Source organism: Artemia sp. Qi Xiang Cuo, chromosome 10, assembly GCF_049724085.1.
Source record: "Artemia sp. Qi Xiang Cuo chromosome 10, ASM4972408v1, whole genome shotgun sequence".
Taxonomy (NCBI): Eukaryota; Metazoa; Arthropoda; class Branchiopoda; order Anostraca; family Artemiidae; genus Artemia; species Artemia sp. Qi Xiang Cuo.
In genome coordinates, this window is record NC_142803.1 from 69,732,013 (window position 1) to 69,834,455 (window position 102,443).

At 32.9% G+C, this 102,443-nt stretch overlaps 1 long non-coding RNA gene and 1 pseudogene across 2 annotated transcripts; one reads left to right on the plus strand and one right to left on the minus strand.

Annotated features, from left to right (window-relative positions):
• The first annotated feature begins 21,574 nt into the window (after positions 1-21,574).
• On the plus strand, positions 21,575-46,016 carry LOC148948105 (uncharacterized; annotated as a pseudogene). Its single transcript, XR_016142281.1, has 3 exons — positions 21,575-21,603; positions 37,259-37,411; positions 43,329-46,016. The product of XR_016142281.1 is annotated as an uncharacterized LOC148948105 (transcript).
• A 20,945-nt stretch (positions 46,017-66,961) lies between these two features.
• Positions 66,962-94,760, minus strand: LOC148948106 (uncharacterized). Its single transcript, XR_016142282.1, has 2 exons — positions 94,506-94,760; positions 66,962-67,265 (listed from the first exon to the last, which is right to left on the minus strand). It is a non-coding gene; the product is annotated as an uncharacterized LOC148948106 (long non-coding RNA).
• Positions 94,761-102,443: the final 7,683 nt, after the last annotated feature.

Consider the following 102,443-nt stretch of genomic DNA (forward strand, 5'->3'; position numbering starts at 1 on the left):
AAAGTTTCAAGTTTTGAAAAAGAACTCAAGAAAACAAGAAAACAAGAAAGAACTCAAGAAAACAAGATTTCTTATGTTTTTTTTTACATCAAACTTTCAGCATTAAAGCATTAGCATTAAAACTAGTATTAAAGTCACAATATAAAAGTACTGAAGTATCAAGTTAAAGAAAGGATCAAAGTAAACAAGATATCAAAGTAAAAAAAGTATCAAATTAATAATAAGCAGCTTGCACAACTTACAGCCCTTGCACCCTAATTCCAAGATAGAACGTTAATCACTAAATCTAAGTATCAAAGTAAACGAAGTATCAAAATAGCAATAATTAAGTTCTCTACAGAGCCATTTCCCTGGAGCTAGGAGGGAGGCAACCTCGGAAGCTTAGCTATTTAACCCTTGGAATATTTTGAACAAAATGGCTATCTCAAAATTTTTATCAATTGTATTTGGGGGAAAAGGCTTGGAGGTGGGATAGATACCATCTGATCACTTTTGATGACTCTTACAAACGTAACTAGAACTTTCAATTTCCAATCAAACAACCTATTTCTAAAGTCTATACGACCATCCCTTACATAAACCTTACATGCCCTTGGGGCACAGCTTATAACACTTGGCCTTGGGCTCTGGCGGGATATGTTGACCCCAGAGTTTTGTTATTTGATCTTTAAACTATTTTGAAGAAAATAGCAAACTCAAAAATTTTGATAGGATGCATTTGGTGAAAAAGGGCCTCGGGGACGGGGGACTACCTACCCTCTGATAACTTTCGACTCTTGAGAAGTGCACTAGAAATTCTGACTTAGAATCGAATACGCCCCTTCCGAAGTTTATATGACCATCCCTTACATAAAAACCTAATGTGCCGACAGGGCACATTTCATAACACGTACCCCAAGATTCTGGGGAGAGAGGGGGGCTGTTTTATCCTTGGAGTTTTTGTTATATTCTATTTGGTCTATTTTGAACAAAGTGCCTTTACAAAAAATTCAATTGGACGCAGTTGGGGAAAAGAAGATTGGGAAGGAGAGGAGCTAGTCGTCAAATTTACAACCCTTCTCGTGGCTCGGGGGGGGGGAATGTTGACAAAAACTTTTTTGCTACCTAATCGCTTGAGTATTTCAAAAAAACTGACTATCTTAAAATTTTCATTTGATGCATTTGGGGAAAAGATGGTGTTTGTGCCAGGTGGGGTAAATACCCTCAATTAACTTTTGACTCATAAAAAGGTACTCTTAAAAAAGGTGACTCTTAAAAAGTGAACTAGAACTTTCAATTTCCAATCAAATGAGCCCTCTCTAAAGTTTATACAAGCATCCCATTCATAAGAACCATATATGCCCCCAGCACATACCTTATAACGCCTGTCCCCCCGGCCCTGGAGGTTCTTGTCAACTCAGGAGTTTTTGTTGGAGTTTTGTCAACTCAGGAGTTTTGAACTACTTGAAAAAATGGCTTTTTCAAAATTTGTATCGAATGGGTCTGGGGAATAAAGGGCATGGGGTGCTAGTTCCCCTCTGATGTCTTTTGACTCTAAGATAGTGTACTAGAACTTTCAATTTTGAATTAAATAAGCCCTCTATGAAGTTTATACGAGCATCCCTTTCATAAAAACCATATATGACCCTGGGGCATAACTTAGAACACCTTCCCCTGGGCCCTGGGGGGTTGTATCGTCACTGAGGTTTTTCTTATCTGACCTTTGAACTATTTTTAACAAACGGTTCTAAAAATTTTGTCGAATGGGTTGAGGAAAAAGACGTTGGGGTGGAGCTGGTTTCCCTCAGATCTGTTTTGACTCCTAAAAAGTGAACTCGAACATTAATTTCCAATCAAATTAGCCTTTTCTGAAGTTTATACGAGCACCTCTTACATAAGAACCAGATATGCCCCAAGGGCATAGCTTACAACCCCTGCCCCTGAGCCCTGGGGGGCTGTGTGGACCCCGGAGTTTTCGTTATACGATCTTTGAAATATTTCTGAAAAATGGCTATCTCAAAGTTCTTATTGGATAGGTTTGAGGAAAAATGGGTATGGGCGGCTAGTTTCCCTCGAATTTCTTTTGACTCTTAAAAAGTGAACTAAAACTTTCAATTTTCTATCAAACGAGTCCTTTCTGAACATGAGCATCCCTTCCATAAGAGCCATTTATGCCCCCAGGGCATAACTTTCAACACCTGCCCCTGGGACCTGAGGGTATGTGTGTGTTGACACCGGAGTTTTTGTTATGTGATCTTTCAAATTATTTTTAACAAAATAGCTATCTCAAAATTTTCTTCACATACATTTGGGACAAAAAGGCTTGGGGGGAGGGTGGTTACCCTCTGATCTCTTTTGATTCTTAAAAAGTGAACTAGAGCTTTCAATTTTCAACCAAATGAGCCCTCTCTTAAGTTTATACGAGGATTCCTTCCATAAGAACCATATATGTCCCCAGGTCATAACTTGCAACCCCTGCTCCGAGCCCTGGGGGGTGTGTTGGCACCGGAGTTTTTGTTATATGATCTTTGAATATTTTCTAACAAAATTGTTATCTCGTAATTTTTATTGGATGTATTTATGGAAAAAGGGTGTGGGGTGGGGGGTGGGCTAATTGCCCTCAAATCACTTTTGGCTCTTGAAAAGGGCACTAGAACTTCCGATTTCCAATCGAAAGAGCCCCCTCCGAAGTTTATGTGACGACCCCTTCCATATGAATTGCCCCTGAAAAAAATTATTAAATTGGAGCCGCATGGCATTTACTATAGGCGTTGCCTATGTACCATGAGCAAAATGCAATATATTTAAAATATAAAAATAAAGTTCCTTCCTTCTAAAGATAATTCCGACTTCTTATAATTAAGCTAAATCTAGTTGCAAAAATGAAAAGTCCTTAATCAGCAAAGAAAAAAGTGCAGTCACTTTCGCAGGAAGTTTAAACGATAAGAACCGTGTGAACGCCTAAATCATCAAAAATATTTAAGACGCATTATTGGACGAAGGGCTCGCATCCTTGGGCCACGTGAGCCAATTGCGAGCCAGTCCTTACAGCGCAGGACGAAAGAACTGCGTTTGATAGTGGGGGCAGAAGTGCTTTGGGGGATGATTCGTAAAGTTGAAGCAGGTCCATTGAGATAGAAGTCTTAAACTCTTTCATCTCGGTCACCGTTATTGTCATTTGAAGTGACCCATTGCTGTGCACCTAAATATGTAAGTTCAATAAATCTATTGTCCTTTTTATCTGTGTTTATTTCATTTTATATGTCTGTATTTAGCCTAGCCTAATGATAGCTAATTGGTTTGCAAATCTCCAAAGGCAAATACTAAAATTTCTATCGCTACAAATGGCGCGAGTCGAAAATTGGAGGAAAACTACGAACTAATTAAGCTATAAAAACTTTGTAATTTAAATTTAATTGTTAGAGAGATACAGACATATAAGTAAAGTAATTAGGCCTATTGTCGCTAAGCCACTACAAGGAAACCCTTTAGATATCTCATAGGAGATAATAGCCTCCCCAAAAATAGGTTAGTGAAAAAAAAATTATTTTGAGTTGATTCAATGCTTGTATACATATATACTATATTTTTATTTTCTTTAAGTTTTAACTGGTTTAAGTTGGGAAAACTGGGTCGAGTTGACTAAACAACAATTGTATATTGAAACAGAAATGGCTTTGTCAAAGGAGGAAGGTAAATGGACTTCGCTTTTAGCGGCACTCGAATAAGCAAAACTTCGAGCAGCTTTGCTTGAACTTTGGCTATTCGAAATAAATTTGTATCTCCTCAAAGAGTTGGGCACAATAGAAAAAATGGAGAAAAGGCTCAATGAAGAATTGTAAAATGATAAAAAAATAGTATTCAGTTTTTAACAAGTAGAAGCAAGTGTATAATTAGTAATTTTTTTTAGTGTTAGTAATAAATGCAATGTAGTAGTGCCGTATATTACTAAATAATAAAGTATTTGTACCGTGAATTGAAAGAATAAAATAAAAGATAATACGTAAAGAAAAACAAATTCTAGCTGGACTGATGAAACGTTGGTAGAAACAGAAGAATTTTAGGCATAATAGTAGGAAATGGGGTCTGTTGGGGTTCCACCCCTGTCTCTTTTCCTTTCAGATAAATGACCTATTTTCGTTTCTTTAATTACATTTGCTTATAGTATAATTTCAAAATACAGGTTAAATTCCTGTTACTAATCGATAGTGGTTTTGAAATAGGTAAGCTGTGAAGCAAGGTTATTTTTACTTCCTGGTTTTGAGAGTCATCGAAAGATAAACCTAAGAGGTAAAATTGGGTTTGAATGAGGAGGTAGCTGATTGGCTGGGCCAAGTGACGGTCACCCATACAAACAGTGCTGTACAAATTATTATTATGTTTTAGTCTGCGTTCTGACCCCAGTCGGGGATATATATATTTTTGTGGTATTTGTGACCCTTTTGGAAGAATACAAGTAAGGTATCTTCTACAAACTGTGTACTATTTTCCGTAACCCAGGCAGGGTAGGAATAGAGGTACAAGGTACCGTCATTATTATATTGACAGGGAGGGTTGTTACCTCCAAGGAGAGAGTAGAGATTTTCTAGCCGTAACCCAAGGCGGGTACATTTGGCTTTAGAAAGTGGCCATTTGACCACTCGATCTCGTTATCATACCCTGGGACAGGGTATACTGTAAATAGGGTAGTACCAAACCCGATATTTGCAGAAACGTTGGGGTAAGAGCGGGAATCTCACTAACATTAGGGCCGACAAGGGGTTCTCCCCTTCGAGTAAGTGGCATAGCAATCTTTTTGCGTCATTCAAGTAAGTGGCATAGCGATATTTTTGCGTCATTCGGGTAAGTGGCATAGCAATCTTTTTGCGTCATTCGAGTAAGTGGCATAGCAACCTTTTTTGCGTCATTCGAGTAAGTGGCATAGCAATCTTTTTGTGTCATTCGAGTAAGTGGCATAGCAATCTTTTTGCGTCATTCGAGTAAGTGCCATAGCAATATTTTTGCGTCATTTTTTGCCTTTAAAAGTGGTGACCCCGCACATACACCCCAATAATTGGTGCCAGTGGTAGCTAGCACTACGAACATTGGCGGCAGCGGCATAAGCACACATCCTAGGAAGCTTAGCAAAAGTCGCCGAAGGAAGAGATGTAAAACAAGCCAGTGTTCATGCTTGTTTACAAAGAATAATTAAAAATACATGAATGTATTTTTTGGGGGTCGAATGTCATCTGCATTGCTGGGGTCGACTCCCCTCGCACACGTTAGGTCCCCTAGTGGATAAATATCCGCGTTATTTGCGCTTATTAATTTTATGGGTTATTTGTAATGATGGCAAATATCAGACTTAACTTATTGCTTTTTTTTATAAACAGATACCATTCAACATAATTAAGAAAGGTCGTCAAAAGTCTGTCTATTGTTCTTAAAAACTACTTATTTGAAAATGTCAATTTTCTTTTTATGTTGTTCTATTTATTTAAGAGCTAGAGAGGATGAGCATATGTAGGTTTTATTTTTGTAGCTACACATAAGACATACCTTAGTACTTCAGTGAAATTAAATATACGTTCAATGTTTTGTTACAACAACCATCCTTGATTGCTATACTTTGCGCACCTTAGACTAAATTAGTCTGTGTTACTAAGGATTTGATTAAGTTTTAGATGTCTTATTTTTGTTAGTGTAATTTCTATGCCCTTTCATAGGATAATAGAAAGGTTGGAACAGAAAATAACCAAAGGTTGGAAGCTCGTGGTCGACTGATAATGACATGGGGTGTTGGACCACGTCGCGTGGGAAGCGTGGGGAGTAACTAACGGCCATTGTTTTTTTTTGTAATTTTTTTTATGTGTAAACGACCGTAGGAAGGGATATTTCTCAGTCCTTCAAGTGTAAGAAATTAGGATTTTTATGCCAATCAGGGCCATTCAAAGCAATACTTAAAGGTTGAATAGAAACTTCACTGAGCTAAGTTTTCGTTTTTTGGATCAGAATGCTTTGAAAGAGAAACAGAGAGCTTACTCTCTTATAGCTCCGAGGCGAAAAAAAACAAAAAGAAAAGCTTTTTAATTTCATTATATTATTTCTATGACGTATGCTGTCCTACAGCTCTGTGTTAAACATTACTTCCAAAGTAAAACAAAGGCCTTAATGTCTTAAGCTCTATGGTGAAAAATTTAATATTGTTTGTTTATATTTATGACGTATACAGTAACAGAGGGATCACCTTTCTATAGTTCAGTTGCAAAAATGCCCTTAAGTTTCATTGGGTTATCTATGACATATATTGTGCTCTAATTTTTGTGACATATTTTCGCAAGTCAGTCACGTTAGATCTTACCTATACTGACTCAGGTTTCCCTCGGATTTTCTATGAAAAATCGACCCATGTCCCAACTAAGATGGATATTATCCAAAACCAGAAATTATCAGTACAGAAGCGTCTAATTATATGAATTACTTTGTCCTAGTGCAGATTATAATTATTTTAGGCCTACACATAAAATTGGATACCAGTGTAATTATTTGCCGCAAGTTTGCTTATTCATGTGTTTCTTACTCGAGAAATATAATGTAAAAATTAAATTGTATAGCGATTATTAGCTACGCTTTAAAGTTATATCTCAACCAGTCATAGAGGTATATCACGACCAGAATTATAAGCTGGAAAATGTATAGAGGCAATCCTAATGTATGGGCCATCAGTCAATATTAGGGGCAAAAATACTTTTAAACGGAGGGATACGAAAAATCCGATACGAACTTTATCTATAATTAGCTATGGGTACGTTTACATGTAGAATTTCACGGCGGATGTGGAATTATATCTCAATAATAATATGTAAAATTTTAAAACCATTTAATCAGTTAAGATACATGGATTAAAACCCTGTGTATGTTCAATAACGACTTAGTAAAACCCACCAGGAATTTCCTACGACTGCGAAGGTTTTTTTCGGTTAACAGGTTTTAATAAAACGTTATTATCATATTTATTTGTTTAGAGCTGAAGAATATGATCATACTATAACTTTCTAAAAAGATATTGATGTCAGTTCTTCACTACGCTTACATTCTTTGCCAAGCATTAACTGGAATCTACGCGGGCAAGCTTGGAAATCCTGCATCTAATTACCTTATTCGAAAGGCGAATATGAGGCACCAATGTTGAATTGTAATTACGGAAAAATCCTGAGACTAAGAAGGCTCAGGATTTCAGGAAAACCAAGAGAAGAACACGGGGAAACAGCTGAAATGCAGAGGTTAAACCCGGAGCCCCATGAGAACGTCTAAGCCAAGAAATAGGAAAGACATTAGAAAACGAGTGGGTAGAGAGGTCTCCACTCGTCCTTGTTATGTCTTTTTCCCTCATTGTAGTATCGTTTACGTAAAACCATGTGGTTATGACGCTGCACATGCGTTTCTTAAACAGCACGGACGTGCGTGAACAATGCAGGCATGAAATATGTTGTAAAATTAGACCTCAAAAATTAACCATGTAGCATAAACTCGGTTTAAATGATTATTTTAAATCTAAGGTAAAATTAACTGAGTATTGAAAGAAGTTAAAATAAAGTGTATGTAGTAGTGTATATTAGAAAGTATGTTTCTTTATGTTTCTTTAACTATGTTGTTTTATTATAACCCAATCAATGCATGACTTATTTGTACTATAAGTATTTATCTCAAAGAACGTGTGATTCTGCCTCGTTATTTTTATTACAGGAAGTAAATGGACACATTGGTTATTGAGCATTACAATGAGCTGCCCAGTACAGATACAACCCAGTAGCATCTATTTTTATCACATCTCAACCAACGAAGAGTACTCACCATAGACTCCAGGCAATTTTCATCTCAGCTTCCTCTACGAAAACAACAGTTACCTTCGATCGTTGTTTCTTCGACCATGAACCATATTACGTATCAGGTAACACTTTATTTGAATCTCAGTATCCAATGACTTAAAGGACTGTATACTCACATGAATGCTGAGAACCCTATCGATCAGAACAAGATAAATGGTATTTAACGATAATTGCAGTTCAATGATATTTAAAGACATTTGAAGATATTTGAAGCTGAAGTTAAAGACAATTTGAAGTTTAATTCTGAGAACCCCATAAATCAGAACAAGATAAACGATATTTAACGATATTTGAAGTTAAATGATATTTAAAGACATTCAAAGATATTTGAAGCTGAAGTTAAAGACAATTTGAAGTTTAATTCTGAGAACCCCATCGATCAGAACAAGATAAACGATATTTAATGATATTTGAAGTTAAATGATATTTGAAGATGTTTGAAGATATTTGAAGCTGAAGTTAAAGACAATTTGAAGTTTAATTCTGAGAACCCCATCGATCAGTACAAGATAAACGATATTTAACGATATTTGAAGTTAAATGATATTTGAAAATGTTTGAAGTTCAAGTTAAAGACAATATTTTAAAAGAATCACTAGAGTTTGATGACAACCCGTTCCAAATCCAAACTTCAATTACCCAGAGATTAACCTAGGAATCACCGCAAAGGCTAATCGACGCAAGCCATGAGCTAACAATTTTATAAAAGGCACAAATGAACAATTTTTCGCGAGAATACATTCTCTATGTGCCTCAAAAAATCCTAAAAATGATATGCTGAGAAGAAATACGCCAACACCTGTAGTGGGAAGCATCATTTCCCAGTTGACTATTAGTAAAAAATTGTTGTGTGAAGACAATCAGGCTCGAACTGTTCCATGAAGAAACCATAACGTAAATGCTTCAAAATGTTTAATAAAACAAAAAGAGTGAAGGACAATAATTTACAACAGAAGTATTGAGTACATTAAAGACTCGAAGGTGATGAATAGATGTGAATCTACATGTGTTACTTCCTAATAACTTTGATAATACAATCCCAATAGTGAAAGTGTTTTAATGTTACCAGTGAATATGATATACCCAATATTGTATGTTATAAATAATTCTTGTATCTACCACTAGATGTTCCAGTATAATTAGGTGTGATATCATCATGTTATTCATTTAACGTAGTGTAGATATAATGTAGTATTTCATATAGACACCAAAATAAAAAAAAAGCCTTGTAAAAAATCGAAACAAAAAAAAAAAATCTTTAGTATAGTAGCTAGCCTATAACAATGAATAATCTTAGTCCGGTAGATGAATTTTAGAGAGAGATGTAGAATAAAATAAAAAAGGTAATAGGGAAAATTTTTAGCACCCCTTGTTAAGCCCTAACATAAATATAAAATAATTATGTAGAAGAAATAGTTAATAAATGGCGAACATCTAAAAACCCCAAAGGCGAGCAATTGCGAATGACGGGACGTCATGAATTGACGGGAAGGGTGATATGTACCATGAGCAAACTGCGATATATTTAACATACCAAAATAAAGTTCCTTCCTTCTAAAGATAATTCCGACTTCTTATAATTAAGCTAAATCTAGTTGCAAAAATGAAAAGTCCTTAATCAGCAAAGAGAAAAAGTGCAGTCACTTTTGCAGGAAGTTTAAACGATAAGAACCGTGTGAACGCCTAAATCATCAAAAATATTTAAGACGTATTATTGGACGAAGGGCTCGCATCCTTGGGCCACGTGAGCCAATTGCGAGCCAGTCCTTACAGCGCAGGACGAAAGAACTGCGTTTGATAGTGGGGGCAGAAGTGCTTTGGGGGATGATTCGTAAAGTTGAAGCAGGTCCATTGATATAGAAGTCTTAAACTCTTTTATCTCGGTCACCGTTACTGTCATTTGAAGTGACCCATTGCTGTGCACCTAAATATGTAAGTCAATAAATCTATTGCCTTTTTTATCTGTGTTTATTCCATTTTATATGTCTGTATTTAGCCTAGCCTAATGATAGCTAATTATTTCGCATTCAAAGCTAACAAATAATGAAATTTCTATCGCTACACCTATAGCGTAGCCTTTGATGAAAAATTTTCCAAGTAAGACTTTCAAAGGATCTCTTAAAGTCAATACCAACTTTCACAAGCATCTGAAGGTTATTGTATGGTGAAGAAAACAAAAAATTTTAGTCTTCCGAATTATAGGATATATCAGGCTTCTGAAATCAGACTTTTGTTTGGCAACTATGATCTAATTACCATGATCTTTCAACGGCTTTAACCGTCCAGTAATTATGCACAACTGCGTTTAAACTTCAGAAGCAAAGTTGCTGACAGTTAGACAGAATTCAAGAGGTGAAGTGTAGCATAGCTTTGGAGCTCAATCACATCAGGGACAAAAAAGATAATGAGGGAAGTTAATTATATTAGTCCGAGTATTTTCTGCTAATTGCCATCTTCAAGACGACTTTATGAATCCGCCATGTCCAAATGTCAAACCATATGGAATGTAACAAATCATTGAACAGAAGGTGCCGACAAGTTTTTGGAAATCAGAGGCGACGCTATAACATTGCCTATAGTAAAGGCCATACGGCTCTAATGTTTTAGTATTATTTTGGTTTTTTCCCAGAGGCACTTCATATAGAAGGGGTCATAATAGAAACTTCAAAAGGGGCTCATTCGATTGGAAATTGAGAGTTCTAGTGCCCTTTTTAATACCCAAAATTTATTTGAAGGCAACTAGCCACCCTCCCTCCCCCACGCCCATCATTCCCCCAAATGCATCCAATCAAAAATTTGAGATAGGCAATTTGTTTAGCGTAGTTGAATTCCCGATAGAAAATATGTTTTTGAGGAGGAAACTCCCCCAAAACCCTCAGGGCACGGAGTATAAGTTATACCCTGACGGCATATAAGGTTTTTATAGAAGGTATCTTTGTAGAAACTTCAAAATTGGTTCATTCGAAATGCAATTCAATTGGACCTTTGTAATAGTCATAAGTGATTGGAGGGCAACTTGCCCCCCACGCCCATCAGTCCCCCAAACATAACCCATCAAAATTTGGAGATATCCATTTTTGTTCAGCGTAGTTTGTTTCTAGATAGAAAATACGTTTTGAGGAGGACACTCCCCCACAACCCTCAGGACAAGGGTTTTAGGTTATGCCCTGGGGGTATATAAGGTTTTTTATAGAAGGCGTTGTATTAAAAACTTAAAAAAGGGCTCATTCGATTGAAAATTCAAAGGACTAGTGCCTTTTTTAATAGTCGAAAGTGATTGGAGGGCAACTAGCCCCCCCCCCACCCATTATTCGTCCAAAGACAGGATAGCCATTTTTTTCAGCGTAGTTGATTTCCAGATAAAAACATTCTTTTTGAGGTGGACACTCCACCTCAACCCTCAGGGCAAGGGTTTTAGGTTATGCCCTGGGGGCATATAAGGTTTTTATAGAAAGTTTTTGTTGTAGAAACTTCAAAAAAGGCTCATTCGATTGGAAATTCAAAGGGCTAATGCCCTTTTTAATAGTCGAAAGTGATTGGAGGGCGACCCGCCCCCCCACGAAAGGGATTGGAGGGCAACTAGCCCCCCCCCCTTCTCCCCACGCCATCATTCCTCCAAACACATCCAATCAAAATTTTGAGATAGCCATTTTGTCTCAGCGTAGTTTATTCTGAAATAGAAATTATGTTTTTAAGCAGGACACTCCCCCAGAACCCTCAGGGCAAGGGTTTTAAGTTATACTCTTGGGGCATATAAAGTTTTTGTATAAGGTGTTATCGTAGAAATTTCAAAAAAGGCTAATTTGATTGGAAATTCAAAGGGCTGATGCCCTTTTTAATAGTCAAAACTGATCAGAGGGCAACCAGCCCCCCCCCCACGCCCATTATTACTCCAAACACATCCAATCGAAATTTTTAGATAGTCATTTTGTGCAGCGTAGTTGATTTCCAGATAGAAAATATGTTTTTGAGGAGGACATTCCCCCACAACCCTCAGGGCAAGGGTTTTAAGTTATGCTCTGGGGGCATATAAGGTTTTTATATTAGATGAGAGATATATGAGATATACATTTACTAAAAAAGAAAACAAATACTACTTGCCTTTCGCCTGCCAAGAAAGGCAATAAGCTTGAAAGGGCAAGCGAGATTATCACTCTCAGCTAATTAAAACAACATTCATACCTTGCTACTCAACACACAAGAAACTTATCTGATGAATGAATAAAGAAAAAAAGAGAGAAAGAGGAAAAGACAAGAAGTAGATAGAAAAAAAAGCAAAAAAAAGCAACGTAAATCGGGGAATAACCTTAAATAGAATGACAACCTGGAGTGGGCTTAACACCAAATTCACCCACGAAATAAAAGAAACTTCTTCACCTGTGACTTAAAAGCCGGAAGACTAGGCGCATTTTTCACACACTCAGGCATTATATTCCAAACATGGGGACCATAATGGCGAATCACAAAAGATGCCCAAGTGGTGCTCCTAAACTCATGAGTTAAGTTATCAGCTTTTCTTGTATTATGATCATGACGGTCTCTATTAAAAGTAAAAAGATTTTCAAAAGCAGGGGTGAGCAGCTGATTCAAATATTTATACGAGAAAATCGCGACTTGGTAATCTCGAATTTGGGATACTTCCATTAACTTATTCTTTTTAAAATGCTCATGAGCAGGAACCTCATCAGAATCTTCAAATTCAGATAATAATTTTACAGCTCTATTCTGAAGTTTGTGTACTCTTTTGAAACATGTTACAAAATTACTAGCCCATATAGAGCATCCGTACCTAATATATGGGTAAAATATAGAAAAATAAATCATTTTCGAGATATTTTTCGGGACTAGATTTTTAATTCTTTGCATCACCCCAAGGCCTTTGCTTAATCTATTGTACTTGAATGGTTTTTCCACGACAGGTTTTCATCAATTAAAAACCCCAAATACTTCGTTGTTGCTACTCTCTTTATCACATTTTCTTGAACCGTGATATGGTCATTTCCAGCACTAGACGAAAGTCTAGAAAAGATCTTGAAAAAGGCTTTAGAAAAGTTCAAGGTTAGCATATTTTGCTGACAAAAGGTTAGAAATTCAGAAACTGCATTATGAATTTTATTATATAAAACATCAAGTGAAGGTGCTGCCAGAAAGAGCAAAGTGTCATCTGCAAACAGGATGAAACCAGCCTCTAACAGGTAGTGTTTTATTTGATTAATTAAAATAATGAAAATTAGAGGTCCCATGATTTAACCTTGTGGGACCCCAAACTCTATTTTCTTTTTTGAATATAAAAATAACTCATTCTGAACTGTCTGATACCTATTGTGTCGACAGGATGAAAACCACTCCAGACTTGAACCCTTCACCCCAATCGAGTCAAGAGCTTGAATAACCTCTGAGTGGTCCACCGTATCGAACGCTTTTTTCATATCCAAAAACACAGCCGCGGGTATGAGACCAGCTTCAAATGCATCACTAATCCAATCAACCAATTTCAGAACTGCTATATCCGTAGATAGCCCTTTTCTGAACCCAAATTGATTTTCCATTAGAATTTCATTCTTTTCAATATAATAACTTAACTGGGCATGTACCACTTTCTCATATAACTTAGAGAAAAACGTGAAAATAGATATAGATCTTTGACTCGATGGGTCATCTTCTTTCCCTCCTTTATGGAGAGGAACCACTCTTTCAATCTTTAGTGCTTCCGGGAAGACTCCAAGATCTAGAGAAAGGTTGATGAGGTGCGTCAACACAGGTAAGACACTTGTTTTTGCGGCCTTTATGAGTTTCAGGGAAAACTCGTCCATCCCGCTAGAGCTTGACTTCATTGTAGCCAAGAATCGTGCCACTTCCCGTTCCCGTGTTGTCGTAGAAACTTCAAAAAAGAATCATTCAATTGGAAATTCAAAAGGATAGTGCCCTTTTTTATAGTCAAAAGTGATTAGAGGGAAACTAACCCCCCTCTCACGCCCACCTTTTCCCCGAACACATCCAATCAAAATTTTGAGATAGCCATTTTATGAAACGTAGTTTTAAATTCTGGAAAATTAGGTCCTTGAGGATGACAACTCCCCCACAGCCATCAGGGCAAGGGTTGTAAGTTATGTCCTTAGGGCTTGTACGGTTTTGTATAGACAACGTTGTCGTAGAGACTTCAAAAAGGGCTCATTCGATTGAAATTTAAATGGCTAGTTCCCTTTTAGTAGTCGAAAGTGATTTTAAGGCAACTGACCCCCCTTCGACGCCCACCACTTCCCCAAACACATCCAATCCAAATTTTGATATAGCCATTTCGTTCAACATTGCTGAAAGTTCTGGCAAATTATATGTTTGAGCAGGACACTCCCCCTACAGTCTTCAGGGGCAAGGGTGATAATTTATGCCCTGGGGTATATATGGTTCTTATGGAAGGAATTCTCTTATAAACTTCAAAAGGGCGCATTTGATTGGAAATTGAAAGTTCTTGTTGAGTCTTTTAGAGTCAAGAGATATTGGAGGGCAACTAGCCCCCCCCCCATGCCCCGTTTTCCCGACATGCCGCGAATTAAAATTTTGAGTTAGTCGTTAAGTTAAAAATTGCTCAAAAGTTAGATAACAAAAGCTCAGGTTTCGTCATAACCCTCAGGGCCCGGGGGCAGGCGTTGTAAGTTCAGCCCTGGGGCATTTATTGTTCGTATGAAAGGGGTGCTCGTATAAACTTCAGAGATGGCTCATTTGATTGGATATTGAAAGTTTGAGCACACTTTTAATAGGCAAAAGATATCTGAGAGCAGCTACCCCCCCCCCCTCCTTCTTTTTCAAAACCCATCTGATGAAAATTTTAAGATAGAAATTTTGTTAAAAATAGTTCAGAGGTCGCATAAGAAAAAATCAAGTGTCAATAAAACCCCCCAAAGCACAGGGGAAGGCGTTCTAAGTTATGCCCTAAGGGCATGTATGGTTCTTATGAAAAGGATGCTCGTATAAGCTTCAGAGAGGGCTCATTTGATTGAAAATGGAAAGTTCTAGTTCACTTTTTAAGAGTCGAGAGAGTTAAACTATCCTACCCCCACGATCTTTTTTCCCAAAACCCGTCAGCTACAAATTTTGAGATAGCCAGTTTTTTGGGAATTGTTCAAAAATTAGATGACAAAAACTCCCCCTAGAGCCCAGGGGATAGGCGTTATAATTGTTGTCCTGGAGGCGTATATGGTTCTTATGAAAGGCATGCTCACATAAACTTCAGAGGGGGCTCATTTGTTTTGAAATTGAAATTTCTGGTTAAATTTTTAAGAGTGAAAAGGGATCAAAGGGTACCTCGCCCCCCCCCCCCTCACACACACCCTTTTTCCCCAGGCCCATCCGACAATATTTTATAATAGCCTTTTCATTAAAAGTAGTCGAAAGGTCAGATAAGAACAATTCCTGTGTCGACAGAACCCGGAGGCAGGCCCTATGAGTTATGCTCTAGTGGCATATATAGTTTTTACGGAAGGGATGCTCGCATAAACTTCGGAGAGGGCTCATTTGATTGGAAATTGACAGTTTTGTTCACCTTTTAAGAGTCAAAAGAGATTGGAGGGCAACTAGTATTGCTCTAGGGACATGTATGGTCCTTATGGAAGGTATGTTCTTATAAAGTTCAGAGAGGTTTCATTTGAATAGAAATTAAAAGTTTTAGTTCATTTTCTCAGAGTGAAAAAAGATCTTAGGGCAACTAGCCCATCCAGCCCTCCACGCCTTTGGGTGTATCAGATAGATAAACCCATCCGATAAAAATTTGACCATTTTGACCAACAGGTGACCATTTTGTTCAAAACAGTTCAACCATCAGATAATAAAACTCCAGGGTTGACACAATCCCCCAGGGCCCGGCGACAGGCGTTGTAAGTTATACTCTGGGGATATATATGGTTCTTATAGAAGAGATACTCGTATAAACTTCAGAAAGGGCTAATTTGATTGAAAATAGAAAGTTCTAGTTCACCTTTAAACAGTCAAAAGAGACCGAAGCTTAAACTAGTCCCCCCGTTCCCATTTTCTACAAACCCATCCGATAAAATTTTGAGATAGCAATTTTGTAAAAAAGAGTTCAAAGATCAGATAATAAAAAATCCGAGGTGGACACAAACCCATTTTTTCACTTTGATACTGTTACTTTGATATCAGTTTTGTTACTTTGATGAATATTTGATTTTTGTTTACGTTTGATTTTGAAATTAGTTATTTTTAAAACTTGAAATTTTTTGCTATCAAAAACGAACAAAAATTAATTAAAAAAAACTTTTCGCTTGAAACGAACAAAAATGACCACTAACAAGAGTTTGGGTATGACCTTCTTCTCTCACTGTAAAAGTCTAAAACCTACTGCGTCATTGGCGCTTTGCTGAAAACTATATGCGTCTTAAACAGTCTTGGAAAGTATAAACAACATCAAATTGAATATTTGATGTATAATGATATTAATTATTGAAAGATCCATCAGTTCAAGAATTTATTTCACTGTATTGTATTTTTATTTTCAATGCTGTAAGAACTGGAAAAGAAAATTTTTGTAATATAATTCGTTTTCAGTTAAGCACCAATGACGCAGTAGGTTTTTGGTTTTTATTTATAGTTAGGAAAGGAGGCAGTATCCAAACACCTGTTTGTAGTGAAACTATATTCGTCTTTAACAAGTTTAAAAAGAGCTAATAAACTAAACTGAATATTTGATGTATGATGATATTAATTGCTGAAAGCTCATAAGTTCAAAATGTTACTATAATTTTAATGTTTATTTTCAATATTAAGTACAAAAGAAAATATCTGTCATAAAATTGGTTTTCAGTAAAGCGCCAGTGACGCAGTAGGTTTAGACTTTTACAGTGAGAGAAGGAGGTCATACCCAAACTCTTGTTTGTGGTGATTTTTGTTCGTTTCAAGCTTGATTTGCATATTCAATATAAGTTTCACTCGTTTTAAGATTTCGTTATTAATTTACATTAATATCTATTGTATTTTTGTTTGCATTTGTTGTTTATTTAATTTCAGTTTGTTTTAAGTTTCATTTGTACTTCAATACGAAAATAATTTTTTCGTCTTAAGCTTGATTTTCATATTCAATCTAAGCATTACTCACTTTAAGATCTATTTATTCAATTACATTATTACTTGTTGTATATTTTTCCTATGATTGTTTATTTAATTTCTGTTCGTTTTGGGTTTCATTTATTCTTTAATAGTAATTTCTGGTCGTTTTGAGTTTTAATTTTAAAATGTATTTTGATATAATGAAGTTAATTTTAAAATTTCCTTTAATTGTATTTTAGAAAATTATTTTTCGGATTTTAATTTTTTTTTTATTAATTACTGGAAGGGGCCAAGTCGTACCAAATGCTTCACAATTTGGATTTACAAGGAATGATTTTTTATATGGCAAAAAAATCGCTATCTTCGTACTGTTTTACAAGTACTTTACGGTTTGGAGATAATACTAAAATGACTTCAGAATATCCATTTTCTAAAGCATGCTTTTCCATTAGTAGAGGGCATTTTATGTTGTTTGCGTGAAAATTTTTTGCGTATTTTCTCAATGGAATTGAAAGAGAAATCCTTCAGTCAACTAGTCATAGCTACTCGCTCTCACCTGAGTATCAATAAAAGTTCAAATAGGGATAAAATCCTTTTAATAGACAGTGTTTCACAAACAGAGGTAGAAATTCACAAAAAATACCAGATATTTCGGTCACATATGCAGTAACTGTCATCAGTAGTAAAACTGTTAGAAAAATTCAGGGCATAAGGAACTGCTTGGAAAGTATTTGTAATTAAGTTGAGGTTTAAGTTTTCCTTCATCCTTTAAACACTTTAATTCGTTCTTAAACTTCTTTGTAAAAGAGTCTGTTGGATTATACGATAGCTTCTTTTATGTTTTTTTATAATTTAGTAAACTTCTTAATTTTGATTCGTAGTCCTCAGTATTCATGACAACTAAAGTGTTACTCTTATCGGCTTTAGTAATGGTAATTGAACCATCCTTTTTCAAGTTTTTTTTTTAGAAATTCTTATGTCTTTGATGGTCGTATTAGGAAATTGGGTTTCAATACCAAATTAGAAAGGGTTCTCACGGTAGAAGTTCTTACTAAGCTAACATCTTTTGTTAGGTTTGCGTTTTTATGCAAATATGTTTCTGTTGAAGAGATAATATCTTCCACGGGGACTTTATCTGGTTTAAAACAAAATATCGGACCCTTTTCAACCACTGATTGTTCTTGTATCGTTAAAGTTTGTCATGAAAAATTAACCACACCTGGTCCAAGAATTGACGAAGGTATTACTGCATTATTAGTTGATAATTTCGAAAACGTTTTTATCAATATTTCTCTGGAAAGGCAAAAGTCATGATTGAAGTAATTGATTTCCTGTTTGCTGAATAAAACATAAGTCACTTACGCTAGTCTTTTTTTATACAAGATTTTCCAGGGACTGTTTATCTCTGACTATTAAAGCTCTTTTTCAATTTTTAAATTGAAAAAGTAGGAAAAGATTCGTAAAGTAGGAAAGACTCGAAATATAAGCTTCGTTCAAACTTTTCTTCCTTGAAAGTGCACAAACGTAAATTGAATTTTAGTGAAGGTTGCACAATTCTTATTTTCTTACATTGTAAGAGAAAATCCTGCTGATTGATAACATTTGCATGTTTTTTCTGAGTGTTTATATATAATAAAGATTTTTGGTCAAATCATCCCCATAAATATAACGTAGATAATTTTGGAGACCGCACTGCATTTCCATGGCGGTAAATAAAAGTTCAAATAGGGATAAAATCCTTTTAATAGAAATTGTGACACAAACAGTATTAGAAATTCACAAAAAATACCAAATATTTCCGTCGCATATGCAGTGACTTCCATCAGTAGTAAAATTTTACATATGTAAAGTTCGCTCACTGCATATGTGATCGAAATATCTGGTGCTTCTTTGTGAATTTTTATCACTGTTTGTGAAACAATGTCAATTTAAAGGATTTTATCCCTATTTGATCCTTTATTTATCGTCATGGAAAGGCAGTGTGGTCTCAAAAATTATCTACCCGAGCATCAAATTATGTTTGTTGACTCCAGCCTTACTTATTTAGAACTTAGGTCCTCCTGAGCCATGTGGGGCGCATTGGGCATCGACGAAGCCTCGGTAAACGTTACGTATTGGCGCTGCACCAAGTACATCCTCCCACTGGGGTTGTAGTGATGTGTGAGCACTGCGTAGATCACAATCGTACGTGCATCTGAGCGTGTTTCTTGGTCTTCCCCTGTATCAACGCCCACGCGGCTGCCAATGTTGAACCTTGTTCGGGATTCTTGAGTCCTCCATCCGAAGGACTTGGCCAAGATAGTTCCATCTCTTCTTCTTAATCACTTCAGTAATAAGCGACTGGCCAGTTCTTCTGCGGACCTCAATGTTACTGACTCTTTGACGCCAACCGAAATTCAGCACGCGTCTCAAACACCTATTTTCGAAAGCTGTGAGTCTTCTCTCTGTCCCAACATCTAGTTTCCAGCAGTCACTGGCATACAATAGCACGGACAAAACGTTGCTATTAAGAAGTCGCAGCTTTAGTGGAAGTAAGTCCTTCTTTGGTTTCTATACTGGCTTAAGTTTGTAGAAAGCAGAGTTTGCCATGCCAATTCTTCTCTTGACCTCATTTTGCACTTTTCCTGTGTAATCGACCCAGCTTCCAAGGTATTTAAACTCTGCGATTTTTGTGCAGGAGCTCGACTGGCAAGCCTGATGTTGCCATTGATTTAGTCTTGTCTATGTTGTCTATGTTAGACAACATAGACAACTCCAGCCTTACAAGGGAAAAAAATTAATAATAGACATAGTGAACTTAGAAACGAAAAAAGTAGTCATGCTTGTCTCCAGCGATGAGCTGGCTGACAGGGCTAAGAAGTCTGGTACCAATGAACTAACGATTTATATTCGTTTGTGATAGATGATGATACTACTAGTAATCAAGAAGTAAATATAGATACTAGTCTCAAAGCTGAATTCTTTAAATTTTTTAAAGGCAAGAGGAAGATCTTCGATCCTCTGAAAGACTATCCAAAAATTGGAAAACTGTGTAAAATTTTATACCCCTCTCCTCTCATCTACCAGCTGTTGTACGCCCATTTTCCGTTGCAGGAGATGTATTGACTGTAAAAAAACAACTTAGAAGATGCTAAGTTCGAGAAGCTTTTGCTACTAAAAGTAAACAAAGCTGTCTTTACTTCTCACTAAAATAAAGACTTTTTTCAGACATCTTTTTTCGAAGTGGTGGTATATTAAACTATGCTATTGATTATAGTGCTATGACAATTGTTTAGGCGTAGTTTTCATGGTTTAAGTTCAGTCTTCATTGACAGATTTATGGCACCAGATTCCAGACCAATAAAGACCAGTATTCTATTGACGGATCTTTTAATCTGTAATAAAATGACAGGTATTAATTGGTCCAGACCCCCCCCCCTGGATACAGCCCGGGTGGTCCTAGAATGGAGTTCTTGTTCACTCCTCCCCTGGAAATAATTGAACAACTAATGTCATTTTCTCTCCTGACGACCTAACTATATTCTCTAGCATGCAAAAACCTTCATGCCATGTACTTCGGTGCTAAAGTACTTAAGTACAATTTACTTCGAGTACGTAGTACTGATAATTAATTACAATTTTGGTTGAGTACTTGGTACTTATACTTAAATACTTTTTTGGAGTACTTAACCCTACACTACCCCAAAGTGCATAAGGGCACCCGGATATTGACCGTTTTCTGACAATGTAAGATAGGACACATAGCCATCTATAACGTGAACTTTCTGTCTGTGTAATGCGGGGATCCAATGGTGTCAATAAGGCTTGGCGTGAAAATGTGAACGATAAAGTTGGTCCCACTCCCACAAAGATTTTTCAACTTTTTGACTTTACAGCAATTTTCATAAAGAAAATAAATAACTGAAATAATTAGATTTAGAGTTGAGAAAACTTTTTTTTTAAATTTTTTTTCTCTATAATAATAGATGAAAATATATTTTGTCTCATCCTTTTGCTTTTACCAAGCAAAATATTTAGACAAGTATGCACTTTTATATATGGAGACACTAATTTGTGGGTGGTTTATTTGAAGTTTTCCACGGGTCTTCTGCTATTGGCTGAACTATGTGGACTTTCTTGGAAAAGTTACATCAAGTTCAATTATTTTCTAATAGCAATGAAGTCAACACAATTATATTACAGAAAAATGGTTTATTAACTTTGTGGACAGTATTATTAGCCTTACGGGAGACGGTGTCCTAATTAATGAGATTCTTAGGTAATCGGGTAAATATTTACCAAATCATATTATTGAGTAACAACTAAAGTGAATATACCATTCGATGCCTCCCCCTATATATTGCGAATTCAGGGTATATATTTCTACATTAGGGGGGGGGGCAAATTTTATTTCTGATGTAAATGGGAGGTAAGTTTAAACTTTACCCCCCCCTAATGTATAAATATATACTCTGAATTGGCATATATAGGGGGGGTAAATTTATTTCCGATAGAAATGATTATTATATTCGTAATCATCATATAAAAAGGCATCGAATGTTATATTCACTTTAGTTGTTACTCAATAATATGATTTGGTAAATATTTACCGGAAATTCAGTAGTAACGCTGGCATTTGGGTAGAAACAGTCCCAAGAAGAAGCAAATCAAATTACATTATGTTACATTTTTAAATAAAACAAAATGCTGGTTTATTCAGGTATCCAAGACCTTTGCGCTATTGTTTTTTGAGTGCAATAAATTAAGTTAAAAATGATTTTGTTTGCAGCAACGTCTAGGTCTTTTGACCCAGTCACTATTTGTTACAGCATAATAAGCATTGGCTTGGCTAGGAACTCAGTTGGGCCTAGAGGCTATAGTTAAATTATTACTCTTTCCTCAAGGATCCTGTTGTAATTATAATCAAGATTATGACATGGATTCATGCATGTTATGCATCAGATGACAAAACACAGCTATCCAATTTGAAAAATGGGTAAACTATTTGCCCTAAAGAATAGCTATGTTTCAGTAGGCTAATAGGAAGCAAATATATTCAGAAAGAACCAAAAAAGGGCATCAAGTGGTAGGCTAGGTTCATTTTATTTTTTGATCAGTAATATAGTGTTGAATAGTATGTTCATTTTATTTTTAAGTCAGTATTAGCCTATAAATTAATCCAAATTTACTAAAAACTGTCAGCAAAAAAAATTAGTTTTTTTCAAAAGAAATTAACAAAAAAGCAACAGATATTTTGGTCACATATGCAGTGAGCAAACTACATAGCCTATGTAGAATACTGATGCCAGTCACTGCATATTTGACCAAAATATGTGGTATTTTTTGTGAATTTCTATCACTGTTTGTGTAAAACTGTCTATTAAAAGGATTTTATCCCTATTTGAACTTTTATTTATTGTCCTAGATAGCCAGTGTGGTCTCCAAAATTATCTACATCATAATTACTGGGATGATTTGACTGAAAATGTTTATAAATATATAAACACTCAGAAAAAATATGTGAATGTTATCAACCAGTAAGAGATTGCTAGATGTTTTTCCTAAACACTAAAACCCTTTTCAAACCATAAGTCTTTAAATTAAGGCTTCTGGAGTAGAAAAACTTTTTTGTTTTTTTTTGCAAAAACTGTCAAATCATTGGTACCTTTACTGTTCATTAAAATGTTACAAACCACTTTTGTAGCCTACCTGTATTCAGTGCTTTTAATAATAAATAACATAAATATGATATGATATGTATTACTGAATACAGCTATTTAAATATACAAGGCTATTAAGGTAACATTTCTTAGGGTTAAATATAGAAACATTTAAAAAAATTGCTAATATAATTTTATTCACAGATAATGGTTATTCATTTTTTTTTTACAAAATATATGCCTGAAATCAGGTACTGACTCAGTGCTGAGGTATTATCTGAGGCACAAAATTACCAAAGGGATGAACACAAAAAGGACAATTATTTTTTATTGGTGAATTATGTTTTATTTTACAATTATTAAATTGATGAAACTCTAGATGCAGGAGTATTATTTTTTTTTTAGCCCAATAAAATCAGAATCTTCAAACACTGTCATCCAAAGCTGAAACTGATGCTTAAAAAGAAATGCTCAACTGATATTGTGGCAATAACTCTAAAATGTCAATTTTGGCCTATATTTTAAACTGAGTATCTAACTTTTACAATATTTTATTGTAATTTTACAATGCTAGAAATAAAAAAATTGGCTAAAGGCTATATTGGCACATTGGGACATGGGGGGGGGGTCAAATATAGTAGAATTAAAGCTGAAATGATGACTATAATAATTCTGCATATTATGAACAGAGAATTGTTTTCTTAACATGTTTCCTTCTCAACAGCCCTAATTCTAGACTTAAACCAAAAAGGCTTAAAAAGTGCCTAATCATGGATTTAAAACAGGACAATCTGATAAATGTAGCATTGTGTATATAGCAGTGCAAAAATTTCAATGTTTTGGTATTTTCAAAGTGTTTATACATATCCCTTTGACTTAGGCTATGTGGGTCAATCAGGAGGAGGTGGTGGTGGTTTACAAACAAATTAATTATCATATTTGAAGTAAGCATAAAACAGGAATCTGGAATAGTGTTCAGCATACCTCTATGTTAGTCATGGAATCTTCCTACACTGGCCTTTTCTTTTGTGTTGATTAAATCAATCCAAAAGGACCTTCAGGAGGGGGGAGGTAAGTCAGTATATTTGAAAGTGAATAACTAGGCTATAATCTTTAAAATGAACATAAAAGACTGTGAATTCATCTTTTCCTTGGAGTCTTGAAACTTATCCCCTTTTAATGAATTCTTGCACATATAGGAAAAGAATTCTTTTGAGTAAGCCAATTAACTTTGGCATTCTAAAGAATAGAGATGGGTTTTTGAACTGCAATTATTTTACTCCAGCATAACACAATGTGAATGTAATAACAAGATTCCTGCTTTTTATCTGCTTTCTTGCTGAAATTTTCACCAATAGTTTATTATAAATTCAAAATGTGGTCTCTGTTTTGTCAAACAATTGAAATGAAAAAATTACATTTAATGTTTGTGATTTATAGAATAAACATCAAGGAATAAAAGTTACGTTTTTAGAATCAGAAGAAACAAATATATCAGATATAATCAGAATAAGTGAATAAAACTAAAACACTGAATGGAAATAGCCTATACATAGAAAAAGGATAGTTGGTATTTCTAAAGAAATCCTTCTAGTCAAGTCAATAAAATAATAACATTGAGTGTTTGATCTTTAACAATTTTAGCAATAACCATATTGATAAATAGCTTAGATTTTCAACTATTCATTGGTAAATACAGTTCTTTTTAATTCTTATTTAGTAACAAGATATAAGGGTTTGAGTTTTAAATAGCCTAATTTTGCTCAATTGCATAGCCTACTGGTTTTTTACCCTATTTGCCAATTATAAATTGTTGACTGATTTATCTAAAACACAGCTATAGAATTTGAAATTCAAAAACTAATTAACACACATCTTAAGTGTGGCCAGTGTTTAGGCCTACTCCTCTCCCCTAGAAAGTACCACCCATGGAAAATATCCTTTGCCCCCACAAAAATACCCCTTGCAGAAAATTCTCCCCCCTCCACCATAACTGGTTGGTCTCTAATCACTTTTAACTTCTAAAAAAAGGACTTTATAAACTCTCATTTTTCGGATTTGATGAGCAGCCTCCAAAGTTTTTGCAACCATGAGGTGGAAATGTGGATGAGGAGGAGGCAGTCCCCATCCTATGCAGAATAAATTCTGCTCATTTTGGAGTTTAATTGTACTCTTTACTTTTATAATACCAGTGTGAACCAGAAATATTCCCAGAAATCATAAGGGAGTAGATATCAATTGCATATTTTTATGAGTTTTTTTTTTAATTCTTTTGTAACCCAACAAAAATACTGGTTACAGCCCTGGGGATCATACTTCCAATTCTTACTTCTGCTAGCCCCTTGTCTCTCTCCTACCTTAATTACCTTAATTTGCACTTCAGAGCAAAATTAAAGTCCTTACTAGATGTGTTGTGGTCCAGGTTAATGATGGCAAAATTTTGTTCTTACAAAAAAAAAATTATCTTGTTACCAAATAGGAATAGGGAACCTATATACCAATAGGGAAATATATACCAATGAATAGTTAAAAATCTAAGCTATTTATCAATATAGTTATTACTAAAATTATTTAAGATCAGACACTCAAAGTTATTATTTTATTGTCTTACCTAGAAGGACCTCTTTGGAAATACCAATTATTCTTTTATGATGTATAGGCTATTTCCTTTCAGGGTTTTAGTTTTCTTAACTTATTCTGATTATATCTGTTATATTTGCATCTTCTGATTCTGAAAATGTAACTTTTATTGCTTGTTATTTATTCTATATATCAGAAATATTAAAAGTATTTTTTTTCATTTCAGTGGTTTGACAAAACAGAGACCACATTTTGAATTTATAATAAAAAACTGTTTGTGAAAATATCACCCCAAAAGCAGATCAAAAGCAGGAATCTTGTTATTACACTCACATTGTGTTATGCTGGAGTAAAATAATTGCAGTCCAAAAACCAATTTCTATTTTTTAGAATGCCAAAGTTAATTGGTTTTAGTCAAAAGAATACTTTTACCATATGTGCAAGACTTCATTACAAGGGGGTGAGTTTCAAGACTCCAGGGACGAGGTGACTTCACAGTCTTTTATGTTTATTTTAAAGATAATAGCCTAGTTCTTCACTTTAAAATACTCTCACTTACCTCCCCCCCCCCCTCATGAAGGTCGCTTTGGATAGATTTAATCAAGACAAAAGAAAAGGCCAGTTTTGAGAGATTCCATGACTGACATAGGGTGAATACTTTTCCAAATTCCTGTTTTATGCTTACTTCAATATGATAATTAATTTATTTGTAAACCACCACCATTCTCCTCCTGTTTGTCTCACATAGCATATAGTCCAAGGGATATGTTTAAACACTTTGAAAACACCAAAACAATGAAATTTTTGCATTGTTATATACACAATGTTACATTTATCAGATTGTCCTGTTTTATATCCATGATTAGGCACTTTTCAAAACCATTTTGGTTTAAGTCTAGAATTAGGGCTGTTGAGAAGGAAACCAGTTAAGAAAACGGTTCTCAGTTCATAATGTGCAGAATTATAATAGTTAACATTTCACCTTTAGTTCCACTACATTCCCCCCCCCCAATGTGCAAATATAGGCTTTAGCCAAATTTAATATTTCTAGTATTGTAAAATTACCATAAGATAAAAAACTGGTAAAAGTAAGGTACTCTGTTTGAAATATAGGGCAAAGTTGGCATTTTAGAGTTCCCCTGTAGCCACAAAACCAGTTGGGCATTTCTTTTTAGGCCTCACTTTCATCTTTGGATGACAGTGTTTGATGATTCTGATTTTATTGGGCTTAAAAAAAGTAATACTCCTGCATCTAGAGTTTCATCAATTTAATAAACAGTCCAGTTCATCCCTTTGGTAATTTTGTGGCTGGGATAATGTTGTGAAGTGTATTTTATGGTATTTGGGTGTTTTAGTTGTAGATGCCTTTACTCTCCCTTTATAGGGGAGATAAACTCTGGCCCTAAGGTAATTAAACTTTGGTAGCGTGCCTTAGGCTATGACCAAACTAATGATGTGTACTGACCGGGTATGTTAGTAGGGATAAAGGTATATTGTATAGAGGTTGTCTAAAATACAATACTTTTGCTCAGTTTACACATAATAATTACAGATATAAATATTCTACTGGGACTGGCTGTCCCAAGTAGACCACAAGTCTCAGAAACTACAATAATATATAATAAGATACAGACACTTACAATGATCCGACTAGATCCCAAGGTATTTCTAACAAGAAAATAAACGGGCAGAGGTTCGCCCTGCAAGTCAAAAATTCTGAGTTCAGTCTCAAAAATCTGGGTATATATATGAAAAACTAACCACGTCCTTCCGATTCATTGACGCATTTAGCCAGGAAATTGGTTATTGAGCAAGTTTCCTCCAAGCTTACACATTCCACGATTTGTATCTTTATCTTAATAAAAAGTGGTATTTTGAAACTTTGTATTTGCGTCTTAATATATTTTTACTAAATTAATAATTAACTAAATTAGAAAGCTTTACCACAGTACTCCCCATTTGAAGAAGAATAGTCCCAATTCTCAATATTTTACTTTTAAAATAACTTAATAATTTTTTTTTTACAGCTATTATTCTGCCATCTTTGGGTCATTATGTGCATATACCCTCAATGGGTTTCCTTAGGGTTATGTTTCTGGTCCAATATAGGCCATGTTCTTTTTTGTCAAATGATTTCAATTTGAAATTTATCCTTGTTTCTCTTTTTCTCTGTCTCTAGGACTGAAAAATACTTTTTTTTACCCTTCTTCATATGCGTCTTCTGTTGTAACTTGACCCCAAGCGGCTTAAACATTATATTAGTGGTTTTGCTTAAATTAGATTTATATTAGAAAAGTTTTATGAATTTTTTTAGTTTAGATTTAATTCCCATTAATAATTTAATTTATCTGTGTGATGTGGTTGATATACCGTTTATTTTTCGTTTTAGAAATGCCTTGGGTAAATTACACATAACATTTTTGATTTTTTTAATTTTCACATAGTTTTCCAGCACAAAGCATTTTCACATTTTTCAATAACATAAGCCATTTGGGCTATGTAGCATATCTTCTAGGCCTAAATTTAGTTCTGATTTTATCTCACTTTCTGATGAACTTGTAGTAAAGTCTGTAATACTGCTATAGTTTCCTAAATATCAGTTGATCAAGTATGGTTTGGTTTCTGATGTTATGAGATGATAGTATCAGGATACTTTTGAAGTGGCTTCAAAATTTTTTATTTCAAAAAATGTGTAAAAATATGATTTAAAACAAAATGGATCCAAAATGATGTTATGAAAAATTTGATTTCCAAAAAAATAGCTAAGCCTGTATCTAAAATAAATATACACATTAGTATATACATAAAACATAATTTGTTACCTATATATAGTAAAAAGAAACACTTAAAATTTGTATATATCACTGCATTCTTTTTTTTAACGAAAGTTAATTACTTTTAATTACTTTCTCCTCTTTTTAATTACTCCAAAAATAATATCCCACTTAAATCGAAACATTATGTTCTTGCTGGATTATTCTTTCAAACATAATACTTAACGGATTATTTCACAATAAAAAGTATTTATACGTTGACTCGATGTTAAACATTTATAAATTGCATTAAATCACTAGTTAAAACTTAAAGAAAATAAAAATATAGTATATATATATACAAGCATTGTTTAACAACTTACACAAGTATTTAAGTCGCAAAACTAGATATATTATTATACTGCTGGTTAAAACTTAAAGCATTTTTGAGAGTAAAACATGGTATAGACTAGTATTAAAATATTCCAATCATTGTTTTGTTAATTGCTTATGAAGTACTAATATAGACTACTTCTTGTATGATATAAAAATAAAAACACAAATACTCAACATTTAATTTACTATATTTATATGGACAGTTTAGGTTATATATACATATATATATATATATATATATATATATATATATATATATATATATATATATATATATATATATATATATATATATATATATTATATATATATATATATATATATATATATATATATATATATATATATATATATATATATATATATATATATATATATATATATATATATATATATATATATATATATATATATATATATATATATATATATATATATATATATATATATATATATATATATATATATATATATATATATATATATATATATATATATATGTATATATTAACAGAAGTTATGTTGATACATAAGGTAATTGTTAAAAACAAATAATAATTAGGTACTCTAATAATTTATTTAATCACTGCAATATTTATTCTTTGTACAACTTTTAAATAAGTCCGTCAAGACTTTTATATGATAAGTCGTAACTGCAATTAAAATATTTACAAAAAAACTCCACTCTAACAAATAGATTTATACACTATAAATGATAAGTATGATTAGCCTCTATATAAGGGCTTGGCAATAGTTCATATAGCATGATTTTGCTATCAAAAGTTACATATTTACAATTTTTTTTTGTATATGACAACAATTCCATATTTATAAAGGGTTTTGAAAATGTCTCTATAACTGTATATATTTTCTCAACAACATTTTGTTACCACTATATAACTTTTCCATATATGACTATATACATTATTTATCTTTGTTTTACAACTTTGGTTTTAATTTCAACCAATTTGAGTTATTTAAGTTTCCTTAGCCTAAAATATGCCTATTTGTTTATTCAGACTTTTGAGCTTTTCAATTCTTTTAGAATTTTTAGGTACTTGAGACAGTTTTATAATGTTTTTGTCTGTAATCTTTTTTTCTCTAGCTTTAATGTCCTTTTGGGTTAAGGCTTCATTTACAGATTGGATCTGATAAGTCAAATTTTTTTTATTTTTTTGCTGTTCACCTTATACCTCTTATGCCATTATCAAATGGCTCTTGCCTGTACTCTGAAGGTTTGCTTACCAGGACTGCCTTCTGGTAGCTCCTTATAACGTTTCCAGGTCCTCTTGTCATGGGCTACATCTAAAAGGACTATTCTGAACCTGTCCACACAATAATTAATTATCTATAGTATTGCCACACTTTTTTTTTGTGGCCACAGTTATCTCTTGGGCTATTATTTTATCAGAAAAGTGGCCCTTCTGCAGAAAATGGCCGTGCCTTCTTTTACTTTTTCATGCCATTTTAGTATTTTTTCTGAAAACGACTCCCACATAAGAGAGCAAAATTTTTTCCTGTCTACTTGGAGCATTTCTCCAATATTTTTATTAATCTTGGCCCGCGTTAACCATTGTAACGGTGGCTCCGTAGTATTAATACTACTCATTTTGTACTTATTTAGTACAATTTTCATGCTAGTTTCGTCCGGCAAGTTCAATAAGTGTGTATAACAGAGTTTAACTGACTCCATTCAGTTTCTTTTCCTTTTCATTTGTTCTGGCTATATTTTCAATTTGAACCATTCTTTTTTTTTATTCGTTATTTCAATTAAGACTAAGGTTTTTTACAAGTCTTTTTCCGCTTTTTCAGTAAAATAGTTCTTTCCTAATCATATATTAATATGTTTCACGTATTTTTCAAAACACTTAACAAGTTTTTATGCTTATTGCCCTTCTATGGTCACATTCATTATATCCATATTTTTAAGAGGTGGGGGGGTGTCTAATTTTTTCAACTTTTTTTTGAAATCATTTAAATTTTTTCTGTCCGAAAGTGTTTATGTTAGAAAAGTACTGTATTTTTTAGCTGATTTTTAGAACACTTTTAATTAAGTTTTGCTCTGCGTTTGCTAGTTCTCATTTCTTCCTAAAAATGTAAGTTTTTACGATATCCTGATTGCCAATTTTATCCTAGCTTTAATTACTATTTTATTTGCCAAAGAAAGAGAGACAATAATTCCCTTGGCAAGGCTACATAGCTTTGAATGTGATTTCCACTATCTGTGGTTTATTGATAAGCTTAAATCTTGGAATGTTGTATGAATGAATTTCTGTTTATTACTGTAAGTTTTTTTGTTGTGAAATGTTATATTTTATTTTTAAAGAAAAAGTGGATACGTTAAGTTTCTGTTAGGGTTCGACGGCTTGGGATTTGGGTGTTTGGCTTGGTACAGGTGGAAGCCAATTGTTTAAGCTAGGATTCTCCTGTGCCAGTTCGTTTTCTCAGATCCAAAACATCGCTAGAGTTAAAATTATTATCTTGAACTATGAACTGTGGTTTGCTTGTGACGATCGGGTTAATTTTTTTTGGCTTATTTTTAATGGATTTTGTCGTTGGCTTACTCCTCTTGGTAAGTTTTTAGGTTATAACATATTTTTATATTTTTTTCTTTTTACTTAGCAACCATTTTTTTTTCCTTCTAAGCTTATTCTAAGTTTTGCTGAAATCTTTATAGCGCTTAATTATTGTCTTTAAATTTTTTTTTCACCTAGTGTAACTAAAAAAAAAAATTACTATATTATACTATAACTAATTTTAATAAGACTACATTTAGCTTGTACATGTATTGCGCAATTAATGTAAACTCTTGCTGTTTTTCCTATTATGGTTATTTTAAAATTCTTCAAAAACAATTTTTTTTAATTCTACTGGAAGTGCAATCTCAGAGAGTCAAAGGTCAGTAGATGCATTGCATGTACTTAACAACGAGAGACCAGCAGTGATTGAGCTCAACTCCAAATTTGCTAGCTTCCAGTGACCCTATTTCTGTAGTCAAGCCTCCTTCGTCTTTTTTTTTGATTATCCCCCCAAAATATATTTTTCCAATACACATATCAAAAGAATCGCTTTTGAATGCTGATTCTAAATATGTATAATCTAATTAGTTTCATAGCACCTATTTATAAGTTACGTGGCCTTACTTAATTTCTTTTATGGGACGTAGCCTAATTCGTTTTGACAAGCCTTGTCATTACACCGTTCACGAAGTTTTATCTCATATCGGACAAAATTTTTGCAGAAATTTATGATGTCACTTCATATTAGAGCTAATTTATTTTCTCTGTGACGCTATTAATTTTTACTGGTGATATATATTTGAAGGAAAACTTGATGTTATTTATATACCGATTAAAAAAAGAAAATATAGATATTTCTTTAGAGGCTGTTTACTCGTTTTATTTTTTTATTATTTTTTTCCGTTATAATTGTTTTATTCAAATATGAATCTGCTGGGGGCTTCGCTTATTCTGCCTTTATCCGTCTCTTGTTCCAAATTTTGGACCCCAAATTTTTGCTTATCTTCTTTATAATATTTATAAGTTTTTCCATGCTCTCTATAGTGTGGTTTACAAGGCTCTAAATCCAAGCGCGGTTTTGTCGCCTCGTCAAATATCTTTAATCTTTGTTTCTCTTGATATTTGGCCTTTTCATAAGTGTTTTAGCTACTTGTGCTGCTGACAAGAGAATTTGCTGCTGTCCCTATTGTTTTTTTATTTCTCTCCATAGTGTGTCTCTTAAAGGAGGTTTTCTTAACGATGGTGCATGTTTAGGTATATCGATTTCTGTAGAAGAATTATCGGTGTCATATTCTGTTAGCTCGCGTCTGGTAGATGGTGTTGGTTCCAAAAGCCATTTTTGCATTAAGACTGTAGGTGAGTCTAATGTATAAAAATCAGATAATTCATTAGTTCCTTCCAATTTTTCTTCCTCTGTGGATTTTACCCTTGGTTTATCACATTTTAAACCTTTATGTTGTGTTTGATTTTCTTCATTGCTAGTATCCAATGAGCATCGAATATTTACTCTCTTCTCTTGTTTGCTGTGGATAGTTTGTAGCTATAGCTGGGCTTAATACTTCTTCCACTCCTCCCAACCTTTGTGCTTATTAAAAAGGTCATAAAATTCATATGGTCTTCTGATATATACTGGTGAAATCGTGTCCTCTACTTCTTCTGAAAGTATTGGCTCTGTTTTCCACTGTTTTGAAAAACATCCCTTTTTCATTCTATTATGGTGCACTACTTCTTCCTTTTCCTTATACTGATGCTTTAGAACATATGTTAAGTTATTTGGTAGAATTTTTGCGATCCTGTAGGGCCTATCCTATTTTGGTTTTAACTTTTTTGTTCCTTCCAGGTTTGTCTTGTACAAATGAACCAAATCTGCTAAACGGTAATCTGTTTTATTTTTGCTTGTTCAGTCATATTTTTCTTTTTGTTCTGTTTTCGCATCTTCCAGATTGTCTTTAAGCTGCCCCATAGCTTTATTTATTCGCATCACCCCCTCTTCTACATTCTCGTCTAGACTGTCGTATACACTATTATTTTTTATTTTATCTAAAAAAAATCGAGGATCTTCTAAATGTTGCAAAAAAATGGCATGTCTCTTAAGGTACTTGAAAAAGCTATATGTATTGCAAGGGCAAGAAATTGTAAACATTAATCCCAATTTTCTTTTTCCTCTCTTGCATGTATTCCCAGCATGTAAGCTAGTTCCCTATACTTACGTTCAACCTTCCCATTAGCTGCAGCCATATAAAACGAGGTAAACCATCGTTTAACATCCAGATATTCTGTAACTTCGTCTAATAATTTGGTTCTAAAGCATGGCCCATTGTCGCTAAGTAAAAGTCAAGGAAAAATTCCGTGTTCCAGAAATTGGTGATTGACCAAAACTTTCGCAATGGTTTTTGTCTTTTCATCTTTAGTTGGAAAAGCCTATAAATATGAGCTAAAATGGTCGACTATGGTTAATACGCGCCTGTTTCCTTTCCTGGAAACTGGTAAACATCCTCCGGTTCCCCAAATGTCTATTGACATTAGTTCTCCTACCCCTGAAGGGGTGGGGTATTGACCTAATTCAGCCCTATGGGTCCTTGGTGGCGACTTTTGTTTGGCGCACTCTTGGCAGCTTTGTATGAAAGCTTTTACTTTTGAGTACATTTTTGGAAAATAAAAATTTCCTTTCAGCCTCCCCATAGTTTTTGCTTCTCCCATGTGACAGCCAATCGTTGCATGTGCCATCTGTAAAACTTCTCCTTCTAGAGATTTTGGAATTACTGGAATAATTTTTAAGTCATTTTTTCTATATTGTTGCGATAGTCTATGATATCTTACCAGAAGATTTTTACTTTCGTCCTGATCAAAATTATCTAAGTCCTTTAAAAAATGTTTAAAGTGCTCTGGCAGTTCCGTTCCTTTTGATAAAAAGGATTTCATCGCTAAATAAAAATCATCTTTATCTTGATGATTTGAAATATTTTCATTAGACAGTATTTCTATCCCTTCCAGTTCGTTCTGGATAGTTGCTATCAAATTTCCTTCCGTATCTGGATTTCGTGACAAATAGTCTGATAAAATGTTTGTATGACCCCTTATATATATACATATATATATTGGGGTATATGAATATGCTTGTAGACGCAGTATCAACCGTGTCAGCCGGGCTGAAGTATTTTGCATCGTATGTAGCCAAATTAATGATTTTTGGTCTACGCGTAAAATGAATTTTTTTTCCAAGTAAAAATTGCCAAAAATATTCTTTAAGAGCTACATCTTATAAACATCCCCTTTCAACAGTCTAATATCTTCTTTTTGCCTCTAACAGTGACCTGCTGGCGTATTGAACTATTGATTCTACTCCTTCAGAATTTATGTTTAATAATATGGCTCCAATACCGTACCCCGAAGCATCTGTTTGCAAACAGAAGTCTTGTGACAAATCCGGTAGTTTAAGTATTGGTGCCAGTAATAATTGCCTTTTTATTTCATTTAGCGATTGTTTTGCGGCCGCTGTACATTCGAATTTACCTGATTTTTTCAAAAGGTTTGTCAAAGGTTGTGCTATTGTGACATAATTTTTAATATATCGTCTGAAATAGCTTAACAAACCACAAACTGATCTGCAGCTTTTTTTGTCTTTACTAGGCTGTAAATTTTCTATGACTGTAAATTTTTCTGTATTTGGTGAAATAGTACCTTGGTTTATCAGGTGTCCAAGGAAAATTAATTTTGGTTCTACTATTTTTAAATTTTCTGGTTTTAATTTTAAGCCTGCTTTTCAAACTTTTCCAGTATTTTTCTAAGTCCGACCAAGTGGTCTTCCATGTTTTCATTAAACAGAATTACATCATCTAAATAAGCCAAGGTATCTTCTTTTCTTCCTGGTTCGTTATCTTTAAACACCAAATTCATTAGTCGACTAAAACAATTTGGACTAAATGATAAGCCAAAAGGCAAACGTTCAAATGTGTACGTTCTTCTATCGTCTAAGATTACTGTAGCCTTATGCTTTGTCTCTGCATCTAAAGCGATTTGCCAATATCCTGCTATTAAGTCAAAAGTAGTGTAATATTTTGAATCTCCTAACGAATCTAAAATCGTATCAATTCTTGGTAACTTCATCACGTCCTTAACCGTGACGGCATTTAGTGCTCTAAAGTCTATACATAATCTCCAGGTGTTTTCTTTTTTTCTGACTATTACTAGTGGAAAACACCAATCGCTAACACTTTCTTTAATTATTCCTTGATCTTCCATTTCCCTTATTTGGCTTTCTAGCCATGGTTTTAAATGATAAGGTGTTTTATACGGTGATTTTTTGATTGGAGGGCCCTCTGTTGATATCTTGTGCGTGATTAAGTGAGTTAATCCGTAATCCACTTTGTGTCTTGCAAAGTCCATTTGAAATCCCAAAGAATATTTTCCACCCTAGTTTTTTACGTTTTCCGGTAAATGTTTTAAATCAAATCCGTTTTCGACATTCCATACTTTTCTTGTGGTTGCGGTTTTAATGAGGATAAATGTTCGTGGCTAGTGAAATTTACGCTTAATTCTGGACTGTTTAGAGATTTTATTTCCGAATTTGAAATATTTTTCTCTGATACAAGTTCTGTTTGGTTAAACTGTACTTATTTATTACTTAGATTTGATAGTTTTAAGTATGTAATGGCATTTTCAATTTTTACAACTTGATTTTACACGAAATTCGTTGGTTATTGTCAGATGGTATATCCTCTTGCCAAGGTATCCATTGTTTTAACCATTACTGCTTTTGCATTTAATGTCGCTAGATTTTGAGCTGTCGTCCCCCCTTCTATGGTGATTTTTCCGCATATTTTTAGGTTATAATTCGAATCGTCACTTTCGTCATCTGTTGTTACGCAAATTTGCCTATTATTTTCATTTGTCTTGTTTATGGTTATTGTATCAGATATGGGTTCCCATACGATCCCATATTTTCTGATGGCATCTACTCCTAGAATACAAGGGAATGGTAGCTGCTTGCATATTATTACTGTTACTGTTATTTATTTATCCCCTGTGCTAAATTTTAATGGACATTCTCCCAAAATTGTCAGCCTGTGCCAGTAGAATATCCATATCTGTAATTATTATATGTAAATTGAATAAAAGTATTGTATTTTAGACAACCTCTCTACGATCTACCTTTAGCCCCTCGAACATACCCAGTCGGTACGCCTCATTAGTTCAGTCATAGCCTAAGGCACGCTACCAAAGTTTAATTACCTTAGGGCCAGAGTTTATCTCCCCTATAAAGGGAGAATAAAGGCATCTACGACTAAAACACCCAAATACCATATTTCTAGCCCTTCCAGTTCGTTCTGGATGGTTGCTATCAAATTTCCTTCCGTATCTGGATTTCGTGACAAATAGTCTGGTAAAATGTTTGTACGGCCCTTTATATATATATTGGGGTATATGAATATGCTTGTACACGCAGTATCCACCGTGTCAGCCGGGCTGAAGTATTTTGCATCGTATGTAGCCAAATGAATGATTTTTGGTCTACGCGTAAAATGAATTTTTTTTCCAAGTAAAAATTGTCGAAAATATTCTGTAAGAACTACGACTTCCAAATAGTCCCTCTCAACTGTCGAGTATCTTTTTTCTGCCTCTGACAGTGACCTACTGGCATACTGAACAATTGCTTCAACTCCTTTAGAATTTATGTTTAATAATATGGCCCCTATGCCATATTCCGAAGCATCTGTTTGCAGACAGAATTCTTGTGACAACTGAAGTTGCTTCATGAATTGTCACTAAAACACCCATGGAAACTTCAGATTGTACTGTATCACCTGAACATCAAAATCTACCTGTGAATCCTCCAGCTAGAGACTCCCCTTTAGCGTCTGAGTTGGGTCCCAAGGACGGGGATAGCAGTGGCGAAGCTATGATTCAACTTATAATGTTGTAGAGTCAGTTTTAATCAGAAATGATCATGTTTGAAGACGTTTTTCCTTTTATAATAAAACAAGAAATATTGTATGATGCTTTCAAGTATTATTTCGAAATTTCTGTATGAAGGTTGGATTTCTATCTGAAATCATTGCAAAACAATAAATACGAATTAAAGTTTTAAAACTGAACAATTGCAAGATCAAAAATTTTCATGAGACTTTTTTCATTTTTAAATTTACATCGAGTGTGTAAACCATTGACACTCTTTCCACTTTATTTCTAGAAATGGTCCTGAGTAAGAATAAATCTGTTATCTCCAGGTATTTCTTTATAAAAATTAATTAGAAATTATTTGGACACGAAATCTGTGAATAGAATTATGATTTTACAAGTTAGTCTTGTAATAATCAAACTATTGAGGAATTTGTTTACAGCTCTTGTTTTGTTTCAGTTTCCATATTTTTCATTTTTTTGTGAGTTTAATTTTTTTTTAGTAAGTTATAGAGAATGCTTATAGTTCTATTATTATCTGTTTGTTCTTTTATCTTTCTTTCTCCTAGAAGCTCCTGATACTTCACCAAGTGATACCAAAACGCTCACAGAAAATTATAATTCCACTTTGTCAACTGAGTCTCAAAATCTATATGTCTGTATTTCACCCGGGTCTTCCACTTTGCCATTGGAATCAGACTCCCCAGAACTGGATTGTGAAGGTATACTTGAAACTAACATTGTTGTGAAATTATTTTCAATAAGAAATTGTTAATAGTTTTTCATTTTTTAAAGCATTTGACTAGGATTGCCAAACACATATATTAAGGCTAAGTTTTAGTTTTCACTCCTAGGAAACTGCATCAAAGAAATTTAAACACAAAGCACTGAAAAATAGGAGACAAAACGTTTCTTGTGAGATTCATTTACAGTTCACTTGCCCTTTTTAAGCTACTAAAACGTTGCACTGGCAAAGCGCAGGCAAAGTAAAGTTTTTTTTTTGCAGATTTAAATGTCTTTGCCATGATAATCTAGCTCTGCTGGGTCATTACTTTTTTCTTTTAATGTCCGATTTTTATCTTTTTAAGTGGTTGACATTTATTAGTTTCAATTACTGGCGTGCGTATGATTTTCTATTATAATATTTTAACTTTGCATTCTTTGCGTCTTCAGTTTTTGTTTTTTAATATATTTTTGCTGTTCTGTATTTTTTCTGCAAACCCGAATTATTTTCAAGATAAGATTAAAATGTGAAACAGCTTGATAGTCTAAAAACATAAAGCATTGGTATGAAATTCATTATAACTATTGCAAACGGTGGAAAAATGAGAGAAGAAAAACTTATTGTGAATTGTGAGATTCATTTAAGGTTAAATTGCGCTTCTTAAACTACTTAAACATTGCACCAGCACAGCGTAGGCAAAGCAAAGCTGTTTTTTTTTGTTTTTTTTTTAATTTTTCCTATTTAAATGTCTTTTTTGTAATAATATAGCGCTGCTGTGTCAATATTTTCTCTCTTTTTTTAATGTACAGTTTTTTTGTGAGATTATTAATGTAATTGTGTTTTAATTTTTTTTTTAAATTCAAGGAATTGACTTATTTCATCTTGCGTTATTTATCAGTCCTGATTGAACTTTCTTGAAGTAAGGATGTGGGACTGTTGTAGATTTTTTCATTTTAGTTTTAACGGTCGTATTTAAATATGAGTCTTTTCTTTTATATATTTATATTTTTCTGAGGACGGCCATTGAACATACGGTAAAAATTTTCATTCAAGTATTGAATTACACTATCTTAAGAAAAAGACTTCCTTATTGTTCTTGTTCTGGTTGATGCTTAAAAGGAAGTATCAGCTGGCAAATTTGAATCAGGTTGGTCAAAAAGCAAGCGCTGCCTAGAGATTTCTCTTTTCTCGTGTGGTAATTAAATAATTGGGTTGAGGTGTAATAATAAAATAAACTAATTTTATTCAAAGAGAAAAACAGAAAATTTTTGTTTTTAGTTGCAGTTATATTATAATGAGAATAGGAAGTGTAAAACTTACATCACTGAGCCATTGTCAAAAAAACAACTGAACTGGAGAATTATAATATCCCCTCATAGTTGTTCTAGTTGTAACAAATCAAATGTTGTAGTTGTAAAATAAATCAAAACCTCGTGACCCAATTTAATGGAAAATTTGAAAACATGTTGCTAAAAGAACTGTAGTGACACAAGAAAAAAACACTTTTAGCTGTAGTGGAAAAACCCTACAGGAAAATTTTATAAATATAGCTTAGGCCTTAATTGGTGGTTTAGTTTTTTTTAACTATTTTCCGGGACAGGTTAGCGTAGCATGGTATTGTTGAATCTTTTCTTGGGCATTGTTTTTTCAGTTGGTTAGGTTCATCACTTTAAGAATATCCAAGTTTATTACTCAGCTTTATATGTCATAAAATTTTTGTTTATTCTCAAAAAATTTATTGTCATTTTTTTGTTTCGATTTCATTCCTGAGCACTTTTCTAGTTAGAGACTGCCAGCTAACCAGACTGCCAGCAAGTCAACACTGAAAACATACTTCTCTTATTTTTGCATAATATCTGTAATGACAAAACATTTTCCTCTTGTTTTTCAATGCTTCTCTTCTCTATTTAAAAAAGACTATTTTTAATTCAATATGCTTAAATTTTTCTATAATTTTCTGATTCTTCCGGTCACTTTTTAGAATAACTAGTAAGAAAATTAGAACATGAATTTAATTTTGGGTGCAATACAAAGGGAGAAATATTGTGTTTGACAGGTTACAGTTTTTGTGATTATTCCTGGAAAAATTGTTATAAATTGCAGCCAATAGCAGTTATTATATAGTAGTTATTTATTAATTGTAATTCAAATTATGGACAAGATTTGATTATTTAGTCAACATTTTTATGAACAGTACTTTTGTTGAATAATTTCTTAAAAATAATTTTAACCAAAGAAATTAGGGTTGACAGAGATGGGTATTATTGTTCATGTGAATGGAAGTAAACAAGAATCTGAACAAAGAGTGTTCTCATTACAGAAGGCATTCTGGACTATATCAATTGTTCTAGACCATCTATCCTCTGTTTATCTTCGTATTCAACACTAGACAATGCTAGTTCTTATGCTATGAATGATGCCATTACAATTAGGTTTTTGGTAGAAAAATTACTAGATGGTCTTCTTTGGTATTTTTTTGGAAGATGTGCAGTGTTAAGTAAACTTCAACATGCATATCTAAAACAGAGATGATGCTCATTGGTGGTCATTTTTCGTTACTTATACAGAAAGTATCTCTGCTCCGGCTCTGTTTGGCCCTTTTTAGTCCCATTTATCTGGAACCAAAAATTCCTGAAGTTTGCCTGTACACATTGGTACTAATAAAATATCACAAATCCCATGGAGTTGTGATATTTTATATGAAGTACACCATGATAAATGGCAATGTAATTTTAATTTCCGTGAGATAAAAATACTGACCTTGCTTTACTCTGAGATAAAAGCTTCTGAACAACTTCTACTACAAATAGTTTGTTTGGAGTGGTGGGGGGATTTTGCAAAAAAAAATCAAGCTGATTTTACTAATACTGATGTAGACCAGCACCGCCAAACCGGTGGTGCTGATCTCCGTCTCAAGCCTCCTTAGCCAGGAAGTGCAATGGAGGATGGAGAAATACATATACTCAGACATAAAATTACATTTGTTTTAAAGATTCAGACACCCTCTACTTGAATGCAGTTTATAGTATTCCTTAGACCAAGTGGGTAGCTTCATTTACAGAGGTAGCATTATTAGTGAAATTTCAGAATTTATTCATTCATGCTCTGCTTTTAATTCTGAAGCTATTTCTTGGTTGTATAGTAACCAGGGATGCACAGGGCTTCAAGAATTGTTTCATATAGTATATTCCTTTTTTTTTCTGAAATATGCCCCTAGGTAATGATCATACACGTTTGTATGTACATGTGTGTGTTTATATATGCATATATATATATATATTATATATATATATATATATATATATATATATATATATATATATATATATATATATATACATATATATATATAAATATATATATATATACTATATATATACATATATATATATATAATATATATATACATATATATATATATACATATACTATATACATATATATATATACTATATCATATACATACACATATATATATATATATATATATATATATATATATATATATATATATATATATATATATATATATATATATATATATATATATATATATATATATATATATATATATATATATATATATATATATATATATATATACAAGTATACGATTTTATATGATTTTTCATTCTAATATTTTAACTTTGCATTCTTTGCGTCTTTTAGTTTTCGTTTTTTATTATATTTTTGCCGTTTTTTTTTCTGCAAACACCAATTATTTTCAAGATAAGGCTAAATTGTGAAACAGCTTGCTTGAACAAATCTTAAAAAAACTAAAACCAAAAAGCACTGGTATGAAACGAATTATATAACTATTGCGAAGCACGGAAAAATGTGAGAAAAAAGCTTCTCGTGAGATTCATTTAAGGTTTAATTGCCCTTCTTAAGCTACTTAAACATTGCACCAGCACAGCTTAGGCAAAGCAAATTTTTTTTTTCATTTTTCCAATTTAAATGTCTTTTATATAATAATATAGCACTGCTGGGTCAATATTTTCTTTCTTTTTTTAATGTCCAGTTTTTATGTGAGATTCTTAATGTAAGTGTGTTTTTAAATACTTTTTTTTAATTCAACGACTTGCCTTATTTCACCTTGCTTTATTTATCAGTCCTGATTGAACTTCATTGAAGTAAGGATGTGGGACTGTTTTAAAGTTTTTCATTTTAGTTTTAACGGTCGTTTTTAAATATGAGTCTCTTTTCTTTTATATATTTATGTTTTGCTGAGGACGGCCATTGAACATAGGGTAAAAATATTCATTCTAGTATAGAATTCCACTGTCTTACGGAAAAGAATTCTCTATTGTTCTTCTTGTTGCTGATGCTTAAAAGGGAGTATCAGCTGGCAAATTTGGATCAGGATGGTCAAAACAAGCGCTGTTTAGAGATTTCTCTTTTTTCGGGGGATAATTTAATAATGGGGGCTGCAACAATAAAATAAACTAATTTTATTCAAGAAGAAACACCGAAAAAAACCTACATCACTGAGCCATAGCCGAAAAATTCTAAACTTGGCGATTATAATATTCTAAACTGGGCTTTTCTTGGGGATCGTTTTTTTCAGTTGGTTTGGTTCATCACGTTCATGTTCAATGTTTGAACAGTGTTAGGATTACTGACTCATTTATTGAGCCTAGGTTGTCTATTAAAAATAGGAATAATCAAGGTTATTACTCAACCTTATACGTCATAAAAAATTATTTCAGCTTCATTCTTGGGCACTTTTCTAGCGAGAGACTGCCAGCTAACCAGACTGCCAGTAGAGTCAACACTGAAAACATAGTTCTCACGTTATTGTATAATTTCTGTAATGACATAACCTTTTATTATTGTTTTTCAATGCTTGTCTTATCTAATTAAACAAGACTATTTTTTAATTTAATAATCTTTAATTTTCTGATTCTTCCTGTCACTTTTTAGAACGACTAGTAAGAATATTAGAGAATGAATTTAAGGTTGGGTGTAATAGAAAGGGGGAAATATTGTCTTTGACAGGTTATAGTTTTTGTGATTATTACTGGAAAACTTGTTATAAATTGTAGCCACATACCCGGAAGACAGCATTTTTATTTGAATTGTTTAAATATGCAGAATTTCTGATTGGTTTGAGGGTAGCGTAATTGCGGAATTTTTTGTATAATATCTCACTTTTTTTGTATAATATCTGTAATAACAAAACATCTTCTTTTGTTTTCAGTGCTTCTCTTCTCTCATTAAAAAAAAAGTTTGTTTTTGATTTAATACGTTTAATTTTTCGGAAATTTGTCTGTAATTTTCGATTCTTCCGGTCACTTTTTTAGAACAACTACTAAGAAAATTAGAGCATGATTTTAATGTAGGGTGTAATAGAAAAGCAGAAATATATTCTTTGGCAGGTTACATTTTTTTATTATTATTACTGGAAAACTGTTATAAATTGCAGTTTGTTCAAAAGTCAGAATAAAAAGGAGACAGTTGAGAATTTTCTTACCTATTTCCATCCTCAGAACTTAACTTTTAATTACTGCTGCTTACGATTTTATTGCTTCAATGGCCCTTAGACTTTTAGTAGCTATGTCGCGAAATTATTCTTCTAAGTAAACATTATAAAAGAAAATTTTTGACTCATTACATTCAGAAAGTTTCTATATATTGAATTTACAAGTTTTTCCATTAAAACTTGCCAATAAAATTATCTCAAAAAGTAAAATAAGAAAAGAATAGATTAAAATATTTGTTAAAACCTTTCTAACCATCTAGGGTAATATTGTTTTTTTTTCTGTAGAGGTAGCATTTGTGTAGTGTTTTTTTTTCATTTAGTGTTGCTTTGATTTCTGTTTGTTTGATATTTTTTTTGTTTTATTTAATTAAATTTTTTTTATTATAGGTTTAATCTGTTCTACCGTTCTAATTAGATTTTTACTATATTATAGAGTTAATCTGTTCTACCTTGGAATGTTCTGATGGCAGTAGTCTACAGCAACTCTCAGGCCTAAAACCAATTGTTAAAGTGAGAAAACTGACAAAGAGGGCTATAGAAGAATTAACAGCAGGTATCTGGCGTTGTGATTCCTGTGGAAAAGCAGAGAAATCCTTTCTAATGCTAGATCTTCACATAGACACTGGCTGTGAAGAGCTTTCACCGATAGAATGTGTTGTCTGTCCAGCTGTAGTTCACGATTACAGAGATTTTGTAGTACACATTTTGGAGCACCAAATGGGGGAAAGAAGAAGATGTCCCATATGTTTACGAGAATTTGTTGGTGATATGAGACAACATCTTTTTTTGCAAGGACACTTTTCACAAAACGTCTCTGAACTAAACATAAAGGGGAATGTATCACAAGTTGCTCCACAGGTTCCATCTACAAGCGTCTCCTTAAATTTGTTTGAATCTAAAACTGAAGCAAAAGACTTCAATAATCAGAAAACATGTTTAAATGGTTGCTTGTTTAGGAAAAATCGTAAAAAAAATAAAAGACGTCAGGTAACACATACTGGACAAAAACTTCACAAATGTGGGGTGTGTCAGAAGATTTTTTCTAAACCAAGCCATTTTTATAGGCACCAAAGAGTACATACAGGTGAGAGACCATATAAATGTGACATATGTCAGAAGAGTTTTTCTACATCAATCGATTTGTATAACCACCAAAGAGTACATACAGGTGAGAGACCATATAAATGTGATACATGTCAGAAGAGTTTTTCTCGGTCAGGCTCTTTGAAAACGCACCGAAGAGTGCATACAGGTGAGAGACCGTATAAATGTGACTGATGTCAGAAGAGTTTTTCTGTCTCTTGTAATTTGGATAGGCACCAAAGAGTACATACAGGTGAAAGACCATATAAATGTGATACATGTCAGAAGAGTTTTTCTAATTTAGCCAATTTGTATAGCCACCAAAGAGTGCATACAGGTGAAAGACCATATAAATGTTACACATGTCAGAAGAGTTTTTCTACATCAACCGATTTGTATAGCCACCAAAGAGTACATACAGGTGAGAGAACATATAAATGTGATACATGTCAGAAGAGTTTTTCTCAGTCAGGCTCTTTGAATAAGCACCGAAGAGTGCATACAGGTGAGAGACCATATAAATGTGATACATGTCAGAAGAGTTTTTCTCAGTCAGGCTCTTTGAAAACGCACCGAAGAATACATACAGGCGAGAGACCATATAAATTTGATGAGTTATAGAAGAGTTTTACTGAACAGAGCATTTTCATCAGACATCAAAGAATTCATACTGATAGTACTTAAGAGTATTCCATTTGATTTATCATCAGACAACTCATTCTAGGAAAAGAGCGAGTATTTATCAAACAGTTCGTAGTAACAAACTTAAGTAATTAGCAACTGAGCTCAATAATAACCGAAACTCTAAAAACAGAATTTTGATATCAATAGAAGTATGAAAAGAATCAGCTTGTTATGCTGATTCCAAATATATAATTAAGTGTACTTCTACCCATCAAAAGTTACGAGCCTGAGAAAATTTGCTGATTTTTGAAATAGGGGGAAAACACCCCCTAAATGTAAAGTAATATTGATAAAAATTACACCATCAGATCCTTCGTAACTGAGAACCCTGTTGTAGAAGTTTCAAGCTGCTATATACAACAATTTGGAATTTTTTTATTTTTGCCATAAGAAAGATCTTGGATTTGTGTTTATTTGGTTTTTTTTTGTTTTTTTTTCAAGGGTGATCTTATTGATAAAATGGTCCTAGAAAATTGGGAGAAAGTGTATTCGAACGGAAATTGAAATTTCTAGTGCCCTTTCTAAGTGAAAAAAGACTGGAGGGTAACTGGCCCCCTCCCACAGCTATTTATTTCTCAAAGCTATCTGATCAAAATTTTAAGGTAGCCATTTTGTTCAGTATAGTTTAAAGATCAAATAAATATGTCTGTAGGGATAAAATGACCTTCCACACTCCGTGGAGAGAGGCCTGAAATTTACGTATAGTGATTGCTATTGGGAAATATACAGATATTTTTTTTTTGGGGGGGGGGAGAGTTTGGGCTTGTGTTGGATTTCCATTGGGACAGTCTTCCTGAGGGAGGGGAGGGGACGAACAGAAATTATTCTGTATATGAAATGTTGCCCCCTCTTCAATATTTTGCTCATTACGCTAAAGTCTGACAGTTTGTCCCAACCTTTTAAGAACGGCTACTGAAGTACTTTTTTAAAAGTGCTAACAGCTCTAGCTAACTCATCAGACAACTCATTCTAGGAAAAGATTAAATCTTTATAAACAAAAAGTTATCGTTTTCCATGTGTTTTAAAACAAAACCCAAATCTCAAGTATGTAAGAATAATATGCCCTACTTTAATAATTATTTGTAGGAATGTATTAAAACTAATGTTTTGAAAAAGCGTGTAGTAATCGTATTTGTTTCTGCTACTGAATTATTGAGTCAAGACCGTGTGTCCGTAAAAGATTCAAATATGCAAAATAAATAAGAGATCGAATAGGGATAAATCTTTTTATTAGACAGTGACAATTCACAAAAATACTGGATATTTTGGTTACATGCGCAGTGACCGTCATTTGAGAAATACCGCTGATCAGCAGAAGGATATATCTCTATTCGAATTTTATTGATCGTCATAGAAAGGTCTTCGAAATTACCTAATATGTAAAATTGTATGAATGAATTTAAGTATTCAAATTAAAGCCATTTGATAGCTGGATTCCAGCTACGAAATCAACGCCAATCTACTTGTGCCTATATCGAATCTATACTTACGCAAGGGCACCCAAAGGAAAAAATTCCTCGTTTTGCACCCTTAAATATCCCATCTTCTGATTAGTTTGAAATATACTCTTCTTTCCATTATAACATCAGCTAGTTTGCTTGTAATTCTATTTGAAATGTAATAGATCCCTTTTTACGCTTTCGATGGAATCAATTTTATATTATTTATTTCTAGAATATATCAACGCATTGAAATTTCATGTTTCATTTGTTGCATTTACTGTTCATTTAAGTCATATGGCACTGAGTTTTGTAATTTCTATTATTTTCTTATTTAGTTAAATTATGATTATTTTTTTAATAAAACGGGTTTTTGGTAATAGATTATTGTAAAAATTGATTATGAGTCTTCTAGCTGCTTCAAAGTAATTCCAGCTTTGTGGCCTGACAGGTGCAGAAGAGTGGCAAGAGCACTGCAAATCTATCTCTTGCTTATTGCTTGCTAGACTACTGCCTTTGTACAGCATGGGGTTGGGAACTGAACCGTGGAATTCTTTTGTATCCGATTAGTTTATCTATGAGTCATCAAAAGAGGCTTCCAAGACAAATTAAGGCTACATGATTCTTTATCTTCCAATTCAAGCTGGATACAGCTTTCACATGTCTGTGTTTAAGGAAATACATCAGTGTAGATATACATCCTTAGAGTCATGATTTTAGCAAGGATATCTACTTGGAGAAGGGAGGGGAGAGTATCTGCTAATCAAAGTAAGGATCTTAACTGTGCAAGAGTCTTTTTCGGCTATTATATGTCCTTGGGCAAAGCACAAGTCTGAAAGTACCTCCTCTTAGTGACCCCAGGCCTCAGCCAATCGCTGATAATCAGGCCATTATTGTCATTTCAAAAGTTCTATCTCACCTTAATAATCCTGTAAAACGCCGTGAAGTGATTGACCTTATACCTGGTCATAAATGTATTCATAGCATAAAGCCCTCCGGCAATAAATTGGTGGTGCGGATTGATCAGACTGCTGCTAAGGACTTTTGCGATTCTGTTCCCTCTATAATGAGCAACAGTGACGTCAAAGGAAATGAAACAGAATATATAGGTATTGTGAAAGGTTTATCAAATGCCTTTAACGTGAGCATGCTAATTGGCTGTGGCAATATTAAGGATGCAAAACGAATTTGCAATTCTTTTGCTGCTGAAGTGTTTTTTGAAAATGCAATTGCTCTTGCTAATGCTCTGAAGCTTGGCGTGAAAGTTGGTTATGAGATTTTCCGTGTTCATGAGTTCCAGCGTCCACCGAGGTGCTGTTATAATTGCCAATCACCTGAAGTCCTCTTGTAATAACCCTAAACGTTGCTCCCGCTGTGCAGAAGAGCATGAATCGTTGTGCGATTCCCCGTGCCAGGCTACCCCTAAATATGTCATGGCAATCATGTTTCATTTTCTCTAAAATGCCCAATCCTTCGTAATGCTGTAGCTAAACGTTCTAGTCAGCTAAGAAAATGACTATTAAAATCGAATTTACTGTATGGTCATTCAACATTAACAGAACGAAGGATAAGGATGATTCTTTGAACCAAAAACTTTCTAATTTCAACATTTTGATTCTACAAGAACATCTTTTGCCCTTGGTGAGTTTGAACTCCTTTCGCAGGAGTAAAGAACACTTGGTTTTCGCTAGAAGTGCCCGAAAAACTTCCGGGAGACCTTTCCTAACCTAGTTCTTTTTAATGTATATCTCCCTTGCGACCAAAGATCCTTTTCCTCTCTAAAAAGTATACTAAAGCATGTGCATCGCTAAAGACCCTTCTTGTTAGTGTTGAGAGTAATGGATTGGATTGGATCCTGTTAGGCGATATGAACAGTTATATAAACTCTACCTCAACACGGACTGATTTATTTTTGGAGTTGCTGCCTAATGGCTATCGGGTTTTCGATAAAGATGCATCCCATTCATACATACATAATAGCGGTTCATTGTCTGATATTGATCACTGTGTTGTTTCTTCTGGTGTTTCCATTAGCGATATTCACATTGACCAGGATGAACATGATTATGACCATCTGCCCCTTTCAGCCACTGTCACCATCAATACGACTCGGACTGAACAGACCTTATGTACTAATTACAAAAAGTGGATAACCATGAGAGACTGGAATAAAGCGGACTGGCCTCTATACCTATTAACCCTTGCTCTTCTTTTATCTACAATTAAAGTTCCATTTAATTTACTCTGTACTAGTGTTATATCCCCACAAGCTCGAGTTCAGCTCAATATATATTACAGTCAAATTGGTCCCTGCTTGAAAAAAACTGAAGAAGTGGCTGTCCCGCTTTGTCGCTTTAAGCTTAAGAGTAGAGGTTCAATATGTAACTGATTCTGATTTAAAAATTGTGAAAAATCGTGCAAAATTGTGGCTTAGAATTTGGGTAGCGTGTGGCCGCCCATTAAGGGGTCACCTTTTTGACATTAAACAGAAAACGAAGTTGGAGTTTAAACATTATCTTTGTAAAGTAAGGTACATTGGTATGGAATTTCCGAAAACCTCTAGTCAGTGGAAACAAGTGGATAATGTTGCGAAATTTGATTCACCTCCTAATGCCGATCGGATCCCTAATGCCTCTTGGATTAATCATTATAATAAGATTTTTAATATTATGAATTATGCGGTTCACTCTCAGTTTGTTAGCCTCTGTTCTAATGTATTATCTGCGAAAATTTACCAAAGCCATGTGTCTCCCGTTTCTGCTGACCGTGTGATTCGTTGTGTTAAGAATTTAAAATCTAAATCATGTGATAGTGATGGTATTAGTGTTTTTCACCTTCATATTGATACCTTTTTAATGCTTGTTTATGCCCTGTGCTTTCTCGTATTTTTCCGTCGTGTTTTACGGGTCTAAATAATTTATCTTATATTGCTTATGCAGATAATTTATTACTTATTAGCCGTTCAAAATTCACCATAGCTAAGTCTACCCAGTTTGTTTCTAAGCTTTTGGAAAAAATTGGCCTTGTGCTTAATGCTGAAAAATGTGAGTATTTAGTTTTCAATGCTAAAAACCCAAGTAGTGATTTGTGCTGTAGTTCTTTTTCAGTTAAGCTGATTCCAGCGTTGCGCTGGACTAAGATAAGTATCTGTTCTTCTGTTTCAGCTATTAGTGCTCGTGAACTTGCGGATATCAAGAATAAGCTTAAAGCATTTTATGCTCAAATTATCCCAAATCGCGGCCGATATTCTCGTAAGGCCTTGGCTAAACTCTATTCAACATATTGTGACCATTCCATTCTTTTTCTATCAGGTTTGTGCCCATTTTTTAATACTAGTGATATGCAGGATATTAGAGTTTTGTATTTCCGTTATTGTAAATATCTTTTGTATTTGCCTCGTTGGTATAGAAACCGTAAGATTATTCGAATGTTTAATGCAACTGATATATTAGCGTCATATAATAAGTTGTACTCCAAGTTAAAAGATGAGGCCTGCAAGCGGTTGGGTTCTTTTCATCCTTTTTGCGATTGTTCTGATTTGCATTTGTAGTTCTTTATATTGATATTGTTTTGCATGTGTTTTGTTTTGTATGTCTACCTTTTCTTTTCTTTTGTTTCCACTTTTTTATAATGTTAGTGGGTCAAAAATAAATTATTATTATTATTATAGCTTATAATAGGCTTAGTCCCGAGGATTAAATCGTTTTTCCATGATTTTGTTTCTGTTTTTGAAGTTCGTAGATAATTTTTTTTACTGTATTTATCCTGTTGCATTGGGTAAAGCAAAGGCCATGGGCCTATTCTGAAAATAATGTTTTAAAATCCATCAAATGAAATTACAATGGACCCAAATAAAATTGCCGAGGACCCAAATTAAATGGCCTGAAGTTAATTTTTTTATACTTTTCTGAGAGCAAATGGAATTTTTATTTATGTGTTCCATTGTTCCCTTATATGTAGCTTTATTTTGCTTTGTCTCTCCTATTGATTGTCAAATGACTTCCATACAAAGAAGAAATAAAAGAAGGTCTGAAGGAATTAGGAAATGGTCCGAGATTTTGATGCCAGTAAAAAATTAGTTTGATGAGCTTGATTTACACCTTCCTGGGATCAACAGTTTCAAAGAGGTTTTCAATAACAAAACAAACCTCAATTCAATGCAAAATTTAATAATTGGTCAGTGCAGAACATTGAAATCCGTATTTAAAAAGACGAGGGTAGCTTTGAACAAATATTCAAAGCTACTCCGGAAATAAAACACTTACGGGAAACATTGAACTCCATTACCACCTTGAATCTATGGAATAAGTTTCATAGTCAAATATGTTTACAATATCTTGATCTTTCGGTGAAACTATGATAGATTATTACAACTAATTTTTCTCCAAAATGGGCAAAAAACAAATTTTTCAATCTGCTTGAAACTTTCAAGTTTGTTTACTGGGCAAAGGGGGCCTCAAATTATGTTTCAGATGGGATGGATGTTAGGAGGCCTAAACATTTGCAAAAAAAAATTAAGGCTTTGATTGGTTTTAGAATTGTCTTAGGTTAGGAGATTTAATTACACAAAATAAAAAAAGGAAAAAACTGTTTTTTGTCCAAAAATACGTACCAAGCGGTCCGAAGCTTGAGTTGTTTTATGGCTTGAACTTGCATCCACTAGTTCCCGGTGCAACGAAAATCACCACAAATACACTAAATGATTAATGTAGTTTGTTTTTTGGCCAAGAGGATCCAGCACACACACAAAAGATATTTGTTCGTCCTTGTAGAGCGCCTGAAAAAAGCTCAAGAATTATTTTCTGTGTGGCTAAAAACTTGTTGCAGTTGTTGCTAAAAACTAGACTAACACCAATGAGGGCACGACTCCTGCCCTCTTTGCAAAAAGGAACCGAAATTTTGCCCTATGGTTGGCTTGAAAGGAGTGACTTGATTTTGGATGTTTTTTTTCTTTACCGCGACCTAAACAGTAAAACATACTTAACGCCAATTACTATTCTTCTGTCTCCTATCGCCTTGGAAAATCTATTCATCACTTCCAAGGAAAATCCCCCCTTCCCGGGCAATTTTAACCTCTCTGAAAATATCTCTCCTTAGAATTTTTTTTGTCTATGATTCTGTCTGAAAAGTTCTTTTTAGCATACTTTCATTTGACAAAATATTTTTTGATTTAATTTCGGATTGTTTTTCATCTCCTGCCGAAAATCCCTCCGTGGATGCAACAGTTTTCTCGGAAGCCAGCCCTCCAGCATTGAAATTTCCTTCTCCAGAAAATTTCCCCAGGGATAACTTCTCCCGCGGAAAATTTGCCCATGGAGAATCTCTTGCGGAAAATTCTCTCTTAATGGAAAAATCCCCCGAACAATTCCAATCCCGCTGAAAAATTTCCCCCGGAACATCTCCGCTTTTACAATTGAGTAAACAAAGAGAAAATAAGACGAGTAAAAGGAATTTAATATAGGAAATTTTCCCTGGAAATTTCTGAGTAAAAGGAATTTTATATAGGAAGTTTCTCCTGGACATTATTCCTGAAAAGTTCTCATTCGGATGCCTCCCTCCTCACCAAAAATTCTCACTAGAAATCGCCTTAATCAGCACACCCTCTCCCCTCCCCCATCCAAAAAATTGTCTTTACTTTCCAATAACAAGTACTATATGTGTGTAGACAATGGGCAAATTTCATAGCTTACAGCCCTTTTCCTGCGGATCTTGGGGGTCATTTCATCCCGTAAGGTATACTTATTGAACATTTCAACTATGCTATATAAAATTGACATCTCAAAATTTTGATCAAATGACTTTGGAAGAAAAGGGCGTGGGAGTGGGACTAGTTGCCTTCCAATATTTTTGGTCACTTGAAAGAACAACTATAACTTTCAATTTCCGTTTGAGCCTTCTGGATTTTTTGGCACTATGTGTTTGAAACAATCAGCCCCCCCCCCAAAAAAAACAACAACAACAAACAAATAAACACGCATCCCTGACCTTTTTTCTGCCAAAAATTATAAAATTCCACGTTTTTGAAGATGGGGGCTTGAAACCTCTACAGTATGGTTCTGTGATACGCTGAATCTGTCGGTGTGATTTTAACTAATATTCCTTATCTTTTTAGGGGTATTTTCCCTTTTTTTGAAAATCTAGACAAAATTTTGTAGGTCTTTAGCTTTTGGAAGTTACCATTTAACTTAACAATTCTTATGTATTTGAAATCGGCATAAAAAACGAATTCTTATTATATAACTATTGTTATTGAAACTCCGTTTTTGGAGTTTTGGTTACTATTTGGCCAAGTCACTTCATACTTCCAGTCACTTACGTAGCACAATCAGCAAATTTTTTTCCTTGGGCTATTTCCAGACATACGGGGAAGGTCGAAGGGCTGAACTAAAAGTAAATTGAAAGCAAGTAAGTATAATCAAATATAATAAAGAGGAAGTTTCAAAATCTAACATAATGTTGGAATCACTTCACTGTTGCCAAGTAAGATAAGTTTCGGCATTGCATTAGTTCAAAAAGCCTAAATTTTTATCCCACCCTCCTCTGATGGTCGATAAAATGCATATCAGTAGAGAGGCCCTAATGACTACTACGAGTACATAATTCGGTTATCAAAAGAATGTATCTCCACTAACGGGTCAATGACACCTTTTTCAAGGTCGATTTATTTGTTATTTCTAAGTGTATTGACTCCGGGCCGATGTTTGCATATGCGCATTGAATTCTAACGGGGCAATGTATTGATCCACTAGAGGGGAAAGGGGAATTATTGATCCACGAAAGGGGAATTAAGAAACAATATGGCTTCTTCGATCTTTAGGTCTGAGGGATAAATGGTCTTTAGTGTGAGAGATAAATTAATATTCTATTTTTTAAATATGGCTTCTCAGGTCATTAGACTTAGTGATAAATTAATATTCTATCGAAGCCTTAATAGAGTAACCAAGAACACCTTAGAGATGAAGAGATTAACGCGGAAATTTTTTCATGGGAATTTCAAATGTGACTGCGCACGGATGCCAAAACAAAAGGAACACGCAGAAATTACGTTTAGGGATTATTTGGGCGAAACCGTTTGAGAGATTTTAGAAGAAGATTTGGGCGAAACCGTTTGAGACATTTTAGAAGATGATTTAGGCGAAACAGTTTGAGACGAATTTTAGAAGATGATTTGGGTGAAACTCTGTGTTCGTTATAATACACAAGCTCCATTTGAACAATGTTGTAAGGTCCCCAACCCCAAAGGGCCCCCCAGGCCCCCAAGGCCCCGCGGGCCCCCCCACACCCCCCGGGCCCCCTAGTCTAGTTTAGTTTTAGTTAAGAGTTTAGAGTTTTACCTTAGAGTCTTAGCTTAAATTTTTAGTTAGAGTTGAAGTTTAGTTTAGTTATATTTAAGAGTTTAGAGTTTAAGCTTAGAGTCTTAGCTTAGAGTTTTAGTTAGGGTTCTATTTTAGTTTAGTTTTAGTTTAGAGTTTTAGATTAGATTCTTAGCTTAGAGTTTTAGTTAGAGTTGAATTTTAGTTTAGTTATAGTTAATATTTTAGAGTTTTAGCCTAGTGTATTAGATTAGAGTTTAGTTAGAGTAGAAGTTTAGTTTAGTTATATTTAATAGTTTTGAGTTTTAGCTTAGAGTATTAGCTTAGAGTTTTAGTTAGAGTTGAAGTTTAGTTTAGTTATAGTTAAGAGTTTAGAGTTTAAGCTTAGAGTTTTAGTTAGAGTTCTAGTTTAGTTTAGATTTAGTTAAGAGTTTAGAGTTTTACCTTAGAGTCTTAGCTTAAAGTTTTAGTTAGAGTTGAAGTTTAGTTTAGTTATAGTTAAGAGTTTTAGCTTAGAGTTTTAGTTAGGGTTCTAGTTTAGTTTAGTTTTAGTTTAGAGTTTTAGTTAAGAGTCTTTGCTTAGAGTTTTAGGTAGAGTTGAAGTTTAGTTTAGTTATAGTTAAGAGTTTAGAGTTGTAGCCTAGAGTCTTAGCTTAGAGTTTTAGTTAGAGTTCTCGTTTAGTTTAGTTGAGTTTTACCTTAGAGTTTTAACCTAGAGTTTTAGTTAGAGTTGAATTTTAGTGTAGTTATCGTTAAGAGTTTAGTGTTTTAGCTTAGAGTCTTAGCTTAGAGTTTTAGTTAAAGTTCTAGCTTAGTTAAGAGTTTTAGCTTAGAGTCTTAGCTTAGAGTTTTAATTAGAGCTGAAGTTTAGTTTAGTTAAGAGTCTAGAGTTTTAGCTTAGAGTCTTAGCTTTGAGTTTCAGTTAGAGTTCTAGTTTAGTTAAGAGTTTAGAGTTTTAGCCTACAGTTTTAGCCTGAGCGCTCATTATAAGCTAACCTAACCTAACTTAAACGTAGAGAAACCTAACCTCTAACCTAACCTAATCTAACCTATGGTGTTGGTATTTCTATGTAATAATGTGGAATTTTGTGGTTATGTTAGTTTAGTATTGTCATCAATATCTATTGTCTCCCTCCTAGACTCTAGGCTAAAACTCTAATCTAAAACTCTTAAGTAAAACTAAACTAAAATAGAACTCTAACTAAAACTCTAAGCTAAGACTCTAAGCTAAAACTCTAAACTCTTAAATATAACTAAACTAAACTTCAACTCTAAATAAATCTCTAAACTAAGATTCTAGGCTAAAACTCTAAGCTAAAACACTTAACTAAAACTAAACTAAACTAGAACTCTAACTAAAACTATAAGATAAGACTCTAAGCTAACACTAAACTCTTAACTATAACTAAACTAATCTTCAACTCTAACTAAAACTCTAAGCTAAAACTTTAAACTCTTAACTATAACTAAACTAAAATTCAACTCTAACTAAAACTCTATGCTAGGATTATATGCTAAAACTCTAAGCTAAAACTCTTAACTAAAACTAAACTAAAACTCTAAGCTATGACTCTAAGCTAAAACTCTAAACTCTTAACTATAATTAAACTAAAATTCAACTCTAACTAAAACTCTATGCTAGGAATCTAGGCTAAAACTCTAAGCTAAAACTCTTAATTATAACTAAACTAAACTAAAACTCTAACTAAAACTCTAAGCTAAGACTCTAAGCTAAAACTCTAAAACTATAAACTGTTAAATATAACTAAACTAAACTTCAACTCTAACTAAAACTCTAAGCTAAGACTCTAGGCTTAAACTCTAAGCCAAAAGTATTAACAAAAACTAAACTAAACTAGAACTGAAACTAAAACTCTAAACTAAGACTCTAAGCTAAGTCTCTAAACTCTTAGCTATAACTAAACTAAAATTCAACTAAAATTAAAACTCTAAGCTAAGACTCTAAGGTAAAACTCTAAACTCTTAACTAAAACTAAACTACAACTCTAACTACAACTCTAAGCTAAGACTCCTAGATAAAACTATTAAATAAAACTAAACTAAACTAGAAGTCCAAGTAAAACTCTAAGCTAAGACTCTAAGCTAAAACTTTAAACTCTTACTTAAAACTAAACTAAACTTCAACTCCAATTAAAACTCTAGGATGACACTCTAAGCTAAAACTCTAAACTCCTAGCTAAAACTAAACTAGAACTCTAACTAAAACTCTAAGCAAAGACTCCAAGCTAAAACTCTAAACTCTTAACTAAAATTAAATTAAACTACAACTCTAACTAAAACTCAAAGCTAAGACTCTAAGCTAAAACTCTAAACTAAAACTCTTAACTAAAACTAAACTACAACTCTAAACTAAAATTCTTTACTAAAACGAAACTACAACTCTAAACTAAAACTCTTAACTAATACTAAACTAAACTAAAGTTGCAACGAAAAATTTTAAGCTAAGACTCTGGGCTAAAATTCTAAACTAAAACGTTTAGCTAAAACTAAACTAAAAGTTCAAAAATACTTAACTAAATCTAAAATAAAATATAACTCTAAATAAAACTCTAAGTTCTGAGAGTCCAAATTTAAACCCTAGACTCTTAACTAAGAATAAAATAAACTATAACTCTGAATAAAACTGTAAACTAATATCAAACTAACCCTCTAAACTAGGGAGGGGGGCTCTGTGGGGGCGCTTTGGAGGCCTGTGGGGGCCCTTTGGGGTTGGGATAGGGGACCTTACAACACGGTTCAAATGGAGCTTGTGTATTATAACGGCCACGGAGCTTCAGCCAAATCATCTTCTAAACTGTCTCAAACTGTTTCACCTAAATCATCTTCTAAAATGTCTCAAACAGTTTCGCCCAAATCATCTTCTAAAATGTCTCAAACGGTTTTGCCCAAATAATCCCTAAACGCAATTTCTGCGTGTTCCTTTTGTTTTGGCCATCCCTGCACTGTCACATTTGAAATTCCCATGAAAAAATTCCCACGTTAATCTCTTCATCTCTAAGGTGTTCTTGGTTACTCTATTAAGGCTTTGATAGAATATTAATTTATCGCTAAGCCTAAAGACCTTAAAAGCCATATTTAAAAAATAGAATATTAATTTATCTCTGTCACTAAAGACCATTTATCCCTCAGACCTAAAGATCAAAGAAGCCATATTGTTTCTTAATTCCCCTTTCGTGGATCAATAATTCCCCTCGGTTACGTAATCAACTTCTCAGAAAACTGCCTCCCCTCTAGTGGATCAATACATTGACCCGTTAGAATTCAATGCGCATGTGCAAAATTCGCCCCGGAGTCAATACACTGGGAAACAACAAATAAATCGACCTTGAAAAAGGTGTCATTGACCCGTTGGTGGAGATACATTCTTTTGATAACCGAATTATGAACTCGTCGTAGTCATTAGGGCCTCCCTACTGATATCTTTTGAATTATTGCTTTTTTGGACGAGTATTGTTCACCACTGAGAATTCACCCTAGTGGAGAAATACAGCAAAATCAGTAAGCCTTTCTTTACAGCCTAAGGTATATCCAGATAGTTGGGCCGGGGAATCGGGCTCAGATCTAATTAAACTGGAATCCACTGAATAAAATAAAAAGAAAATTTCAAAATTAAAGATATTATTTAGTAAAACTCCTCAAACCCGTTTCAAAACTCTTACCATACTGGTTACTTGCCTGGCTACATATTCTAGTTTGGTCACTACTGACAGTGGTTTATTTTTATTATTAATTTGAAAAGTCATCGTACAAAAAAAGAAAGACGGAGCGTAAACAAATAGAAAACTAAGAACAAATACTGAACACGTCAGACACTTTCATAAATAGCTTTGATAGCATCAGAGACAGGGTTGCCACCCGGTGGAGAAAAAAATCACTAGATTGCTGAAAAATAAGTCACTAAATTAGCACATAAATCACTATATTATTGAATCAAAATCACTAAAGATGGCTAGAATTATAATACTCTTTCGCAATGTAATTAATAATTGTTTTGTTTCTTTATCTTGTTCTATTGAGGTGCACATACATGAAGAGGGTAAAATTACCCACCTGGAAGTGAAAAAAAACCTTTAGGTTAACTTTTTGTTTGTACCTATAGGTTCAAACTGCAAAATTTAAGTCTTTAAGGTGGGTTTGATAACTTCTATTTAACTAGCTAACGGATTTAGCTACAGGCTTTGGAAGTGCAATAGCTCATAGAAGTTTAGCTTTAGTTTCGATTAGAAGTTTTGATTCTAATCGAAACTTCTTTTAATTTTTTTATTCCTTGTCGATTCAAAACGTCAGTTTTTTCCCAAAAAAATACAGAAACTGTTTTCTTTTTACTCTAGCTGAGTCAGTATAATTACTGGGACACCAGCGACAGTTTGGAAAATGGGTGCCCATAGTCCGACAATTCATGGGCACCCATAGTCTGGATGTGGTCTTAGGGGGGGGGACAACTGGTTTAATTGAAGTGCTTCCAATACTTTATAATAGAAATATCAAAACAATCACATTAAAAATATAAGGTAGTGTCATTCAGCCGGGGGGCTGGAGCCCCCCCCCCCCCGTATGGGTGTCCATTACTTCATTTATTTTTTATGTTCAGAAGTATAGGGTGTATTATTATCCACCATTCACTCCACTTTCAAATGTTTTAACAGAAGAAAATCTGATTTAGAACTGATGGATTATAGAAAAACAAAAAGATAAATATGGAGACAAAACTTCGACCTGAGCAAATGTGGTGAAATAGGAAGAATAGAACATTTTTACAATTTTGCGATTAATGGGAATCGCTTATTGTCTTTATTAATTAAAAAAACTTTTTCCACAAAGTAAGTTTTTCAAAGAAAAGTAAAAAACTCCATTAACCAAAAAATTAGCAAAAATAAATGTTTTTACTCTCATAACTTTATTAAATCAAATAATATTAACATTTTGTGTACTAAATATCAGTATATGTATATTAAACAGACAATTCAAATTCATTTATTTTTTTCAGTAAAGTGCAAATCATGTTTTGACCTTGGGAAGACATAGGGGTTTTGAGCCCTACTCATGTTAATTTCTGCTCGTTTTGAGTTTGACTCGGTTATTTATAGCAACTTCTGTTCATCAGTAATTTCTGTGGTAATTTCCTTTCTAGTAATTCTGGGTTTCATTTATTTATCGATGCTGATTTGTGGTAGTTTCACGCTTGGTAGATTATTTGATTTTATTTTTGCTAATTTTTGGTTCAATGGAGTTCTTTACTTTTCTTGAAAAAACTTATTTTCTTTGAAAAACTTATTTTGTGGAAAAATTTTTTTTAATTAATTTCTGTTAATTTTACATTGACATAGCCTTTACAGGGAAAAAGATAATAATACTTAAAATCTTTTCTTTTTTAAAAGACTTTGGCCTGTTTATAAATAGTTTGGCCTGCTAATTGTATGCTGGAAAAAAAATTCAGCAATTTTTAATAACATACACCCTTTTAAAAATCTGGACACAAATAGCAGTGTTTCATTTAGTTTCATACATCCTCTAGTGGACCTGAAATAAGAAACTTGATACCATTCGTAAAAAAAATCTGTTTACTTTCTTTGATAGCTTGGATACACTTACGCTATTTTGATTTGCTTAAATTTTAAGAGCCGAAGTAGCCCCGAAAGTTTGAACATAATATCCTCAGTCGCTCTTGGGATACTGCTAAGATGCCTTATTGGGAATTAGCATTAACACAGTGCATTTTAATTTAATCTTAAAGCAACATTTAGTTTATAAACATAAAAGGAAATTGGGTGGGTGGGCGTGGGAGGAGGATTAGTTGCCCTTCAATCCCTTTCAACTATTAAAAAGGGCATTAGTCCTTTCTCTTTTCAATCGAATGAGCCCTTTTCGAATTTCCTACGAAAACTCCTTCGATACGAAGTGTCCTGGTCTAAAAAAAAAAATTAATAATAATACATTGTACCCGCATTGATCTTTACTATAAAATTGTCAAGCCTTCCAATCACTTTCGACAATTAAAAAGGGCACTAGCTCTTTCAATTTCCAATCGAATGAGCCCTTTTTGAACTTTCTACGACAACCCTTTCTATAAACACCTTATATGCCCTCATGTCATAAATTACAACCCACACCCTGAGGGCTAAGAGGGGGGTTGTAATCCTGAAAGACCTAATTTCCAGAACTTCCAACTACGTTAAACAAAAGTCCTATCTCAAAATCTTGATTGGATGTGGCTGGAAAAATGGTGGGCTTGAGAGAGGCGTTAGTTGCTCTCCAATCACTTTAAACTATTAAAAAAGGCACTAACCCTTTCAATTTCCGATCAAATGAGGCCATTTGAAGTTTCTACGACCACGCTTTCAATAAAAACCTTATATGCCCCCAGAGAATAACTTACAACACTGGCCCTGAGGGCTGGGGGGGGGGTTGTAATCCTCAAAGGCCTAATTTCCAGAACTTTTAAGTAAGTTGAAGAAAACTGCTATCTCAAAATTTTGATTGGATGTGTTTAGTGAAAAGATGGGCCTGAGAGGGGTGTTAGGTGCCTTCCAATCACTTCCGACAATTAAAAAGGGCACTAGTCCTTTCAATTTCCAATCGAATGAGACCTTTTTAAGTTTCTCCGAGAACGTTTTCCATAAAAACCTTATATGCCCCCGGGCATAACTTACAAGGCTTGTCCTAAGGGCTGTGAGGGGATTGTCACCCTCGAATACAGACTGTCCGGAAATTTAAACTCCGTTGAACAAAGTGGTGGTCTCAAAATTTTGATTTGATAGGTTTGGGGAAATGGTGGGCGTGAGAGGGGGGTTAGTTGCCCTCCATTCACTTTCGACTATTGAAAAGGGCACTAGCTGTTTCAATTTCCAACCAAATGATTCCTTTTTGAATTTTCTACGACAACGCTTTCTTTAAAAAAAAGACTTATATGCCCCAAGGGCTTATATGCCCAAGGGCATAACTTACTACCCTTGCCCTGGGGGCTGTGGGGGGAGTATCATCCTCAAAAACATAAGTTCTAGACTTTTTAGCTACGTCGAACAAAACTGGCTATCTAAAAGTTTTGATTGGATGTGTTTGGGGAAATGGTGGGTATGAAAGGGGTGTTAGCAATCCTCCAATCACTTTCGACTATTACAAAGGGCACTAGCCCTTTGAATTTCCAATCGAATGAGCCCTTTTTCAAGTTCCTACGACAAATCTTTCAATAAAAACCTTATATGCCCCCAGGGCATAACTTACAACCCTTATCCTGAGGGCTGTGGCGGGAGTGTCATCCTCAAAGATATAATTTCCGGACCTTTCAACTACTTTAAACAAATGGCTATCTCAAAATTTTGATTGGGTGTGTTTGGATAAATGGTGGGCATGGAAGGGCTGTTAGTTGTCTTCAATCCCTTTAGACTTTAAAAAAGGCACTAGCCATTTCAATTTCCAATTAAATGAGCCCTTTTTGAAGTGTCTACGACTACGCTATCTATAAAAATCTTATATGCCCCCAGGGCATAACTTACAACCCTTGCTCTGAGGAATGTGAGGGTGGGTTGTCATCCTCAAAGACCTAATTTCCAGGACTTTGAAGTTGGTTGAAGAAAATGACAATCTCAAATTTTGATTGGATGTGTTTAGGGAAAAGATGGGCGTGAGAGGGGGTTAGTTGCCCTCCAATCACTTCCGACTATTACAAAAGGCACTAGCCCTTTGAATTTCCAAACGAATGAGCCATCTTTGAAGTTTTTACGACAACGGCTTCTATAAAACCTTATTTGCCCCCAGGGCATAACTGACAACCCTTGCCCTGATGGCTGTGGTGAAGTGTCCTCTTCAAAAACATAATTTCTGACTTTGAAAATCAATTACGCTGAACAAAATGGTTATCTCAAAATTTTTATTGGATATGTTTGGGGAAATGGTGGGCATGAATAGGGTAGTTAGTTGCCTTCCAATCACTTTCGACTATTAAAAAGGGCACTAGCCGTTTCAATTTCCAGTCGAATGAGCCCTTTTTGAAGTTTCTACGACAACTCCTTCGCTACGAAGTGCCCTGGTATGGAAAACAAATAAAAATAATACATTGTGCCAACATCGTTCTTTACTTAGGCAGCGCTATTGCGCTGCCTATGATGATAACGCTCTGAGGTCTATACCTCATATGGTGGGAAATATAGTAGGAACTGAAGGGAATCACTATTTTACGTTTTTTTTATACCTTCTTGTATGATTTATTCGATTGAATCATGAATCAACGCGCTATACTTTGAAAAATCACTAGATTTAGGTAAAAATCACTAGTTTTAGAACAAAAATCACTATAAATCATTAGCTAGAAGAAAATCAATAGGCAACATAAGAAATCACTAGAAATAGTGATAAATCGCTAGGGGTGGCAACCCTGATCAGAGTCTAAGGATGGTTCAGCTTTAAAAGACGCGTATTATCAGACACCTGCTTTTCTACATATTTAAAAGGGTCAGGTAAATTGAATTTTTGAACAAGATAAGAGTCGGAAGTCCATGGGGCGAAACAAAGGAGATATTTTGCAAAACGAAAAAGAAATATTGAGCCAAGTTCTGACTTATCTGTTTTAGTAAACATTTTCTAAAACAGTGCTATATATAAATAATATGGTAGAGCTACTGAATTAAGAAGTTTCGAAAGAAAATACTTTGTGACAGATGTAGTTTGTCACAAAAGTAGCACACAATAGACCTACTTGGTGCTCATTGTGAGTTATAAGGAGTTGTCCGGTGTGCTTTTTGAGGAGCCATTGGGGAGACGAAGGTAAATAATGTGATCAACTCGCTTGATCTTACTTTTCCCGGGAGCATATATATATATATATATATATATATATATATATATATATATATATATATATATATATATATATATATATATATATATATATATATATATATATATATATATATATATATATATATATATATATATATATATATATATATATATATATATATATATATATATATATATATATATATATATATATATATATATATATTATATATATATATATATATATATATATATATATATATATATATATATATATATATATATATATATATATATATATATATATATATATATATATATATATATATATATATATATATATATATATATATATATATATATATATATATATATATATATATATATATATATATATATATATATATATATATATATATATATATATATATATATATATATATATATATATATATATATATATATATATATATATATATATATATATATATATATATATATATATATATATATATATATATATATATATATATATATATATATATATATATATATATATATATATATATATATATATATATATATATATATATATATATATTTAAAAAATTTGAAAAGAAATCAGTTCAACTTTTTTTTTTCATTGAAAAATGTTTTGAATAGGTTTTAATTTTTTAGTTTTTAGTAGGGATTTTTTATTTAGTGATTAGTAAAATTGTAATTGTACCGTGGCATTGTCTTCGTTACAAATCTCATTTGAATTTCTTTGTTCTTGGAAAATATTCTAACAGTGATATCTCATTCAGTACCATGATTTCTGTTCTATTACTCCGGTTAGGATTATCATCACCTTTAATGATGATTGGCTGTTATTTTGCATATAGAAAACGTCCATATGAACATACCCAATAGTCAAGGTATTAGTAGGAATAGTCGTAACGCACTCCGTCGTCGCTCCATACGTCATTGGCCTTGGGGGAAAGGAAGTCTTAATCGAAGGATGTGCAACGATTTCTCTTATTAGAAGAAGCTATTGGACGACGACATGTAGTCAAAAATGAGTGAGCGACAACTCTTGTTATTAGAATTGCGTACAGGGTAACGGTGTATAATCAGGAAGAAATGTGTGACGACTCTTTTTGTAGGGACGACGATCCCTAGCCTTCCATGAACTGACCCCCCCCCTCCAAAAAAAAATTAATAATAATAATATTATATTCCAAGACTTATGGGAGCTGAGCTGACCCTTATGGCAGCTAACCAGCTAAAAATAACTGGTTTTATACCAACGCTATTATACTGTGGTAATGGACTGCTGATGTGGTTACTTGTTAGCTGGTCACTGGTACGATTGGTTTTTACGCTTTCTAAATGTTCATGCGAAAGATCTATAGTGCTGTTAAATTAGATTAATTTTAGCTTACTCATTTATTTTATTTCTTATATCGTTTTTCGTTTTGTTTTGAAATTAAATTTTTCGTTTTACCTTTTTATTTAAAATTTTGTATTTTCAATATATAAAATTTAGCAGACTTCAGAGTCAAATCGATCCTTCTTTTTTATTTGAATCTTTGTCTTCTGTGTTTCTCAATCTTTATCTTGATCCCAGTAAAGACGTCACTTGCCAATTATTTGAGGAAGCTGAAAGACTTTGTTGACTAACCAGAGATGACTGCCAACTATCTTGCCTAACAAGATCGATATTTAAATGCAGGATAACCAAGGGTTACCCAGTGGTATTATCCCAAAATTTATTTTGTGAGGTAGAATTAGTGACAATACTAAAAGGCTCAAAAATAATAAGGCCCTAGGTGCTGATAGGGTGGTAACTTGTTTAATTTTTTATTGCGGTGGTTGTGACGTTAGAAATAAGTTGCTGAATATTATAAACAGTTCTTTTGAAAAAAAGGAAGCACCTAGTGATTCTAGGAAAACCAATTAAAGCCCTCTATGATAAAGGTGATAGGAGTGAGTGGGTTTTATTTATAGAGGTATTTGTCTAGTTTAAGTAGGAAGCAAATTTTGTAGTATTATAATACTTTTTATAGCGTTTATTCAGCTGATAGAAGAGCTTTATGAAAGATCCTATCATTATATGGTATACCTTGTATGGTATCCTTTGGATGGACTTTTTCCTAAGGAGCACAGCAAAGGCAATGAGAGAACATGGAATCAAATTGGGAAGCAAAATCTGCCTAGACTGTAAGTATGCAAGTGATTTAAGCATCACAGATGAAAGTGTTTGCAAAATGAAGGAGTTCTTAGAGGTTTGCAAGATTAGGTTTGAAAATTAATATTAAGAAGATAAGTCACCAAGACTAGGAATAAGTGAAAACGAAAACGTAATATTGGGTTACAAGTAGGTCCCTCAAGTGGACAGTTTCACGTCCTTAGGTAGTATTATTAGTCCTTTGGATCTAGTGAAGATATAAAAAGTAGAATAGCCAAGGCCCAGAGCTTATTTTACAGCTGAAAAAAGTTCGAAAGAACAGGAATATAAGTCTGTCAACCAAGATGAGAAAAATGGAAGCTATAGCGATGAAAGTGGTAGAGTATGAATCTGCAGCATGGATGATCCAAAAAAATGAGAAGAATTTTTTATATGTTTTCCAGAGAAATTTTCTACGGATTGTTTGGGTACCCAACTAACCAATCATATCTCAAACAGCAAGCTGTACTAAATATGTGGTTTAATCCCAGCCCTCAGGGCAAAAACGAGAAAAAGAATGAGATGACTGGGATACTTGCAGATGAAGTATGAAAGATTGTGCTTTTGGGTTAACCGTCTAGGACAAACGAAAAGCAGGCAGTTCCCGAATTGGGTGGGAGGATGTATCAAAAGATTTAAGGGAAAAGGGCACTTCTTGAAGTGTCTAAAACATCACTATCTATAAAAAACCTTCTATGCCCCCAGGGCATAACTTACAACTCTTGTCCTGAATGCTCTGAGGGGGTTTTCATCCTCAAAGACATAATTTCTAAAACTTTTAACTACGTTAAACAAAATGGCTATCTAAAAATTTTCATTGGATGTGTTTGGGGAAAAGGTTGGCGTGCGAGGGGGTTAGTTGCCTTCACTTTGACTATTTAAAATTTCACCCATTCTGATATGTAATAGGTCTTCTTGGGTTATAATTGGAGGTATATATCGTGAAGCCCATTTGATCTAATAACTTAGTGTATGTGTTTTAATGTATGGCGTGAACTTTCGTTTTATGGAGGGTGGAACGATGCCCCCATTAATATCCTGAATAAATATCAAACGAACCTAATAGTCAAATAGCTTTATTTTTATGCATATCATATTTTAAATATTGATAGATTAGAGTCCTCCTTGGGCTGGTGAAATTCTTTCTTTTTTCATGAGTTTAAGTAGATTGAAATTTAAGCCTATAAGTTTTTAAATCGTGACATTCCTAATTGAAAAAAAGCCATACAATTTTTTTTTCTTTTATCCCACGTTATGAAATGTGATTATTGACAGACAGCTAAATGTAGGTATAATGTTTCTGATGAAACCCGCCCTTTAAATCCATTCTGATATGTAAATGCCATTAGCTCTTCTTGGGTTATAATTGGAGGTACATATCGTGGGAGCCTTTTGATCTAATACCTTAGTGTATGTGTTTTAATGTGTTGGGGGTGAGCTTTGGTTTTGGAGAGGGAGGAACGGCAACGCAAAATTATGTTATTTTTCATGTATATCATATTTTAAATATTGATAGCTTAGCTACACCTAGAACTAGTAGAATTCTTTCCTCTTTTTTACGTGTTTAAACCTATAAGTTATCTGAGACACTTACCTGGCAAAAAAACTGAAAACTAATTTTTATTCCAGGAGATTGATGCTCGAAGTCTGCCTGACCAAAAGCGATCAAAGCTCGATGCAAGGACTGACGCCACTGATATGGACCTAATCAGATCTTTGAACATGGTGAGGGGAACTATAATCGCATACGCGCCGCTATCAGATAGGCAGGCCATTTCTAATGAGCTACCTACAGTTTCTGACGTATGTGCCTTTATCAGATAGTTTTGTGTATTAGGTAATAAAGTAATCGTGGGTGGGTGAATAGAGGTGGTGAGGGTACATAAAAAAAAACCTATTTCAATTCTACATAAATGAAAATCCATAATAACCCCATATTTTTTTTTTAATCCAGTTTATAATGTACTTACAATTTCGCAATGAAAATATACTACGGATGGTAAATTTGTGAGAACCTAAGGGGCTTACATACTTCTTATCACATTTTATGTTATAGCATTCGTCTATTCGTATTTTTACTCTTAATAATTTTAAATCAGCTAGTTGTGTGTGTATTAACTCATGGGCTAATTGTTGAAGAAGAAGAGGGGTGAAGGGGGACAAAAGATAAAAAAAATGCTTTTCGGAAGAATATTCCGTGGTCAAACAGTTCATGGTAACGAACTGTAAGTAAGGAACGATCCGACTCAATAGTAACCGAAACTCTAAAAACAAAATCAAAAGATACAAACATGTGAAAATTTACCATATTTTCGAAAAAGATGAAAGCCCCTTTAAAGTCATAGAATTTTATTGGAAATATAAAAAAATGCTTTTTTATATTAATTTTTTAAGTTACGTTTGACCTGGCTTATAAGCCCATTTATACAATAGATGATCTTTTACTAGTGAATGAGAAAAAATCATATATGTAAACCTCTATGAACTAAAGAATTATAAGAAACACTATATATTCATTTTATATTTATAATAATATTTATAACGATACTACTGGATAAGTTCTTGAATAATTAAATAAATGAAAATGTTTATCTTTTTCTTGTGCTTTTATAAGCACTCTAATACGATTTCTTGCATCAATTGAGTCTCTCATAATGAACAACGGGTTATTTTCCTTGTGTATTTTTTATGCTCTCTTAGGCTTGGTGCAGGGGTGGATTTTGTAGCATTAGCTTGCTGTATCATCAGTCTTAAGGGGGTTCCATAACAAGATCCCACAATCCCTTTGCTTCTTCTTCACTGAAATGAAATGCGTTCCACACATTATCATCACTATCAACAAGACCCTATAATAAAGAAAATAGCTTATTTTCAAAACATCTAAAGAACCTATTTTCAAACGGGTTGAAAAAAGTATAATTCAATTTCTCTTCTGAATTTTTTCAAAGAAAGAAAAATAAGTTACACATCAATTCTAATTTTTTCCAATGAAAATAAAAAGATTCCACTTCTCAAAGAGGTGGAAAAAAATTTTAAGTTCTGTTCTAAATATCTCGTAAAAGATAAAAAAAGGTATACTTTGATTCCGAATATTTGCTATGAAGATAAAGAGTTTACTTTAATTCAGAGTTTTCTCAAAGAAGTGAAGAAAAGTTCAAGTTATCTTCTGAAAATTTCTCAATGAAAAGAAAAAAGTTACAATTCAATCCTAATTTTCTCCAAACAAAAAAAAAAGCTTCCACTTCAATTCCTAAGTTTCTCAAAGACACAACAATTTAAAGTTCTTTTGTAAATTTTTCTGTTGAAGATAGAAAAAAGTAGTACTTTGATTGTGGATATTCTCCATCAAGATAAAAAGTTCCACTTTAATTCTGAGATTTCTCAAAGAAGGAAAGAAAAGTTCAAGTTCTCTTCTGAATTTTCTCAAAGAAAAAAAAGTTACGGATCAATTCAAATTTTTTCAAAAAATAAAAGAGTTCCACATCATTTCTGAATTTTCTCAAAGAGGTGAAAAAATAAGTAACAGATCAATTCTAATTTTTTCCAATGAAAATAAATGGTTCCACTTCAGTTCTGATTTTTTCTCAAAGAAGTGAAAAAATTTTAAGTTCTGTTTAAATTTCTCGTAAAAAAAAGAAAAAAGTTATACTTCGATTGCGAATATTCGCAATGAAGACAAAGAGTTCCATTTTAATTCAGAGTTTTTTCAAAGAAGTGAAGAAATGTTCAAGTTCTCTTCTGAAAATTTCTCAATGAGAAAAAAGTTACAATTCAATTTCAATTTTCTCCAAAGAAAATAAAAAAAAAGCTTCCACTTCAGTTCCTAATTCTCTCAAAGACACAAAAATTTAAGGTTCTGTTCTTAATTTTTCCGTTGAAGATAGAAAAAAGTCATACTTTGATTTTGAATATTCTCCATGGAGATAAAAAGTTTTCTCAAGGAAGTGAAAAAAAGTTCAAGTTCTCTTCTGAATTTTCTCAATGAAAAAAAATAAGTTAAAGATCAATTTTATTTTTCCAAAGAAAATAAAGAGATTCCACCTCAGTTCTGTTTTTTCTCAAAGAGGTGAAAAAAATTTAAAGTTCTGTTCTAAATTTTTCATTAAAGATAGAAAAAAGTTATACTTTGATTGCGAATATTCGCCATTAAGATGAAGATTTCCACTTTAATTCTAAGTTTTCTCAAAGAAGTGAATAAAAGTTCAAATTCTCTTCTGAAAATAAAAAGTTCCACTTTAATTCTGTGTTTTGTCAATAGAATGAAGAAAAGTTGAAGTTCTCTTCTGAATTTTCTCAAAGAAAAAAATAAGTTACAGATCAGTGTCAAATTTTTCCAGAGAAAATAAAAAGGTTCCACTTCAGTTCTGATTTTTCTCAAACAGGTGAAAAAATTTAAAGTTCCGTTTGAAATTTCTCGTAAAAGAAAGAAAAAGTTATACTTTGATTGTGAATATTCGCCGTAAAGATAAAGAGTTCCACTTTAATTCTGAGTTTTCTCATAGAAGTGCAAAATGTTAAAGTTCTCTTCTGAATTTTCTTAAAGAAGAGAAAAAAAGTTAGCTCAATTCTGGATTTTACCAAAGAAGAGAAAACGTTCCACTTCAGTTCTGAATTTTCTCAGATATGAAAAAAATTAAAAATTTCTGTTCTAAATTTCTCCGTAGAAAATAGAAAAGAAGTTACAGTTGAATTCTATATATTCTCCATGAAGATAGAAAAAGTTCCACTTCAATTGGAAGTTTTCTCAGAGAAGTGAAGAAAAGTACAAGTTCTCTCTTCTGAAGACAAATAGTTCTACTTTAAATTCTGACTTTTCTCGAAGAAGTGAAGAAAAGTTCAAGTTCTCTTCTGAATTTTCTCAAAGAGGTGAAAAAATTTAAAGTTCTGTTCTAAATTTCTCGTAAGAGATAGAAAAAAGTTATAATTTGATTGTGAATATTCGTCATAAAGATAGGCGAATTTTCCTCTTTAATTTTGAGTTGTCTCAAAGAAGTGCAAAAATGTTCAAGTTCTCTTCTGAATTTTTTTAAAAAAGAGAAAAAAAGTTACCTCAATTCCGAATTTTACCAAAGAAGATAGAAAAGTTCCACTTCAGTTCTGAGTTTTCTCAGATATGAAAATAAATTAAAATTTCTGTTCTGAATTTCTCCATAGAAGATAGAAAAAAAGTTACAGTTGAATCCTGTATATTCTCCATGAAGATAGAAAAAGTTCCACTTTAATTCTGAGTTTTCTCAGAGAAGTGAAGAAAAGTGCAAGTTCTCTCTTCTGAAGATAAATGGTTCCACTTTTGATTCTGAGTTTTCTCGAAGAAGTGAAGAAAGTTCAAGTTCTCTTCTGAATTTTCTCAAATAAAAAAAGTTACAGTTCAATTCTAAATTTTTCCATAGAAGTTAGAAAAAAGTTATACTTTGATTCTGAATTTTTCCTCCAAGAAGAGAAAAAGTTCTGTTTTAATTCTTTATTTTATCAAAGAAGTGAAGAAAAGTTCAAGTTCTCTTCTGAAAGTTTTCCCAGAGAAGAGAAAAGGTCCCATTTGAATTCTGAGTATTCACAACGAAGTGAAGAAACGTTCAAGTTCTCTTCTGAATTTTGTCAAAGAAAAGAAAAAAGTTATAGTCCAATTCTAATTTTTTCCAAAGAAAATAAAAATCTCCGACTTTTTAATACACATTTTAAGCGTTTGACATGCTAGCGTATCCTAAATAATGGAAATATAACAAAGTAATGCATAAGATGTTATTATTGAAATAACGACATATGGAAAATTAACATAAAAATATGTTACATACATTACTATACAGTACTAATATTATTGAGCAACTTTGGACATTTTGAATCTGTTCCATAAAATAAATCATCATGTTCGCTCTTGATGCTAGAGTTGCTCGCTTCTTTTAGTTCATAACCACTAGAATAATCATTATTCCATTTTGAATCATATACAAATTTTACTGGGGTGTCACCTACAGGTTCAATACAAGTTTCATCTTTGGTATTATTTGATTCATTGACTATATGATCATTGGTAGTAATTAATTAAAAAAAGCTTTCCGAAATAAAGTTTTTCAAAGAAAAGTAAAGGCCATTTTAAACTTAAGCTCATCAGATACAAAGACCTTTTAAAATTCAAACTCAAAACGACCAGAAATTATAATTAAAGAATAAATGAAACCCAAAAAGAACAGAAATTAAATAAACAATCATAGCAAAAACATACAAAAAGTAATAAAATAAATGAATAAATAGATCTTAAAGCGAGTAATGCTTAGATTGAATATGAAAATCAAGCTTAAAACGATAAAAAATATTTCCTATTGAAGTACAAATGAAACTTAAAACGAACAAAAATTAAATAAACAATCAATGCAAACAAACATACAATAGATATTAATGTAAATTAATAAATAAATCTTAAAACGAGTGAAACTTAAATTGAATATGCAAATCAAGCTTGAAACGAACAAAAATCACTACAAATAAGAGTTTGGGTATGACCTCCTTCTCTCACTGTAAAAGTCTAAAACGTACTGCGTCATCGGTGCTTTGCTGAAAATCAATTTTATGACAAATATTTTCTTTTGTACTTAATATTGAAAATACACATTAAAATTATAGTAACATTTTGAACTGATGAGCTTTCAGTAATTAATATCATTATACATCAAATGTTCATTTTAATTTATTAGCTCTTTTTAAATTTGTTAAAGACGAATATAGTTTCACTACAAACAAGTGTTTCTATACTGCCTCCTTTCCTAACTGTAAATAGAAACCAAAAGCCTACTGCGTCATTGGCGCTTAACTGAATTCTATTTCGACGCTCTCTGCTTTTGTCATGTAATCGGTAATGTAATACGGTAATTTAGAGCCCAAATGGCCAATATATTGAACATCAATGTTTGCTTGATTAGCAATAAGTAACGCAGGAGAATAGTCATTTATATAACGCTCGTCATCTCTTCGAAGCAGATGATATATTCTTTTCCTTGGCTTTTTACGGTTTGTACCATGAGCCAAGCAGTCAAGGATGTCATATAATTCTGTTCGTTCCTTTGTAGGACGAGGAAAGCCAAACTTACAATACGTAACCCACCTTCCTCTTTTTCTCTTATACTTTCTTTGACAGTATTTATTACAGCGGTGCACTTGATGGTCTTTGACCAGTTTGTGAAGAGTTGGACTAGTCAATCTATTTGGTATTTCACAAGTTATAATACTATTGATATACTGAATCACTTCAGACGCTGTTGATTTCCCAATAATAGGAGCATCTTCAATCCACAACATACAGTGTACATGAGGCGCACGTCGTTTCTGATACTCGATACGCCAGAAATGATCCTTAATTTTACCAAACAAAGGATTTGTCTTTGAACAAATGTCTTTGTTTCTGATACTCGATACGCCAGAAATGATCCTTAATTTTACCAAACAAAGGATTTGTCTTTGAACCACAACAGTGCTTCATGGACTTTTCTCAGATCTATTAGTGCAGTCCAAACATTCTTGTTGTAAGTAGGCTGACCATTGAAAATGACTACAAAACTATCAATGTTAAGAAGTTTTTCAGGCTGAATATCTGCATTTGCTTGCACATCAACAGGTAGATATACTATTCTCCCCTTAAGAGCGTCAACAAGTTCTGTTCTAGGTCTCTTCAATGCAGTTACTTGCCCTAATCTGACGATCGTAAGACAAGGCATTACAAATCGAATCATTGCCATTTCAAAATTATTTAAACACTTTATACATTCCGGTGTACAGTCTATATGAAGGTTATTTAATACTGATCGGGCATTCTCCTGACTTTTCAACATTTTCCCAGCACAGTAATCACAGACAAAGAATGAATCTATGACATCCTCTTTCCAACCTGTACATTGAATTAGTTGTTCTCTGTCATCTTTGGGTATGTCCTGTTGTAGGTGTTCTAAAATCGTGGCCATCATTACATCAAAACCTTTCTTATTTGAAAGGGATCTTAGACTCTTCAATTGGTATTTTGTCTTTATCTGCTCACAACTGTCACAATGCATTGGGGGGTATACATCCCTGATGTTAGCTACCTTATCAAGGCTCTCACCAAATAATTTTATTATTGTATTTTCATCCACAGAAACTCTAATATTGCTATCACCGTAAATGAAGTCTTGACTATTATTACGACAGAGTCTACTTGACACTTCTTCTGTGTAATGACTTAGTTCCTTGTACGAGCCCTCGACTTTTAGTAGATTAATATGTTGTATAATCTTACATTTTGATACTGCCTTATATACGCTATTAATGAAACAGTTCAAGACAGGAAAATGTGGAGCTAGTGCCCTTAGAGAACGCAAATAGCTCTGACATCCCTCATTTGGGCTACAGTATAACGAATGCCCATGCTTTCTTGTGTCCCTGTAATTGATTTCACAATAATCCAAGCCGCCAAGGTAGAAATTAACCACTTTGTCAGTTGAAAATTTTAATGCTATATTATTTTCAAGGATATCAAAAGAATTTGACATAATTCAATATCCGTCGGATAAAGCTTGCAGATATCAGGGTGACATTGCTAAGTAACATGCTGCCCAATTTTTGGTTTTGAATGTTTACTCAGATTGTTATAGGTGACTTCAGCCATCATAATTTCCTTGTCAGATCTAGTTTTAGAGCATTTTTCAATAGTTGTCTCGTACTTTTCAGGACAGTTTGTTCTACTACACAGAGAATTTTTTGCCAAATATTCAGTAGAACTAAAAGAACTGTTTAAAACACAGTTAGAAATGCTTTTTTCTTGAGTCGGTGTTCCAGGAATTTGTTCTAACTCATTAGTCTTACAAACACATTTACTAATAACCCTAACAGGCTCGTTTTCGCCATAATTGAAAAATATTGCTTTTCCTTCGCTGTTGATAGGTATGCTTGTATATATATATATATATTTTTATTGCTGCTACATAAACTGCAATTGCTCCTTCCAAAATTAATATACGAATTTTCTAAGAAGTACGTATATTCACTGTGTTGTCGAACATTTTCCATTGCATCTATAAACTGTTCCGCAGTTGCCAATCCATACCTTGGAAGCTTTTCGTTAAACTGACAACATTTCTTTTGGATTCTACTATGAAGCTTTGCCAAAGAATTTCTAGCCGACTTTTCAACAGCATCCGCTCTTTCAAAGAGAATTTTAATCTGTAATTTTGAATACTTTTCGTGATCCCGATAAAACATGCGTAAAATGTTTCTCAATTTCAAAAGATCAGCCTGCATTTTTGCCATCTTCTTGTATTTCTGAATGTAATTTTTCCCTTTGTCCTTATGCGTTCTTCGGTACAACCTCGCAGAGAATTTAATTTTTTCATTATAGATTTTGTCACCCCAGTAACGCTCCTTGATCTTTTGTTTGGTTGTCTCAATTTTTACTTCTCGATACACCTGGACGGTTGAATACCTTTGCTTTTGGTTTTTCTTATATTTGATGCGCTAATCTTCATCATTGTGATAACTCTCCTTGAACTTTTGTTTGGCTGTCTCAATTTTTGCATGTCTATAATCTTCATCATTGTGATACCACATCTTGCTGTTTTGTTTTGCTCTCTAAATTATTACTTCTCGATACGACTGGTCGGTTGAATAACTTTGTTTTGCTCTCTCAATTTTTACTTCTCGATACGCCTGGTCGGTTGAATACCTTTGCTTTCTTCTTTTCAAGATACTATCTCTGTTGTTTGTGTAGTAATGTTTTTTCAACTTGCGTATAGCTTGCTTTGATCTAACCATTATTCTAATCAAGAATGAGAGAATTTACATCTTTGTCGTTCTTAAGTAGTAATTATGACGTCATGGCGTAATGATTTTATTGACGTCATGGCGCAATGATATTATTTCATGACGTCATCAGAAACAACTATAATTTCGTGTTTTTCTATTCACGTCATAGCTCTAATATCCGGGTTGCAGCGGTAGCTAGCAACCTAGTAAGAGACGATCACGTCCAATGTTAAGAAATATAAAAACCCATAGCTCCTAAAAAAGGAGTCAGATCAAAACAAAAAGTACACCATTAGAACCGCCTTGTCCTATACCCCTGTATAGGAAACTTTCTGCCCCTTGGCTTGAACAGCAAGGGAAATATATTGGCTTGAAAATCACGAAAATTGACTTTAACCACGTTATTCTCCCCAAACGGGATATTTTTTTTATTTTTTTCTCTTTTTTTGTATCCAGAGATAGCTTGGCACTGGAACATCGTAGAGGGTTGTTCAATAGCTAATTTTAAAGGAAATTAATTGGGTTAAAACCCTTTTGTAACTAAAACAAATTATTTCTAAAAGAGAATAAATTTTTACAATAAAAACTGTATTTTGATGCAGTGACGTCATAATTACTATATAAGAAACGTCAAAACTGTAAATGGTCTCATTCATGAATACATAATGGTTAGATCAAAGCAAGCTACACGCAAGTTAAAAAATCAGTACTAAAAAATCAAGAAAAGTGGCAGCTACTACAACTTTCTGCCTAAACGGGATATTTTTTTCTCTTTTCTTTGTTTCCAGTATAATAAAGATCAAACTCTTCCCTATACTAAGTTGCATACGCAACTTTACTATAGTTAAGATTACAGTATTTATATTTTTTTTACATTAAAAGACGATCACTGAAATAACACACCATTCCATACATTGGACTTAGTTAGCTACTTGATTGTTTGAGTTTCGTCTCTTACTATTTAAAAGAAGAAAAAGCCATAGGCTTTTTCCTGTTTGTATTTATCTGGGTTGCAGCGGTAGCTAGCAACCTAGTAAGAGACGATCACGTCCAATGTTGAGAAATATAAAAACCCCTAACTCCTAGAAAAATAGTCAGATCAAAACAAAAAGTACACCATTAGAACCGCCTTGTCCGAAACCCCTATAAAGGAAACTTACCACCCTTTGGCTTGAATAACAAAGAAAATATATTGGCTTGAAAATCAAGAAAATTGACTTTAACCACGTTATTCTGCACAAACGGGATATTTTTTTCTTTCTTTTGTTTCCAGAGATAGCTTGGCACTGGAACATCGTAGATAGTTGTTCAATGGCTCATTTTAAAGGAAATCTCTAGATCTAGCGCCTTTTGCACTTAATTTTTTTTATTAATTATTTTTCACGAAAAACTTAATTTTGTATATACAATATTGATCAATGACGTCATAGTCGTTGGATGTAGTACATAAAGGCTCGATCATCGAATTTAAGCTGAAACTAAGTAAAGGACAATTATGCCTCCATATATTCACAGTGATGTATAAGTTACAGTATAGAACGATTTCTCTCCCATAGTAGCTGATATGTTACATTAATCCGGGTTGCAGCGGTAGCTAGCAACCTAGTAAGAGACGATCACCTCCAATGTAAAGAAATATAAAACCCCCCAACTCCTAAAAAAAGAGTCAGATCAAAACAAAAAAGTATACCATTAGAACCGCCTTGTCCGAAACCTCTATAAAGGAAACTTACCGCCCTTTGGCTTGAATAACAAAGAAAATATATTGGCTTGAAAATCAAGCAAATTGACTTTTACCACGGTATTCTCCACAAACGGGATATTTTTTTCTTTCCGCTTGATTTTTCTTCTCAGCTAGCTAGGCACTGGAAAATCATAGAGAGCTGTATAATAGCTCATTTTAAAGGAAATTGCAACATCTAGTCACTTTTGTAATTAAAAATAAAATACTTTTTAAGGTAGAATCAATTTTGTCAAAAAAATTGCATTTTTGATGTATTTTCATGCTGCAGTCTTTTCAAAGATATTTGAATTTTGAAGCAATCAAACCGTTCATGGTAATGAGCTCTATAGTAATAATAGCTACTTGTCTCAATAGTAACCGAGACTCCTGGAACCAAAATTTTCTTTTTTGGCTTAATCGCTAAAATTATTATGTAAACTGCAAAAATATCTTTGATGCCTAATCAGTAATAGTAATTTCTTAATTTAAACAACAAAAATATATGAAAATTTTATATTTAGTTTTACTTTTTGTCTCCTGAAACCAAAATTTTTTTCATCTCAGTTCAAAGTTATTATTGTATCCTGGAACCAAACTTTTTTTGGTTTGTAACCCGTAAAGTACGTATCTCCATATTATTGTCTTATAATTGCAATTATTTTAGTTTTCAGTCCAGAACCGCTAAACTTATTATGTAAACTTCAAAAATATTTATGGTGTCTAACCAATAATACTAATTTTGTAATTCAAACAAGATAAATACCTGAAAATTTAAAAATTAGTTTGTTTTTTTTATGCTAGGTTTTAGATACTCGACACGGGGTATTGTGAACTTAATAATTTTAAACCTTGAAAAAATATGGTCTCACGCGAGTGGAAAAAAAGAAAGAATAACCAAAAAAACTATTAAAATAGAGCAATCCAAATTTCTACTAATAGAGATCTTTACTACACAAAAAATAAAGCTAACATCCTAAAATATAGGAAAAGTTTATTTAAAAGAGATAAAAATGCCACCGAACGCACTAAAGCTCGAGAACGCGTAAGGATTGCTACTAAGATTTCTTGTGGTCTAGAATTTAAGAAAATGATATATGATAGAACAAAACAGAGGTATTTTACGGATCAGAGGTATCGAGAAGGGAAAATTGAGACAGCCAAACAAAAGAGCAAGGAACCGTATGACAACGATATAGATTACCGAAACAAACATAAGAAAAAAGTTGCTACCAGAATAATGGGTAGATACTGGGGTGACAAAAGCTATAATGAAAAAATTAAATTCTCTGCGAGGTTGTACCGAAGAACGCATAAGGACAAAGGGAAAAATTACATTCAGAAATACAAGAAGATGGCAAAAATGCAGGCTGATCTTTGTAAATTGAGAAACATTTTACGCATGTTTTATCGGGATCACGAAAAGTATTCAAAATTACAGATTAAAATTCTCTTTGAAAGAGCGGATGCTGTTGAAAAGTCGGCTAGAAATGCGTTGGCAAAGCTTCATAGCAATATCCAAAAGAAATGTTGTCAGTTTAATGAAAAGCTTCCAAGGCATGGACTGGCAACTGCGGAACAGTTTATAGATACAATGGAAAATGTTCGACAACACAGTGAATATACAGAGGCGTACTTCTTAGAAAGTTCGTATATTAATGTTGGAAGGAGCAATTGCAGTTTATGTAGCAGCAATAAAAATATATATACAAGCATACCTATCAACAGCGAAGGAAAAGCAATGTTTTTCAATTATGGCGAAAACGAGCCTGTTAGGGTTATTAGTATATGTGTTTGTAAGACTAATGATTTAGAACAAATTCCTGGAACACCGACTCAAGAAAAAAGTATTTCGAACTGTGTTTTAAACAGTTCTTTTAGTTCTATTGAATATTTGGCAAAAAATGCTCTGTGTAGTAGAACAAACTGTCTTGAAAAGTTACAATAAAGTTACATAAAGGATCGATCATCGGACATAGCTGAAGCCTAGTAAATGACAATCCACGGCACATAGCAAATAAGAGTTTAGATAATGCAAGCATCTTTTGAAAAGTTTACTTGTCTCAAGTATAGTGCCACACTAAGGTTTGTCTCTTACTATTCCAACTAAGAAAAAGCCATAAGCTTTTTCCTGTTTGTAATCCAGATTACAGCGATAGCTAGTAATTACAATAGTGATTAATTTGATTTTGCAAAGAAGGTATTACGTCAGAAACTTACATGGTAGCATAAGTAAGCTACAAGTTAGAAAAAACCTCCCCCGAGAGTTGAACTCAGATCGTAAGTCTGTGGTAGCTAGCAACCAAGTAAGATACGATTATTCTATAATAATTTGTCAGGGGAGACAAAATCTTAATAATTTATCAGGGCAGGGTGCGAAATATTTCCCCCTCACCATATCTGAGAAAAACCTAGATCTGACTATATGAAAGAGCCTGGTATTAATAAACAACATAACTCAACTATGTCTTAACGCAACGTAACTGAATGGATGTAGATGAGTTTCTGACTCTAAATAGATTATCAAATTTATTGAAATTATTATCAGTTTTTGTTATGGCTGATTTTTTTAAACGTTGCTTTCTTAGATTAACATTCATTATAGGCTTATTGAAGTTAGTAGCTCTTAAGTATATTTTGGAGTCTTCAGTCTGTATTACTCTTTTCCTCACATTATGGCAGTAGTGTCAGTTTGACGTCATTTTATTTATGAAGCAGTAACATCATTTCTCCTATAAACATCATAGTCTGGGGAAAATTATGACGTCATTTTTTTATACAAATCTTGCGATTGCCTGTAAATGATTAATTACTTTATAAAGCATCTAAGACATTATGAATAAGACACGCTCAACAACACTTTTTGCTAGCACAACCCTGAATAAGGAAAATAATTCAAGAGCACAAGAAGAAGAACTGATGGAAGTTGACTGGAAAGGTGGTGGAGGTACAACTCAAACTAGCTCTGCCACCAACCCAAGTCCTTTTTGAGATAAACAAGAAGACACTTGGAATAATTCTGGCAAATTATCTGGAGGTTGTTCAAAATATTGTTGTGTTAGCAAACACATTCTACGCAAGAGCACTCTATTTAGCACCTCACCATCCTCAAGTCTTAAAAATTACAAAAGAACCAAACCCATAGTGGAAAATTATGTCGAGTGGTTACTACAGCGTATTACTATAAAAAAAGATGAGACTTTGATAGGTCCAGATGCAATTACAAATTTAAAATACAAATTTGGCTGCTTACCCTTGATCTTGGAAGATTTTGAAAAATGTAGAAATAAAATTGCAGGTAAAGGCAAATATATTTGATTTTTTGATATTTGATTTTTCAATAAATTTGGGTTTTAGTTTTCAGAAACAAGAATGTTCACGTTTAAAATAGATCTGATTTTATAAGCCTGAGAGGATGATAAGTCTTAGGCAACTTGCCATAAATGATAGAATAAAATCACTGATATCAATCTATGGAAACGGTTAGCGAAGTCAAGAAGATTTTGTGACTTGGCTTGGATTTGAGTCTTAGGTGTTTTTGTCTTGTTTGCAATTTTGGACTTTTCTGAGCTAGATTTTCTAGCCTTTCGTAGGTGCATGTTGTCTGAAACCTATGATTTGGGATTATTGGTTAACTATTTCTCACTATTCTGAACTAGGTTTCATAGCTTTTCATAAGTGTATGTTCTATGAAAACCATGATGAACTTTAATCCTTTTTGGGAGGTGGGGGATGATTCAAGGCCTCATTTTGTACATTTTTGCATATTTTTTTAAAGAAAGTTGGGTTATAGTTTTCAGAAATATGAAAATCACAGTTTAAAATACATCTAATCTTATTAATAACATTTGATTTTTTCATAATAAATTGGGTTTTCAGTTTCAAGAAATACGAAAATCCACGTTTAAAATACATATGATTTTGTTGATAATTTTAGATTTTTTAAAATAAAGTTAGGTTTTAATTTTCGGAAAAAAGAACACCCAAGTTTAAAACACATGTGGCTCTATTGATGATGTTGGATTTTTAAATAAAGTTGGGTTTTAATGTTTAGACATGAAAACGCCCATGTTTAAAATGCGTATGATTTTATTAATAGTCTCTAATTTTTCTTTAAATATAGTTGGGTTTTAGTTTTCAGAAATAAGAACATCAACGTTTAAAGTACATCTGATTTTATTAATGATATTCGATTTTCTAATACAGTTGGGTTTCATTGTTCAGAAATAAGAAAATCCATGTTTAAAATACATCCGATTTCATTAATAATATTTGATTTTTTTAATAAAGTTAGGTTTTAGCTGTCGGATATATGAGTAAACACATTTATAATACATGTGGTTTTGTTAACGTAACTTGATTTTAAAAAAATTAAAGTTGGGTTGTGGTTTTTAAAAATACGACCACACGTGTTTCAAAATACATGTGATTTCATCATTAATATTTGATTTTTCTAATAAAAGTGGGATTTAATTTTAGGAAAAATGAACATCCACGTTTAAAATACATATGATTTTATCAAATCAAATTGTGATTTTAAAATACTTGATTTCTTAATAAAGTTGGGTTTTAGTTTTCAGAAACATGAACATCTGATTTTATTAATTATTAAATTATTAATTATTATTATTATTAATATAAGATTTTATTATTATTAAAATACATCTGATTTTATTAATAGTATTTGATATTTTAATAAAAGGAAATTTAAAAGGAAATTAATTGGGTTAAAAATTTACATTAAAAGACGAGCATTGGAATAATATAATAAGGAACGAACTCTTGTCTGTACTAACTTTTATAGGTAATCCGGGTTGCATCGGTAGCTAGCAACCTAGTAAGAGACGATCACGTCCAATGTTAAGAAATTATAATAAAGAACGACCTCTTGCCTATACTAAATTTTATACGCCATCCGGGTTGCAGCGGTAGCTAGCAACCTAGTAAGAGACGATCACGTCCAATGTTAATAAATATAAAAACCCATAGTTCCTAACAGAGGAGTCAGATCAAAACAAAAAGTATACCATTAGAACCGCCTTGTCCGAAACCCATGTATAGGAAACTTTCTGTCCCTTGGCTTGAACAGCAAGGGAAATATATTGACTTGAAAATCAAGAAAAGTGGCAGCTACTACAACATTCTGCCTAAACGGGATATTTTTTTTTTTTTTTTATTTTTTATTTTGTATCCAGAGATAGCTTGGCACTGGAACATCGTAGAGAGTTGTTCAATGGCTCATTTTAAAGGAAATTAATTGGGTTAAAAATCTATAGTAATTAAAATAAATTATTTCTAAAAGAGAATAAATTTTTCCACCAAAAACTGCATTTTTGATGTCTTTTCACACTGCAGTCTTTTTACATTAAAAAACAAACTTTCGTCCATAGTAATTGAAGTACTTAATGATTAATATTAGTCATGTTAAAGATTGATCAATTTTATACTAAAGAACGACATCTAGTCCATGTTAACTGAAATATAAATAGGGACTATGTAATTTTCATCGGTATCATATTTACATTAAAGGACCATCATTGGAATAACACACCATTGCATTGGACTTTGTTTAGCTAGTTGATTCGTTTTAGGTTCGTCTCTTACTATTTCAAAGATGAAAAAGCCGCAGGCTTTTTCCTGTTTGTAATCAGGTTGTTTAGAACACAGAGTGTGAGTAATCTTACTAATGATTACAATAAACTGAAACCTAGTCCAGGTTGCAGCGATAGCTAGCAACCTAGTAAGAGACGATCACGTCCAATGTTAAGAAATATAAAAATCCATAACTCCTGAAAAAGATTCAGATCAAAATTATAATTGCATTAAGGAACGAACTCTACCCCATTGTAACTGAAGTAATAAAATTATATTAAAAGACAATCATTGGAATAACAAATCCGGATTGCAGCAGTAGCTAGCAACCTAGTAAGAGACGATCACGTCCAATATTAAGAAATATAAAAACCATTAACTCCTAAAAACAGAGTAAGATCAAAACCAAAAGTAAACCTATAGAACCACCTTGTCCGAAACCCCTGTATAGGAATTATAATAAAGAGCGACCTCTTGCCTATACTGAATTTTATAGGCCACTTAACTATCGTAAAGGATAGTACAGTTATATTTAAGGTCAATATTTTAATATTTTCCATTAAAAGACGATCATTGGAATGAAACCTCATTACATAAATTTGATTTAGTTAGCTACTTGATTGTTTGAGGCTAGTCTCTTACTATTTCAAAGAAGAAAAAGTCGTAGGCTTTTTCCTGTTTGTAATAAATTAGAAAGAGTTCTACCTTTAAAATGAGTTTTATATAAAGGACCGATATATTTCATCATAATCCGGGTTGCAGCAGTAGCTAGCAACCTAGTAAGAGACGGTCACGCCCCATAGTAAAAGCTAAAGTAACCCATAACTCCTGAAAAAAGATTCAGATAGAAACAAAAAGTACACTATTAGAACCGTCGTGTCCAAAACTTCTATATATGTTATCCAGGTTGCAGCAGTAGCTAGCAACCTAGTAAGAGACGATCAAGTCCAATGTTAAGAAATATAAAAACCCATAACTCCTAAAAAACTCCTAAAAATTGATCAGATCAAAACAAAAGTACATCATTAGAACCACCTTGTCTGAAATCCTACTAGATAAATAATGAATATGGTCATAGTTGTATTAGAGCTAGGACGTGAATAAAAAACACGACATTATATTGTTATTTCTGAAGACGTCATGAAATAATATCGTTACACCATGACGTCATGAAATAAGATCATTACGCCATGACGTCATGATTACTATATAAAAGGCCACAAAGAATCAATGGTCTCATTCATGGTTACATAAAGATTAAATCGAAGCAAGCTACACGCAAGTTAAAAAAACAGTACTACACAAAAAACAGAGATAGCATCTTGAAAAGAGAAAATAAAAGGTATTCAACCGACCAGGCGTATCGAGAAGTAAAAATTGAGAGAGCAACACAAAACAGCATGGAGTGTTATCACAATGATGAAGATTATAGACATGCAAAAATTGATAGTGACAAAAAGCGTTATTATAATGATGAATTTTATAGACATGCAAAAATCGAGACAGCCAAACAAAAGAGCAGGGAACGGTATGATAATGATATCCGGGTTGCAGCGGTAGCTAGCAACCTAGTAAGAGACGATCAAGCCCCATAGTAAAACCTAAAGTAACCAATAACTCCTGAAAAAAGATTCAGATCAAAACAAGTCCACTATTAGAACCGCCTTGTCCAAAACTTCTATATAGAAAACTTACCGTTCTTTGGCTTGAATAACAAAGAAAATATATTGGCTTGAAAATGAAGAAAATTGACTTTAACTACGATACTCTGCTCAAATGGCATCTTCTTTTCTTTCCGCTTTTTCTTCCTCCTCAGCTAGCTGGGCACTGGAAAATCATAGAGAGCTGTATAACAGCCCATTTTAGAGGAAATTGCTACATCTAGTCACTTTAGTAATTAAAAATAAAATACTTTTAAAAGTAGAATCAATTTTGTCAAACAACTGTATTTTTGATGTATTTTCAAAATGTAGTCTTTTCAAAGATATTTAAATTTTGAAGCAATCAAACAGTTTATGGTAATTTATAATAAAGATCGAACTCTTCCCTATACTAACTTGCATACGCAACTTCACTATAGTTAAGATTACAGTATTTATATTTTTACATTAAAAGACGATCACTGAAATAACAAACCATTCCATATATAGGACTTAGTTAGCTACTTGATTGTTTGAGTTTCGTCTCTTACTATTTAAAAGAAGAAAAAGCCGTAGGCTTTTTCCTGTTTTTATTTATAGTTAAAAAACGAACTCAAGTCCAAGGACACTGAACACTGTGGTTCATTCATATTATCTTCATTATTTTAGCTAGAATGTAAATAAACAAGTTTCTTTTTTAAATTTTAAGTTGAAAAGATAGTGCTTTTAATTCAACTTATTAAAAGTTCCCCCCAACGGGGAATCGAACCCCCTTCTTTCAGGTAACAAGTGGGCATACTTACCATTAGACTATCGAAGACTTACAAAATAAAAGTTACATATAAGATATGATAATAATTTTTTAATCCGGGTTACATAAAGGCTTGATCATCGAATTTTTACATTAAAGAACGAACTTTAGTCCATAGTTTTATAATAAAGAACGAATATTTTACCGATTATCTACTAATAACCATATATGACGTAATAAGTGACATGACGTAATATCTAAAACCTATTGTGTACTAATAACCATATATGACTTAATGAGCGACGTGACGTAAAAATTGAAAAAACTAATTTTTATTTTTAAAGCTATGACGACATTCATTATTTATCTAGTAGGGTTTCAGACAAGGTAGTTCTAATGATGTACTTTTGTTTTGATCTTACTCTATTTTTAGGAGTTTTGGGTTTTTATATTTCTTAGCATGGGACTGATCGTCTCTTACTAGGTTGCTAGCTACTGCTGCAATCCAAATTATAAGAGGCAGCCTGGCCGAGTGGTCCAAGACACTGGTGTTAGCCACCAGTCTCTTCGGAGGCGTGGGTTCAAATCTTACCGCTGGTATACGATTATGTTTGAAAGACTGCAGTGTGAAAAGACATCAAAAATGCAGATTTGGTGGAAAAATTTATTCTCTTTTAGAAATAATTTATTTTAGTTACTATAGATTTTTAACCCAATTAATTTCCTTTAAAATGAGCTATTGAACAACCCTCTACGATGTTCCAGTGCCAAGCTATCTGTGGAAAAGAAAAAGAAAAGAGAAAAAATATCCCGTTTGGGGAGAATAACGTGGTTAAAGTCAATTTTCTTGATTTTCAAGCCAATATATTTCCCTTGCTGTTCAAGCCAAGGGACAGAAAGTTTCATATACAGGGGTTTCGGACAAGGCGGTTCTAATAGTGTACTTTTTGTTTTGATCTGACTCTTTTGTTAGGAACTATGGGTTTTTATATTTCTTAACATTGGACGTGATCGTCTCTTACTAGGTTGCTAGCTACCGCTGCAACCCAGAAAAACGAATTATATTAAAAATATTTTCTTTTCCAGCTCTTACAGCATTGAAAACAAAAATATAATTACAGTGGATAAGTTATTGAACTGATGGATCTTTCAACAATTAATATCATTATACATCAAATATTCAGTTTGATGTTGTTTATACTTTCCAATACTGTTAGAGACCCATATAGTTTTCAGTAAAGCACCAATGACGCAGTAGATTTTAGACTTTCACAGTGAGAGAAAGATGTCATATCCAAACTCTTGTTTATTATGATTTTTGTTCGTTACAAGCTAGATTTACATATTCAATTTAAGTTTCACTCGTTTTAAGGTGTATTTATTAATTTACATCAATATCTATTGTATGTTTGTTTGCACTGATTGTTTATTTAATTTCTATTCGTTTTAAGTTTCATTTAAACTTCAATAGGAAAAATTTTTTTTTTTCGTTTTAAACTTGATATTCACATTCAATCTAATCATTACTCGCTTTAAGATCTATTTATTCATTTATATTATTACTTGTTGTATGTTTTTGCTATACTTGTTTATTTAATTTCTGTTCGTTTTGGGTTTCATTTATTCTTTAATATTAATTTCTGGTCGTTTTGAGTTTGAATTTTAAAATGTATTTGTATCTGTTGAGCTTAATTTTAAAATGGCCTTTACTTTTATTTGAAAAACTTATTTTTCGTAGTTTTTTTTTAATAAGTTTTTCTTTCTTTTTGATTGCAAAAAATATCAAGTTTTTAAATATTCCTTATTTCAAAATCAAACTTAAAAAAAAATCAAATATTCATTAAAGTATCAAAACTGGTATCAAAGTAACAATATCAAAGTGAAAAAATGGGTTTATGTAAACCTCGGAGTTTTATTATCTGATGTTTGAACTATTTTTAATAAAATTGCAATCTCAAAAATTTTATCGGATGGGTTTGGGAAAAAAGGGCGTGTGAGGACTAATTAAGCTTCTATCTCTTTTGACTCTTTAAAAGTGAACTAGAACTTCCTATTTTCGATCAAATGAGCCCTCTCTAAAGTTTATACGAGTATCCCTTCTATAAGAACCATATATATCCCCAGAAGATAACTTACAACGCTTGTCTCTGGGCCCTGGGGGGTCGTGTTGACCCTGGAGTTTTAATATCTGATTGTTGAATTATTTTTAACAAAATTGTCAACTCAAATTTTTATCGGATGGGTTGGCGTGAAGGTTGTTCATTGACTATTTTTTCAATATTTTCTGAACAGATTGTCATAGGTCAATGCTCTACGTTTGTATTGCTTCATTGATTTTAAATAACTAATTTTTTCAAATGATTAACTAGTTATGAAACGAAATATTACACATATTATGTTTTTACAATATTGTCGACCCCGGAGTTTTCCTTATCTGACCCTTGATTTTTTTTTAACAAAATGGCTACCTCAAAATTTTTATCTGATGTATTTGGGGGGGGGAAGGCGTGAGGGAGGGGATAGTTGCCCTTCGATCACTTTTGACTCTTAAAAACTGAACTAGAACTTCCAATTTCCAATCAAATGAGCCCTCTCTGAAGTTTATATGGGAATGCCTTCCAAAACAGCTATATATGCCCCCCGGGTATAACTTATTAATTAGTATATATAATTATTATAACTAATGATTAATTAGTTATAAAACGAATTATATTACAAATATTTTGTTTGTACAACATGTGTCGACCGCGGAGTTTTCATTATCTGACTTTTGAACTTTCTTTTTTTAACAAAATGGCTACCTCAAAATTTTTTTATCTGATGTATTTTGTGGAAAAAGGGCGTGGGGGGGGGGTAGTTGCCCTTTTGTCATTTTTGACTCTTAAAAGCTAGACTAGAACTTCCAATTTCCAATCAAATGAGCCCTCTCTGAAGTTTATACGAGAATCCCTTCCTGCCCACGGGCGCTGGGGTGTTTTGTCGACACCAGAGATTTGTTATTTAACTATTTTTAACAAAAATTGTATTTTTAACCCTTGAATATAAAGCACCTCTGGGAGGAAAATAATAAAAAAAATATTGAAGCTATATAAGATTTATTTAATCATTTATGTTTGCACCAGTTATCTTTATGTTTGTAAGATAGTTAATTTTAATTTCTGTTCTTGCGGGGTTTTGTATATTCTTTAACAGTAATTTCTGGTCTTTTGAGTTTTAACTATTATAGGAATTAATTTCTGTTGGTCCTCAGTTCAATATGACTCTTTACTTTTCTTAGAAAACTTATTTTTACGCAAGGTTTTTTTTATTAATAATAATAAAACATTGAAGCTTTATGGCCTTTGCTATAGACAACTTAATTACATGCCTCTGATGAATTAAACGTGAATTTTTTCACGCAACAATGAATGGATCGAAGACACAGCTGCAAAAGACAGTAGTTAGGGTATTTCGTTTACTGACGCAGAAAGAAGAGGATTGTTTTGATTAGATCATATTTTATATTTTTTGTGCCACACTAATTTGGCATTTACTGCAAAGTATGTGTTTTACCCTTATTTCAAGTATGGTAGTAATTTTTTGTATTGTAGGTTTTTCAGTTTGAGAGAAATTCTGGGAGTAATTGGATAGGAAATTCTTTATCTAGTTCTTATTAGTGCATTTTGATGTGTCGTAACGTCCCTTCGAAATTTCTTGAAACTTTTAACTTTCTTTCCATACAAAACTTTACCTTATTAAAGTCTTTGGGGTGGGGCAGCGTAGTTGGCATAAAGAAGAAAACTTCAGCGTAGACAGTAGGAGAGAGGGAGGATGAGATCTTTGAACTATTTTTAAAAAAAGCTATCTCATAGTTCTTATCGGATAGGTTTGATGAAAAAAGGGCGTGGAGGGGGAGGGCTAGGTGCCCTCCAATCTCTTTTGACTCTTGAAAACTGAACTAGAACTTTCAGTTTCCAATCAAATGACCCCTCTTTGAAGTTAATATGAGCGTCCCTTCTATAAGACCCATATATGCCCCCAGGGCATAACTTACAACGCCAGCCTCCGGGCCCTGGTGGAGTGTGTCAACATTGGAATTTTTGTTATATGATCTTTGAACAATTTTTGACAAAATAGCTATCTTAAAATTTTTATGGGATGCATTTGGGAACAAAGAGTTTGGAGGAGGGGGGAAGCTGACTACCCTCCAATATCTTTTGACGCATAAAAAGTGAACTAGAACTTTCAATTTCTAATCAAATGAGCCCTCTCTCAAGTTCCAAATATTACAAGAAATGTTGATAAAATCCAAGTCCATTGTTCATTAGTTGATAGTTCAATCGTTAATGGAGCTAGATCTGATATAATATGGACATTTGCACCTAATACTGAACCAGGTTGTTTAATTGTAGAAATTCCTAAAGAAAGACAATATCTCTTAATAAATCGAAAAGAGTTTATTAATTTTTTGAAAATGACAATTACTGATCAATTAGGTAGACTTATCGATTTTAATGTTGAGAATGTTGGTTATGTATTGGATTTGAAAAAAGTTTAATGAAATTAAAAAAGTTTTAGTTAATCATTTTCTCTTATAAAATTTTTACTATAATAAATGTTGATTAATAAAAAACAATTGCTATAAGACAATACAGTAGTGGTATTGGCAGTTTCTTTAAGAATATAGCTAACTCGAAATTATTCAAGACTTCCCTGAAAAATATAAAAGATGGAGCTTTATCAGTGTATAATAATATGATTACACCTCGATTAGAGTTAGTAACAAATAGAGGTGTTGAATATGGTAAAGAATTCATCGATTTACAGAGATAAGAATTAGATGATGTATCTAAAAATAAAAAATCGATGAAAGAAGCTATTGGAAATAATAAAGTATATAGATAGAAGAGGTATATAGAATAATAAAAGTATATAAAATAATAAGGTATATAGATAGAAGAGGTCGACATCTCTTAAATACGTTGATTACAGGTAAGGGATTAAAAATTTTAAAATGAAAAATTATTTAATAAATTTCTTCTCTATATAAACGGAGGTCTCAATTTGATCTCAAATGAACCCAATTTCTAATCAAATGCCCCAGGGCATAACTCATAACCCTTGCCCCTGAATACTGTGAGGGGAGTGTTCTGCTCAAACATTTAATTTCCAGAACTTTCAACTAAGTTGAACAAAATGGCTATATAAAAATTTGGATTGGATGTGTTTGGGGTAATGGTGGGCGTGGAAGGGGTGTCAGTTGCCTTAGAATCACTTTCGACTAATAGAAAGGGAACTAGTCATTTAAATTTCTAATCGACTGAGCCCTTTCTGAAATTTCTACGACAGAGTTGTCTATACAAAACCTTATGTGCCCCGGGGCATAACTTATAACCCTTGCCCTGAGGGCTGTGGGGGAGTTGTCATCGTCTAAGACCTAATTTCCAGAACTTAAAACTAAGTTTAATAAAATGATTATCACAAAATTTTGATTGGATGTGTTTGGGGAATAGGTGGGCTTGAGAGTGGGGTTAGTTGCCCTCCCACCACTTTCGACTATTAAAAAAGGCACTAGCCCTTTTAATTTCCAATCGAATTAGCCTTTTTTGAAGTTTCTACGACAACACCTTCTATAAAAACCTTATATGCCCCTAGGGTATAACTTAAAACCCTTGCCTTGAGGGTTGTGAGGGAGTGTCCTCCTCAAAAGCATATTTTCTATCTGGAAATCAACTAAGCTGATCAAAATGGTTATATCAAAATTTTGATTGGATGCGTTTGGGGAAATGATGGGCGTGGGGAAGGCTAGTTGCCCTCCAATCATTTTTGACTTTTAAAAACGGCACTAGCCCTTGGAATTTCCAATCGAATGAGCCTGTTCTGAAGTTGCTACGACAACACCTTCTATAAAAACCTTATATGCCCACAGGCATAACTTAAAACCCTTGTCCTGAGGGTTGTGGGGGACTGTCCTTCTCAAAACATATTTTCTATCTGGAAATCAACTCCGCTGAACAAAATGGCTATCTCAAAATTTTGATTGGATGTGTTTGGGGGATTGATGGGCGTGGGGGAGGGCTAGTTGCCCTCCAATCACTTTCGACTATTAAAAACGGCACTAGAACTGTCGATTTCAAATCGAGAGTTCCGATCGAATAACCTACTTTTTTTTACTGAATTTTTGGACTTGGAAAAATATTCAACTTTTTTTTACGAATCTTAAAACTACATGAAATATGCTTGCGGCTGTATCAATCGTACTCTCTGCTTGCTCTTACATCGGAAGCGGCTTTCCCAGTGGTACTCTATGGTGGGTTATCGAGAAAACCTAGTTTATTACATGTAGTAAATCAGAAATTATCATCCATTGGAGGGATGAACACCTGCATCATATTTTAAAGAAAAGTGAAAATGAATTTATCCAGGAAAGTGTGTACACATGATAAAGTCATCGTTGCCTTGAATGCTGACAAAGAGATATATTTGAACTATGAAACAAGTAGTAGTGGAGATCTTATTGGGAATGTATGTCTATGTTGTCATGACAGTGAGGTGTTAAATTCCTTTGGGGTGCCCAAGAATTTCCATCACGCAAATGGTGGATAGGTGAAAGTATCATTTCCAGAGAAGTTAGTACTCAAAGAGAATGCCAACATAAAAAAAATTGTTGATGAAGAGCGACAACTTCTAGCTAATGGTTCTGGTAACATGTTACCCATTGATAGATAGCATTCTCATCTTTCAAGTGTTAGCATTCGAATGGAAACAAAAGGAAATAGAAGACATGCATACTGCTGCACAAGCATCATAAATCCTATTTTGTCTACGTGTCAGAACTGTTACCTCTGTAAAAATAATGTGATAATAGACAATGAAATCGCTGTCCAAATAAAAAGGGCATTGGCAGACAATATCACTAATGAATATTAAGATACATTAATGGAGAATAAAGCACAAGTGAACATTATTACTAACAATGATCATATGGTCAATAAATCAAATAATACCAAAGATGAATCGTGTATTGAACCTGTAGGTGACACCCCAGTAAAAATTGTATATGACTCGAACTTCAATAATGATTATTCAAGTGGTTATGAACTGAGAGAAGCGAGTAACTCTAGTATCAAGAGAGAACATGATGATTTATTTTATGGAACAGATTCAAAATGTCCAAAGTTTCTCAATAATATTAACAATGTATAATAATGTATGTAACATATTTTTATGTTAATATTCTACATGTCGTTATTTCAATAAAAACGTTTTATGCATTATTTTGTTATATTTCCATTATTTTTAGGATACGCTAGGATGTCAAACGGTTAGAAAGTTTATTAAAAAGTCGGAATTTTTTTTTCTTTGGAAAAAATTAGAATTGGACTATAGCTTTTTTCTTTTCTTTGAACAAAATTCAGAAGAGAACTTGAAAGTTTCTTCACTTCGTTGTAGAAACTCAGAATTAAATTGGAACCTTTTCTCTTCTCTGGGAAAACATTCAGAAGAGAACTTGAACTTTTCTTCACTTCTTTGAGAAAATACAGAATTAAAGCAGAACTTTTTCTCTTCTTGGGGGAAAAATTCAGAATCGAAGTATATCTTTTTTCTAATTTCTATGAACAAATTTAGAATTGAACTGTAACTTTTTTTTGAGAAAATTCAGAAGAGAACTTGAACTTTTCTTCACTTCTTCGAGAAAACTCAGAATTAAAACTGGAACTATTTATATTCAGAAGAGAGAACTTGCACTTTTCTTCACTTCTCTCAGAAAACTCAGAATTAAAGTGGAACTTTTTCTATGTTCATGGAGAATACACAGAATTCAACTGTAACTTCTTTTCTATCTTCTACGGAGGAATTTAGAACAGAAATTTTTAATTTTTTCATATCTGAGAAAATTAAGAACTGAAGTGGAACTTTTTTATCTTCTTTGGTAAAATTCAGACTTGAGCTTACTTTTTTTCTATTCTTTAAGAAAATTCAGAAGAGAACTTGAACATTTTTGCACTTCTTTGAGAAAACTCAGAATTAAAGGGGAACTCCCTATCTTTATGGCGAATATTTACATTCAAAGTATAACTTTTTTCCATCTTTTACGAGAAATTTAGAACGGAGCTTTAAATTTTTTTTACCTATTTGAGAAAAATCAGAACTGAACTGGAACCTTTTTATTTTCTCTAGAAAAAATTAGAATTGATCTGTAACTTATTTTTTTTTTCTTTGAGAAAATTCAGAAGAGAACTTGAACTTTTCTTCACTTCTTCGAGAAAAGTCAAAATTTAAAGTGGAACAACTTATCTTCAGAAGAAAGAACTTGCACTTTTCTTCACTTTTCTGAGAAAACTCCGAATTAAAGTGGAAATTTTTCTATCTTCATGGAGAATATACAGAATTCAACTGTAACTTCTTTTCTATTTTCTCCGGAAAAATTTAGAACAGAAAATTTAATTTTTTTTCATATCTGAGAAAATTCAGAACTGAAGTGGAACTTTTTCTCTTCTTCGGTAAAATTCAGAATTGAGCTAACTTTTTTTTTCTTCTTTAAGAAAATTAAGAAGGAGACTTGAACATTTTGCACTTCTTTGAGAAAACTCAGAATTAAAGTGAAACTCTTTATCTTTATGGCGAATATTCACAATCAAAGTATAACTTTTTCTATCTTCTACGAGAAATTTAGAACAGAACTTTAAATTTTTTCATCTCTGAGAAAAATCAGAACTGAAGTTGAACCTTTTTATTTTCTCTAGAAGAAATTAGAATTGATCTGTAACTTATTTTTTTCTCTGGGAAAATTCAGAAGAGAATTTGATCCTTTCTTCACTATATTGAAAAAACTCAGAATTAACATGGAACTTTTCATCTTCAGAAGAGAACTTGAACTTTTCTTCACTTCTTTGAGAAGACTCAGAATTAAAGTGGAACTCTTTATCTTAATGGCGAATATTGGCAATCAAAGTATAACTTTTTTGATCTTTAATGAGAAATTTAAAACAGAACTTAAAATTTTTAAATTTTTATCTCCATGGAGAATATTCACAATCAAAGTATGACTTTTTTCTATCTTCAACAGAAAAATTTAGAATAGAACTTTAAATTTTTGTGTCTTTGAGAGAATTAGGAACTGAAGTGGAAGCTTTTTTTTATTTTAGTTGGAGAAAATTAGAATTGAACTTCAACTTCTTTCTTTTCATTGAGAAATTTTCAAAAGAGAACTTGAACTTTTCTTCACTTCTTTGAGAAAAGTCTGAATTAAAGTGGAACTCTTTATCTTCATTGCGAATATTCGCAATCGAAGTCTAACATTTTTCTATCTTTTACGAGAAATTTAAACAGAACTTTAAATTTTTTTCACCTCTTTGAGAAAAAATCAGATCTGAAGTGGAACCTTTTTATTTTCATTGGAAAAAATTAGAATTGATCTGCAACTTATTTCTTCACCTCTTTGAGAAAATTCAGAAATGATGAGGAACCCTTTTATTTTTTTTTTAAATCAGAATCGATCCGTAACTTTTTTTCTTTGTGAAAATTCAGAAGAGAACTTGTTTGAATTTTTCTTCACTTCTTTGAGAAAACTCTGAATTAAAGTAGAACTCTTTATCTTCATTGAGAATATTCGCAATCAAAGTTTAACTTTTTTCTATCTTTTACGAAATATTTAGAACAGAACTTTAATTTTTTCTTCACCTCTTCCAGAAAAATTAGAACTGAAGTGGAAACTTTTTATTTTCATTGCAAAAAATTAGAATTGATCTGTAATTTTTTTTTTGAGAAAATTCAGAAGAGAACTTGAATTATACTTTTTTCAACCCTTTTAAAAATAGGTTATTTAGAGACCTATTGAAAACAAAGAATCTGAAACAAGACGATATGCATTGTTATATTATGCAAGGAACTATCTTGTAGTATCGTTATAAATATTATTAAAAATATGAAAATTAATATATAGTGTTTCTTATAATTCTTTAGTTCATAGGGTTTTACATATATGATTTTTTTTCTCATTCACTAGTAATAGATCATCTATTGTATAAACGGGCTTATAAGCCAGGTCAAACGTAACTTATCAAATTAATAATAAAAAAAGTGTTTTTTTTTAGATTTCAAATAAAATTATATGACTTTAAAGGGGCTTTCATCTTTTTGAAAATATGGTAAATTTTCACATGTTGGTGTCTTTTGATTTTGTTTTAAGAGTTTCGGTTAGTATTGAGTCGGATCGTTCCTTACTTACAGTTCGTTACCATGAACTGTTTGAACAAAGAACATTCTTCCAAAAAGTGTTTTTTTCTCTTTTGTCCCCCTCCACCCCTCTTCTTCTTCAACGATTAGCCCATGAGTTAATACACACACAACTAGCTGATTAAAAATTATTAGGGAAAAAAAGAATAGGTGAATGCAATAACATAAAATGTGACGAGAAGTATCTAAGCCCCTTAGGTTCTCATTAATTTTACCATCTGTAGTATATTTTCATTGCGACATTGTAAGTACATTATAAACTTGAATTAAAAAAAAATGGGGTTATTATGGATTTTCATTTATGTAGAATTGAAATAGTTTTTTTTTGGCACCCTCAGCACCTCTTTCCTACCCACCCACAATGACCCTAATTCCTAATACACAAAACTATAAAGGCACTTACGTCAGAAATTGCATGTAGCTCATTAGAAATGCCCTGCCTATAATATAGGGCTACGTATGCGATTATAGTTCCCCTCACCATGTTCAAAGATCTGATTAGGTCCATATCAGTGGCGTCAGTCCTTGCATCGAGCTTTGATCGCTTTTGGTCAGGCAGACTTCGAGCATCAATCTCCTGGAATAAAAATTAGTTTTCAGTTTTTTTTGCCAGGTAAGTGTCTCAGGTAACTTATAGGTATATAGGTTTAAACACGTTAAAAAAAAGAAAGAAGTCTACTAGTCCTAGGTGTAGCTAAGCTATCAATTTTTAAAATGTGATATGCATGAAAAATAACATAATTTTGCGGCCTCGTTCCCCCTCTCCAAAACCAAAGCTAACCCCCAACACATTAAAAAATATACACTAAGTTATTAGATCAAATGGCTCCCATGATATGTACCTCCAATTATAACCCAAGAAGACCTGATGGTTTTAACATATCACAATGGATTTAAAGGGAGAGTTTCATCAAAACAATTATACCCACATTTAGTTGTCTGTCAATAATCACATTTCATAACGTGGGATAAAAGAAAAAATATTGTATGCCTTTTTTTCAATTAGGAATGTCACGATTTAAAAACTTATAGGCTTAAATTTCAATCTACTTAAACTCATGAAAAAAGAAAGAATTTCACCAGCCCAAGGAGGACAAATCTATCAATGTTTAAAATATTATATGCATAAAAATAACGCTATTTGACTATTAGGTCCGTTTGATATTCAATCAGGATATTAATGGGGGCATTGTTCCACCCTCTGCAAAACCAAAGCTCAAGCCATAAATTAAAACACATACACTAAGTTATTAGATCAAATGGGTTCCACGATATGTACCTCCAATTATAACCAAAGAAGACCTAATGGCTTTTACATATCAGAATGGATTTAATGGGGGTGTTTCATCAGAACATTTATACCTTCATTTAGCTGTCTGTCAATAATCGAATTTCATAAGGCGGGGTAAGAGAAAAAAATTGTATGCCTTTTTTCAATTATGAACCTATGAGATATTTTTGCAAGCTAGTTAGGAACCCTTTTTTAGCCAAAATACCCATGTAGTTGAACAGCTGCTGCAATATATGTGAATTTGCGTCAGGTAATTACAGGAGTTTACTTTCTGTGTGAAACCCAGATGACAGATAGTTAAAAGGTAACTATGCATAAACTCTCGAATAAAAAAGAATAATAAATATTCACTCACCAGTTTCCTTTTAGAATTCTCCATTTGAAGACAATTTAACAAATATGAGTATCTATTTAAGTTGTTTTTTCAACTGATCTAGAAAAACTAATTACATCTTAATTTATACAGAAAAAACATGATTATATGGCCTCCGGGTGAATCCAGTATTTTTTTACAAAAAGACTATTAAACTTTTGAATACAATATATGAAGGTCCTTAGTTTTGGCTATTGAACCTAGAAAAACATGTCTGACAAGTCTTATACCCTCTGTAGTAATAGACGACTGCCCGTGGTAAGCCGTGTACCACTAAAACTGCACACATATTCATACCTCAGGCTTGTAGTCGCTGAAGCTTCTACATAGATCCTACTTAATATATATATATATATATATATATATATATATATATATATATATATATATATATATATATATATATATATATATATATATATATATAGTGATGATGATGATGATGATGATGATGATGATGTATATATATATATATATATATATATATATATATATATATATATATATATATATATATATATATATATATATATATATATATATATATATATATATATATATATATATATATATATATATATATATATATATATATATATATATATATATATATATATATATATATATATATATATATATATATATATATATATATATATATATATATATATATATATATATATATATATATATATATATATATATATATATATATATATATATTTATGTATGCTTTCAAAATTTGAAAAGAAATCAGCTGAACTCTTTTCTCATTGAAAAATGTTTTAAATATTTTTTAATGTTTTAGTTTTTAGTAGGGATTTTTTATTTAGTGATTAGTAAAATTTGTACCTTGTACCCTGAAATTGTCTTAGTTACAAATCTCATTTGAATTTCTTTGTTCTTGGGAAACATTCTAACAGTGATGTCTCATTCAGTACCATGATTTCTTTTCTATTACTCTGGTTAGGACTATCATCACCTTTAATGATGATTGGATTTTATTTTGCATATAGAAAACGTCCATATGAACATCCCCAGTAGTCAAGGTATTAGCATGAATAGTCGTAACGCACTCCGTCGTCGCTCTGTACACCATTGGCTTTGGGGGAAAAGAAGTCTGAATCGAGGGGTGTGCAATGATTTCTCTTATTAGAAGAAGCTATTGGACAACGACATATAGTCAGAAAGTAGTGGGCGACAACTCTTGTTATTAGAATTGCGTACAGGGTTACGGTATATAATCAGGAAGGAATGTGTGACGACTCTTTTTATAGGGAAAACGATCCCTAGCCTTCCATGAACTGACCCCCCCCCCCGTCCAAAAAAATTAATAATAATGATATTATATTCCAAAACTTATGGGAGCTGAGCTGACCCTAATTGGAGCTAACCAGCTAGAAATAACTGGTTTTATACCAACGCTATTATACTTTGGTAATGATCCCAGTAAAGACGTCACTTGTCAATTATTTGAGGAAGCGGAAAGACTTTGTTGACTAACCAGAGATGACTGCCAACTATCTTGCCTAACAAGATTGAAATTTAAATGCAGGATAACCAAGGGTTATCCTATCGTATTATCCAAAAATTTATTTTGTGAGGAAGAATTAGTGACAATGATAAAAGGATTATAAATAATAAGGCCCTAGGTACTGATAGGGTGGTAAGTTCTTTATTTTTTTATTACGGTGGTTGTGACTTTAGAAATAAGTTACCGAATATTATAAATAGGTCTTTTGAAGAAAAGGAAGTACCTAGTGATTCTAGGAAAACCAATTAAAGCCCTCTATAATAAAGGTGATAAGAGTGAGTTTTTTTGTATAAAGGTTTTTGTCTGGTTTATGTAGGACGCAAATTATTTAGTATTATGATACTTTTTATACCTAAAGGTCCTATAAATAAAGTTTTAATAGAACAACACTGTGGTTTTAGGAAGTGTAGAGAATCTGTCAACCAAATTTTTACTCTTAGGTTTATTTTGAAAAGTATTCGAGTAATCCTACGCAAATAGTCCTCAGTTTTGCAAATTATGTGCAAGCGTTTATTCAGCTGATAGAAGAGCTTTATGAAAGATCCTATCATTATATGGTATACCTTGTATGGTATCCTTTGGATGGACTTTTCCCTAAGTAGCACAGCAATGGCAATGGGAAAACATGGAATCAAATTGGGAAGTAAAATCTGCCTAGACTGTAAGTATGCTAGTTATTTAAGCATCATAGATGAAAGTGTTAGCAAATAGAAGGAGCTATTAGAGGTTTGCAAGATTAGGTTTGAAAATTAATAGTAAGAAGATTAAGTCACCAAGACTAGGAATAAGTGAACATGAAAACGTGATATTGGATAACAAGTAGGTCCATCAAGTGGACAGTTTCACGTGCTTAGGAAGTATTATTAGAGCTGTGGGTCTAGTGAAGATGTTAAAAGTAGAATAGCCGAGGCCCAGAGCTTTTTTTACAGTTGAAAAAAGTTGAAAAGAACAGGAATAGAAGTCGGCCAACCAGGATGACAAAATTGGAAGCTATAGCGATGAAAGTGGTAGAGTATGAATCTGTAGCATGGATGATCCAAAAAACAGAGGAGAATTTTCTAGATGTTTTCCAGAGAAATTTTCTGCGGATTGTTTGATACCCAACTAACCGATCATATCTCAAACAGCAAGCTGTACGAAATATGTGGTTCAATCCCAGCCCTCAGGGCAAAAACAAGAAAAAAATTAGATGACTGGGACACTTGCAGATGAAGGATGAAAGATTGTGCTTTTGGGTTAACCGTCTAGGACAAACAAAAAGCAGGCATTTCCCAAATGGGTGGGAGAATGTCGTATCAAAAGATTTAAGGGAAAAGGCCACTTGTTGGGAAGGTGTGAAAAGGTAGGCTTTGAACAGTTTGGGATGGAGGAGTGAGCTCACCTGTGTTGGCTTCAGGAGGCTTGTGGCTGCAGTGAGTTGTTAGTAGTAGTAGTATAACCAAGGATGAGTGATGTCATACGTATCCAAAAAACTGTTTCTTAAAAAAAAAAGAAAATATATATAGAGAAAAAAATGGACAGCAATTTTGAAATTTGCACCCTACAGAGATTTATAAATAAGATGTGTTTACAGTTGAGGACACATGATTGATGTTGTTGCGTTTCAGCAGTTTAGTTTTTGGGCATTTTTTGTTGCAATGTTTTCTGGCAGCAAAAAAATGAATATTTGACATTATTTCTTATAGATCAAATCCAAAAAAGTTAGTGACAATCCGACAAGTGAGATGAATTATGTTCGAAAGAACAATTTAAAGTTGAATTTTTAATAATTGGTTTCAGACGGGGTATTTAAGTTGGACTGCTCCTTAGTAACAATGTTGCTTATATTCTAACCCCATTTTCTTTCTTCTTCATTATGTATTTTCATTACTTCAGATAATTTGTCAATGCCCTTTACTTTACTTGCCCTTATTGGTCTAATTTAACATACTTATATACAAAACAAACAGAAAGACAAAAAATGTGATGAACTTAAGCTGATTGTTCCTAATATAGATGTTCTTTGTTTGATGTGAACTTAAAAACAGAAAAAAAAACTATGGATTTTTCTTAATTGGAATAGTAAGAGACGACCTGGCTACAACCTACGATTAAGACGTCATTGATAAATCTTTAGTAGGAAATATGCAATTTTCCGTAAAAAACAAATTTTTATTTTAAAATTAATTTGTTTTAATTAAAAAAAATTTTTATCTCCATTAATTTCCTTTAAAATGAGCCATTGAACAACTCTCTACGATGTTCCAGTAATAAGCTATCTTTGGAAAAAAAAAAGATGCCGTTTAGGTAGAATACTGTAGTAGCTGCCACTTTTATTGATTTTCAAGCCAATATATTTCTCTTTCTGTTCAACCCAAGGGACATAAAGTCTCCTATGTAGGGGTTTTGGACAAAGTGGTTCTAATAGTGTACTTTTTGTTTTGATCTGACGCTATTTGTAGGAGTTATGGGTTATCATATTTCTTAACATTGGACGTGATCGTTCCTTACTAAGTTTTTAGCTACCGCTGCTACCCGGATGAGAATTATTTGTAATGATTATAATTATATAATCTACATAACCATTATGGTTAGCTATTTAGGGTACTCTAACTGCTTAAACCTGTTCGAGTGGACGGCTGTAATAATTAATAGTGCGACATTATGCATTTTTGGTCAAAAATGACTTATATATGTGTCATGAGTTTACTTATCACGAGGAATTGAATGATGTAGCCAGAATTGTCCTATCTTGTGTAGTTATATAGACAAGCAAATATTGCATACGCCAGTTTTGACAGAAGAGCAATATCTTATGGACCTCTAATAGCATTTCTCTTCTTTCTTTTTTTGATGAAAAAATAGACATACGCCAAAAAAAATTAATTTTGAATTCATGCAGGAATACTTTTGATAGAAGAGGATAGGAAATTATGAATAGGAAAAAGGAGACATTCGTCATTAAATGAAATATCTTCGAATTCTTGAAATATCTTTGGAATATTTAAATTTAATTTATATCGCTAAAAAGAGTATAGAAAATATGGTTTAGATAATGTTCCCTTTATCTCCAATAGTCTCATTCTTTAGAGCTACCACAGCCGACGACCTTTTTCCATTTTTTAGCTCTCCTAAAAAATTACAAAAATGGCATATGTCGCACTTTTAATTATCACTTTCTTGGTATTATACTTCTACTGTTTATAAATTCTTATATTTGGTTCAAATAATTTTGCTTTAAAGTTCCAAAGAGCTGAAAATAAAGAAAAAATGATTTGATACCTACAGTCATTGCTGGTCTATTCATACTTGAAATTCTGATTTTGTGAGATTTTCTTTTGGTTGTTTCAGAATTTTGAACTTTTCAGGGCAGCAAAAGTTTTTGCCAGTGTTCCCATGTTAAACTGTAAAAATAAATAAACAAAGCTAAAACTAATTAATTAAATTTTACAACACTTTCCACCCCCTAAAAATTCCCTAGTTATTAAGCTTTTTTGACATTTTATATATTTTGTAATTAGATCTAATATAGAACGTATAATGTGTAATGCTTATTTTAGTCAGTTCCTGACACAATGTCTTTTAGATGTTAGATTTTATCTATTTTAGACTTACTTTAATCGTTATTGTATAATTAAAAGGGTTTTTACGAATAAAGGGGTTTGGTCTCAAGGATTGGATAGGCTGAAAGAAATGAAAAAAATTTATATACCTTCAATACCTGTCTCAGAATCGCTACACATTCTAGTAAATGGAAAAGGCGACGAAGAATCATGCTCAATAAATGTATTTAAATATATCGTTGTTGCAGAAGAAATACTAATCTAAGCATAGTAATAAAGAATGAACCTTGCCCCATATCAACAACAAGTTTAAACCTGGATATTAAAAATAAATGTTTCCAGGGAAGACTGTAATAAACCTGTGGTCGCAGATTATTAGAATAAAGCTTATTTTAATTACAATTACAATATCTAGGATTATCTTTTAGCATCAAAAGATGTCATGCCGCAGCATGCTAAGTTTGTGGATTATTATGCTATTTTATTTCAGAAAACGTTAACTATTGCCCGAAGAGCACCACAATGGCCCCAAAATCCCAGCCCGAGTAGTAGTTGAACATTAAACTAATTTTTCTTTTGAAAATAACTACCGAGGGAGAAAAAGTATTATTTGTTTGTTTTCATGGAAGTACGATGTTAACAAGATAGGATTAAGATCTCTGATAAATGAATGTACGGTTTTTAATTTTATCAAATTTAAAATAACGTTCAGTCTGCATTTGAAAACTTGTGATTACCTTCTAATAGTTTTGCACGCCCTTGAAATGAATTCAAGCGTGTTTGGTAAGGCAAAGATATTTGAAGCGTTTCTTTATTTGATCAAAAGGGACATGTAACCTAGAAAAAAAATTGTTAAATATGCTTGTGCAATATTGCTTTCATATCGATTTTGTTAATGGACTTAGGGAATAGCTAAGGCCCTTTCTCCATATCCTACTTTTAGGCGAAGTTAGCAATGTGGCGTTAAAAAAGAGAAACAATTAAGGTGTACCCTAAAATGGTGCCTTAATTTCACCTCTTCAAGGATTTATGGCCTTTACCGCCTTCGGAAAAGGCTCCCTCATGGATAATACCCTCCGAAGGAAAATACCCCGCCCCTTCCGTAAAATATGCTTTCGTGGAAAATATCCTCCGGAAAATGCATCCTCGCTGAAAATAAATTATTACCAAAAATTTACTTCCTATTGAAAATTCCCCCAGACAAGCCTCCCCTCTCCCTAAATAAAACTCCCCCACGAAAAATGTCCAAGTGTTTCTCACTAACAAATACTATCTGTTAACCATGGACAAATTAAAAAACTTAAAAAGGCACTTAATCTTCCAAAATGGGGTTTACCGGTTCTTTTGTAGTTTGGGAAAGAAAGAGTTTCCTCAAATGGTGCATTTTATACTTGCACGGGATATTTTTGATGAGAGGTATTTTTGTTGGGGGGGGGGCATGTTCTGCGGGTTATACTTTCCAGTGGAGGGACGGGGGTAAACACCAACCACCCTTAAGATGAGTGTTAATTGGTAATTTGAGTTTTCGTAACTTAGCCAATGCTGCTTGAAAAAGGCAAATGCAGATTTAGGTCAAAACAAAATATGCCATACAGACATTA